General features: G+C 32.3%; 1 protein-coding gene across 1 annotated transcript; it reads right to left on the bottom strand.

Annotated features, from left to right (window-relative positions):
• Positions 1-50,045: 50,045 nt before the first annotated feature.
• On the bottom strand, positions 50,046-119,171 carry LOC148275264 (uncharacterized). Its single transcript, XM_088235941.1, has 6 exons — positions 118,846-119,171; positions 78,406-78,678; positions 69,630-69,858; positions 55,556-55,744; positions 54,297-54,432; positions 50,046-50,252 (listed from the first exon to the last, which is right to left on the bottom strand). The coding sequence occupies exons 3-6, from the start codon at positions 69,850-69,852 to the stop codon at positions 50,117-50,119; spliced, it is 684 nt and encodes a 227-aa protein (XP_088092067.1). The 5' UTR covers positions 69,853-69,858; positions 78,406-78,678; positions 118,846-119,171; the 3' UTR covers positions 50,046-50,116.
• Between the last annotated feature and the right edge of the window lie 2,725 nt (positions 119,172-121,896).

A 121,896-nucleotide genomic window follows, 5' to 3' on the forward strand; every position in this document is an offset into this window, starting at 1 on the left:
CTTTATATACATATACAATATATATACATTTAAGGGTGGGCATATTGCCTTAAGGCAATTTTTTCCTACCTACCCAAACCGTTCAGTTTGAGAAAATTATAAATATATGGACATATTGAATCTTATAATTTTATACAAAAATTAAAAGCAAAGATTACCAAAAATAAAAATCTGGAAAAAAAATATAACACTTTACTATGAAGAGAGGAGAGGGGATGGGAAGGAAAGAAGAAGGATAAAGGAACAATTTAAAAATTTAGATAGTGACATTTCAATCTTGACTTAAATGTAAATAAAGAAGGGGCGTCTTTAACATTAGTGGGTAGATTATTCCACAATCGAGTGGCTACTACTGTAAAAGAGAAGGCAAGAAAATTAGAGCGATGACAGGGTATTAAAAGGGTTCTCTCGTTACTAGAACGAAGATATAGTCCGTGTTGTGAAAGAGGTTGGATGAGCTCTCTCAGATAAACAAGCGAAGTGGGATTATTAAAAATATTGTGAAGAAGTGATATAATGTGAATGTTTCTTCTATGCCTGATACTGAGCCAGTCTAGTTTCGTGCGATACTCGGTTATGTGGTCAAATTTGCGAAGATTAAAGATATGACGAATACTAATATTCTGCAATCGTTCTGACTTATCAAGCAATTCAGAGTTAGCATCTGGATAACATACATCCGCATAGTCAAGGAGTGGAAGAAGTAAGCTCAGGACTAATGTTTGCTTAACATTAATTGGTAAGAAGTTCTGTAATCTTTTAAGTGAGTGCAAATTTCTATAAAGTTTACGACTAACTCGTTAACCTGATCGTGCCACCCTAAATGCTTATGAATTATAATACCTAAGTTTTTTACTGAAGTCATGAATGGAATTTCTGTACCATCTATTTTGAAAAGTGTGGAAAAATTCACTTTTGAATGCATTTGTTTACTACCAACAAGTACAATTTGGGTTTTCGTTGGATTTATGAGAAGTCCATGTTTTTTTGTCCATGAAGAGATATGCTCGAGTGCAAGTGACATTACTCTATGAGTTTCAACAATGTCGATTTTCTTTAATATTTTAAATTACCAAAAAAAAACAATGTATTCTTTTAGAATATCCAGAATACAATTATTTTTTTTTATATATGTAAGGCTATGAAAACTCAATGACGCCTATGCTTATTAACTGTATTCGGAGTTTGTCCAAATGTAAATGTCCAAAATACTGATTTTTCGACCAGCTCAAAATATTGTAATTTATTTAATAATTAATTTATTTTATTGTAATTTAACCTGGTCAGAGAAGATATATACAATTTGCAAAATTAATTTCAGGCTCTGCCTATTTCTCATAGAGTAATGGTTACGTTATTATATTTTTTTGTAATATGTATCTTATATTAATATTAAGGTTGAAATGCGATCTCTTAGACGAATGTGTGGGAAATCAATGTATGACAGGGTTACGAATGATGAAATCAAGCGAGAGTGTAAATCTGAGTCAAGTATAATTGATGAGATTAGGAAAGAGTCTCTGAGATGGTTTGGTCTCGTATAACGAATGGACGACGAAAAAATGGTTAAACAAGTATATATGGCGAAAATGAACGGCAACGTAAGACGAGGACGACCAAGAAAGATGTGGCATGATCAGATAAACCAAAATCTTAAGTCTGGTCATGTCAAAAGCAGACAGAACCGAAGGGCGTGTATGACAAGATGTATGAATGTGTAAGAGGCTAGGATTGTATGCCAGGATAGACGTGTGTGGCGGTCCATTCTCTCTGCCTACCCCTACGGAGAAATGGCGTGATGGTAGTAGTAGTAGTAGTAGTAGTAGTAAAATGCAGTTCCACCAAGGAATTTCAGTAGAAAAACTCAATATATCTCTGTAAACACCTAGACTTCTTTCATATTCCTTCTCTGAAATGTTTTCATCTCTGTTGTAAATAAAAAATTTAAAATATTTTCTGTTTTACTGTTAAATACTAGCTAAAATAATAGCTAAAATTTCTTAGTGAATTACATTTAGGGGTCCATCGAAATAAAGCCTAATGAAATTCTAACAAGTATACTGATTTGGGATCAAATTATCCTAAATCACACAATCAAAACATGTTTCAATCAAAGTATATCCTATCTTCGTTACAAAGATATATGTGTAACTCGAAAGCCTCAATAATACGAAGTGAAGCCTTTGATATTATTTCACAATAAACCAAAACACTATTTCTTCGTAAGATAGGTAGTTAACACACAATTGAAAATATTTGATTTGAGAGAATTATACGAAAAAATTTGTTGTTTTTTTTCCCCTATAGTTTACAGGTTTTAGGTTTGTTAGTTTGAACTTAAGGCATAAATTGTAAAAGAACAAATAAATATGAATAAGGTTTAAGGGGCTGTCAAAATGATAAAATAAGATTCATATTATGTTTATTCTCAATTATGGTATATTTCGATAAAAGAACACGTGTAGCTCCGTGAAAGTGGTAAGTACAATTTCAATTTCAATTATGTGTAAGTTTCTTTTAAAATGAGTTGTTTTAACTAATATAATACAATATTTTACAATGTGTTTTTACATTTTGTATTGTCAGTAAAATATAATCAAAATAGAAGCTATTATTGGGATATCAATGGGAAGTTAACAGAGTTATCTTCGACTGTCTACAATTAAAAATCGACATTTGTGTACAAAAATGAGTGTATTTGCATGAAAATTTAAAGTATCTTCATTTGTTACCTATAATTGAACATGTGCAAAAGAAAAAAATCTATGCATACTCTGCTTTTCATACGGAAAACTTAATTTGACTTTGTAGATAAAATTGAAGATAAATATTAACTTTCCATTGTAATCATGGCCCAGGGCTGCAATTGCAAACGGTATACTTAATTTTCTTACTATTTACCGACCTTTCGATAAGTGTTTTCATTACGTCAATTTAAACGTCATATAATAAAATTCAACCAATAAATGCCGCCGAAACTTTACCAAAGTATTTCTTTTTCGTATTTGAAATAGTCTTATGTGGTTAAAAGCAGCCACTTTAAAACGATTAAAAAATTAAATTAATCGCAAATAATGCAAAAAGTGCTGGCTTGAGAATGATTTGATAGATCCAAAGACTGTATGATTAACTTTAACGTGAGTATATTAGAACCGGTTTTATCAATATGACGATGCTTACTCTCAGGAAGATAGAAAAACTTTTGAAAAAATACAATAATTATATTTATTTTTCATACTGACAATATTCTTACTAAATCTCTAAGGTCATGTGGTCTTACGCATGCACTTGAATAACCTTGAGTTTTGAAACCGAGCGGCTAGATGCTGCTTTATTAACATACAGCGTAAATAAACCGTAATTAAAGCGAAAATCGCTCTGTGGATCAAAATTATTGTCCCTTTTAATGAGTAGATATGCGTACTTGAGCCCTCGATATATATCGATGTACCTACCTCAAAACTTGAAGGTAAATGGTCAGTAGTGTATCTTCGTAATCGCTCGCGCTCAGGAGAATTTATCTGTAACTTTAAAGTCGTATTGAAGGTATGTCACTTTGGTGAGTGAATATTTGTAGCGTGCAATACGCGTCTCCTTGGTACATACCCCAAAACTAGGTAGAGGGTGGGTGGGTAGTGTGTCTTCATAATCGCTCTGGAGAATAAATCTTCAACTGTACCAACAATACTTTGAGTTACTCCAAATTTTTGTAGACAAGGACTGGATTCAACTCCCAGGGGAGCTGTTGATATCAACATATTACAACAGAGATGAAGAACATTTAAGAGAAGGTAATATAGAAGTCTAGGCATCTACAGGGCTTATGACCTGTCAATGGCTGGTTTAGGTGGCCACTTTACTCTGTATTCCTTCAATTCTTTCATCTGTTGATGTTTGTGAAGTTATAGAGCTGAAACCTTTATTTATGCGAGTAAGATTTATCTAATTGAACTATTTCACCTACATACTAGGCAACGCCTGAAAATGTTTTTTTTTTCCATTTTTATACTTCTTCGTGGACCAGGTGGATTTATCAACAATATTTTGAGTTTGTCCAAATTTTTGTAGACAAGGACTGGATTCAACTCCCTGGAGAGCTGTTTATATTAACATATTACAAATAAGATTATCGTGTACATTCTGATTCACTCGAGCGCGTCCAGAAGAAATTTCTAAAATATATTAATTTTAAACTTCATATTCAAGCTGCTTTATTTAATTATAATCAATTGTTGTCTTTAGCAAATCTTTTAAGACTTTCTGATAGAAGAACCCTAACTGACCTAATATTACTTTGTAAAGTGATCAATTCATTAATTTCCGTGTACCCGGTCGACATACCCGCCACAGATCTCCTTTTTGTTCTGCCAGTTCTAGGACCAACTATCACATGCACTTGCCTATCTCTAGGCTCCATAGATATGGCAATCAGTATGAGGATAAGGCTGATATATTTGGTTCTGGACTTGATAGTTATAAAACGAGTCTGATTTCTTTTTTTCTCTCGCAATATTATTTTTAAACTTTTCTTTATATTTAAAAACGTTTTTGTTTTTTCATATTTATGTATTTATTTCGTTAATATTTTTGGTTGCTTATGTGTATTTACCTACTTGTTACTATTGTTATAGTTATGCAATTTTATAATCTTTTGTTATGGATGTATTTTTTTTTTCATATTTATGTTCAATATATGTTAAAGGCAATTTATGCCGTTTATGTGAAAATAAATAAATAAATAAGGTGAAGTATGAATAAATAAGATGAATAATGTTATACGCAACTACTATGGGGAGCAGGATATCAAAATGACATAAACAGACTACAAAGACAACAAAATAAAATATTGAAGTTAGTATATGACCTTCCCTATCTAACTGCAACTAGAGAACTTTTTAAACAAACTAAGCAATTAAATATAACTGAACTTTTTCAACTAGAATCATTAAAATTTATCTATAAATTAGCCATTAATATAATTGTAAACGAAGAACTAAAATTGTAGTCAACATGGACATAATACGAGAACATCAGACAAATACCATATTCAACATTCTAAAACAAGACAAGGACAATCAAGACTAATGAACCAGGGACTGAAATTATACAATAAACTACCAGACAAAACTAAACAAAAGACTCAGACAAACTTTTCAAAAGGTGTAAAAAATATTATTTTGAACAACAGAGTATGAATGAAAATTTTTTATATTATTTTATGTAAAATGAATGTAATAATCCGTAAGGGTTTATACATAATTTTTTTGATAAAAAAAAAGAACATTTAAGATAAGGTACTTAAACCAGTCATTGACAGGTCATAAGCCCTGTAGATGCCTAGACTTCTACATTACCTTCTCTTAAATGTTCTTTATCTTATTTGTAATATGTTCATTCAACTATACCGACATGGCAAAGGAATAACGTCCTTAACTTCCGATTGTAATCGCAGCCCGGTTGTGTTATCTCGTAATGATCTAACTAAGAACAAAACCGTCAATCTCCTGCCATATTTCGTTGTACAGAGGTCAGCTATTTGTAACTTAACTAGGTAACGCTAAGTTCAGCTTTCACAGAGATAGCATCTAACATTGGTCAGACGTAGGTCTGGGTTACTGAAGCTTCATTTATAGCATTGGCGTAGTGTTGATTATTCCATTTTATTTATATATCAATTTTGGAAATAAGATAACGAGGAAGATCAATGGTGTTTTTGTTTTTTTGTTTGTTAATAGACTATTCAACTAAGGCAATTTATTTTTTTCAATTTTTCTGTATAGTACATTATTTTATTTAATTTTACAATACGCCCGAGGGGCATTTACAAAAAATATACAGGAAACATAGAAAGTAATTTATTTTTATTTTTATTATTTATTTATTTAGTTCTATGTAACATAGTCTAATATATATTTACAACACAATATTTACATATTTACATCTATACTTATTCTAACATTATTTATCACTATTATACACTTAATATCCTAATTTATAATATTAACTGTTTCATATGTACATTTTCATTAATTATATTCACTATTTACACTATATACTACCTAATATTTTTCACATATATACTTTTTACATTTAATTTTAAATATATTTAAATTAATTTCATTTTTTATGCTTTCTGGCATTTCTTCAAATAGTTGTATTCCCTTGTACATAAGGCAGTTCTGGGACATTGCTTTTGATTTCTTTTCCAGTCTTATATTTTGAGATCCTCTTGTTGCATAGTTATGAAAGAACTCATTATTTTTTAGTTTATTTTGAAAATATCTCGGAACTATTCCTTTAATAATTTTGTTTATTTCATTGGCAACATTGAATTTGATTCTTTGATAAATTGTCATGATATTTAAAAGATAAACAACGCTTTTTTGTATACGTGTAGAAACAATAAAAAGCATACTGCCATGCAAAATAAAAACTTTATGAAAAAAGAAAAAATATATGGATATAAGAAAAGTAATTTTTCTTTTTCTTTCTTTTTTAAATTTAAAAAAAAAAAAATTTCTATCTTACTATTATATTTGTATATATATCTGTGTGGATTTAAATGTGAATATGTAATATTTTATATATATTTTTTAGACGCTATAAAAATAATATATTAAACCATGTTTATGAATGCCTAGACACGGATTGTGCCCAGTGAGGTTTTCATATTTAAAAAAAAAGTTTAATGTAAAACGTGAAATAATAAACAAATAAATAAAATAAAATTGAATTTAAAGTTAATTGTAAATAACTTGTAAAGAATTTAAACTAAAATATATACATATAAAATATATATACAAAATATATATATATATAGTATATATATATATAAATATATATATACTTTTACGTATAAAAAAATGGTATTAACAAATTATTGCTAAAAACAAATAGTAAAAATTAGTTCACAGTAAGTATATATAAGATAATAATATAATATCTGGTAGACAAAAATATTTGATACATTAATTTCAGAAAAAGATAGTATAATAATAATACACATCAAAAACACAGAAAAAATTGTATTAAAAAGAATGTTTCATTACGACATTAATAATAAGTTTTAAACAGTGCATTTAAGGACGTTTTAAAGTGGATAATTGTCGTATTAAAAATGTCTATATCACAAGTAAATTTGTTGGCTAAGGAATGTTAACGCGAAATCGGAGTGTCGTGCATAGTTAGTACCTACGTATGTACTCGTAGTTGCAAACAACTTCGTACTTCTAGTGACTCGATTCGGTATTTTGAAGTTAATGAGATTCAGGAGTTCACAACAATCGAGCTCCGAATTTAAAATTTAAAATAAAAAAAGAAGGTTATTAGCGATATGATTATATAAGCTTTGTATTTCTGAAATAAAGATTACAATGGTTTGGCCATGTGCACAGAATGAATGATTACCGTACCCCAAAAAAGATTCTTTACACCACTCCTGAAGGCAGACGAAGCAGAGGCAGAGCAAAATTAAGATGGCTGGATAATGATTAAAATGTGACATTAGAGCGATTGGCCTGACGAACTGGAGAAGAGCCGCAGGGTGCAAGGAGGAATGGAGACAGATTCTGGAGGAGGCCAGGGCCCAAAACGGCCTGAAGCGCCACTAATAATGATGATTTTTAAAATAACTCCGCGTGTGACGTCAGAGGTTCTTTTCCACTTACTCTCATTTAGTTCTTCCCACAAGCAAACAAGAAATCTTCCAAAGCTCTCATATCATAGATTGATTCATATGAACCAGTGACGTCATTTAAAGCAGTCCAATTTTTTTTTTGTACATTTTCAAGAAACTTTTGCAGTCAAATTGAATGCCCCTAATTTTACCGCGCGCAAGAAAACATTTATTGTATCTAATTAAACGTAGGACTGGAGTTCCTCATGAAGAAACAAATAATGAGTTTGACAAACTTCCAGACACTGAAAGCCACATAATATATAGATTACATAATTCATATTATGTTTTTGTTGCCTATAATTTGGGCTTTATTTATTTTGTGCACTAAAATGGGTTTTGATATTTTAAAAAATGACTCAAGAAATGAAGAATTGTTCTTGTGGGTATATGTTAAAAAAACTGTAATAGAAAAAACTGTAGAATGTTTATATGTTGAGAAAAAACATAAATCAAGAAGCACGTGGGTATATTAAAAATATGAATTCAAATTATGATTATAATTAAATAAAACAACTTTGTTTTTAACCACAATTTTTATTTTCCATTGACCGGTTTCAAAGCAAAGAAGCTTCTTCGTTAAGGTTTACGTAACTAATTAATTATTTCTAATTTAATTTTTATCGTGTTTACTAAATACTCTACGTGGAGACAATAAATTAAGTCTTTTTTTCCCTACAAGGGTGGTAATTTAATATCAATATTTTCGAAGCTAGACAGAAGAGGACTTAAGAAAATCTTGTTTATTTGGTTATTAAATACTTTTTTCTTATTATTTATTTATTTTCTTTTATTTGGGAAACTTTATATTCTACACAGTTAGACTTAACTCTAATGGACCAGTGAAGTTTCCGTATTATAAATTAATTATATGTAAGGTTATTGATAAAAATACAAAAAAGAAAAGGAAAAAAAACTTCAATAGAAATTGTTTAAAAATTTAAATTAAAGTAAAAAATGAAGAAAATTTGTAAAAGTAATTAAAAGTTAAGAATAAAAAACATGCTCAGATGTAAAGGTAAAATAAAATAACATTTATTTAAAAAGGAAAAACATTAATATACACATACATATTTTAAGGGATTCAAAGAAACGATGAGACGAATCTTTAAATAAGAAAATAAATTGGAGTCAATTGAAAAACATCTTCAAAATAATGACACATTGTAAGAGCAGCAATATATTGATTTTATATACGTATATATAAGTAATCAAAAGGAGATTAAAAGTATGAAAACATGTCAATGCAGCAGAGAAAAAAAAATAACAGGTCTAGGTAATATTTAAAATTTGAAAAATCAATATAAGGATTTATTTTAACCAAAGGTAGTTGATAAAATTTCAGTAAAGCGATTTTCGCAGTAATTCAGTAGAAAATTTCAGTAGAAATTTTTTATTAAAATTAACAATATTAATGTATGTAATGTAAGAGAAAAAGGGATCAACGGGAATTTAATTCAAAAGCTTTCAATACACTATTTTTAAATAATTGTAATCCTGTGTGATAGATATCAATATGGTTAAAAAAGCTGTTAAAAGTGGAACACGATCTATGTAAAAACTAATTTTGTCAATAGTTCGTATTGACGCTAGGTATTCAAAGGTTGAGTGATTTCGTAGGGCACGTGATGGACAGTTAATTTAATTTTTTTTAGGAGCTGGGACGAATCAGTAAGACTGTTAATAATGTTGTATAGGAAAGTGAGGTCTATTAATGTTCTCTTTTTTTCAATGTTGATAAGTTAATGAATCGCTTTTTTAATTTCTAAGATTTCTAAGTTGTCTAGTTTTAATATTTTATTTTTAACACAAAGTACTTTTAATGCAGTGTCTTTATTGAAGTTATAATGAATAACCACAAAGTCAGTGCTTCAAATATATATTAAATTATTATTTTTTGCATGTGTAAATGGTGATGTTATCTTTGCAAATGTGTAAATAGTGGTGTTTTTTGTGATAATAAAGAGCCTACAGCTTAAGAAATGAAAAGTCAGTAAATTTTGTCTATAAAAAAAGCGAAAAATGAAAAAAAAACAAAGCGACTTTATGTTTTTGGTATCTAAGTAATTTATGTTGAGTATACTTCATGCTCAATTAATTTTTATTTAAATTAGTTATAAACTTTTATTTTCTACGTAAGGAATTTGTTTTTTCAGGAAAACTCGGCTTACGAAGGATCATAAGATCCTGGCACGTGATATTGGCAACGCTCTGGTGATCATCAGATAAGAGACGCAATAATTGTTTTTCACAAATATAATTTTACATACCTTTCAAATAGAAAATCTAAATCGGGTTGTTTTCGAGAAAGAAAGTTAAGGAAAATACAAATATTTTTTTTAAGACTTAAGTCTTTTAGATGCAATGTGCGTTATGTGGTGGGCAGGCCGTTTCTAATGTTTTTTTTACAATATCAAATGAAAATTTAACATAAAGGGTGGAAATATGGGAAAGCAAAATAACAAACAATGATTTTAAACTCTAGTTCTAAATGGATAACTGAAAGGATTGTAAAGGAAGCTGAAGAATATGCCGCATATGTCACGGTATAATTGCATGCATTGAAAGCGATATTTTTGGCATTGATAATTATTGTGACGCCAAGATTCGTGACGATGTTCTATAAAATTCAAACGGTTTGTAACAAGGTTCAAAATTAACATGAACCGTGACGTATTAGGGGCAGGGCCAATGCAACGACTGTTTTTGCGGTAATTTAAAATTACAACCCTTACCGGTACCGATTAGGGTAGGTATATAGGGCGGCTTCCGTGGTGTAGTGGTCAAGACGCTTGACTCACGCACGGAAGTTTCCGGGTTCGATTCTCGGTAAGAACACTAAAATTAAAAATGTGATTTTTCTCAAGCCTGGATGCTCTGTGATGTAATTCACCACTGTAATTAGGCCCCCTGGCCTGTTGTGGTGCAAAAAAAATGTAAAAAAAAAAATAATGTAAAGGTCATAAAAATATTAATAAGATATTGTTATACGAGAAAGTTGTATATTACAACCAGAATTATCTTCTGTTTTAAAAAAAAGATAATACAATTCTAAGAAAAAGGTTTCAAATAAAATATTTCCATGAATATATTTTTTAAAGTTATTACCGAAGGCATAATTTTACATAGAAATAAAGGAAAATGTCACAAAAATGAATGTTATTTAAAATGCTTGAATTTCTTTTCAAAAACAAAAAAAAAAAAATTTTGCTTCAACCACTTTCATGTTCAATTTATTATCTTCAAATTATTGAAACAAATTTTAGTTCAATACTTAGTCTTTATTGAGATCCCAGATACCTAAGTTTAATCTAAATTTGAAATGGCGTAATCTGCCGGTCTAAAAGTAATTATATTTTAGTAACATAAAACTTTAGGTATATTTTTTAACAGAAATACCTTTAAAAATCATTGTTTTATTTAATTAATATTTTTTTTATATTTTTTTATTACTGCGCGATTTAAAAAAAAACAGTCGTTTTAAAATGACAAAATCGTATGATTTCCTCATTTTGCGTGCGTTTTACCAGACTACAGCCTTAAAAATATTGTTTCAACTTTTCACTCAAATTCTACGCGCGCTTACAAATAATGAGAAATTTCATGATTTAGTTTTATTTTAAATATATTCACGCACGTCTATTTTTGTACGTTTTAATTACTTTTAAATCAATTACAAGATTACTTTTAAATCCGTGTTAAACTGCCATTTTCCTATCACAATCAGTAGTGAGAATTTTTTTGAAAAAAAGTTTTCGGCTTTCATATTTTTTTGTCGGTATGTGAAATTGGATCGCACTCCTCTGCTCCTACTGTATCTCAGACATTATCCTGATTAGGTTGAGATTTGTCTGTACATTCGGGTAAGCTTACTTCCTCGCGGCGCCGACGGTTCATAATATTGTAATTAAACCTACAAATGTATATTTCAATGGAAATAATAAGCTAAAAGCTACTAAAGAAATCTCAACGCGTCCAAAGACTCAATAGGCAACAAGAAAGATCAAGAAGATAATTCGAAATAAGGTGCTGTATTTAGTACGCCAAAAATAAACAATCTTATAAAAAGTCGAAAGGTGTAAGTTGCGGTTTAATGTACGAGGTGTGTTCAGAAAATGACTGTATTTTTTTAAAAATTTGGCGGGTTTTTTTTTCCCAATATATATTTGGACCCCTGTATTTAGTAACTTTACGTGTCATGTACAAGGCTAAGGTATTCGGAACAAATCGTTTTTGTTTGTCCAAGAAATGGGATGTTTGATCACTGGTTTTGGTTTATTACCTTTATGAATCCAATCACCATTGTTGCAAAATCCAAGAACAATGGCGCGTGATAACTACTTTTAACGACAGTGTGGATAGCTGTTAAAGATGTTCTATATTTCCTGCATTCTGCTTTAAGATTATGGCGTTGTAAACTGAAAAATGGGCACTGAAATAACAGATGTTTGATACTCTGTGATGAAATATCTTCGCATGGACAATAGTCATCATTTCTTCATTTAAACCTTTGTAGGTAACTTCTCATAGCTCCGTGTCCGGTAAAAATTTGGGTCGTTTTGAAAGTATTTAGGTGATGACGACTATTTATTATTGTTACGATTATTTCGCGGGTTGTCATTTTAAAGTGTCCGGTTGTCATTTTTTCCCGGCACTAGTAAACTGAATGCAACGTATCTTGATCATCTGTTACATGGAGATCAGTCTCATACTTCAGGTGCCAGTTTAGGGACAGCAAAATATTGCAATGTAAATCCACATTTAAAACAAATATTTTACGTTAAAACTACTAGGAATCGAACCCAGGACCTTCAGCATCGTAGGCACCAATTAATACATTGTATACGTATTGCCGATATCAGCGAATTTACATGTTCTATTATCTACCGCTCCCACTTTTGGATCTCGTGGCAAGATAGTAGTTTTGAGCGATTTGAACCTAATCAAAGAATTATATTTAAAACTTATGCGAGAAAAAAAAGGCCTCAGTAATGGCTAAGATACTTGATTCACGAACGGAAGGCTCCGGATTTGATTCCCGGTGAGAAAACAAAAAAATATTTTAATTTTCTCGAGCCTTAGTGTTTTGTGCTGTAATTGGGTTGTAATTCACCCCTGTAATTGGGGCTCTTAGCCCGTGGTGGTGCAAAAAAATAATAAAAAATAATTTTAATAAATCAAATAAAGTAATAGTAATAATAAACAATGATATAACTAGAAATATGCATACGTATATAAAGCAATTTCATTCAATACTAGTCTTCAGTTGGCAAAGGAAAAAATGAGAAAGGAAATGATAAGAGATTAAGGAAGAGAAAGGAGATATTCTTTCAAGCGTTATTTAAACCGAAATGTATTCAGACGTTGGCTAGTATGTGGATGAAATAATTCAGTCAGATTTATCTTATCCGTATCAATAAAGCTCTTCTTTCGCATTGTTAACTAAAGGACTTTACAATTTAAACGAGCACTAAATAAATAGTGCAGATCTTGTCTTGATGTCCCTTATGTTTGTCAATGCTTCTTTCATACTTTTTTAATGTTTTTAACTACTCTTATATTGTTTTACTCATCCCTATAAATTGTATTTATTTACATAATTTATTCATTTAAACATTTATTGGGATACAAGTCCCAATTCCATGATAAAATAATCCTAATTATGCATAAATGGGTAATGTCAGTAGATAAAAAAATAATAATTTGTATTAAAAAAGAATTTGAGAAATATGTGTGTTTAATCATAGGCTGAATTGTAAATGTTACACTGTAATATACTTAGGTCATGGGTTGGGAAGCAGAGCATAATGCATGAGAAAAAGTACATAATCAGCACCGTGGAAAGAAACTAAAAAATAAGGTGCTCGCAGAGGTTTTTTGGTTTTTGATCTAATAAAAAATATCCGAAATCAAGTTATTAGAGCCCTTACAGGGTACTGCAGATTGAAAAAAACCATTCCTTTAATTAATATTTCTAAAACATCTAGATATAGATGCAGCAGTGAAGATGATCAAACATATAGATAGTGTGGCGTTAGATTTTTTGAAAAATACATGTAGATTAATAAAGTAGTACTTTACATAATTGGTACAAATATCATTTATATTCTTATGTAATACATTACTTTATATTTGTTTTTTATTTTATACATTATACTATTTATTTATGTTTGAGTAACGTGTACTCTTGGCACACATATATACTTTATATTTGTACAATAACGATTATTAATTTCCTACATTTCGCTAGCTAGGCATTTATAACGAAGCAGTTTTAGTTTTTTTGTTATTGTCATATTAGTATAGAACTACTTATTTTGTTTATTTTATTTTATTAACATTAACGGTAAATCTGCCTTTTACAAACATTTATAATACTACAAATTTAGCTTAATCTATATATTTATATATATATATTTTTAAAACATAAATTTCCTTATATCCAAGATTTATAAAAAAAAATAAACCGAAAAATTATACAAGATTTATATTTAAAAAATTATACAGCATATTCAGTAGAAAGTTTAAATTAAAAAACATTCTACAGTAATACAACAAGAAAATCATAAGTACTGTTTCATACAGCTGGGCAAAGTGAACAAAAAACTGTGTATATTATGAAATACATGAATAAATAAATATAATTACCATTCACCTTCTTTGAAAAAGTTCAAAAGGTTTGTTCTATAGAAACAATACCCTACACTAAATATATCAGATACGTGGGAATAACGAAGTAATAAAGAAGTCTATTTAAAACGGCATTACAAGTATACACTGTCCGTGAGTTGTTGCTACAAAACGGTGGCACCTGTCTAGTCATTCTTCCAGGCACCCTGAAGTTGATGTGATAATAGTTCAAGGCAATCCCATATTAAATTTACAATTTTGAATAAATTTAAATGGTCTATAATTTTCTTCTATCGTTAAGTTTTAACAAATTTATTGTTTTTAGTAAAAAATCGTAATTTAAAAATTCACGACTGATTCTAAATTAAAAATTTATATACCGTTAGAATTTTTTTTAACACTTTCAAGATAATTTTGGTGACAGTTGTAGTAAGGAGTCCATATTGTAGAGTTATACTCTAACTGGCTTCTCACTAATGAAGTATACGCCAACTTTAAAGTGCCTATGTTTTTAAATTCCTTAGTCACACGTAACATGAAGACTAAAATTTTCAGAGATTTACTAGTAATATTATTTATGTGCCTAATAAAGGATAATTTTTGATAAAAAACGATACCCATACTTATGCTTTAAAATATAATAAATCTCCATCTTAGAACAGGCTGAGCCATGTTAGATGGAGACTATCCTAAAGAGAGAACGCTCCGTTTTCATTTTCTATTCACTAGTTTTATATAGATTCGCTTTTATTAAGTATGTATACTTATATTCCTCCTCCTAGTATGTATACTTAGGATCCTCCCAACGCAGCAGCGTTGGGAGGATCATTACCGCGCTTTTTCTGCAGGTAAAATCACTAAAATGTTTTTCCCAACGCTGGCTGATGCAGCAAACTTCCGTCATCATCACCAAAGTACTTTCGAAACGACCCAAATTTTTACCGGACACGGAGCTATGAGAAGTTATCTTTATAGGTTTAAATTAAGGAATGATGACTATTGTCCATGCGATGATATTTCTTCACAGAGTATAGAACATCTGTTATTTCAGTGCCCATTTTTCAGTTTGCAACGCCATAATCATGAAGCAGAATGCAGGAAAGATGGAATATCCTTAACAGATATCCACACTGTAGTAAAAAGTAGTTATCACGCGCCATTGTTCTTGAACTTTGCAACAATGGTGATTGGACTCATAAAGGTAATAAACCAAAATCAGTGATCGAACATCCCATTTCCAAGACAAACAAAAACTTTTTTTTTCCGAGTACCTTAGCCTTGTACATGACACGTAAGGCTACTAAATACAGGGGTCCAAATATATTTTTTAAAAAAAAAACTTATATTATGCAATAAATTTATCAAACAAAATAAATATGTACATATTGATAACTATGAAGAAGCTAGAGGACATCACAAAATCTATACCTTGCAAACTATAAAAACCATCACTGATACCGTATTGCTTTACAAAATAGTCAATAACAAATAAAATTGCCCACAACAGTTTGAAAAAATTAAAATTCGTATCCCTCAACGTGCAACTCGGCCGCAACAACTGTTTCATGCTGGTATTTAAAGCACAAATAATAATAAAAATGCATATTTTCTCAGAATCCTGAATTATTAAGGTAACAATTTTGTTTTCTGAAATCGATACATATTTCCTCACCCTAAACAAGTGAACAGAAAATGCTAGAAACTTAATTGCAAATAATAATTATAATTTAATGTAACTGTTAAGTTTTTTGTTTAATAGTTCTTAATTTAAATTCTTACAGATTTTGGTGCGTGCCACACCAGAGTATTATTACTCTAGTGGGAACTAATAGCAAAGTATATAAAGATAGCACAAGGGCTATAATCGCTCTCTATTTCGTTTTTTCTCGAAGTCTTCGGTCGTCACGAAGCGCACTGTGCTTTAAAATAAATTGTATACAACCCACTATTATCAAGATCTTTTATTTAGTAAAGATCGCCGCCATATTTATTGAATTGTCTACAACCACCAGCACACACACACATTTTTCCAGTAACTTTACCTATTTAACAAATTTTACATATCTTTTTTTGTATACTTTCGTATTTTATTTATTTTCTCTATGAACATATTTATTATTATAATGTCTACCAAGTTACATAATGCATTTTTAGTGTAAATTTTAGATTGTCTTTAAAATCGGCAGGCGACGCAAAAAGCTGTTCAAACTCTTTAAAAAGTTTTAAGTAATTTAGGAAAAGTTCTGTTTTGCTTTAAGTTTTATTTCTAAATCACTTTTAATACTTACTTAATCTAGATTATAACGAAATCAATCAACTTATTGACTGACGCCTAATGACCAAATGATGTTTTCGTGAGAAGTATTCGTTATTTTTTACTTATAAAGTTCTAATAAATATACCAGGAACACAGAACCTCGTGTGGGCTGAAAACGTATATTTCCGTTGTATTCCCGAACACACTCCAAACACAGAGAAAAGTTATTTGGCCGCCAAGGAGCCCAGAACAAGAACAAACATATAATATTAGAAACTACATTCCCGGCCAAAATATGTGTCACAATTTCAAACAGGATAATCAATAAATTGTTTTCCATGTTTGCAGTCACCAGAAATTTCCGTTTTGCGAGTTTTATGCAATAATTTGAATCATTGAAAATAACAAATTACAACAGGGATGGAGAATACCTCATATAAGGGAATATGGAAGTCTAGGCATTTACAGGGCTTGTGACCTGTCTTTGGCTGGTCAAAGTGGCCACTTTTCACACTGTGTAACATTTACCATTTTAATTTGGTAATGAATCCAAAATAAAACAATTTTATTGAATTACAATTCTACTTTATTTTTTATAAAATATAAAAAGGGTATATTGTGACGTGTTTTGTCTTGTTGGGACATTTTCAAACAAACTAACCTAAATATTTACAAAGTTTCATTATATACTTAACGCGTCACAATATACCCTTTGTATATTTTATGAAAAATAAAGAAGAATTATAATCCAATAAACTTGTTTTATTTTGGATACATTACCGAATTAAATATGGAATTCTACCAATTGTCTACATACACAATAAATAATTTACCATTTTGCCTATGTTTGAACATCCATATTTCTTCAATTCTTCCATTTGTTGATTTTATTGAAGTAAAAGATCCGAAACCTTTATTGTTGTGAAGAGAGAATTCATCTGACTGAATTATTTCACGTACTAGGCAACGCCTGAAAATAATTTTCCAATTTTTAAACTTCTTCTTGGACCAATTGGTTTTTTATTATTATATTATTTAAAATTTCTGTATAAAATATTAAACTATAAAGTAGATACTAACCTCCTAAATAAAATACAAATAAATGCGGAATTGCGGACACTCAGACATCGGGAAATATTTAAACTCTCTTTGTTTTCAAATAATGCTACATACCACACACCTATGGCCCGCATGTGTCGGGAATAAAATATATACTACCGAAACAATAAAATTGACGTTTCTAATGATACTCTCTTAGCTTTTGCGAATAATCTCTAAGGAATAAATCTTATTTAATAAGTACACACGTACAACTTATTTTTTATTGCATTGTATCCTGGAGAAAAAAATAATATTCAAAAATATTTATTACATTTTAATATATAAATTTATTTTGTGTAATTCTATAATTGAAGATATATATGCATGTAAAATTGTATCGATATAAGCTTTCAAATTGTATGTTTTCTAGTAAGTATCTTTGTTGAATTACCTAATAAAATAAAATAACAAAGGTACACCAACCGCAGCGTATTTTGATAATTTTTGTTATATGAAGCTAAAATTCAAGTGTCCACCCTGGGACTTTGAAATGTTCTAGTAAAAAAAAACCTTTTAAAATATATAGCTCATGTTGACCATTTCGAACTCTTATTGAATACAAAACTTTGTATTATATTAAACAGTGGTTTAAATCTTAATAAAATATATGTATTTTAAATAATGCAAGTTGGTTGCGAATTATGTGGGTATGCATGGGTTAAGTATTGTCACAACTTCTGTTTCCGTTTTTAAAAAATATTTATTGTATTTGTATACCGTACGTCTGAAGACGGCAGACAAATCTAAGTGCTTTTATGGGTTTTTTTATGGTCCTAGTTTAAAAAAAAAACAATTGATTAAAAACACGCCGATGGTAAATATGTTTAGTGAGTAAAAAAATTATTGCTTTAGTGCCATAATTCGGGGAAAAGGTGCGAGAATACTTTTGTAAGAATAAAAGCGAGACTGCATTTCCTCTTAAAACTGTTTGTTTAATTTATATTTTTTTCTTGTGATTTATTTCTTACGTCCATTTGGTGTTAAAAATTATGGTGTAACATTGTCGTACAAAACACAAAGCAGCGAAAACAGGACTAACTTTATATGCCGGTTAGATAAGCTCCGGACCTAAGTTGAATGGAACACAAGTCTGTTTTGTATTTTGAAATGTTATGTCATTTATGTTTAAATTATACATAGTTGTAGGATTATTTACAAAATATTAAAAGTATGTGTATAAATATAGGTTTGTGTATTTTTGTACATTTTAAAAATAAGTATTTGCAAAAAATACAAGGAAACACCCGAAAATACATATATTTTTCTTTTTAAACTTCAATGATTCATTACAATATTTGAGTTTGTCCAAACGTTTGTTGACAAAATACTGGATTTCACCCCCTCTGGAGGGAGGGTGGAATCCAGAAATTTTATATCGAAAACAACGCGGCGTTTTATCAGAGAATTGAAATGAAAAAGAGTTAGAAGTTGCTCGTAATTTGAATTTGAAAATTGGTTAGAAATTGGGAACTTATACAAAAGGTTTTTTAAAAACTTTTTTTGAACAGATTTTATTGAATTTATATGATTTTGTTATTGCGGACTCCATACGAATGAGGCATACTCAAGATTACTGCGAATCAAACCCATATATAGACATATAACAGTTTCCGGTTATACCATATGCCGTGCCCTATGCAATGCCTTATGGTGTGGAAAGGGAATAATGATGATGAATACATGCATGGTACTTACTTATTCGGACTTATTTTCACTTGATTTCCTTTTTCGGAATTTTTAGCTTTTTTACAATTTTTTTTTCGTTTCAGTTTTTACTTCGGCAAACTGAAAACACCCGTCGTCATTTTAAATTTCTAGTATAAAATTAGAACTGTATTTTTCATTTTTCTGAGTAAAATTATACTCTGAAAAAAATATTTTATGCTAAATTGAGCAGGGGTGGTGTTTATCATCACAGTATAGTCCTTCTAGTACAAACATACATACATAAGTTCTCTATATTCAGGCGTTCTAAACTTGAGGCAAATTTTGACAGACAAATAAACATAATGTAATTAGACGTCTCTGGTATATTAAATTGTGACTTTGAAAACAAATCTCTTATTAAAGAGGCCGAAACGAAGTTTAATTAAGTTAAATTTAAACAATGGATGATAATAATATGATCCCAAGCAAAATTCCTAACACATTGCTTATTAAAAAAACCTCTTCGTCAGATATCTTAACAGAAATGAGCAATCTTTTTTTTGTGTCAACATTGTGTAGAAATATTTTGCCTCATCCTTCACAGTAGTACCTGCCCGATTATTAAATAATCAACGTTGTTTCGTTTTCAGATTTAAATCACGATCAAAATGTCACTAAATAATATCATTATTAAAACACTTTGATCTTAGACCACTTAGTTTATTTCAAAGCACTACTGGTTTCAGAAAGCACAAATCCTTCCATCTACAGGTGTCATTATAAAACTCCTGTACGTTATTATGAAACACCTGTAGATAGAAAGATCTATGCTTTCCGAAACTAGTAATGCTTCAAAATATTCTCAAGCGGTCTCAAAACAAAGTGTTTTTGTCAAAGATATCGTGGGCATATAAGAGAAATTGATCAAGTGACAAAATCAATAATGTTCAGGGGAGCTATTTTAGTGTTTTTCTAGAGTTCAATTGCTTCTCAAAGATCAGATTTTTCAAGTAGGTTGTTAGTAATTTAATATTATATGTACGGTACCTTTAACTTTAATTTTAAGTATAAACATATCAAAATAACATTATCACTTTTATATATAAAAAAAATTGAAAAACTTAGTCCATTTTACCTGTAAAATTCGACATGAAATTTGGCTGATAATCATTTTTGTTTCGTTCATTAGGGAGGTAGTATTTTATTTTATAACTCTAAATTATGTTTTTGGGATTTTTTATTTTAATAATCCATTTTTTTAAATTTATAAAGGTTAAATAAACACAGAAATACAAAATAAATTAAAATTAACAAATAATTAAGAAGTGTTACGTAATAATCTTAAGAAGAAATTTTATTAATGAACTTTTTATTAAAAAAAACATATATGTCAAATACAAAACGTATACTAACTTACTTATCACTGACTACTAACTCTAACTAACTCTTCACTGGTGACATCACCTACAAGTAAAATTAACTGTTTCAATTATGACAATTAAACTGTAAAATGGACAGTTTAATTGTCATTTGCAAGACATTAATTAATAAATCAAATCATTTTTTTTATTTCCTTTTTACTATAAAAACAACCATATAATCTTTTACAGAATATTTTACATTTTCTTTCTTATGTTACACAAAAATTATAACTATACATTATTTATTATAGGAGCAAAAATTCATTAACATTTTCTTGTATACCAACGAACAGGCCATGCCTTTGTGGGATTTTTAAAAAAAACTATATTTACTATTAATGTGTCTTGTCTTAATGACTTAATGCATTCTGTCAGTAAAGCCTCGATATTATCTAATTATACCCTGGACGAGAGGATGCCTAGATGGCTACTTTTAGATAAAAATCCTTAAAAATAAAATCTATTGGAGATACGTCCATCTCATAGTGTAAAGATTGACGTTCGCCTATTATACTGGGATAAGAAAATTTGTTTCAAAAGTGGTATAAAGCTGGAATATTTTACTGCCCCTAGACTGGTACCTAAAACGTAAGACTGGTCACTGATCACCTCACCTTCCTTGTAACAAAATGATACCGAAACGCTGTACTTTTAAGTAGCAATGCAGTGCTCCATGCACCACTGGGTGCGGATAGCGAAGTGATAATGGTAATTATGTATATTTACTTATTAAAAATTCAAGTACAAATAATAAGTACTTTGGCGGACTTATTGCTAAAAGCAATATTTTCCAGCCAACCAAAAAACAGACTGGTCAAAAGAAGAGATTGGTCAAAATTTGTACAAAAAACCTTAAATATATAATAAAAGATACATACATATGTTAAAAAAATATTTTTAAAAACTAATTAATTGAAAATAACAGCTGTTTTTAAATTGGGAGATAAGGCTTGCACATATTAACATTTTTTTTTTTTTTTAAGTACATTATGATATACGTTTTAAATGATGAGGAAAATGTGGAATCAGATAATGAGTTTGGAGGGACAGAGAAAGAGGAAAAAGATAGAAAAAAGGGATAAAAAAAAAACATTTGAGAAAAAAAAAGCAGTAAAAAATCAAGGAGTTCAGGATTCTGGGGATATATTTATTTATTTATACTTTCACATTGTTTGTATTCTTTTTTATGCAGAATAATGTTCTCTCACTGGGGGTGTCCCGTGCCGAGGGAAACATTTTATAAAATGTGAAACATGCCTAAGATTAGCTATTTAACAAAGTTAACATAATAATAACAATAAAAAAACGCAATTTATCTAATAAACCTAATTATCATTAACATAAAAAACAATAAAAAACTAAAACAATCATAAAAAACATAACTAATTAATGTTTCAGGCGTTTCTTGAAGGTGGCTAGAGAAGGTGCATTTTGTATATGAAGGGGTAGCTCATTCCAAAGTCTAGAGGCTTGGACGGAAAATTAATAGCTGAAAAATGATGTGCTTTGTCGAGGAATGGAAAGTGTGAAAAGAGCAAAGAGCGAAGCGAATGACCATGATCAGAAAGGTAACTAAAATTCTCAGCAAGATATTTTGGAGCGCAAGGATTGTGAAGAATATTATAAAGAAGTGAGAGAGATTGAAAGTTTATGCGCTGATAAAAATGAAGCCACTTTATTTCGGAGCGAAAGGGTGATTGATACATGGTCATACTTTTTGAGATTGAAAATAAAGCAGATGCATTGATTATGCAAACGCTATGAGTTCCGCATTGGCGTCAAGATAGCAAATATTAGCATAGCACAGAGAAGACAATAGAATAGATTGGGACAGATTTTTTTTCGTTGTGGTCGGAAGAAAATTCTGCAGTCTTTTCAGTGAATGGAGGGTGCGATTAAACTTCTTCCTAACCTCAGTAATTTGTTCTTGCCACGTTAAGTGCTGGTCCATAATAAATGCCAAGATTTTCCATATATCTATTTATACAAAAAAAAAGGTTGACTATCCCTGAAAGCTGCAGAAAAATAGAAGTACCCTCTTCTGAATGCGGGAACTTGACTTGAGACTGGCCAGCGGTCTCTAAGTTGTGCTTTCATACGCTTAACGAAGAACCCTATTACTATTTATATATTTATTCATTTTACTTGAAAGGAATTTACACAGAGGTAAACAAAACAAAAAAATATTTCGGTAACGATGGCGTTGAACATTCCCCTAAAACTTTTAACGAAGATAGTAAAAAAGTAATGTATTCGTAGATTTATGAATAATATATTTTCATTTCAAAAAACATAAGGATGCATGAAAATTAATAATTATGTGATAATGAAATTGTATTTTTTAAATATATTTATACATTTTATTTTTTTTGCAATACGACAGGCCGAAGACCCAATTATCAAACCTAACATATAAATAATTTTTTTGGCGTTATCTATGGTACTTTATTCTCAATTTTAAATCTCCATTGGGTGAGCATTGCCAACTAATTTAATCAACGTTTTTGTGTTGAGCGAGTGACCGTCTTTGACCTGAAACCTTAACTTCTTTTATATTTTACAATAAGATTTCATAATATTTATGGATAAGTTTTACTGCACGACGCCATTAATTTGTACTCAATGACCACAACATTTTAAATGTGACGCCTCCAAAGGTAGAAAAAAATAACAAATTGATCTGATTTGTATCCAACCAAAACATTATAATGGATTATTCGGTCAGCCAGAATTAGTGCAAAAGTATACCATTCAAAATGGCGTGTGGCCAAAATGCAATACGGCTAATTGTCGATTGGTTTTCTTACAATACGGAGCCGCTTTGTGATTTGAATGGCTGGTCTGTTTATTATAGGAGCTAAAATTTATAAACATTTCCTGCATACCCCGAAAAGGCCATGCCTTTGTGAGATTTTTTGTGAACTATTTTTAGTGTTAATTTGTATTTAATTGCTATATAATGATAATGTATTTTTATATAGACGTATATACAGAAATACTTGAGGTTAAAGGTTGTGAAAATAGAACACGTTAGATCTGTAAAATAAAATAAATATTATGTGAACTCTTTTTTTCTATGATTTATTTTGTTGCCCTTTAAAAATAAGGATTTTTTTTTTGTTTTTTTTTAATATTTTTTATTTCCTTTTTTAATTACTATAAAAAAATACCATATTATCTTTTACAGAATATTTCATTTTTTCTTTCTTATATTACACAAAAATTCATTAACATTTTCTTGTATACCCACGAACAGGCCATGTTTTTGTGGGATTTTTTGTTTACTATTTTTACTATCAATATGTATTTCATTGCTATGTAATTATCTCTGTTTTATCACTCATGTTTATTGTAAAAAAAACAAAAAAATAAAAAATAAATAAAAAAAAATAAAAAAGGTTAATCATCTTCAATTATATGTTTACCATTTTCTAAAAATTACATTTTACTGTTTTTCCCATGATTTCGCTTAAGTTACCTAAAATAATATTTTGGAGGATTAATAATTACTTTTTATTATTTTTCTTTATCTATTGCAATAAAATACTGCTACGCGCAAAAAAACAGATCCACCAAAGAATATTAAGTATTAATAATTCATTCTTCTAATCGTCTGAAACCTGAATTAAATTTATCAGATGTTAACAATATTTGATACAAAATGATTATTTAAAAATCTCGGTTTTTGCTATTATTATAGGTTTTGTACACTGATAATAGAAGGAATATTGTAGATTGTATAGATATTGTAAGTACTCACATTTAAATTCTCATGTTTGTTTCTTTCATGAAGCACTTCACTTTTACTATTTCACAAATACTGGTATCGTGTAGATGTTCATGATATGTATGTTTTAAACTATTTTTAATACACTAGTTTCACTTGGTCTAAAGAATGAAGATGCAGGTATACGATGAAGACTTATCAGAGTAACACTTTTACACAATGTGACTTACTAACAGGCCGGTAGGACGACAACAATTTGAATTAGGAAGGATGTAGGTAGAATCGAGATATTTACAGCCTAATATGAGTTGCAAGTATAAAAAATGACAATTTAGTACTTAACATTAGGTGTTCTTTCTGTTCGTATGGGAAATGAATACTAGTTGCAATTATGTACCAAAATTGATTTTATTGAATACAAAATAACAGTTTTAGTGATAAAAAATTATATAACAAACATAAATTTAAACATATATATTAGGTCACAGGCTAGATTGACGGGTAAAAAATCAAAATAATAACGGAAAGAATCTTTTCACCAAACGAAAGTCAAACTGTCAAAATGTGAACATAATTTTAGGCGGAATTACGGATTGCAACCAAAAATAAACGCAATAGAGAAGATTGCCAGCAATTAAAATACAAAAACCTGACATAATAATTTGATTTATCATGAGAAAAATAAAATCGCCAATTTGGGGTTCGTTTGAACCGTATGTAAACAGTATGTATGAAAATAGTGTTAGCAAAGCGTATTTTAATAATTATTTTAAGATCTTCGTATTTTACGTTACATAATTAAGATAATACGATAGACCTTTATTTTGGTGTGATTAGTTATTTAATACTTTATTCTTTTAGTTTAATAAAAATAAGGACAGGTAATTATTTATTCCCTTAAAAAAAAACGAGAGAAACTAAAAAACATTAAATAATAAACAATGTTTTGAGTTCGTCCAAATTTTTGTAGACAAGGGATGGATTCAACCCCCTAGGTAGCTGTTAATATAGACATAATACAACAGAGATAAAGAACATTTTTATAAGAGGTTGAATCCAGTCCTTGTCTTTAAAAATTGGGACAAACTCAAAACATTGTTGATAAATCCACCTGGTACAAGAAGAAGTATATAAATTGAAAATATTTTCAGGCGGTGCCTGTTATGTAGGTGAAATAATTCAATTATATGAATCTCACCGGCAACAATAAAGGTTTCATACTTATAATATAAGAAATCAAACACTGATTTAAGTCTACTGAAAACTTTATTTTATTTTTACAAATATAAAAATAATATAAAAACAAAAATTTCGTGACAATCGTTTCGCCTTGTTAGGGCATTTTCAAACGAATGTAGAGATTAAATGGATTGAATGTCCTTATATATATATATAATTCAAGGTACTTAAGTAACATATAAAAATAATCTTATGAACTATAGCATGTATGATTTTCACAAAAATGGCGCTATATAATAATTATATAATTGCGGGGAAAACAAATGGTTATTTTAGAATTTTATTTAATAAGTTTTCTTATATTATAAGTTTTAATATGGAGTTCTACTCAATCAATCATATAAAGGTTTCAGGTCTTTAACTTCACAAACGTCAACAGATGGAAGAATCGAAGGAATATAATCGAAGGAATAATATATAATGTCCAAATATAAGTAAAATGGTGAATGTTACACAATGCATAAAGTGGCCACTAAAACCAGCCAATGACAGGTCATAAACTCTGTGGATTCTTCTTCTTCACGTGTCATGTCGGGTCCCCCCGACGTTGACGATTACTTGGAAGAAAGCTACCCTATCGTGAGCAGTTCGAAACAGCTCCTCCACAGCTCTAATCCCGGTCCATGCTCGGATGTTTCGAAGCCAGGAAAGCTGTTTTCTTCCGACCCCTCTACATCCCTCGATCTTCCCCTTCATGACAATTTGAAGTATGGCATATTTATCACCTCTCAACACATGGCCAACATATGAAATCTTACGGAGCTTAACAGTGGTGAATAGTTCTCTATTAGTATTGGCTCTACTTAATACTTCATTGTTGGTTATCAAATCGGTCCAAGATATTCTTAACATTCTACGGTGGATCCACATTTCAAATGCTTCAAGGCGGTTTATAATATTAACTTTTAGAGTCCACGCCTCTACACCGTACAGTAAGACAGACCATATAAATATAACATTTGACCATTCGTTGTCTCAGCTTAAGGTTTATATTATCGTCACAAAGAAGATTTTTCATTTTGTTAAATCCTGTTCGGGCTGCTTCTATTCTGCATTTTATCTCAATGTCGGGGTCGAGATTTTCTGTGGTGATACTGCCTAAGTACCCAGACTGTTTCACTCTCACACTGTTGATACCTTTGAGTTGTAGATTTACATTTAGATGACTCTCTCGGCTAAAAACCATAAGTTTAGTTTTGTTTCCATTAATATTTAAATCAAAACGTTCACTGACGGAGTTAATCTTATCAAGCAGTTCTTGGAGGTCTTGCTCTGTGGATACCTAGACTTATTCCCTTCGCTAAAATGTTCATCATCTGTGTTGAATTATGTTAAGTATAAAAATCATTTCTCGAAAACGGTAACTATATTATTGAACGTGATTAAGCTTTATTTTACAGAAACATTTAAGTTTGTAAGTTTTGTCTTGATGGAAGTTCATTGTTATTTATTATACAAATAAAAGACGAGTGATACTTTAATTAACGAATTAGTAAATACTAAAGGCAAAAAAGATAAGTTTTTCAACTCAGGAACTTACCTTCTTAATTGTAACGACTGAAAAAATACATGCTACGTAGGCCAAACGGGTAGAGCCTTTAAAACACGCATAAAAGATCACATTCAATCATGGTCTAATAATAAAGATAATTCAAATTTTGCCAATCATTTAATAAAAAATAAACATTCCTTTGATTTAAAAAATAATCCATATTGCACCTAAAGGCCATAAACTTGACAAACTAGAAATTCTCGAAATTAATTGATTAAAAAATAACCCCGATTTAGAATTACTTAATGAACAGATAACACGTGCATTCTCCATTACTTTACCCATTGTAATATATTTTTACTAATGACTTTTTACCCTTTGTGTTTCAGAAATCATAATTGACCAAAATCACCAATGTTTGAGAATGTCCAAATGCTTGCAGACTGGCTGGATTTTCTCCCTAGGAAGTTATTCATATTTAAATTTATTTCAACAGAGAGGGAGAACGTTTTTGAGAAGGGAATATGGAAGTCTAGGCAGATATCAAAAGTCAACAGATGGAAGAGTTGAGGAAATGTGGATGTTCAAACATGGGCAGAATGGTGAATGTTACACAGTGTGTAAAGTGGCCACTTAAACCAGCCAATGACAGGTCATAAGCCCTGTAAATGCCTAGACTTCCATATTCCCCTCTCAAAAACGTTTTCTCCTTCTGTTGAAAGAAATTTAAAAAGACCAAAATAACACTCACGAAGGATGGGGCACTAAAAATAAAATGCTTAAACTCATTAAAATAGCATTATATCAACTCATTAGTTAACTCAATTTATTTTTAATGATGCTTAAGATAAAAATAACTCTAGTTAATTTACTTTCATATAATTTTTAATTATCTATCCTTATCTCTGTTTTGTATAAATACATTGAACTCCTTAATAAAGATACCAGTCTCGAAGATGTCGCGAAAGCGATGAAACCAGTCACTGGGTATTCCAAATTTGTGGACTAAAGCATCACTCGTCTTTTATTTATATAATTAATTTATTTTACAGGTCTAAGGATGTTCAATCACCACATTTTTATTTACCTCGAGTATCTGGCCACCTGTATAACCATAATTTTGTCGAAATTGATTTATGAATAAACTCCACTGTGTCTCACTGAACTGAAAAAGAAGCAAAAATGAATCGTTTGTAGGTTATCAAATGAAATTAACGAATCTATCAGTTATTTATGTCAACTAATGGATTCTTTTATAAGAGGCTCCGGTCTCTATTCTCATATATTTTCCGATACTCGCTGATATAGATTGGTATAGATTTATAAAGGCCAAACGATAGTATACAACTCGTCATTGAATACTTGCAAATGTAGATAGTTAGTTCTCTCAAAGGAAGGCTTTGAAATTATGCAACTTTGCGGTATAGGTGATTGGTATTCTATATGGAGCCGTCGCGCACTCCTGAAATACTTCAATAAACATATTCGACCACTCTCTTTTGTTCTTCATTGAAAATATTATAATATACGGCAGACATAATGACTGACAGTTTGCCACCACATACCGCACACTGCATCTGAGGACTTAAAACTTTGAGCACCGGTTTCTTAAAAGTGTCATAATTATAAAAATACTGGGTTAAATCAGTTGAAACATCTCATATTTGGTTGAAATAATTAAATAAGTCATTTTTGTATGATAGTTTTGCCAACATTGGCCTTTATGGAAAGCCAAATTGCGCATTGCAATGTTCACCCATATACAGGTCTCACTACTTTTTTGTGCTTTGTATCCCGGAGCCATGTAAACACGCGATTATAATAACCATACGTTGTGTCCAGGTCCCATGTTTTCACGTAGTTTACCAGCAGAAAAAAGTTCTAATAAAAGTCACTAGATGTCAATAAAATGCACTTTTTTACACAGCTGGTAAACCACGTGAAAACACGGGACCAGGACACAACGCATGATTATATAATCACGTGTTTACACGGCTCTGGGATACAAAGTGTTAAAAGGAAACGCTGTCTTACTTTGCTGTGTGCGTGTTAATACAAATAAACGTATTTTACCATTTGAAAACTTATTGCAGACTTTATTTTACGGACAGCTCTCATATGAACACAAATCTTGATAAATTGTTTCTTATGGGAGCTAGAACCATCCGAAAACCCATAAAAGCGCCAAGTTTTATCTGCCCTCGTCGGGCGTACGGTATTATTATTATTGTTAGAGGTGGGGGTCAGTGGTATTCAAGCTCCTGACGTCACTGCGATCTGTGAAGATCTACTGTGATGGATCCCGTGGGTAATTCTTGCCCTCCAAGCCCAGGTCTATAAAGAGCCTGGCTGCTGTCCGGAAGGCGAGAGTATGCATTTTGCTAAATCTATCCCTCCAAGACCAGATCCGTAAAGTATCAAGCTAGGCTATTAGGTAAGGGGCGAGCTCTTTAACATCCTCAGGTTTAATCAGTGGTCCCCCGAGGATGAGGCTCCGTTTATGATGTAAAGCATCACATTCACATAGAATGTGTCTACGTTCTGGATGTTTCCTCACCTGCACTGCAGAACCTACATCTAGAAGTTTCAGAAAGGTTCATTCTAGCAAGGCGTTTGTTCAATCTGCAGTTCCCTGGGCGGGCTCTAGTGATAACCCTCACTTGATTTCGGCTGAGCTTTATTAGGTCAAAGGCAAACCTTTGCGAGTACCCTTTTATCAGTTCCTTCGTATGGTGCTGACCAGGTACTTTTAGCCAGAGCATAATGCTCTACTTCCTGGCCCATGATTGGGGCTGTCTCAGCTCCCAGCCTTGCCAATTCATCAGCTGCCTCGTTACCGTCGATGTTTGTATGTCCAGGTACCCAAATTAATGACAAACTGTTACACTCACTCCAAGGTGAATTTAGAATTGATCTCGACAAAGTTCAGTGCTTTTAGAGCAGCCTGGCTGTCTGGGAGAATGTAAATTATTTTGTTTTTGTATTGTCTGCGAAGGACTTAAGCTAGAGTTTCCTAGGACAGCGGTGCCCGTATCTTAACGGCCGTAGTGAACGGTGATGCGGTGGACAGCCGTCGTAGTGGTGACTAGAGAGTGGTTTTATTTTTTAACGGTGTTATCAACACCATTTTTATAGGAAACCACTCTCTAGTCACCGTTACGACGGCTGTCAACCGCGTTAATGTTCACTACGGCCGTTAAAATACGGGCACCGCTGTCCTAGGAAACCCGAGCTTTACGGTATACAAATACTATAAACAATTGACAGACAGAGACCGTTCAATTCCCGCCAGTTGTAAGAAAAAAATCCAAGATGATGTATTTTTCATTACCTCCTTCCATATCCCCTCTATCCCACTTGCTGACAAGCCTCAAAATAGAGGTTTAGCGGGTTATTCCTTAAAAATAAAAAAAATAAAAATTTTAAAAACGGAAAAGGTACTGACACAAAAAAAATAATACTGATTCTCTTTCTAAAAATAAAATACAACAAAATTGTGCAGAAAACTCACGCCTCCGCCCAAGAAGGCGCGCTCACGTCGCCGCATCCACGATGACGCAACCTCACGTGTCGCTTCCAGAAGCGTCGCCTACGTACGCGGCCTCCGTGGTGTAGTGGTCAAGACGCTTGACTCACACACGGAAGGTTCCGGGTTCGATTCCCGGTGAGAACACAAAAATTAAAATGTGATTTTTCTCAAGCCTGGGTGCTCTGTGATGTAATTCACCACTGTAATTAGGCCTCCTGGCCTGTTGTGGTGCAAAAAAAAATGTAAAATGTAAAAAAAAATGTAAAATGTAAATGTAGTGCGTGCTGGACAGGAAGCTACGCCGCCGCTCATGACGAGCCGCCTACGCGGTACACCACACCGCGCACTTATCGCGGCTGGACGCCGCCGCCGCCGTCCCGGCTACCCTGACGCCGCAGCCCTCAGCGCTGCCGCCTACCCTGCGTCCTTCGCGTTATCACGTCGCCGCATCAGGGTGTCAGGTTAATTTAAGGTTAATTTTAAGGCCACTTAAGTACCTAATTTATTATGAGAATTTCTTTTAAATACATTTAAATTGACGTTTTATTCAATTTTACCTCTCCGAATATAATTACGCTGGATGCAAACTAAAATAATTGTAACAAATTACAACATGGATAGAGAATACCTTAAATAAGGGAATATGGAAGTCTAGGCCTTTACAGAGCTTATGACCTGTCATTTATTTATTTATTTGACACTTTATAATACATATACAATATATATACTTATAATGGCGGGCATATTGCCTTTAGGCAATTTCTTCCTACCTACCCAGACCGTTCAGTTTGAGAAAATTATAAATACATGGACATATTGAGTCTTACAATTTTATACAAAAATTAAAAACAAAGATTAACAAAATAAAAAAAATATATTTTTAAAAAGATTACCACTATACTATGAAGAGAGGAAAGGGGATGGGAAGGAAAGAAGAAGGATAAAGGAACAATTTAAATATTTAGATAGTGACATTTCAATCTTGACTTATATGTTAATAAAGAAGGGGTGGGGCGGGCGTCTCTAACATTAGTGGGTAGATTATTCTACAGTCGAGCGGCTACTGCTGTGAAAGAGGAGGCAAAAAAATTAGAGCGATGACAGGGTATTAAAAGGCTGGTTTAAGTGGCCACTTTACGCACTGTGTAACATTTACCATTTTCTAGACTTCCATATTCCCTTCTTTAAGGTATTGTCCATCTCTGTTGTAATTTGTTAATCTTAATGACTCCCGAGGGGGTGAATTTCAGTCTTTTGTCTAGAAAAATTTGGACAAACTCAAATATTATAATAAAATAATTGTTATTCTCTAACGAATAACTGGCGCCTGACACATCCAAACACGTAACATCTTTCTCTCTCATTAATAATTATTTATTTTATTGCTTGATTTTTAGTTTATATTTTTTTATTAATGAATGTGTTTGTAATTTTTTTTTTTTTGTAAATTTAATTCAATTTTAACTCATTCATTTGAGGGTATAAAACTTTTGTATAACTCTCTTCATTGTAGGAATACATCGACCAAGAGATTACTGCAAGTGACAATGGGTCTTAAAGCATCCAAGACCAAATATATTATAGCAAGAAAGTCATAAATAATTTATGCACAGTAGCCAATTGACGTTGGGACACACCACGTAGCAGTGGAGAATGGTGATTTTATTTACAGGTAAGCCATAAAAAATATCATATATTTGTACCTCCATAGGAGGTACATAATATAATGAAAGTAATATATACGATAGATTGATATTTTTCTGTGGTTCTGTGTGATACAACAACTCTCATCCATGAAATCAACTCAAACCATATATAATTCATTTAAAAATAAATCAAAAATACCACTATGAATTCAGTCGATATTAGGTATTCAATTGAAATGTCAACTGGCCGCATTGTTCTAGTAATTACTAGTGCTAAAAACGGCCGCGTGGAGCGTTATATGTCCTGCAATATGACGCATGAAAGTAATTATAGTCTTTCGTCAAAAATACCATGTATAGAAAAATAGTCCTTAAGAAATAATGTTTGAAATACTATTTTCCAAATCAAGAATCTTCAAATAATTTGTGTAATCTGCAAGTTTAATCTAGGAGAAAAACCCGCACTGGGGTTAATACATTCAAAATATAGTATACTTATTTGTATGAAAAAATAAGTTGGAATAATCGGCTAGTTTCTTGGCTCACCGCAGGCGCTGGGCGCGCTTTATTAAAATTTATATTTATATTAGGATAAAAATACAAACGGCGGAAATGATTGAAAATAAATGGTAATTATTTATTTGTTTTTCTGTAAATAAAGTTACAATAAAACATTATTATGGTTAGTTAAATATGATGATAAGCTGTGCATAACCGCTTCTATACACGGTTCGCCCCTGCCACGTAGTCACCTCCTTTAAGTATTTAGGTACTGAAATTACTAATGATAACAATTATAGTACCGGATAAGAGTACGGTGAAGTTTAGCTTCTTAAATAATTGCAGGTGTCTTAATAAGATATTCGTCAGATCTGAACTTTAATTAAAGTCCTCGGATCTATAATTAGGAATGCAGCTCTTAAATTATGTCAAAGAAAACTTCCCGGGGCAATCGTATAAATTTACTCAGCTGGAAAAAAAGTTTCCGCTAAGTTCAGATAGTAATATCATACGACCATTTGAGTTTGGAAAAGATATTTCCAGGAAACATTTCAAAGTCGAAGTTCTTTATAAATGATTCATTGGCTGTAAATTAACACTATCAATAAATATAAAAAAATTGGTTCCATTTGTTTTTGGCCACAAAACTCGGAAAGTAATCGATGGATTGACTCATTTTTTTACAGAACATTGCATTTTAGTATAAAAGTGTTTCTATGTACTTTTTATTTGGAAGTTATAACGGAAACGGAACATTCTATGCGTTTTAAATTGACTCATAATTTGTCATAATCAATAGGTAATGAATGACAGTTTTACTCAGTGCTGCCATTTTACTTATTTTAGCCAAAACTTTGACTACAAAACTTTATTTTCCGTACAATAATTTGATTATTAAGAATAAAAATAACTTGATAGGATTTAAAAATTATAAATTAAATCTGAAATCGAATTATATCTGAAAAATGACATTACTATTTTCAATAATTTGTTTTCTTTTGCCACGGCGAAGCGTGGCCGGGTTCATCTAGTAACTAATAAATAAATGTTTTTTTTTATTAACGGTGGTAAACAGGTACCTACAGCAGTTGTTTGTAAGTCAGGATAAGTGTGGCATATAAATTGAAGAGATGAATTTGAAATTATATCAAAAATTAATTTTGTAAAATGTTTAATCAAAACTATAATCTATCGACTCCAAATCTAATGATGTTTGTTGATATTAATACATTTTTCAAAGAATTTTGTTAAAATATTGATAAATCAGTAAAATAACGAAAAACGAGCGTATGGACGCTGACCCTTGTTCTACGGTAAGTGTAGCTTACATAAAATTTATTTAGTATAACCTACTGACTAAAATAAATATGAAAATTGATTTATATTCTAAATGAAGCACTTTTGATAATTCATTTGTTTATCTTTTGAAATAAGACTCAATTATAAGTAAAATATTGTAATTTATTTTCTAGGGGTTTGCTAGCAAAATTAGTACAAAAATGAAGCATTTTGCGTCCTACATAAATGCCACCTATTGACGAAGTTATTAAAATGACCTTGTTTTCTTTCTAACTAGATAGCGTTTTAAAAAAATATTATTTTGAAGCTTAGGTAGATTAGTTACACTTACTTTGTATCCACATACCCTTTTAAAACTAGTTTCTTAAGCTTTTACTATATACAGTGCACACTCGCCTATAAGGAGAATTCATGTGTTTGCAAACGAATACGCAAATGATATACGAGTAGATATATTTAATACAACTCTCTTGAATTTTAAAAGGCAGTGTATTAATTTATTATCCCCAAATTTAAATACTTAAATAATACTATGTTGTTTTATATTGTATACCTTTTATTGGACTTATATCTGTATTCTTAATTATTATTTTTTTACATTCTTCTAGTTTTAAGATTTTTTTTAATATAACCGATGGGAAAAACTAAACTTTTGTTCTCTCTACTGGAATATAATATGTATGTATATGTAAGACTAGTTTTTAAATATTTTTATTTTCTTTTTCTTATTACTTCATTTTCAATTTTTGTTGTCTGTTCTTTATATATAAATATATCTTAAACATGTAAAAGCCTACAAGGCGTTTAAATAAATAAATACTATGTTCATATTTTAATTAATAGGGACTTGAACAATTTATCGCTGTTTCCCGTCATATGGTTGTCATCTTAGTTTTTTAACATCGGGAAATACTGCAGCCAACTTCATAGTGAAGCTCCACGATAAGGCTTGAAATAACAGTATATATATAACAGTACAGTATTCAATGCCATAAATTAAAAAAAATACTTACTTGTTTATTTTTATTACCTTATACTTATTTTTAATTTTTTTCTATTATATCAAATTGCATTGTAGTATTGGAAAATACGCATTTCATATATACATATTTTCATTTCTTATTTTTTCGTGAACTTGTTTATTAATTTAACTTAAATTTGTCTTTCTTGCTTACCGTAACACTTTATTTACTATATTTGCTTTACAGAATTTATTTCATAAGCTTTGCATTTTTTGTTTATATGCTTACTGTTTTTTCTTGCATACCTTTGTTACTATCGTATTTTTTTTTTACTTTGTAAAACTTTTTATTATATCCTTTCTAACTAATTTCACATATTTTTTCTATATATTCTGTGTTTATTATTTAGTATATTAGCAAGTATTTCATTTTAATTTTTGTAAATGCCTTTTGGGCGTTAATGAACAAAATAATTAAATAAATAACATTACATGCATATTTATACAATTTTTACTTTCCAAATCCGGTGTGAAAATGTCTATTTGAATATTGTAAAAAATACAACTTCGTCATTTAAAAAAAAGGGAGATATTATATCAAGTCTTGTATCCTATTAAGACTCGTGCTACATCATAGCCGCACAAGATTTAAACATACGAATTACGTATGGACCTCACGAGATGTTAGTGAGCCAACGAGTTTCTAAAAAAGAAACAAAATTCCTTTTTCCATTCAGAATTAAACTTATTCCGGCCCCGAATAAACAGACTTCAAGTGAATACATTTACCATTCATAGCCTTTCCAAATTACATACGGTAGTTAAATTGAATTCCTGAATAATATACAAATATTATTTCCTGAGACATTTCTTGTCGGAGTTTCGATGAATAAAATATTTTAGGCACAATAGCGAAATAAAATACGACAAAAATGTGTTTACAACAAATGACAAACCTTTCGAAATATACTTTATTATATTTTAGTACAGAAAAGTGAAAAAAATGAAAGGTACACGACAAAAACGGGCTGATTTTCAAATAATGAATTTTGCAGGAGAGCAAAAAAAAACGAAAATCTTATTTGTAGGATAGAGTATTACTCTGTTATCTGGTCTCCATATTCCATATTATGAAATACGCATCAAAAATATTGAATCAGTCCAACGACGATTTTTAAGAAAAATAGGATGTTGGGCTTTTTGCAATTTTTTCCAAGCAAACGTGAAACTTTGTTTCCGAAAATTGATATAAAAACGCAAACACAAGCCTATTATAATATGTTTAAGACTATTATTTACAAAAAAAAACATTTTACACTTTTTTCATAACAAAATCAAATGAATTATTTTTTTATTCGATCGATTTACATTGATTAATTTATCCCATCTCTAACATTTTTGCAAAAAGTTGTAACCTTGTAAGAACGTCATTAATAATTAGGTTTATTATAATGTTTTTTAGTTTTAAAGCTGATTTTATATAATTATGTTGATTTATATGTCAAGCATTGTACAAAAAAAAAAATTAACACGCCAGATACGAACGATTTTTCGTGTGTCAATATAAATCACTCCTTAGACGTAACTACAAAGTTATGTCGTCACTTTTGCTGACAACTGTCATTCTAATCAAGCTTTATTTTAAGGACTATAGTAATTCAGAGTACTGAATATTATTCAACAGTATATATTGAGAACGGTAGTGGTTACACACATAAATAGAGACATTTACCCAAGCGTCAACCACAACCATAATACAACTAATAGTGATCTCATACTGCGTGAAGGGATCAAAATTGTTCTGGAATCGAGACAACACTATTAGATGGCTACCATGAAGTTTCGCATAAATAAATTGTCTATGTTTTTATGAATGTATGTATGTGTATGCGCATGGGTGTATGTATGTGTGTGTGTATATATTTCTGTTTATATTTATATAAATATATGTATTTGTGTATATATGTGTATGTGTGTATGTATATGTATCAAAATGTGTGTACGAATAAGTTTATATTTTATTTGTCTGTGCTCTCTATTAATTTGTTTACTATTATAATTTATTATAATGTAATTGCCTAGCTTGGAACGGGGTATATACCCTTGTTAGCTGGGCAAAGTGAACGTAAAATTGTATTTTGATAAAAGGTGTAAATAAATCAATATAAAAAATGTCCACATGGACATTTATATCCTAACCCCATACGTCCAAACAAGCCAATCAGAATCGAACAGTCGGCCGTTATGGCGGCCATTATAATTTTGACAGTGTTGTGTGTTCGGTGCACGTTGCGATTTTTATTCGTTTTAAATAGCTTAAAACAGTCAAAATAAGCTCTAATTCGGAAAATTTTGACCCTATTTAAGCTAGAAAAAGGATCGATGTGAAGACACAGCGAAAGAAAGCCGAGAAGAAGCAGAAATTGTAAGTGAACGACTTTGCTACTAATATTTTGATTTAAAGTTAGGGCTTTGTCAGGGCCGAACTCTGCGTTGGGTGATTTCATTTCGGGGTAAAGGTTTTTGTTTTCAATTTTATTTATTACAATAATTGAGAGGAGGACTGTGCCCAGCAGTGTGACGTTTACAGGCTAAATATTACTTTAATATAATTAAATACATCATTCGATTAAAATTATGTTAAAAATATGTTTTCAAATAAATGACTATAATAATAGACAAAAAATCAGATCCGCATTTACGTACATCAAATATATATTTTTTAAACAACTTGTCAATATATTTTTTCAATATTTTTTTAAAGTATGAATTTCAAAAGACACCGGTATTATGATAATTAGCTTAGGCTGTAAATATAATTTTCTAAAATAAAACACTGGATTTTATATTGGTCTTTAATAAAGGTTTTTTATTTTAACAAACAAACAAACCATCACACCGTTTCCCCGCAGGGGTAGGCAGAGAGAATATACACCCGACGTCACTCCGCCTTTGAATACTCTTCCTCTACATTCATAAATCGTCTCATGCACGCACGCCGATTATTCCTACGCTTGATATGTCCATCTTCAAGTATTTGGTGGACTTAATCGTGCCTTGTCTTTCTTAGTTTTTCTCGTTTTCCACATCCATCAACATCATTAATCCTTTTTAAGTTTATATAAAACATCTTTTTACATACAATCACAAAGAAAAATGAACAAAAACGTAGGTACACGTTAAATTTATAAACACCCCGTCCTTCCTACATGCAAAAATAAGCTTATTATAGAATAATAATTTTAATGAAAGTCAATAAAACATTTGTGTAGCAGATAAGTTAGCTTTTAAAAAGTAATCGTATTCCGGTCAAAATGTCTATAATTTGTGTATAGTTTAATGATAAGTTGATATAAATTAGTATTATCAGTCATATATGAGTATTATAATGTTGGTACTATGTTAAGACCAAATACAAAACAAATGAACCGGCACCTGAAGCGTAGAACTGATCACAACCTTCATGTAACAGATAATTAAGATGTGATGCATTTGGTGTGCCTTTGCACCACTGGGTGCAGATAGGGGCATGATAACTAACCATTACATATACGTAGACTTTTTTCGTAAATAATGGTATTTTTTACCATTCTAAGCAAAAATATCATCTATAAAGGCAATGTTCGTATGTGTGTCCTCGATGGACTGAATAACTACTGGATCGATTCACGTGCGGTTTTTAGCGAAATGTAGATCTTTGCCACGAGCATATTTATAGCTATTAAAATCTTCAATTTATTAAGTAGAAAAAAGTAAGGAGCGTAAATGTTTTTTTCATCCATCACCAGGGTCGCATTCCACGGGAATGAAAAAACAAAAAAAATGAAAGGATGTAATTGTTTGTGTACAAAACAGTTTGTTTTTATATGTTTACAAACAACATTCGTTTTTTATGGATCCCAATCAGATTATTTGCTTATTATTTCTACCTATTTATATTCCTTTTTGCTGGATTTTTGGTAATACTAAAATAATATTGCTTGTCATTCAATAATTTTTTGAAAATCGCATTCCTAAATAGAGTGCACCCCTGTTGGTGAGAAGAGAGAAGTTTGACATTCGCAAAAATAATTCATTTTAAGTTTTGAAATTCATTCATAAACAAGTACCTAGGTACCTACTTAAATTCAATATTTGAAAATTAATTATTTTAAGTTCTGTAATTCGATCATAAAAAGTACCTACCTAGGTACTTACTTGCCAATGAAAAGTTACAACATCTTTTTTACAGATTTTTTTGTAAAGTTTGGGAAGCACATATACCTTATAATGTTTAATCTTAAGAGGAAACGCAGTCCGACTTTTCTTCATACAAACGAATTCTCGTATTTTCTCTCTAGATTATGGCACTGCAGCAGTGATTTTTTTACACACTATAGATATTTACCATTGGCGTGTCCCTTTTTGTTTCATTTTTATAAAAATAGTTTATTATGGGAACTAAAATCATCCAAACCTGTAAAAAAAACACCGTTTTATCTGCTGTCTTCGGATTTAGCGTGCTATGTGATATGCGAGGCGTAACTCTCAATAAATGGCAGAATAGATGGGACATGGCATGTACGGGGAGATGGACGTGGTCTTTTTTACCTTCCATCAGACACAGGATGTGTAGTAAGTTCTTGGTGTTTGACCATCATACTGCACAAATGGTTTCGGGACATGGGGAGTTTAGAGACAAGCTTCATAAACTTGGACTTGCCCCTGTCTCGAGCTGTGCTTGCGGAGATAACCATCAATCGGCCGAACACATCCTGTGGCACTGTGTGCTATTAGATGATGCCAGAGATGAGATGCTGAATGGTCTGACAGGGGTCATGCGACCAGCGTGGAATGTGGATCTGATGGCCAACAGTACGAACTTTGCACTCTTCCGTCAGTTTGTCCGGACTTGGGTATCGCGTTGGGAGCTCCTCAGATGCGCGGACGCCTAGGTGGGTAAAATATGGTGGGACAGGCAACTGTTCCTGTGGGATGCTCATTCAGTTGGGACTGTGCTTCCTTCCGAGCGGAACGCACACCTTCTTTTGTTTTGTCCTCCCCTTACGGGGGTGGTATTCGGATCCTGTCTTCCTCTGCCTCTGACCACCCAGGGAGTCCTTCTTTATCCAAAGTGGTTCTCTTATTGTAAATATCCGTGTTTTTACTTATGTTTTGTGTAAGTTATGTTTGTTATATTACTATAGTTTTAAGAAAATGTTTTGGTATATTTGGATACGTTTATTTATGTAAATTGTTTGTTAACCCATTTTTTTAATTAAAAAAAAACAGTGGCATTGAGGGGATCCTGAGGGGTGGGTACGACGTGTTGGCTTCTGTCCATACGTCCTCCTCCCCCCTCCTTAATCTGCATAGAGTTTGTATTCCTTAGGAATATTTATAATAACTTTCCTCTATGCGCAGCTGACAGAGAGTCCCCCAGGACTCTATAACAGCTGAGGGTGGATGGTGGGCTTAAGGGTCTCCCCTCAATGCTGTCTTCGGGCGCACGGTATACGAATATAACCATTTTTGAATAACGCAAAACGTTCCGATACAGAAAATTTAATTCTGATACTCTGTCTAGAAAAAAAAAATCGGTTCAGTTTTTAGGTGCGGAAAACGGGACAGTGAAACGTCTATTTTGTCTATTTAAAAAAAAAGGTTTGACGTGCAGTTGTCTTTTTCGCACAGTATCGGGGAGGCATCTGCAAGACAGTGACAGGAAAAATGTTCGATATTTATCAAAATTCTTTGTCCTCACATTTTTTGTAAACCGAAACACAAAACTAATAATATAATACATACGTAAGAGTCTAATCTAATTTGGAGTAATTACAATAATTGATATCGAACTTTCGATTGTGTTCATTTAATCTATATGAGAGTATGTACTCAAATCTAGCAAAAGCAAAGCATTGCCGGGTTCAGCTCGTATTGTATATTTTGAAAGGTTGATCATTTGATCAAATCAATTTCGTAATGAAAATCGCCGGAGAATTACAAATAAAAGAGTTCTCAAAAAAAACACACAGAACGCCGTAAGAAGCTTCTAAAGACGTAGAAAATAAATACATTTTGATACGTAGTCAAAGGAAGTTTTTTATGAAACTCCATACATTGCTTATTCTCTGCATAGTCCTTAACAAAACGCGCGGAAAAGAAGACAGGCTTAGAAAATTTTCCATTTCAGTTTTAGAAATTTACCAATGTGATTATTTGGCTTCGAGAAATAATATTGAAAAAGGTTTTATCCAGGCGTGACGCTTTTCCTTTTGTCGAGTTTTTTACATTGTCAAGATTATAGGAAACTTCCGTCGATATTTCTCTGTCGTAAACTAAACTTGTCAGTGTAAAGAAATGTGTGTGTAGTTATTTTATTTTTGAAAAATTTAGTTATGATTTGGGAGGTGTAGGCCTCGGAAAAACTACCTACGTTGTCCAAAAGTATTCTCCTCTACCATTTCTTTCGTACGGTCTATGAAATCAAAATAGAGTGGTTTTATGTAATTTCCTAGTTACGATAAAAACTTATTTCTATTGTAAACAAGTTTACCATAAACTAATTTTCTGGAAACTTCGTCAAAATTTATGTTTTGGAATACCTGATACTGGTACAATAAACCTTTTATCTCCGCATTTTTTTACTAACTTCATATCCAATTTACATTTTTTATATTCCACCAGTCTTCTGAAAAAAAAACTTGTAGTTAAGTCAAAACACAAATTAAAAACACGAACAATTTGCACTATTTGTCATCGATCGAATAATCGATCATAGAAAAAATTTAGACGAACTCGTGGGTCTTTAATAATAAGTATGAATGAATTATTCCAAGATGATTTTTGTATTATTTTTATTGTTCAATAAATAATAATAATTACAGGAAAGATGCAAAGGAAATTGTAAGCATTCGGAAAATAGATGAAGGACAATCCTAAAGTTCTAAAAGAACTCAGCATAAAAAAAACAATTTCGCACTACTACTTGTAAAATTATCAATATAATATATTTGAATGTGATGGAAAACTTTCAGTAAAAAATAAATACTATATGGAAATATCACAAATTACAAACACCGATAAAAATATACGAAATGGATTTAGAAAAAATAATTGTATTTTCAAAATCAATATGGATATTGTGGAGAAATGTTTTCATACATAAATTCAAAAGACATTTTTTTTAATACGTCACTAGAAAAACGCGACATGTTTGGCATTGATAGTTGAGACGTCAAGATTTGTGACAATGTTCTATACAAATTTGAATGGTCGGGAACAATTAAACATGAATCGTGACGTATTAAGGGCGTGGCCAATTTAATCGCCGTTTTTGTGGGAACTCATTTTTTTACTGCACAGTATTTCATTGACCGTTATTACTTTAAAAATATATAGAAAAAAATGTGATATTTTTCTATTGAAATAAAAGCTTCATGTTCTAAACCAGACGTCAAAAATACATTGGGATTTTCTTCCAATATGAATCTCGAAACTACAAAAATTAGCTGCTATTTGTAATCAACAAAACTTGTCGGCAATTCTGGCAAAGAAAACGTCTTTGCCACATTGTTATCATGTTTGCCCCAATATTGTAGTAGTAGCCAGACTTTTTATAGACCTGGGCTTGGAGGGCGAGAACTATTCACGGGAACCCGTCACAATAGATCTTCACAGGTCGCAGTGACGTCAGGAGCTTGCATAGCACTGACCCCCACCACTAAGTATCACTAGCCCCAATTAATTAATTAATCTTAATTCGCAACAATACGTTAAGCATCAAGGCTATAGTCTGGTAAAACGCACGCAAAATGCGAAAATCATCCGATCTTGCAATTTTAAAACGAATGTTTTTTTGATCCCGGAAAGAAAAAAAAACATAAATTACATAAAAACAATCATTTTTAAAGGTACTTCTGTTAAAAAATTTACTTAAAAGTTTTATGTAACTAAAATATAATTACTTTAAACTATAATTACCCGTACCGATAAGGGCAGATATGAAGGTAATTAAAACCGAAATTGTTACAAATTTAATAATACAACCAGTATATTCTTTTAAAAAAAAAGGAGAATACAATTCTACAAAAAAGGTTTCAACTAAAATATTTCAATAATATATTTTTTACCGAGTATTACCGAAGGCATAATTTTACGTAGAAATAAAATAAAATGTCACAAAAATGTATGTGATTTAAAATGCTTGTATTTCTTTTCAAAAACAAAAAATTAAAATTTTGTTTTGGCCATATTTATGTTAAATTTATTATCTTTAAATAATTTTTTTTTTTTTAAATTCGATACTTAGTCTTTATTGAGATCCCAGATACCTAAGTTTAATCTAAATTTGAAATGGCGTAATCTGACGGTCTAAAAGTAGTTATATTTTAGTTACATAAAACTTTTCGGTATATTTTTTAACAGAAATACCTTTAAAAATTATTGTTTTTATCTAATTTATGTTTTTTTTTTTTTTTTTGCGCGATTTAAAAAAATCATTCGTTTTAAAATGGCAAAATCGTATGATTTCCTCATTTTGCGTGCGTTTTACCTCTGGTACAGCCTCAAAGAGGTGTTGCGTGGTTTTCGGTTAATACATTAATTAAGAATATCACTTTTAAATCACGATTCTGGCACTAATTCTTTTTTTTCGACGTGGTTTGACTCCATCACTTCCAATTATATTGAAGAATGTACATAACGGTATAGAATAAATAAATTGAAATTGAAATAGCTAATATAGTTGATTCCCAAATGCAAACTAGAAACTAATCATGTTTTCAAAGACCCACTTGACCCATCAATATTGATGAGTCCACATCACTAAATACACATACTTAAACTCACAATATAAACACATAAACCTTTTACGAGTATGGCATGGTGTATTTGGTTGGTCACTTTAGGATTCAATACATTTGTTTCTATTTAATAATTTATGTACGGTGGGCCGATAGATTTTTTTCCGAATTTCGAAATGAAAGGGGTCTAAAAAGTTGCCCATTCGATTTTTCGGAATGCAAAAAATATCAAAAAATATATTTGATACTACTTTAGGCCCTCAACCAGAGCTTGGAGTTTTCAAAAAAGTCAATTTTGTGCGCTAAACCGGCTGTCATTTCGTATCTAAAGCTAGGGTTTCCTAGGACAGCGGTGCCCGTATTTTAACGGCCGCAGTGAACGGTGATGCGGTGGACAGCCGTCGTAACGTCGACTAGAGTGGTTTCCTAGGGAAACGGTGTTAATGGTGTTGATAACACCGTTTTCCTAGGAAACCACACTCTAATCATCGTTACGATGTCTGTCCACCGCATCACCGTTCACTACGGCCGTTGAAATACGGGCACCGCTGTCCTAGGAAACCCTAGCTTAAGTAAAGAAATCAGTCCAAATAAATTTTATAATGTGCATTATCTTATTAAATAAGCATCTAAGGGCGTGAGTTGCACTTTGTTTTGTAATAAATGAGTAGCATTGTTTTAATGAGCCATTGTTTTCGTCAATATTAGCCAGGCGCTCAACGGAATCAGTTCCACAGAGTGTAAACTTTTTGCATTTCGGGAGTTTTAAAACGTGTTCGAATTTGTAATGTGATGAAGTCATATCTTTAATAACAAAAAATAATTTTATCTATATTGTTAATTAACAAAATATTCAGGCAGTTATAAACTTCAAACCTCGGTTGAGGGCCAAAAGTAGTATGGAATATTTTTTTTATTATTTTTTACGTTCAATGTGATTCAAAATGTAACTTTTTAGACCCCTTTCACTTTGATGTCCAAAAAAATAAAAAACTTCATACATCATCGGCTCACTCGAATGTACAGGTTCATTTAATAAAGTCTTCTCCTTTTTTACATTCTTCCTATTTTAAAAGATCCTAAGATCTTTGTTACAAAAAAATAGTTGTTCTTCTGAGATGATGAGGCTAAACTGTTCCTTTATATCTTGGGTGGTTTTTTAGAGGTGCAATTATGAATATTTTCTATCCCCTAGATAGTGGTTAATTTAAGGATATTTATTTTTCCATGCGGCTAATTTTTGCTTGACATATGTCCACACTGACGATAAAAACACGTGAAATCAAACATGATTATTTTCATTTAGAATATTATTGCAACCTTAAGTATTACCCATAACACTTTCAAGTAATAAATGTCTATGAAATACTGTGCAGTAAAAAAAAAATTTGCTAAATTTTGGTAGCAAAAAAAATAATTTTATATTTGTAATTTTGAATTCCCGCAAAAACTGTCATTCCATTGGCCACACCCCTAATACGTCACAAATAATACGTTATAAATAAAAACATGTATTTGGCGACCTGATCTGACCTAATAAAAATTATGTCATCATCTCGTTTATCAAAGTGCTTTTGTTTGGATTTTTTTTCAATCTAATAATGACTCATTGAATAAATGTCTTATTCAAACTTACTCGTATAATAACCTTTTTTATAACGCTTTTTTTTATAGATTCATAGCTGAAAACCTTCGGTGTGACTTTTAAATAAATAAAAACAACTTCACAATTAACGTTCTTCTCTTGCATTTTCCCAAAAAGTTGATTTTTTTGTTGAGTCGTTATCGTCCTAAAGGTGCGATATAATATTATATTATTTTCATTTTTTCCCAGGAAGACCAAGGAAGACGTGGCATGATCAGATAAACCAAAATCTTCAGTCTGGTCATGTCAAAAGCAGGCAGAATCGAAGGACGTGTATGACAAGATGTATGAATGTGGAAGAAGCTAGGAATGTATGCCAGGATAGACGTGTGTGGCGGTCCATTCTCTCTGCCTACCCTTACGGAGAAATGGCGTGATGGTAATAGTAGTTGTAGTATACTCCCAGGTATTTGAAACTCAACCCTTTCGATGATTTGGTTCGACAGTCAGGGGATTTTGAGCATCAAGGCAAGAAAATAATTTAAGAAAGGAAAAACATTTAGACTGTTTTACAAAAAGTTTATTAACAATGCAAAACAAAATTAATAAAATAAATTAAAATACATTCTACTTCGATACATAATACTTATACAAATCGACGTGCGCTAACGTAAAGTGCTCTTTCTGAAATATCTATTACGCGCTTTGCAGGAGACCGCTTAAAAGGTTTTTTCATCCAATATTTTTTTAACAAACTACAATAGGGATGAAGAACATTTTGGAGAAGGGAATATGGAAGTCTAAGCATTTACAGGGCTTATGATTAAAAATTGGAAAATTATTTTAGGGCGATGCCTAATATATGAAACAATTAATAATCAATTTAATGCACTGTTTAAAACTAATTAATAATGTCATAATAAAACTTTCTTTTTCATACAATTTTTTCTCTGTTTTTGATGTGTATTATTATTATCCTGTCTCTTTCTGAAATTAATGTATCAAATATTTTTGTGTACCAGATATTATATTGATATCGTATATATACTTACTGTAAACTAATTTTTATTATTTGTTTTTGACATTAATTTGTTAGTACCATTTTTTTTTTAAATGTATACATTTTTTTTTGTTTTAATTCTTTACAAGTTATTTACAGTTTGCTTTTTAATTCAATCACTTCTTATATCCATATTTATTTCTTTTTTACTATGTAAAGTTTCACTTTTTATTTTGCATAGCAGTATGCTTTTTATTGTTTCTACATGTATACAAAAAAGCGTTGTTTATTTTTTTAATTATTACTTCCTATGTTTGTTCTTACCTGTATATTTTTTGTAAATGCCCTTGGGCGTATTGTAAAATTAAATAAATAAATTCAATCAGATAAATTTCTTACAACAACGAAGGTTCCAGTTCTTAAACTTCACTAAAATCAACAGATGGAAGAATTTAAGAAATATGGATATTAAAACAAAGGCGAAATAGTCAATGTTACACAGTGTGGAAAGTGGCCACTTAAACCAGCCAATGACAGGTCATAAACTCTGTAAATGCCCAGACTTCCAAATTCCCTTCTCTAAAGTATTCTTTATCTCTGTTGTAATTTGTTAATCTTAATGTCTTTTGTCTACAAACGTTTGGACAAACTCAAAATATTGTAATAATTATATATTTATTAATTATCCTTTTTATCTGAATTGAATTTTTATCTAAATTAAAAAACAAATAAATCATAACGTCGTTTCCCCATAGTGGTAGACAGAGAGGATAGAATGCCATATCACTCTGTCTTTGCATACAGACCTCACTTCCTCGACATTCATACATCTTCTCATGTACGCACGCCGATTATTCCTGCTGTTGACATGTCCATCTTCAAGTATTTGTTGAACCCAATCATGCCACGTCTTTCTCAATATTCCTCGTTTTCTGCAACCATCAACATTCACATCGTAGATCCTTTTAGTTGTTCTGTTGCTGTCCATTCGCTCTACATGTCCAAACCAATGTAGCACCCCTTTCTTGAGTCTGTCGACAATACTTGTCTCAGCCTTACATAGTTCACGGACCTCGACATTTGTGCACCTGGCCTGAGAGATCGCATTTCGACAGCATTTTTCATCATTATTTTTCCAATTCCATACTTCGCTTCCATACATTAGGGTTGGCACTAGAACTTTATTGTTTACTGTCGGTTTGGCTCCTGCGACAAACATTTGTTTGCCAAGGTAGATTTCAGTGGGCCATTCACCCTGTTCCCGGCACTCACCCTCCTTTCAATATATTTTTCAGTCTTTGCGTTCATACTGATCTCTCATTTAGTTATACTTTCATCCCTTTCAAAAAGCAAAGTCTTTAAATTATGTGTCATTGTATATAAATTTGTTTATTTTATGTTTAAAGATACAGATCATATAATAAAAACAAAAAAAAACGAAAAATTTCAGATCTTCAACAATGCAGTTTAAGTAATTTAAGTAGACACGTCGAAATTATTGCACATCTAAAAATAATTTATGGTTGATCATTTTAATCAGGGTAATAAAATTAGTAATACTTATTTATAATATTTGTAAAGTTATTTAAAATCCTAATAATTAACATTTTCCTATCTGCACCCAGTGGTGCAAAAGAAACTGCATTAGTCCTCTATTTGCAGAGTATTGCTATTATTTTGGTTACATTGAAGGTAAGGCGATCAGATACCAGTCCAGGAACAAAAAATATTTCATTTTATTTATTTATTTATTTTTAGCTACTTTGAGAACATTACAGAGTATTCAATTCATTCTCAATACATAAAAATTTTAAAGGAGTTACTGCATAATGATATTATATATAGATTAAATGATAACATAGCGTCAAACAGCACCCCGAGATCCCTGAACGTTGACGCTCGTGGAAATAAATTGTTTTGGCACTCTTGCGTACGACATGACAGTTTGTTTCGTTTACTCCATTGTATAATATTTTGAATGTCGTACTGAAGTTTCAAACAGTCTAAAGGAGTTTGTATTTCACAGAATTTTTTAAAGTAAATATTGATAATAAGTAAATATTGTAGTGTATAACTATGCTCCTTTAAAATCAGTCACGTCCACCCTGCCAGGAATCGAACCTAGGACCGTAAGCATGGCGGGCGAAAGCGCACACCACAACACCACTCGATATACTTTTTTAGGATTTTTACCCGAGAGTAGCCATCGAGTCGAAAACGCCCGTCCTTAATTCTGGACGGGCGTTATTATATAGGTCGGGGACAATATTTTGAGTTTGTCCAAATTTTTGTACACAAGGACTGGATTCAACTCCCTAGGGATTTAATTATATTATTATTTCAATTTAAAGTTGTATTACACTTAAGAACTCTCATTACAATTTATCTCCATTGATGGATCATGACCAATCTTCTTTTTATTATAAACAAATAATATTTTACATACATAATACAATTAATTATCATCTAATGGCACTAAATATTTCGTAAATTAAACAAATTTCAACGATGCAGTAGTCTTTCAAAATTTGTATTTTTTGTAAGATAAGTCTCTTATATCAAAAGCTTTCTCAAAAAATATAATAAAAATATGTATTAACATATTGACAGTAAAAAAGCTAATTGAGTGATGCATCACTTAAGAAAATAAAGTTAATTTTCATACAACATAAGTCACTCAATGATAACTTTACAGGAGAATAAAAACATCACCAATTTTGTAACAATATTTTATAATATAAATAGCAAAGCGTGTAATTATAAGTTAGTTTAATTCCTGGCGATGATGTAGTAACCATGAAACCGGTCGAAGTGTAACTCAAAATTAAAGTGGTTTATACAAATTTATAAGCATTTAAGTGTAAATAAAGTCATGCTAATTTTATTAAAATTTTTGAATTAACTCTTCTGCAAATTTTACTTTATGACGCATTAGTCTTTTAGCCTTTTTACAATGGATGAAAATTTTAAAATCAATTAATATTCCTTATGAAATTACTTAAAAACAAATCATTACTAATATTCACACAATTCTTATAAGAATATTAATTAAAAAAAATATCCTTAAAAATACATATCATAAAACTTAAATTACTATTTTAAATATTCCAATATATACAAATACATTTTTTAGGTTATTTACGGCTAAAATATAAGATTTCTGACTGTATCTAAAAGGGATAAGGTAATTGTTAAAATCTGAATACCTGGACGATGAGTGAGAAAGTTAACAGCTTTAAATACTTGATATATTTGTAATACACATGTAAAAATACTTTATAAAGTCGGATAGATTCAATTCCAAATTAAGCAATTAATGGCTTGTTGAAAAAAAAGGTGTGCATTTGATATTTTCAAAGCGTCTTACGGAAATGATATCTTGCAGAATTAAAGCAGACCTGTCAGAAATACATATGTACACGCTCAAACTAAAATGCACTTAAGATCATAAACGAAATGAAGAGTGAATGCGATAGATGTGTTGTACGCATCACACTGTTGCACGTTGGTATGCACCAAGCACGTTCTGAACACTTAACATGTTAACAATAATTTTTCACTGTTTTGTCTAGTTCAATTCTTAAGAAATCACAAAAGTGAAGTATTTACAATAAGGCCGCCCATTAGTAGAGCATTATTGCTCCGTTGGATTTTTCCTCAATCATCGGAGCAATTGGATCCTTTTCCCGATCATCGGCCATCGCAATTATAAGGGTGATGATGTTGAGGGCAGATATTATAGCTGCTCCCACAACAAACCTGAAACCAAAAGTCACTTATCGTTAACATTTCACATACATAATTACTCGTAAAATATGTTAGATATTTTCTGCACGGGGTTTGAGAATTTCCCACAATTTTTTTATTGAAATAACTTCAATTTTTTTACTTATTATTTTATTGTTCAGCCCTATTCTATAAGTTGTTTACATGTGATCCGCTCGTTAAATGTTGTGAAATCCTTCGTTAATTTGCAACAATTTTGCAACCTTGCAACATTGGTAAATTAAGATATGTATCAACTCAAATTTGGGTGCTTTGCTGAGAAAAGAAAAAAAAAACTTCAATTTATAAAAGAGAAGTACTTTTGCTTTGCGGAATCTATGCCTGCATTTTGTTGAATCAAAATCAAATGATACTTTAACACTTTTAATGCGCTCTTATATTTTAAAACATAAATATTATTTTTTTATTTCTTATTTTATATAAACATACCTACAACAACAACAACAAACCACCATGTCATTTCACCGTAGGGGTAGGCAGAGAGAATCATCATCATCATCGTTCCCTTTCCGCACCTAATGGTGCATAGGGCACTGCATTGGTACACCAATTGCAGCGTATCTTGATCATTTTTGTGACTAAAAGGTAAGATGATCAGTCTTACGCTTCAGGTACCAGTCCAGGGACTATGAAATATTCTAGTGTGAAAACACCCATTTAAATAAATATTTCACATCAACCATGTTGGGAATCGAACCCGAGACCTCTTGCATGGCAGGCTAACGCGCTGACTATTACACCACGAGGCAGAGAGGATAGAATGTCATATCACTCTGTCTTTGAATACAGACCTCGCTTTCTCTACATTCATACATCTTCTCATGCACGCACGCCGATTATTCCTACTCTTAACATGTCCATCATCATTCGCATCGTAGATCCTTTTAGCCATTCTTTCACTGTCCATTCGCTCTACATGTCCAAACCAACGCAGCACCCCTATCTTGATTCTGTCGATAATGCAAGTCTCAGCCTTATATAGTTTACAGATCTCGACATTTGTGCACCTATCATACATTGTTTTACCACACATTCGCTTGAGGGATCGCATTTTGGCAGCATTTAACCTACTTTTATAATTATTTTTCCAATTCCATACTTCGCTCCCATACATTAGAGTTGGCACTAGAACTCCATTATGAACTGCTAGTTTTGCCTCCTTTTTTGTGATTGTTTTGTTTTTTTTTTGTTTGTCTGCCAAAGCACCCTCCTTTCAATAGCTTTTTCAGTCTTTCCATCCCTAGTAAACATACTTTCAGATACACAAATTCTTCTACCTGATTCAGACTATCTACATTAACTCTGATAAAATGTTTTTTTACACACCATAAAAATTAGAGCATTTAATTGTACAAATTACAACAGGGATGGAGAATACCTTAAATAAGGGAATATTGAAGTCTAGGCATTTACAGGGCTTATGACCTGTCATTGGCTGGTTTAAGTGGCCACTTTACACACTGTGTAAAATTCACCATTTTGCCTATGTTTGAACATCCATATTTCTTCAATTCTTCCATTTATTGATTTTGGTGAAGTTAAAGAGCTGAAACCTTTATTGTTGTGAAGAGATTCATCTGACTGAATTATTTCACATACTAGGAAAGAGGCCACTTAAACCAGCCAATGACAGGTCATAAGCCCTGTAAATGCCTAGACTTCCATATTCCCTTATTTAAGGTATTCTCCATCCCTGTTGTAATTTGTTAATCTTAATGACTCCCGAAGGGGTGAAATCCAGTCTTTCGTCTACGAACATTTGGACAAACTCAAATACTGTAATTTAATTGTACAGCGAAGTTTCTTAAAAATGTATGAAAAATTCATAAAAAATATAAAAACCATCTGCTTTAAATGACATCGGAAGTTCTTCTAAATCAACCAGTTGTAATAGATTTCCGATTTCCGGGAAGTTAACTAACAGGGACAACCCATTGAAGAGAACTAGTGACGTCACGCGCGGAGTATTTAAAATATTACAAAACTTAAAAAAACTATAGCGATGATAATACGATACATAAACCAAATTTAGGCTTAGTTTGATAAACGTGTCTTGAAATCTAGGCAGTGAATATATTCAAATAAATGAACACAAGGATATCCCTATTTAAACAGGTGTAATTAAATATTCATATGACAAACTAATTTGTATATGAAATACCTTAGCCTAATTAGAACAATTTATGGAAATATAAAACCAACAAACTATTCAATAAATTAAAAAGAAGTAACTCGTTGAGATTTATATTTTTTTTTTTAAAGACTTTGAAATAAAGATTTGATAATGTGGACTTGGTGAATTATGTAGTTTAAATAATAAACTAATTAGGCGTCACACCGCTGCCCATTAAAGTAAGCAGTGGCACTTTATATTTACATACAAACTTTGCTTATTCTAGGTTCATACATATTCATTTCTCGAGTATAAGTTACTCCTGTTTATTTCAGAGGATAGAACTTCTGAATTAGAGACGTTTAAAAAATAACAGTTTAGTGCATTATGCGACCCCACCCCCCCCCCCCTTAAAGTATTAACACTGTTTCAGTTTAATTTGCTACTCCGTTGTGGAAACACCTTCAGTTTTAGGTGTTCTTTTATAACGGCAACGACTTTGTGCTGTTTGAAATTTCGTTTTAAGAATACGGATAGACAAGGGCACGGGACTGCGCGGGTGTGGGGTGGAGTGGAGACGGGCTGAGAATATTTCATGAATATTTGTATGTACTTTTTTCTTGGGAGATTAAAATACGATTAGATCGATATTATGGATATAGATTTGAAGTTAGGGCGAAGCGCAGTACGGAGTGCGGCGGGGCGTTGAATTTATCGCGCGAAGCGATTTATATTTATCATATTTACTTCTGCGCTTTGTGATTTATTTTAGTTTCTTTTAAATGATTTCATTTATTTTTGTGAAATTGTTTTAGGTGTTTCGGGAGGGTAACTGTTTTAAAACAGCAGTTACATTTTTTTTACCACCTTTAATCTGAATGAAAAGCAGAAGAACCCAATTGAGGACCGTTTTTTTCAAAATACGACATTCCCTTGCAAAGTAATTTATCGCGTTTATACTCTTTGTTTTAAAAAAATTACTTTTTACAACTAAGTCTGAAGGTAATCTAATTTATATAATAATAATAATAATCATGGTTTATTAACAAAAATAACAATTACTTTATCTACTACATACGCAGTTAGGTAATAGATTTCTCTGGATCATGTCTAGCCTGCCTAACTAGGTACAACCTGTTTTAAGGCAGACATTTTTATGCTAAACAAACAATACTAGTTAATTAACTATACAGTTATACAATATTAATTTATACCATTTACTATGTAAGAATGTTTTTGAGTAAATTTTCCAATTTTTCTCGACCTAAACCCAGTAACCAATTTTTTACAAATTTATTAAATTAAATCCGGGTCATGGTTTTGCAATGTTTGGGTAACATATAGAATATATTGGGGCCAATAAACAGTTAGTAATCTTCATATATATTTTATTAGCACCCAATATAAATTATTGATGAAAATACACTATAAAATATTGTGTTTTTGAAAATAAAATGTATTTATATATTAACAAATTACAACAGAGATGGAGAATACCTTAAATAAGGGAATATGGAAGTCTAGGCATTTACAGGGCGTATGACCTGTCATTGGCTGGTTTAAGTGGCCACTTTACACACTGTGTAACATTCACCATTGCCCATGTTTGAACATCCATATTTCTTCAATTCTTCCATTTGTTGATTTTAGTGAAGTTAAATAGCTGAAACCTTTATTGTTGCGAAGAGATTTATCTGACAGAATTATTTTACATACTAGGCAACGCCTGAAAACAATTTTCCAATTTTTAAACTTCTTCTTTGACCAGTTGATTCCCTTATTTAAGGTATTCTCCATCTCTGTTGTGATTTGTTAATCTTAATGACTCCCGAGGGGGTGAAATCCAGTCTTTTGTCTACGAACATTTGGACAAACTCAAATATTGTAATATTTATATATATTACCAAAATGATCTTCCGAAGTCTGCCATCCCATCAGACGTCCATTTGTTATTAAGATCTTCTCTACTGAGAACATTGTACTGTATCTTCGTATAGTACTCTGCGACCCACAGTGAGATGGCTCCTAGATCTGCTAACACTAGAAACAAAATGAAAGGATTAATCTTGCATTTTTGTAATAAACTTGTACCCCTGACACACCATTGATGACTATCCGTCACTGTTCTAGTTTGTTCCATAAATATAGGCTTGGAATAGCGGCAAGTTGGGATACTGGAAGGGTTGCTATATTTACAGTGGCAAATAGAGCGCCCAATGCTGTTAGGGTCAGTAGCATACAATTAAGAATAGTCCAGAAACCGCATACGCACATCAAACAGAAGGCGACTCAACTACTCATAAATTAGTAGGTTTACGTTATGACCCATTAGTTTCTTTGTAGACGTCGCTCAGTACGTAACTCCTGATTTGAATTCAACTATGCCATGTTGTGTTCTTTTCAAGTGTAGAAATACTGCTAGGATCTTAAAAAAAAACAGGATGGTATCACATGTCATGTGTAATTAGCAAACGAATGTTTTAATAGCAAATGCATTATTTAAAAATTAAATTATTTTTCCACCTCTAATTAACTATCTGAGTCACTCGCCTATACCGCGTATACACAGACTATGGAATGAATTTCATGTGTAATTAGCAAATGAATGTTAGCATTACTTAAAAATTGAATTATTTTTCCATCTGCCAAGATTGTCGAAGAAACAAAATGAACATTTCGTTAGTGTTGCCAGGTTAGTAAATTTTTTTACCCTACTTTGCTCATCTAATGAAAATTAGATCTCGGATTAAACAACTCTATCGTGGACATTTGACCGACATTATCTTTAAAACATGATATAAAAATATTAGTTTTATGTAAAATAAAATTTGTTTTATATTTTAAGTTTAAGTTCATTAATTTAATTACTCTTATTAAATGACCCTTTGCTGATGTACTCTGTTGTGTCAATAAATATTTCCGCGTGCACAATAAAATTTTAGAGAAATTAACAGATTGCTTTTCTTTAACCTTACATTTGTGTTATAATTATATTTTTCCCATCGTCCAACATTACGCGGTGACGTCACGAATGCGCGCGGCGAAAGTGCGGCATAGTGGGGGAATTATTGGACACAGTCCGATGTATTCAAATATGATTCTACGCTCTTTCTGGACTATTCTTAATTCTACGGTCAGTAGCTTAATTATTAGGCCTCTTTACCTGCGAGTGTGTTCCATAAATAAAGGCCTGGAATAGCGGCAAGTTTGGACGCTGGAATTGTTGCTGTATTTACAGCAGCGAATAGAGCGCCCAGTGCCGTTAGAGCCAGCCCTATCCCCGTGCAAGCTACAGTGGCCATCCAGGCAGCAGGGTGGAGAAGTTCAGGCTCCGACTGGACCATCATAGGTACTGAAAGTAGAAAAAAATATTCAAAAACGGGACATTTAAAAAATAATTTGGCGCTGTTTAACAACATTTTATACTCTCGCCAGTGCCATAATTATCTTAATTATTTTTATATTTTATTCTGTGTCTAGAAGGATAAAGAATATTGTACAAATAGAGCCTTAACAATGATCATTCACTATTACAATTAGGTTGCTGTATACCAATTTTTTTGTGCATATTTTATACATCTGAATATTTTGTGTGGTTCTTGAATGACAGATTCTTCTTCATGACATTTCGATCGCTCAATAACCTGACTTTTTGTGTAGATAAAGTATCTGATATATCTTAATATTTTGTGTGGCTCTGGTAGCAGTATTTTGAATGACGGGTTCTTCTTCATAACATTTCGATCGCTCAATAACCTGACTTTTTGTGTGGATAAAGTATCTGATATATCTTAATATTTTGTGTGGCTCTGGTAGCAGTATTTTGAATGACGGGTTCTTCTTCATGACATTTCGATCGCTCAATAACATAACTTTTTGTGTGGATAAGTATCTGATATATCTTAATATTTTGTGTGGCTCTGGTAGCAGTATTTTGAATGACGGGTTCTTCTTCATAACATTTCGATCGCTCAATAACCTGACTTTTTGTGTGGATAAAGTATCTGATATATCTTAATATTTTGTGTGGCTCTGGTTGCAGTATTTTGAATGACGGGTTCTTCTTCCTGACATTTCGATCGCTCAATAACATAACTTTTTGTGTGGATAAGTATCTGATATATCTTAATATTTTGTGTGGCTCTGGTAGCAGTATTTTGAATGACGGGTTCTTCTTCATGACATTTCGATCGCTCAATAACATAACTTTTTGTGTGGATAAGTATCTGATATATCTTAATATTTTGTGTGGCTCTGGTAGCAGTATTTTGAATGACGGGTTCTTCTTCATAACATTTCGATCGCTCAATAACCTGACTTTTTGTGTGGATAAAGTATCTGATATATCTTAATATTTTTTGTGGCTCTGGTTGCAGTATTTTGAATGACGGGTTCTTCTTCCTGACATTTCGATCGCTCAATAACATAACTTTTTGTGTGGATAAGTATCTGATATATCTTAATATTTTGTGTGGCTCTGGTAGCAGTATTTTGAATGACGGGTTCTTCTTCATGACATTTCGATCGCTCAATAACATAACTTTTTGTGTGGATAAGTATCTGATATATCTTAATATTTTGTGTGGCTCTGGTAGCAGTATTTTGAATGACGGGTTCTTCTTCATAACATTTCGATCGCTCAATAACCTGACTTTTTGTGTGGATAAAGTATCTGATATATCTTAATATTTTGTGTGGCTCTGGTAGCAGTATTTTGAATGACGGGTTCTTCTTCATGACATTTCGATCGCTCAATAACATAACTTTTTGTGTAGATAAAGTATCTGATATATCTTAATATTTTGTGTGGCTCTGGTAGCAGTATTTTGAATGACGGGTTCTTCTTCATGACATTTCGATCGCTCAATAACATAACTTTTTGTGTGGATAAGTATCTGATATATCTTAATATTTTGTGTGGCTCTGGTTGCAGTATTTTGAATGACGGGTTCTTCTTCATGACATTTCGATCGCTCAATAACCTAACTTTTTGTGTGGATAAAGTATCTGATATATCTTAATATTTTGTGTGGCTCTGGAAGCAGTATTTTGAATTACAGATTATTTTTTTTATCATATTTCGATTGCTCCAAACAACAAAAAATACTTAAATTAGCTTTTGAAAATTGAAGTTGCCAATTTTATGCTGGGCTGATCACCATGGGCAACAAACAGAATGACGCACTAAGCACAGTAATTGCTAATAAAAATACGTAAATCGAAGCTAGACTAACAGTGCACAACGGAGTTATAGCCCTAACGCTTATATATAGAAATAAAATATGGAACTGACAGGGGAAGTATGAAAACAAAGTGAATGCATTCGGAATGCGATCTCTTAGAAGAATGTCGAATGGGAAATCGATGTAAGACAAGGTTACGAATGATGAAACCACAAAATGTGGGTGGCAATATTTATTTTTAAATATTATTTTTATTGTAATAAAGTCGGCCTCGTGGTGTAATGGTCAGCGCGTTTACCTACCAAGCAAGAGGTCTCGGATTCGATTCTCAGCATGGTTGACATGAAATATTTATTTAAAAGGTGTTTTTACACTAGAATTTTTCATAGTCCCTAGACTGGTGCCTGAAGCGTAAGACTGATCATCTTGCCTTCATGTAACAAAAATTATCAAATTATATATTATTAAATTATATAAGATACACTTTAATCGGTGTACCAATGCAGTGCCCTATGCACCATTAGGTGCGGAAAGGAAATAATGATGATGAACAATGCAGACTTAAAAATGAGTATAAATATAGTCATGAAAATAAATAGCTATTTTCTTGACGTGAACATGTCGCTCCCGAACATTTTTCTGCCGAAAATGGCGGCAAAAAAAAAAATGTTTTACTATTCAGTTTTATTTTTTCCATAGTAATAAGTGTTTTTATGTGTCATAAAATTTAAGAGATAAGATTAGGTAAATACAGGGTGTTCTTTAAACCCTGTCACATCCGAAACCACGATGATCAGTATGGGCAAGAAGACATATTAGCATATTTTTAAAAATATTTAGAACAAATTAAATAAAATATTTAAAAAACAAACGGTTGCTTACTTCTGCAGGGGAAAAGTGAGGGGAGCGCGGCGCAATATCAGACTCCCCCTCCCCCTCTTCGTTTTACTCCTGCAGAAGTAAACAACCATTTGCTTTTTTGATATTATTAAAAAAATATTTGTTTGTTTTAAAAAAATATTTTAATGTGCCAATATGTCTTCTTGCTCATAGTGATCATCGTGGTTTCGGATGTGACAGGGTTTAATGAACACCCTGTATATTAGAACATAACTATAAGCACCTGCTGACGAACTGAATTTTATGCAGTTCAGTAGGACTTGATAATTTGTATTTTAATTTTTGTATGTTTTTGATAAATAAATATTTTATTTTTAAATAGTTCGTTCTTCAGTGTAAATACTAGTTGATGTGCAAATTTTATAAGTAATAAATAAATATAATATTATTATATTATTTCGGCGTGTTCGAAACCAAAGTAAGGGCATTTACGGTCAGTTAATTAAATAATTAAAAGTAGATTGATTTTCTATTTCGATCCGTGAATAATTATAGGCAATTAGTTTAAGTGTCATCTTGATTGTAAAATGCAATCTGTAGCGTAGTGTACATACTTCAGTGAGCGCTAATGAGAGTGTTAGCTTGTATTGGCTATAAAAAGCATCCATTGGAAAATTAACGAGAAGATAACATACCGATACTTCAGTAATCGACAGTACTTAAAAATCGTTACTTTGTGCATTTCACAGTAAATGTTTATTTACTCGGTGGTGCAGTAGTTAAAATATTATCCAAGTTGAAGAAGAAGAGGTTGAAAAAACGCAAAAACTATGTTAGCAAAATTTGAATTAGGAAGTTCAGAGGTTTTTTTTTCTTCCAAGAGCTGTGGCCATTGACGTATAATCACATTTTTTTTACATGTCTTTTAATGACTGGGAGGGAAAAAATATTTGATATTTTACTTATTTTTTATTATCTTTCTAATTCATTTACCTCAATTTTTTTCTTGTACAAATTGTTTATTGAACAATTCTGTTTATATTTTTTTATGTTCAAACTGTTCCCTATTATGATTTGTAATGTTTGTTTTATTGAAATAATTATGTTTAAATTGATTTTATAGCACCCGCTTTTTCCCTATACATTTTTTCGCATATTGTTATCCTTTTCTTACGAGATAGTTACGTATAAACAACTCCTCTAACATATGGTATAGGTTTGCATATTCGGCCGCATTCCAATGCGATGCCCTCCAGCCACCCGCGCTGACCTCAGGCCCCGCGAGACCCCTAAATTTCTCATCCCCCCTCGATTTTGTCCTTTATAAGGCGGATTTCTAGCCCCAGAAGTCAGAGTATTCCGGGCCGTCCTCTAACCTTTCTGCTTACCTAACTTTTTGGTAGTTTTTGGTAAGGACACCCACTCAGGGCTCTCCTAGCGAACCAGCTTCCTTTCCTTTTCTGGAACTCTTTGGTACTAGGCTACGCCCTGGCTCTCATCCCGTACATTCATATTATACTGTCAACCCTTGCTAACCTAGTTGCTAGCCTTGTTTGGCACCTCCGGGTTCTTTGGTCAGACATATAATTTGATTAATCGAGATCCTAGTAATTGATCCCGAGTACCTACTCAGTGAAGTACGAATGCTGGCTGTTCGGCCCTTTTGCTAACTTCTGAATACGGTGCGAGACATCATATTACTAGGAAGAGCTAGTTCGGTTGTCCGAGGCACACACGTGTTTTGGCCACCCGGAACCCGAAATCACGGAATTCATTTCGAAATGGTGCATAAAACTGTTTCAAAAAGGGAAATAAAACTGATACAGTTCAGTCAATTCAACCAAATTAAGTGTTTTGGGTATGGTTAAGGTCGCAATAATGTTCTAAATTAAAACCGTCATAAATTTTATATTTGAAGCACTAACTTTGTGGTTGGTTATTCATAATAATAAAATAAATAAAAACAACTTTCTTTTTAACCACTATTTTTTTATTTTTTTATTTATTTAATAATTAATAGTTTTTCTGAATTCGCAAACCATCTGATATAAAATAATCATAAATTCAATAAAGACACTGGATTAAAAGTACTTCATGTTGAAAATAAATATATATAAGACTCCTTAGAAATTGAACAGCGATTCCATAATACGAAAAAATAATTAATAACCAAATAAACAATATTATAAACGATTTTAATTTCCCCTTTTTAAATTAATAAAAATTATCATTAAAAAAACACTGAATATTCAAATTAAAAATGAAATGGACAAATACAAACTTATGTACACTTAATGAAAAAAAATGCAATATTATCCATTTTGAATGTAGAAAAAAATGTCACAAAATAGATGCTTACATATATACTGAACGACTAACTGAAATTTAACATGTTAAATACTTAGGACTAACAATAGACAGACAATTGACATGGACAATTCATATCAACAATTTAATTAGCAAAGTGGCGACTTTATCGAGTCTTTTTTTTAAATCAAAAACTTTGTTCCAACAAAGGAAAAAAAAATGTATGAAGTAAATGTATGTAAAAACTAAGATATGCTATATGCAACTACTATGGGGAACAGGAAATCAAAATGACATAAACAGACTACAAAGACAGCAAAATAAAATATTAAAGTTAGTATATGACCTTTCCTATCTAACAGCAACTACAGAACTTTTTAAACAAACTAAACAATTAAATGTAACTAAACTCTTTAAACTAGAATCCTTAAAATTTATACATAAATTAGCCACTGATGTAATTGTAGACGAAGAATTAAAACTTGAAAAAAAACTTTAGTAACATGAACACAATACGATAATATCAGAAAAAAATCAAATACAACCTTTTAAAACGAGAAAAGGACAATCGAGAATAATAAACCATGGACTGAAATTATACAGCAAACTACCAGACAAAACTAAACAAAAGACTCAGACAACCTTTACAAAAGATGTTAAAAATATTATTATTAACAGTAGAATGTGAATTTTAAAAGTAAAAATATTTTGTTAAATGCATGTAACCCGTAAGGGTTTATCAATGAAATTTTAATTTAAATAAATAAAAAATAAAAAATTCATCGAAGCACATAAAACTGCCTTTGAGCGATTTCGGTTTACAATTTTTCGTATCCAAACCTGATATGATTACGATAACAAAAAGTCGATTCGTTCATTGAGTGGGTGTGAGAACCCGTATGAAATATCGTCCATTGTCTAAGACGGTAATGTTCAAATTACAGTAAAGAGGTTGGATTATCGTAAATAAATATGATGTTTAAATTATATGAATAGATGGTCTAATACAAAAACTTTCGATGGTGCCCTCGAGATCACAAATAAATTACAAAATATCATTATTTTACTTGATTACATTTACAAAGAAAGCATTTACATACCCGAACCTATTTTGCAGACTGTGGGTGTTCTGTGACAAAAAGTAATATTTTTTGGCATTCAACGAGTTGTAACTCTTTAAAAATTCCAATTTCATAAACCGCTATTTCACTTGAATTTAACTCTACCGCTTCCATTGCTCCTTTTACGGTTAGTTTGGCAAATTATACGGAGGGGTTATTTTTATTTTATTTTATTTTTATTTTGATTTATTAAGGAAAAACAACAGTTGTTATATAAGAATACACAACATATTAAAAATAGTAGATACATCCAGTTAAAGATTTTCACAAATACAATAAGAGAACATGTCATGTTACACAGTAAAGAGAAAAATAATATATTATATAAAACATGAGAAAAAAGGAGCTCGTAAGAAGGTTAAGGGATGAGGAAATAGAGTGGAGGAGTGGAGGAGAGAGATTTTCATAATATAGTTGACCAATTCAACATTTTGATATGATAATAAAATAAACATAATTAAAGGAACATAAACTTATTACACACTGACAAATGTTTCATTTTACAGTGTTTCTGTCGAATATTGTCATTATTACTCGTAAGGATGTTTTTGCATTATTTTTTTTATTCGTCAATAGACAATTAATTTTTACATATTTTTTTGAATTCTATGTATTGTCTTATGGGCGCTATGATTTTTTAAATTCTGTAATTTTTTAATTACTCCACGCGTGACGTCACTAGTTCTCTTTGGTGAGTTGTCCTGATTGGTGATTTGGCTTCCCGTAAACTGGAAATCTATCACAACACTATATCAGTCGTTGATTTAGAAGAACTTGTGACGTCATCAAAAGTAGTTTATTTTTAAATAAAATTTCAAACATCTTTTAGTGAAACTTCGACGTACAATTAAATGCTGTAATTTTTACCGCGCATATTTTTTTTAAATCCAATTTCCCGTAGCACTGAACTTCCCCTCATTATTTGACTAATTGCAGCAAAAATTGTGTTGATTTACTAGTATTAAATTAAATTGCAAAAATAAATTCTTAACAAGGTATTTAATCAACAATATTTTGAGTTTGTCCAAATTTTTGTAGACAAGGACTGGATTCAACTCCCCGGGAGCTGTTATTATTAACATATTACAACAGAGATGAAGAACATTTTAGAGAAGGTAATATAGAAGTCTAGGCATCTACAGGGCAATGTTACACAATGTGTAAAGTGGCCACTTAAACCAGCCAATGACAGGTCATAAGCCCTGTAGATGCCTAGACTTCTATATTACCTTCTCTTAAATGTTCTTCATCTCTGTTGTAATATGTTAATTTAAGGTATTTAATATAAATTTAATCACTTTAAATTACAACAATGCCTTAAGTGTATCCAAATGCCTGCAGACTGGCAAACCAGCCAATGACAGATCATAAGCCCCGTAAATGCCTAGACATCCATATTGCCTTCTTAAAAATGTTTTCCCTCTCTATTGCAACAAATTTTAATATGAACAACTCCCTGGGGAGGAAATCCGGCCAGTCTGCAAGCATTTGGACATACTCAAAACATTGTTGAATCAACTAAGTATAAAAATTGAAAATTTGTTTTCAGGCGTTGCCTAGTAGGTGAATTGGTTCAGCCGGATGAATCTCACCCACGTGATAAAGGTTTCAGCTCTTTTACTTCACAAAAGTCAAATTATGGAAGAATTGAGGAAATTTGGACGTTCAAACATAGGCAGAATGGTAAATGTTACAGTGTGTGAAGCGGCTACTTTTTAAAAAAAAAAAATATTTTTTTTATTTATTATTTACATACAATATTACATTTTAGTTATTTTTAAAACTTTTTTTTTTTTTTACAAGATTCGCCAAGATGGCTTGTCGGTAAAGATCCGTTACATTAAATCATATGATAGCACTACATAGTTGTATGATAATAATTACTTCTAACTTAAATTGGGAGCGAAGAAATAAGGAGCGAAAAAAAGTACATATAATTTATGCTTTCAAAAAAATATTTGGAAAAATGTAAAAAAAAGCAAAAAATAAGTGAATGATAACGCAATTATAAGATAAAAAATAAATAAATACAGAACCGGAGTACCAAAATTCAAAACAGAAGTGTGTACATATTTAATAGGCACAAATAATTTTATTAAAGACATTATTTATTAACATATCCATATCTATATCTATATATACCAGCCAATCATAAGCCCTGCAAATTGCCTTCTCAAAATGTTTTCCCTCTGTTGAAACAAATTTGAACTTTAAATTACTGTTATGATTATTTTGAAAAATTACTTAATCTACGTTGCCCTCCATACAAGTCGCCAAGATTAATTCCATTATCGCCTACTTTTGAAGACTGGTAGAATTCAGATTTGACTCGTAAATTGTCCTAATAATCATTTCCTTTAGTGACTTGTAACTTGTTAGCCGTAAGATCTTTTCTCAAGAGATTGGTGTATCAAAAACCGTTGAGTAGTTAAGGCTATCGTCAAAATAAACAAAAGATCACAAATTGCCGAACGCTGGTATCCGAGTGGAACGGAAGGTCTGTGATGTTTGTCCATATTCTGGATTTTCCCGAGTGCGTTTTCTGTGGTTTCCCCTTCAAAATTCGAACGCGGAGAAGTTCCGAAATAAAGCAAACGAAAAAAAAAAGAAGTGTACAAGTCAGAGATAATGTAGAACTATTACTAGTTGTACAAGTTTGGATTTTGCCTAAGGGAAGAGACCTTTGCAGGGCTGGTATTCTAAACGAAAATTCAGTCACTACTAATTTAGTCACTACTATAAAATTGTTGTAAAATGATCCAAAGCCACAGCAATCCTTGAACTGTAGCTCAATCACAAATAACTATCGACGCGCTTAAAAACGTGTTAAGCATTTCAGCGATCACAATGAACAATAATGAATATGCTGTATGCTCCAGGTGCATAAGGAGAGCCTCCCATCGGACCGTATTACGGGAAGGTTGAGAACAGGATGCCTCGCTCTACCGAGAATTAAAACTACCACGGCCAAACATCATTATACTTACATAGGACGGAAGCTTTTCAATAATTTACCACAAAATCTACGTCAAGAAATAAATTACGGAAAATTTAAGGATAAATTAAAGAAAAGCTTCTTGACATAATTAACATCAACTGTATTTTGAAAAAAGAGATGTATGTTTAATATGTGCCCGTGTTTATAAATTATGCGTTTTTATTTAATATTTTTTAGTGTTATATTTTCTCAATTTTTAAAATTGTTTATTTTTTTTTAATTTTATTATTTTGTTTTGCATTTTATGTTATTTTGTAAACTTGCTAAACACAAGAGCTAGACTCTTTTTTGGCAAGTTCAACCTTAAGTGTTCCATTTTTCTACTGAATGTATTTTTTGTTTATGCTAATAAAAGTTTTTATTTGAAAAAAAATTAAAAAAATCTTAAGTTCTTTTATTTTATTTTATTTGACACTTTATTAAAAAAAAAATAAAATATTTATATACAATATAATATATATAACGATGGCAACCCCGTCAGGACGGCAACACTCAGACACTTCCGCCACCCCTAGGGCCAGCAGCCTGAAGCTCTGCCCTCTCTCTCTCCTCCTGCAGAACTCACCGTGTACGCATCGTTGTTGTGTTGCTCCGTGCTTATTTTCTCTTTGTGTATTAAACTGTGTTTTAAGAACTGCGAGTTTTATTAATTGGGATAGATCCTCTTATTGTTTACATATATACATATAAGGGCGGGCATATTGGCTTCAGGCAATTTCTTCCTACCTACCCAAACTGTTTAGATTGAGAAAATTATAAACATATTGAATCTTACAATTTTATACAAAAAATAAAAGCAAAGATCAACAAAAATAAACATATATTCAAAAAAAATTAACACTATACTATGAAGAGAGGAGAGGGGATAGGAAGGAAAAAAGAAGGATAGAGGAACAATTTAAATATTTAGATAGTGACGTTTCAATCTTGACTTAAATGTAAATAAAGAAGGGGCGTCTCTAACATTAGTGGGTAGATTTTTCCACAATCGAGCGGCTACTACTGTGAAAGAGTTACTACTGTGCTACTACTGTGAAAGTTATCGCGGTCATAAGTCAACGCGTGTGTAATCTCTAAGTCAACGCTCGTGTCGGTTTGTTTTTTGTTTTCCTCGTAAGTAAATACAGTTCACTGGCGAATAATCGGCGTTTACTATAAAAATAATACAATATAGTAAGGAGTATCTAATACAAAAGAGTAAAAATTAAATTACAATGACTATGACTTTGGCTTGCCAACTGCCGGCTAAATGCAATGAATAGCGTGATAAATAATAAATAAATAAATAAAAATAGCAGTTTTGGAATATTTTCCATATTTACACCGGCGAAATTCAAATATGTGATTGCGCAGTGGGATTATACGTCGCAAAACGTAAATATTTTGACATTTAATATTAGTTGTTCACGAATGTTGCATTTTTCAATTCAATTCATTTATTTAAATTTAACATATACATTACAAATACGCACATATTATAAAAATGAAAAAAATACATGAAAAAGACTCATGTCAAAGTAGTAGGAAAATCCTGCTCCGGAAAACCCCTTCGGATACGTGGAACAGATCAACATCCAGAGCGATGTTGTTCAGCATAGCGGTAGCCCTTCCAACAGGCTTAACCATAGGCAGGTTGGTCCTGTATATCGAAATATAAAATAATCTATGCTGACGCTGTCTTAGGTATTTATTAGGAATATACAAACCAATGCTCATCATAATTTCGGAAATATCGATCATACCGCGCAACAATCGATAAAAATGTGTAGTCAAATACACATTCCTTCTAGTCTCTAAACTGTTGTAGCCGAGCATACCCTGGAGAAACTCGGTTGGTTAGAGCCAATGATAATACCCGCACTCTCTCATGTAGAGATATCTCAGAAATTTCTTTTGGATTTTCTCCATCATAAGAGATGGATTTTCTCTTCAGTTCATGTGGCCCCCTAAATCATCGAGCCGCTCTCGAGTCTACTTCGCACCAAGGAGTTGTAAAGAGTTCTCAGTACGCGGGTGTTTTCGAAAACCCTGACAGAACAAATCCTAACATCTTCAATGCATTACCACTGATTGTTGTGATCGCGAATACGATAAACAACCATGGTAAGAAATTGTTATCATGTCGATAGTTATTTGTGATTGAGCTGCTGGCAAGCCTATCCGGCCATCTCGGTAGAATTACTCAAGCCCCGGGTTTTCTCAATCTTCACTAGTAAAACGAACTTTTCGAGTGGTCAAATTAGCAATGCCATCGAAAGGTAAAATCAGCAAATCGCGGAGAGCAAATTTAGACAGGTTTATCGAACCACCTTTCGTTCCCATTGCTAATTCAACCATTGGAGAGGTTTGTTTTGTTTGCCACTTGAATAGTGCTCGATGATAAGGTTTCAATGAGAAAGTTCTGAGGTTTTTCTTTTATTTGTTGATAGACTATCAAAAAAAGCAAAAAAAATGTATCGTATTATGATGGCTGATTTTTTAAAGTTTTGTTACTTTGAAAATCCCACCGAAACTTCGAAATTACACCGCCCGCGACTTCACGTATTAGCCTAGCTGGACCGAAGGGGGGATTCGAATCCCCCATAGACCGATTTGGTCACTTTCACTTTATGTACATAAGCATTCGGCAAACTAAAAAAAATGAATAAAATACACGAATGAGTAAAATATGTGTACGCGAAAACATTAATAAATTATTGCACGGTCATAAACACTTGTAACGTTTTATTCTCCTGACGCCATATACAAGTAGGCGCTGGGTTCATTTGGTCCCCCCGTTCGGATCATGCGTAATTTTTGGATGCTTAGTGAGGGAAAGGTTAAGGTCGGCGAGTATTTCAGACATTTAAAAGTTGTAAACACCGTAAAAATTATTTGTACCCGCTAATCGTCAATATAGGCTAAAAATTGTAATTTGTCGGCCTCGTGGTGTAACGGTCAGCGCGTTTGCCTACCATGCGAGAAGTCTCGGGTTCTATTCCCAATATGGTTAATACGAAATATTTATTTGAAAGGGTGTTTTCACATCGGAATATTTCATAGCCCCTGGACTGGTACCTGAAGCGTAAGACTGATCATCTCACCTTCATGTGACAAAATTGATCAAGATACGCTGCGAGTGGTGTACCAATGCAGTGCCCTATGCACCATTAGGTGCGGAAACGGAATGATGATGATGAACCCTCAAAACACGCTAAAAGTCTAAAAACATTGCTACCCCAGAAACCGCTAATCTTTTGCGGTTGCCACAAAACCTGTGACGTTGCAAAGTATAATTTTTACCACGTATAAGAAGCATTTTTGTATCCAATTTCCCGTCTGAACTTCCACATTGTTGGTGCCCAATGATCCAGAGCACCGTTTCTCCCTCACAAAAGAATCCTTATTCGATATTCCATCATCCTAATGATCATATCCTATAATACATCAAGGGTACTGGCCCGGGCCAGGGGCGAACCGTGTATAGAAGAGATTATGCGCAGCTTACCATTATATTTGACTAACCATAAAATGTTTTACGGTAACTTTATTTACAGAAAAACAAACAAATAATGAATATTTTTTTATAAATCATTGTCACCATTTATATTTTTCTCCTAATATAAATAAAATTACTAATAAAGCGCGTCCAGCGCCAGCAATGAGCCAAGAACTAGCCGATTACTCCAGCTTTTTTTTTCTTACAAATAAGTGTACTATATTTTCAACATATTAAACTTAGTAGCGGGATTTTTCTCCTAGAGAAAACTTGCTGATTATACAAATTCTTTGAAGATTCTCGATTTGGAAAACAGTATTTCAATTTGTCTCACTCTGTTCCATTGAAATATTGCGTATTGTATCTTTTTCAACTTATTTTCAAATGAACCTACACTTAAGATAATATTTAGTATTATATAAATTATCCTCACACTGTATAATATTCACCAGTCTGAAGATGCCCATTAGAGGGTGAAAGCGCTAATTAGTCAAATAAATAAGTGGAAGTGTACCAAGTATTTTTAAATTAATAACTTATATGTAAATAAAAGTAATTACATCATTACAATGGAATCCCATCAAGAATTATCAATAAATAATTGAAATAAAAGTATTTCAAACATTATTTCTTAAGGACCATTTTTCTTTGAGATAATACTTTTGACATATGACTCGCAACACATGTGGCGCTCGACGCGGCCGTTTTTGGCATTATTCATTTCTAGAACAAATCGGCCAGTTAACATTTCAATCGTAATGAGAATACCTAATAGTGACTGAATTATAAACATTTATATAATTTATGTGTTAAATTAATGGATTACATAGCTACACAATGTATCACGAAGTTGCGTCGTTTGAGTTGATTTCATAGATGAGAGTTGTAGCACACAGAACCAAAGAAAAAATAGCAAGTTATAGTATATATACGGGACACCCCAGTGAGGGAACATTATTCTGTATAAAAAAAGGAGAAAAAAAAATTAAAAGTATAAATAAATAACATACATTATACTATGTATCTTCTATGTAGGTACAAACAAATAATATTTTTTATAGCTTACCTATAAATAAAATCACCGCTTGCCACTGGTACTGGCATTATCCAAGTAACATCTATACTCATCGGTTCTTACTGCTGAAGGATGCAGTGTTCTTCTCCACACACTCTGACCACCTCAGTTTAGGTCACACGACACTCTATCCATCCGTCTCTGATGCCCGATGATGCGGCGTATTCCCCCTCACGATCCAACCATCTCGCCCCGCAGTCATCAATTATATTAGTTGCTAAGGAATGATACTGACCACTGAAGTGGAAGGTCCTCCAGCCGTAAGCCACGTTGAGCTCGCGGCTGCCGGAGAACAGACCGAAGTGCACGCGGCCCCTGCTGTCGGCGCTGTTGGCGCGGGCGGCGTGCGCGCGCACCCAGCGCGGCGTGGCCAGCGCGCCCGCCAGCAGCGCGCCCGCCAGGCAGCAGCCCAGGAACGTGCCGAACACGAGGCAGCGGCGGAAGGCCGTGGCCTTCATTGCGAGCTAAGAAAAAAAACATTTATTTATATTTTTTTACAAGCACAAGAGTTAGTCTCTTTTTTTGGAGAGTTACAGTGATAAAATTTTCTAGATGTGTAAAAGTAGTTATGTTTAGAATTTTACAAAAACTTTTTATGAAATTTATGAATATTTTTATTTTTTTAAATTTATTTAAACACTATATACATATACAGTTTACATTCATATGCATAAGGGCGGGCATATTGCCTTAAGGCAATTTCTTCCTACCTACCCAAACCGTTCAATTTGAGAAAATCAGTGGAATATGACCATATTGTTAGCTTATTAATAATTTCTTTATAAAACAAAATATTTTTTTTAAAAGTAAAAATTGACTAAATATCTACACTATACTATGAAGAGATGGCGGTGGTAAAGAGGGAAGGAAAGGGGGGGGGTGAAAGGGAAAAACTTAAATATTCAGGAAGTGACATTTCATACGTGATTTGAATGCAAATAAAGAAGGGGCGTCTCTGACATTCGTGGGTAGATTAATCCATTATCGAGCAGCTACTACTGTGAAAGAGGAGGCTAAAAATTAGAACGGTGAATGGGTATTGAAAGGGTTCTCTCGTTACTAGAACGAAGAGTTAGCCCATGATGTGATAGGGTTGCAGGGGCTCTCTCAGATAAACAGGCGAAGTTGGATTATTCAAAATGTTTATTTATTCAAAATTATTAAACCAAACTGACTAGATTCAAACTCTCTGAATGGATGAACCGTCAGCGGATTCACATATCCCGAATCAAGAATCAAACTACCCAAAGACCTAAACAGACGAACCGGCCAAAAACAATGTATGAACTTTTTAAATCAAACCCGAACAGGATAGACTATCATATAATTTATCCTTATTCACCTTACATAGTTTGAGACCAAAACCATGTGTATTTTTCAGCTTTAATAATAATTATAATCACGATTTATTATCAAAAATTACAATTACTTTATCTACTACATGTTTTAGGTAATAGATTTCTCTGGATTATGGTCTAGTGTGACTAACTAGGTACAACCTGTTTTAAGGCAGACATTTGTATGAAAAATAACAATAACATGACTACCTACTAGTTTCTTTATTTTACAGTTATACAATATTAAATTATACTACCTAGTTATTATGAATGTTTTTTAACAAATTTTCCGATTTTTCTCATTTCATTTTTTTACAAATTTATTTAATTGAATCCGGGTCGTGTTTTTTCAATGTTCTTCAAAGGTAACACATTGAATATTTTGGGGCCCAGAAACCTGAAATTTCTTTACCCGATTTCAGAGTTTGTGGTAGACCCCATGACCCATTCTCTCGTTTGACTTCTGGTAGTGTGGGAGTGTTCCTTTTGGGATTTGGTAGAATAATTTGCTTTCACAAACATTATTTTTCAGAAGATATATAATTGCCTTACATCTAAGATCCCGAATTCTTCAAACAACTTGGCGCTGGGGGACCTGGGTACGTATTCTGATGGTAAGTTAAAATGTATCTTCAATTTTATCTACAAAGTAAAATTAAATTTTCTGTATGAAAAATAGAATTAGTTTACCATTTTTTTTTCTCAACATGTTCAATAACCGGTTACCGCCGAAGATACTTTGAATTTTCATAAAAATATACACACTTTCGTACATATGTAAATATCGATATTAGTTTTTACCGTCTCAGTATACACTGATGAAGATAGCCGCTCATAATTGCAGCGTTGAAAGCAAAGATAGCAACTTCCAAAAAAAATTTTTTTTTGGTTATGTCATTCTGTAGTTTATCAACTTTATTTTTATATAAATCACAAGTTAAGTTGTAAATGTGGTTTAAAATCATACTTCTGATTGTTTGAAAATAGTGTTTGGAAGCAAACAGCAATATCCATCAGCCATTGTATTCGACCAATTTATTGATTTATTAAGTTAGTTCATAACATCTTAAGAACTAATATAAACTTTCAATAATATTACAATTTTTTTATAATGTTGCTTTACTGTGAGCGAGCCAATTTCTTTGTGCATTATTTCTACATTAGAATAGATAACAATGACAGGCTTGAGATTTAAATTTTCAAAATGGCCGTGCCATACAAATATTAAGAAAGTTTTTTGAATTCGTGTTTCTATTAAAGCTAATTAATTAGCATCGTAAAGTTTAAGTTCAGTGAAAATAACATTTGTAACATAAATACTTTCTTTGGCATTAGTGCAACAGTTTTTCTTATTTTTCTCGAAAACACTAAAACGGGAGTTTGCTGTCTTTGCTTCCAAGGCCCTCAAATATCAAAACCACTACAGATATTTTAAAAGGAATTTTTAAACATAAAAAATTCTCACACCAAGCCGTTTGAACTCCTCCGGTGAAAAAAAATGAAGTAGTACCTACATAATTGAAATTTCACTTTCAAACATTCGCTTTAATAATATATCAAACTTTTCTAAACAATGGACATGCAAATCTCACACGATTTTGCGTTGATCAGCAACGTACAATTGCTTAATGCAAATCACGCGAAACAATCAACTTTTAATAATAATTATGCTATAATACAAAATAATACGCAGTAAAATTAATTTCTTGTTAGGAACAAATATCGTTAAAAGTTTTTTAAAAAGTTTTGAAAATATAAGGCAAAATTATTTTAAAATTGTAATAAATATACAATAATCATTTTTTGCACCATTACAGAAAGAGCTAGAGGCCCAATTACAGTGGTAGAGGTCGACTAGCCTTACGTGGCAGTTAAATATTTATTTTATTTTATTTTTTTTACTAATAACAAATAAAAATACAATATTACAACTAAATACAATTTTTCACATTTATCAAATACATATATTTACCAACAATATTTTGAGTTTGTCCAAATTTTTGTAGACAAGGACTGGATTCAACTCCCTGGGGAGCTGTTTATATTAACATATTACAACAGAGATGAAGAACATTTAAGAGAAGGTTATTTAGAAGTCTAGGCATCTACAGGGCTTATGACCTGTCAATGGCTGGTTTAAGTGGCAACTTTACACACTGTGTAACATTCACCAACAACAATTCATTCAACAATTGCTTACGCAGTTTTACAATATTGTGAAGCAGAAAAGTTGCAGAAAGGGCCATCGATCGCCTTTGAAAACTCGATAAGACGAGCTGCCGCCATGACAGCTTTGTTATTTGATTATTTAACCGAGTGCTGCCAGGATAGTTATTTTATCTAGCCCTTGTTAGTGATTTTTTTCAGAAAAAATCTAAATCTGCGTTTACCATTTTTTATTTTATGTTTAAAAAAGGATTGCTCAGTTTCTTTTAAATTAAGTATGAAAGTATTTTTATATTTTTTTAAGCAAGTTTTGTATTATTTTAAAGAAAGTATTTTTGTGTTTATCTATTTTTAAAAAATCTATTTGGTTAGTTTGTATAATTTCATATTGTTCTGTTTTTTTCGGGTTTCATTAAATTATTTTTTCCACGTTGTAAAACGAGGCTCGCACAGAGACATGCATATTTTATAAGCCCAAAAATGTTTAATTCTTTTTTTTACTGATAATATTTCATTGATTACAAACTTTCAAAATTTTCCTTCTTTCAAAAAACATGCGCTATCCTGGATTCAAACTAAAGGTAAGAACTCTTTTTTTCTATGATTTATTTTGTTGCCCTTTAATAATAAGGAATATTTTTGTGTTTTTTTTTCAATATTTTTTATTTCCTTTTTTAATTACTATAAAAAAAATGACACATAATCTTTTACAGAATATTTTACATTTTCTTTCTTATGTTACACATAAATTATAACTGTCCATGTTTTTATTATAGGAGCAAAAATTCATTAACATTTTCTTGTATATACGAACAGGCCATGCCTTTGTGGGATTTTTTGTTTACTATTAATATGTTTTTAATTGCTATGTAATTATACTTTATTTTTTGAATACTCTGTTTTATCACTTATGTTTATTGTAAAAAAATAAAAAATAAAAATTTAAAAAAAATATATTTTTTTTAATTTTAAAAATGTATTAATTTTATCTAGTATACAATGTACTTTTTTTTATATCAGTACATTGTTTAATCGAACAACGCTTGTCTTTGTAATTCATTTAGTATTTATGAATTAACTACTACAGTATATATGTAATAACTACTACAGTATATATGTAATAATAATATATTAGTGAACGGGAATTTTAAAAAGTAGTAGTTTTGGACATGTCGAACGAATGGACGGCGAGAGAACGGCTAAAAGGATTTACAATGTTAATATTGATGGATGCAGAAAGCGAGAAAGACCGAAATGGACGTGGCATAATCAAATTCCATAAAAAACCATAATTACAATATTTTTTAATTCGATTATGAATAGACCATGCCTATTTAATATTCACATTAAAATAGTCACAGTTAAATGTTTTTGCTAAGATAATTAAACAAAAACATTTCATTGGCAATTATTTCTACACCTGACAACATTGTCCATCCTATACTAGCGCCCTCACTAAACTCCCAAGTATGTACATAACTCTCAGCCATTAGAAATTTTACGTTTCAATCATTAATCGGGTTACATGCGCCTTATGTCTTATTCATTGCATTATGGGAGTTGCGTGTGATGCTTTATATCACAAAAGAAGCTGCGTCCTCGGAGGACCTGAGGATAGATTGCTCGCCCCTTGCTAAAAGCCCAATGCTTTAAGGACCTGGGCTTAGAGGGGAAGATTAAACATTAAGAACACTCGCCCTCCACTCAGTAGCCCGGCTCTTTTAAAATCAAGGCTTGGAGGGCGAGAACTAATTCACAGGGATCCATCACAACAGATCTAAAGTCTGTTCATTATTACAAGAATGTTTAAGTAAACAAACCAGCCGCGTGATACCCAAGGAAGAATCCTATCCAGGACAGCGTCCCCAATAACCCACCCCGGCGGAGAAGGAATAATGTGAGTACAGGTGTTTTATTATCTGCACTGCAAAACCTGCACCTAAAAGTTTCAGAAAGTTTCATTCTAGCAAGGTGTGAATTCAATCTGCAGCGCCCTGTAGATCTCTAATTATAACCCTCACTTTGTTTAGGCTAATGTTCATTATGTCGAAAGTAAACCATTGCGAGAACCCCTTCAGTAGTTCCTTCGCGTGGTGCAGCCCTGGTTCATGTGACGTAATCATTTAAAGAGCGCGTGTTTTAACAGTGCTATTCGTGTTAACCTCCGACTCAGAAACTTAACTGTGATGCCCTTGTGATAGGTAAAAATATATTCATCTTTGTATTGTAAAGATTTAAAATGAGATGTCTAGCTAAAACAATATTCTTTTATGCTTATATAATGGAATTCAATTCCTTTCATAACTTATTAAAGAGATAAGCAGCGTCGTAGCTGGTTATGAACACCCCTGGTAAGCAACATCAATAAAAACAGCTTTGTTTTTAACCACTATTTTCTCTGCCGACCGGTTTCAAAGCATACAAGCTTCTTATTCGAGGTATACTTAACTAATGAATTCTATCCCATTTTATTTTATCAATGCTGCGTATGGAACTAATAAATCAAGTATTTTGTCTTGTAAGGATAGGAAGCGTAATATAAGATGGGTACGATCTTTAAAAGCCCCCTCCTCCCAAGACTTATTTTCTTAGAAGACTGGGGGTCTGCCAGCCTGGCCAGCCCCTAGTTACGACGAATATAAGGAACTCAACAATAATTCAAATAGAGTAACCTATTGCATGTTTTACATACCGGTTTCGAAGCTGCACAAACTTCCTTATCAATATAAACCATTCCGAGCCTGCACGAGAAAAAAAAACGCAAATTTCTGAGGGAGGTGGGGTACCAGGAATACGCCAGCTAAAATTATATAAATAAGACTTAAACAAAAAATGTCATTATGATTGTCATAGTAGTCTTTATAAAACTGTTATAAAGACTAATACGTTGAACAGCACTGATCTAATGTTGCACCACCCGTTAGCGTGGAGGTACAGCGGGGAGGAGGAATGTGCGTAAAATAAAAAATACAAAATCCGGATTCTTGTGGTTATGGCTGAGTTTTCTTTTTAAGTGTACGTATATTGTTTAAAAATGTTAATAATTAGTATATATTTTAATAATAATTAGATATAAGTTAATATTAGGACATTCATTTATTATGCTTGTTCTATTTAAAGACAAAAAAAAAAAGGAATAGAAACTGTAGTGCGATTAGTTTTAATATTTGCTGTTTGCGCGGGGGGAAATCGAAGATAAATGTGACTTATTTATTTAAATAAACGGCGCACTAAAAACAGTAATTCCTAATAAACATGTCAATCAAAGCTAAACTGGCAGTGCACAATGGAGTTTTAGTCTCAACACATATGTATGGAAGTGAAACATGGAACTGGCAGAGGAAGAATGTAAGCCGAGTGAAAGCGGTTGAAATACGATCTCTTAGACGAATGATTGGGAAATCAATGTATGACAGGGTTACGAATTATGAAATCAGGCGAGTGTAAATCTGAGTCAGATATAATTGATAAGATTGAGAAAGGGTCTCTGAGATGGATTGGTCATGCAGAACGAATGGACGACGAAAGAATGGTAAAACAAGTATATATGGCGAAAATTAACGGTAACGTGAGACAAGGAAGACGTGGCATGATCAGATAAACCAAAATCTTAAGTGTGGTCATGTCAAAAGCAGCCAGAACCGAAGGGCATGTGTGACAAAATGTATGAATGTGGAAGAAGCTAGAAATGTATGCCAGGATAGACGTGTGTGGCGGTCCATTCTCGCAGTAGTAGTAGTGGTATACATTCTTCCTTTCATAGTTTAACTTCCCTTACTAAACGTAGAAGCATTTCTGATCTGTCTTTCCTCTTCAAAAGTTTAAACAATTTTATCGATAGTCCATATCTCTTAGAGCGTATTTCAATCAATTTCCCCGTAAAGTCAACACGACAAGTTCATTTTTTTTATAATTCATTGCCCAAAAAAAATTATGTTTAAAACTCGTTTATTTATCGTAGCTGCTCCAAATTTAATTTACTTCGTCCCAATTTAGATATTTTTCATGCAAAATTTTGTGACTTAAAAAAAAACTTTTTGAAACACTGTAAAATGAAACATTTGTCAGTGTGTAATAAGTTTATGTTTTTTTTTTTTTTTTAATAAAAAAAGAAATATTTGCGTTCTTATAATTTACCCAAATATTTAATTTTGAGGGCCATTCTCAACGAGTTCTAAATAACTCACTATTAGAAAATGGAATCAAGTTGGGGTAGAGTAGGATTCGAACCACGGACCTTTGGTCTGTGAGTCCGAGACACTAGCCACGGGACCACAACCCGACTGTTTAATTATGTTTATTTTATTATGATATCAAAATTTTGAATTGGTCAACTACATTATGAAAATCCCTCTCCTCCACTCCTCCACTCTATTTCCTCATCCCTTAACCTTCTTACGAGCTCTTTTTTTTTCTCATGTCTTATATAATATATTATTTTTCTCTTCACTGTGTAACGTATTCTCTCATTATATTTGTGAAAAACTTTAACTGGACGTATGTACTACTTTTTATATTTTGTATTCTTATATTTTGTATTCTTATATAACAACTGTTGTTTTTCCTTAATAAATAAAAAAAAAAAAAAAAAATTACTTATACAATTTATATATGTATAGGGCGGGCATATTGCCTTAAGGCAATTTCTTCCTACCAACCCACACCGTTCAGTTTGAGAAAATTACAAGTACATAGACATATTATATTAATTACGAATATTATTAAAAGAATTCAACGGAAAAATATTATAACTAATCTTAAATAAATGTGCTAGAAAATGGGAGTCATAATACATAATATGGCAGAGCAGAGTTCGAACCTCGGATCCCTGATCCTCAAGTTCTGCTGAGAAGTTCCTGATTAGCCCACATTAATATATCCCTCCTGATCCCAATAGTTAAGATAAATTTTAAGATATTTAATTGCAGAACAATCCACTTTTTGAAATATAAACCTTGTATATTATAAGCAAGGTAAATAATAAAGCAACTTCCATACAAAAAATAAATAAAAAAAAGATCCTCTATTTTTTTTAAAATTTATATCCCTACAGAGATGAGGTAGAATTTTTTCAAATTCAAGATTCAGGATTATGGATATTCGAGCGTTTACAGGGCTTATGACCTGTCATTGGCTGGGTTAAGTGGCCACTTTATGTAGGTACTACAACATTCCCCATAACGCTTATTTAGCGAATATCCACACCAGGTAACATTTTTGGTTTTTGTATATATGCTACTAATCAAGAACCCATCCACAAGCGAGTTGGAAGCGCCATCTATGCATTGATATTGAAGTTAAGTATTTAATTAGCAGATTACTTTATTTTGTGTGCAGGTACACGAACCAAAAAATGTTTTAAAAGATCCTCTAGTTCGAGATACTACGACGGGACCACAACCGGTTTTCACCTTGCATAGTGTACAATAAATAAATATTTTTTTAATAAATAACTCCAATATATTCCAACCTTGCTTCATTTACAAAAATGTTTTAAAAAATACTCACATAAAGATGCTGAGTTGATTACAAATTCCAGACGCTTCGGTTTTGGTTTGTTCACATCTCTGGCTTGACAATTATTCATGTGAGATTTCTCGTTTCTACAACGGGTCCCCTCGTATATTTCGATTACTTTTCCTTTCTGCGACGTCTTTCTCAATTGTTTACTCTTTCTGTGTCCGCTGAGAGTCGAACCTCGACTTTCTGATTATCATTGTAGACGAGCCTCGCATTCTAGCCTAGTAGTTTTCACATGGTGGAGATATGGCGTGAGATTACCTGTAACAATGGAGATTATTAATAAGAAGATCGGTAAATAAAAAGGCAGATTTATTAGAAAACAATGAACGGTTAATAATGTACGCAATTACCGCCAACTTGTTCGCTTCAACGCTCTCTATAACTTGCATATTTTGTTTAAAAAACTTAACTATTTGTGACTTCAAAGTTAAATATTTTCACGTGCAACGCAACGTGTTTACTTGTTTTAATAACAAAGATTGTTTGTTTTTGTTTCGAGAAGATAATTTTATCTACATATAACATTATTCAATTAACATTAATAAATATAATCTTCTTCCAAGTTTGTCCCTCAATGCTGAGGATCGTGATCACCATGAACACTTCCAATTAGTCTGTTCCACTCCAGTCTGTCCTCAGCCCGACGTGCTGACTCATCAAATTTTAGCCCCGTAGTCAATTTTATTTGGTCAGTCCATCTATATGGGATTTTACCCCGGCTTCTCCTACCTTCAACTCGGCCAGACATTATTGCCTTTTCTAGATTGTCTGGCTCACGTCTAGCAATGTGTCCAAAGAAAGACAGTATCCTTCTCAAACACACCACTGATAGACGAGTCGTAATATGGAGATCTTCGGGTCGGGAGGTCCGGGGTTCGAACCTCGCTCTACCACAACTTGTTTGCCATTTAGAGAATGCGGTTATTTACGACAAAAAGAAAATAGCCACAAAATTGAAATATTTGGGTAAATCCCAAGAACGCAAATATTTCATTTGAAAAAACGTTTTCAAAATTTTGATCATGTTTTCGGTCAAGCAAATAATAATTTTAAATACGTTATTATTAATAATTAAATTGAAGAGCTAATTGTTACCGAATACATGTTCAGCAATATTCATCGTAATGACGAAATTAATTACTATTCTATGAGGGGAGGTGAATGTTTTAAGCTCCCAAAAACAAGAATCAGGCAACTCAGAACAATCTGAACAATAAAGGACTAAAGATTAGTGACCGACCGAAGTTTCGGCCAGTAAAACGAGTTTTGGCCGAGACTGCGCTCGGAAGTATCGGATTACGTTCAGGCTCCTGACTCGGCCGCATGACCCGAGGATTTGTTGACTATCATCATCTTTCCCTTACCGCGCTTAATGATGCATAGGGCACTGCATTGGTACACCAATCGCAGCGTATCTTGATCATTTTCGTTACGTGAAGGTAAGATGATCAGTCTTACATTTCAAGTACCAGTCCAGGTACTATGAAATATTCTAGTGTAAAAAAACCCTTTTAAAACATTTACGTTTGTAAGTGAGAATTCTTAATGGAAGTTCATTGTAATTTATTATATAAATAAAAGACGAGTGAAACATTATTTAATTTACTTTCATATAATTGTGAATTATCTATCCTTACCTCTATTTTGTATAAATACATTGAACTCCTCAATAAAGATACCAGTCTCGAAGATGTCGCGAAAACGATGAAACCGGTCACTAAATATTCCAAATTTGTGGATTAAAGTATCACTCGTCTTTTATTTGTATAATAAAAAACCCTTTAAATAAATATTTCATATCAACCATCTCGGAAATCAAACCCGGGACCGTGAGAGTGAAGTGATGTTCCGGAAAACAACTTAAAACCCACTTGTTCTCTAAATCCGTAGCATCTGATATCAAAATAAATTGTTTTGCTAAAATTACAAATTCAAAAAGTTAAAATTAAATTTATCTATTTATATAATCACTTTGTAAAGCGCCCTTGAGGTATTTTTTTTTAACTAACTAACTAACTAACCATCACGCCATTTCCCCGGAGGGGTAGGCAGAGAGGATAGAACGCCACACCACTCTGTCCTGGCACACTTCCTTTGCTTCCTTCACATTCATACATCTTCTCATGCACGCACGTCGATTATTCCGACTTTTCACATGACCACTTTCAAGAATTTGTTGTACTTGATCATGCCATGTCTTTCTCGGCCTTCCTCGACTTCTACAACCAGACACATTCGCATCATAAATCTTTTTAGCCGTTCTTTCATCATTCATTCGCTCCACATGACCGAACCATCGCAAAAGACCTTTCTTAATTTTGTCGATAATGCTTAACTCAGCCTTGCATTCTGCTCTAATTTCGACATTAGGGCACCTATCATACATTGTTTTTCCGCACATTCGCCTGAGGGATCGCATTTCAACAGCATTCAGTCTACTTTCGTCCCTTTTTTTCCAACTCCATGCTTCGCTTCCATACATTAGGGTTGGTACCAGAACTCCATTATGAACTGCTAATTTAGCCTCTTGCGATAGACACTTATTTGCTACGACAGACTTTAAGGCACCATTAACTCTGTTACCGGCACTAACCCTCCTTTCAATATCCTTGTCCATATTTCCATCTCTAGTAAACATACTACCCAGATATACAAATTCTTCGACCTGTTTCAAACTGTCTCCATTTACTACAATCTTACATTCAGTCATAGTTACATTTCTTTCAAAGACCATGACGTTCGACTTTTGCACATTCATTAGCAAATCACTCTCCTTGCACACTTCGTAAACCTTTGTAACCAAGGATTGCAGTTCCTCTTCGCTGTCAGCTAGGAGGACTGCGTCATCGGCGTACAGAAGGCAACTGACAGTTAGATTACTCATTTTCGCTCCCACATCCATACTTTTCAATTCTTTCATACATTTATCCATGTATATGTTGAATAACCACGGTGACATTACACATCCCTGTTTGACTCCTTTAGGGATGTCAAACCAGGAAGTTAATGACCCATTTACCCTTACACACGCTACACTATCTTTGTACAAAGAAGCAATAGCGCGGACAAGGTTGTCACTCACTCCATACTCCGATAGAACCATCCATAATTTTTTCCTATCAACTCGATCAAATGCTTTTTGCAAATCAACAAAAGCACAAAAAAGTTTCTGGTTTTTCGCCAAAAACTTTTCTGTCATATTGCGTAATGCAAATATTTGATCCATACATCCTCTACCATTCATAAATCCACTCTGTACATCCCATACTTTCTCCTTGGTCACGTTTCTTACTCTTTCTATCAGTATTCTTCCATACATTTTGCCGACAGCGCTCAGAAGACTGATAGCTCTGTAATTCCCACACTCCACCTTAGAACCCTTTCCCTTGTATAACGGCATAACAACTGCCCTCCTCCAATCAGGTGGAGTCCTTTCCTCCTTGAGACACAAGTTAAAAAGTTTATGTAGCCATGTGAGAATTAATTTGCCACCCGACTTAATAAACTCTGCTGCAATACAGTCATACCCTTGCGCTTTACCATTCCGCATACATTTGACAACACTGATAATTTCTTTCATACTAATCTGACTTTCCTCATCATTTGCGTTCAAACACACCTCGGATAATGTCGATACATCGGCACCGCCCGAGTTACCAGTGTGCGATTCATAAACTTCCTCAAAGTATTCCTTCCATCTCTCTTTTATTCCACTCTCACTAGTCACCATTTTTCCATCCTTATCTTTAACAACTGTCATGCCTCCGCTTTCACTGCTACTCCTGGAGTTTTTCACAGCTTTCCAGAAAACTTTAATGTTTTCATGGAAATTGTGTGTCATTTTCATTCCTTCTTCATCCTTCAATTTTTTCTTCCGTTCACATACACCCTGCTTAACCTTTTTCTTACTTTCACCATACACGCGTTTAGCCGATTCATATTCAATTGTATTCTTTTTTACAGCAAGCAAATTTATCCACGCATCCTTCTTTTCTTTAACGAGTTTTTTGACTTCGTCGTCCCACCACGCATCACCTTTCTTTCTCCCTAGCGTTGTCACACCGCACACTTCTTTCGCCGCCTCGCACATACTTATTTTCAAACACTCCCACATATCATTTATACCCATACATTCTACATCTTTTTCGTTCAGTCTGTGACTCACAGATCTTTCAAAATTATCTTTTATGTCAGCATTTTGCAGTTTTTCAACTTTGACTCTAGAAGGAGCCTGCACTTTGTTTGTTTGGGACCGCCATCCCTTAAACAGAATCACCCTTGAGACCACTAAAAAATGGTCTGATTCCATCTCGGCCCCTCTGTACACGTGTGTCGACAGTTACAGGCTTCAATCTAGAGTCAATGATGACATAATCGATAATCGACCTTTCATTTCCTCTCTCCCATGTGTATTGGTGGATTCCTTTATGCTCGAAAAATGTATTCGATACAAAAAGGTTCCATTCCAGGCATACCTCTAGCAGTCTTTTCCCATTGTCATTCACTCTTGCATCCCCAAACATACCTAGAGCTGACTCCAGCCCATCTCTCCTTGTTCCCACCCAACCATTAAGATCTCCAGCCAAAACTATCCTTTCGTTATCTTTTTTCCCATTCATCACATTCATTAGACTCGTCCAAAACTCGTCCTTCTCAGATTCACAGTCGGAGTTGACAGGAGCGTATCCTATGATAACAAGCAATCTTGTCAGTCCGACCTTAAATCTGACAAACATGAGTCTCTCACTTACAAATTCATATTCATTCATGCCCTCTATCATTCTTGGCGATAGAAACGCAGCAACACCCCGGCAAGCTCTGTCCGTCTCAGGGAGACCGGACCAGAGAACCAGAGTATCACCGTGCTCCATCGAACCACTCCCTTTCTTCCAAGTCTCAGAGACACACAATAAATCTATACATTTATTCTTCATTATATCACACAGTTCATTCATCTTATCAGTCATACGTCCTCTTACATTCCAAGTGGCAATTCTACATTCCTGAGAATTCCTCCTCTTTGCGCCCCCCCGAGAGAAGCGACCTGATGGGTTGCGAGCCTCATCGCGGTGTATTTTTTTTTTATTCAGATAAATAAATATAAGTAAAAATATCACTACTAACTACATTTTTTTCTTGTTAGGAACAAATATCATTAAAAGTTTTTTTTAAAGTTTTGAAAATATAAGGCAAAATTATTTTAAAATTGTAATAAATATACAATAATCATTTTTTGCACCATTACAGAATAAGCTAGAGGCCCAATTACAGTGGTAGAGGTCGACTAGCCTTACGTGGCAGTTAATTATTATTTTTTATTAATAACAAATAAAAATACAATTTTACAACTAAATACAATTTTTTACATTTATCAAATACAAATATTTACATTAACGTTTGCCATTACGTAAAAGAAAAAAAACAATTCTTGTGTAAATAATGGAAGAATGACGACTTACAACAATTTGAATTTTATTTTTAATTATTAATATTTTTAGAATAACATATAAAATGCAAAAAAATAATTGGTGTTTTTAATCAGTGCTACACAAAAATGAATTATAAATCTAACTAAATATAAAAAATAATATGTTGTATTCCTAACGGCACTTTTTATTTTCTTTGCTCATTTCATTGAAGAAAAAATATTCCTCTGTAAGTATAATGATGTTGTGCTGTAGTTGTTTTTAATTGTGGAATTAATAAGTTACCACTTGTTCTAGGTCGCGTACTTACATTTTGTGACGAGAAACACTACTATTTATTTTGTCTTTATGAATTTGAAGCAAATAATTATTTTTATATGACGATTTTATATCTAAGATCCTTTTTTTAAAATAATTGAATAGTGGGAAAAGTAGATGGTTTTTAATTTTTTTATTTATTTATATATTAGAAAAATCACATAAGCAAAATTACAGACGAATATTCTACTAAGGAAAAATTAAACAAGTGTATGGCGGAATACTTGAAAGGATCTATCGGTTCCTACATAGGCTATGCCTGTTCTAAGGAACCAATATGATGCGGCAGAAAAAATAATTATATAGAAACGTATTTGGTAAAGTGTACACAAATAACTATATATTACATTACTATTATAGTACGAAAGTGGCGCTACATAAGTTACCCACAGTAATTACAAATGTAACGTCTCCATGTAAATATTAAGTCCTATGGGCGTTGAAATAAATAAAATGCGTATATGAAGCTCACATATCCTTGAAGCTACACTTTATTCTGACGAGGGTGTCTCGCTCTACTGGACCAGGTCAAGAGGGGAACGGAAATGACGTCACAAGAGCCGACTCACTCTCGCTAAGTTGAGTGTCCTATGGTTCACGAGACTGATACAAATATACGATCCTTCACACTTTTAAGCACTGTTATGAGGAAAAGACGTATTTAAAAAAATTTGCGTGCATAATTTGGTCTGTGTTCAGATGGATTAATAATACATTTCTGTGTGTGTCATAGAATCCAGGGCTGCTCTTCTGAACACTCGCGGCCACAAGCAATGCTATTCTAGCGCGTATTTAGTACGTAAATACGCGCTATAAAAGCGTTCTCTACGGCCGAAAGAGCATTTAGAATAACAGCCCTGGACGAAAGTTTTCGACTCGATGGGTTCTATCGGGTAATAATACGGTAAAAGGAATTGAGTGAAGAAAAGGTTAACTATCAGACGTATTTTTTATTCTTTTTATGAATTTATTTTTTTCATTTATTTATGGGTTGTTTATTACACATTATTAAGACATAAGTCCCAACTCCATGGGACTAAAAGTCCTGTGTTGAGATGGGAAGAGCAATTAGTTGACACAGACACATGAGCATATCGTCACAAATATTTTATAGGATCAGAAACATTACATTTTTTTTTTAAAAAACCAAATATATGGCACATCAATATGGTTAACAGTAAACTCAACATTCGGAAAATCATCATTATTATTAAAATTGAAGATTTTTCGAACAGTTCTAAGTCACAATCTTTTAATTTCAAAGTCAGAATATCATTGTCATTGTTATCACAATAATTATAAGCTGCTTAGTCGACAAAAAAATGTGTTCACTAAGTCCGATACTATAAAGCTTAAAATTACAAATTTTTCCTCAAAATGCCCCTTAAAAACGCGTAATCTGTAGGCGGATGGAGATGTCTTTATATGTCTTTAGATATCGTAGACGTCTTTCTTAGCTGTCCTACGTCACCATTTATTTTCACCATATATATATATTTTACTATTCTTTCGTCATCCATTCGTTCTAGATGACCAAAACATCTAGGTTGCCCTTTCTTGATTCTATCCATTGATTTATTTATTTATTTATTTATTATCATTATATTACAAACACAAAATTATAATTTATGTAAAGTTGCTTTGACTGTCTAACTAGGGTTATTTACCCCGTTCTAAAACAGTCAAAAAATATAAAAAACAGTAATTAATTTATAGAAACAGTTATAAAGATACAGGACAAAGTGAAAAACAAAGTAAAAAATGGAGTAAAAACATGGTAAAAAATGTAGTAAAAACATAGTAAAATTGTGATTACCTACACATTCTTCTAAAACATCGCATTTTGATCGCGTTCACTATGCCTTCCTCTGCCAGATCCATGTTTCACTTCCGTACATAAGCGTTAGCACTAAAACTCCGTTGTGCACTGCCAATCTAATTTCAATGGATATATTTTTATTAGCAATGATGAAATTAAGTTCAATTCAAAAATATTTTTTTTATGTCTCATATTATCAGTACCATGATTTTTTAATGTTTTGAATTTTTTTATTTACTCCGCATATGACGTCTCCAGTTTTCAGTGACGCCGTTCAAAGTAGTTAGTTTTTATTAAAATCATTTTTATTAATTTTTTAAAAACATTTTCAAGAAACTTCACTGTACAATTTAATGCACTATTTTTATCAGGTGGGAGAAAACATTTTTTATATCCAATTTCCCGTACGGTTGAACTTCCTTATTACATCATTTTGTTGCTCTTCCATCTTTTGAAACATGCTTCCCAGAAATACAAATTCAGCTACTCTATTTTATTTATTTATTTATTTACGGTTCCATGAACTTCTTACATCAAACCAGTTAAAAATAAATACAACAAAAAATATCATAATATTAAAAAAGAACAAAAACATCTAAAAAAGTATATAAAAGTAAAAGTATATATTAAAAAAAGAAATATAACATCTGTCAAAAATATAAATATTTACCTATATAAAAGAAAGGTAAATTAAAACAAATAGCCTTTTTTTTAAAAAGAAGAGATGAAAAAAAAAGTTCTTTAAAAGGAAAGTTAAAATGTTTACATCATGGTTTATATATTTATAGTACTCTTATGAATTGCTTCTATTAAAAACACGTGACTTTTTTAGAGGTGCGAAATAATGTAAAACTTTGTCATTGAAATTAACATGCGAATTTGAGAATGCGCGCATAAAAACACAGATTCATTTATATTCCACTAAACCACGGGGAAACAGAGCGTGCCAATGCTAAACTTATTTTGTACCAGTTTATTTGCGCTGATTCGGCCACAAAATTGCTAAACCACAGACGAGTAGAGTTCTAGCAAAATGAAAAGAACAAAAAAAATCCAAATATTTTTTAATAAAAAAAAAAACTTAAAATTACGTTTGGCTTCCGTTTCAGGGACGCTTGTCAGCGGGTGGAGAAGAGGGAATAACATTTAGGGTTTTAGTGACAGAATGCTTTAAGTCATTAAAACAAGTTCTGAGATAATCGTATTTGAAGTTTTTTTATTCTTTCAACGCATTATTTCTCCCACAATTTTCTTTTATTTTGAGCTTAAAAAAGTCATCTTCATTCTAGGCATTGCATAAAATTTGAAAATCAACACCATGCACCTATATTTAAAAATATTTTAAATATATAAAGACAAATAAAATATTTAAATTTATTTCAACAGAGAGGGAAAACATTTTTGAGAAGGAATATAGATGTTCAAATATAGGCAGAATTGTGAATGTTACACAGTGTGTAAAGTGGCCACTTAAACCAGCCATTGACAGGTCATAAGCCCTGTAGATGCCTAGATTTCTATATTACCTTCTCTTAAATGTTCTTCATCTCTGTTGTAATATACAGCGGAACTTTGGAACAACTCTACGCAAGGAGCGTGGAATAAATTAAGGATCACGTATAACAACTCATACAGACAATTATTCGGATTGCCTAGGTACTGCAGTGCCTCTGAAATGTTTACAGCTGGACGAATGAACACCTTCGCTGCCCTGCTTCGCCAAAGAGCAAAGAGCCTATGGGAACGCCTAAAAAACTGTAATAACGAAATTCTCCAAGCCACTGCAGAGTGGATCCAATCATTGTTGTTCGAGCGATGGCGCGATATGTTAAGACCACCATAAGTGCTGCAATATAAAATTTTATTTTATGTTTATATTTATGTTTATCGTTATATTTATGTTTATTGTTATATTTTTGTTTATATTTATATTTATGTTCATGTTTATATGGTAGAATTGGCTCTGCACTTTATAGCTATTTTACTGGAATATTTTTTTTTTTTTTAAATAAATATAATTTTAAAAAAAAAATTAAAAAAAAAAAAAACAAAACAATATGTTAATTTACATTAGTCTTAACTTAACTCTTTGAATTTTACTTTAGTGAGATCTACATTTTCATTATATAATTTGTATCGCACATTTGTAATACGTCACGCAATCGCATGAGGTAATAGCTGGGATGTAAACAAAATCCAAATCTGAAGACGCAGCTAGGCGTGAAATACTTCAATAGAGCTATCCGGTCTGGTATGAAGGGAATGAGATGGATCGTACTCTCTTGTGAGTCAAACTACGAAAAGGCAGAAAAATATTAAAATATGGCTTTCGAAATGAGCGGGCTATATTTTACACATATTCTGCAAATCCACACGGCTCGGTAAAATTAGGTGGGCTCGGCATTTATTATATTCTTTTAGCGTCACATCCGGGTAAAAAATATTCGCTCTGAAAAGGGATTTGGCGTTACACTGGAACTACTACACTAATTTTTATCCCGGAAGATAAGTCATATTGTTTATTGTTTCGGCATTTACTGTGTGTTTAATAAAATAACACTACTAGTTTCTGATATTCTTAATTACCCATCATCAGGTTTAAATATCGAGCCATAATCGGCAGAACAACGTAAGCGACACCTTTGGCGAATTGCGTTTTTTTTAAGGAAAAGTGTTCCTTATTGCCCCCTACACAAGTGTTAAAAACATCGTAGCTCTATAAAATTCACTTTCCACATTTAAGGATATTTATTTTTATTTATTTTATTTATTAAAAGAAAACGACAGCCATTATAACAAAAAAAAACAAGTTTACAAATAAACCAAAATTATAGTATTTTTTATGTATTACTCCGCATCATTCTACTCTTAAACTATATATATATATATATATATACTAGCGGACCCGACAGACGTTGTCCTGCCCGAACTTTGGCTTGCCTGCTATCATCTTGGAAAAATACTTTTCATCTAGGTACTTGTTTGTGATTAAATTACAAACCTAAATATTGTTGATATTCAAAAAATATTGAATCTTAGTAGGTACTTGTTAATGGTTGAATTCCAAATCATAAAATAAATATGTTTTCAAATATGGCATTCTTTTTGCAAACGTCAAACTCCGGTCGTCTCACCAACAAAATGGTGTACTTATGTAGGAATACGATTTTTTTAAATGTATCGAATTTAATATTATTTTAGTGTTACCAAAAATCTAATAAAAAGAAATAAATGGGTAGAAATTATAAGGAATTAATCTGATTGAGATCCACAAAAAACAAATGCTGTTTGTAAACATTCAAAAACAAACTTTTTTTATACACAAAAAAACAACATCTTTCCATTTTTTTGCAAATGCATTCTCCTCGAATGCAACCCTGGTAGATCGATGAATAAAACATATATGCTCCTAACTTTTTTTTTACATATTCGATTGAAAATTTTAATATCTACGAACACGCACAGCGCAAACATCTATATTTCTCTGAAAACCGCACGTAAATCGGTTAAGCCTTTTAGGAGGAGTACGGTGACATCACACGTACAGAGGTATTAAATATATAAAATATAAATATGTATGTTGACATATTATTTTTAAGTTAAGCAAAACAACGTAACCGACGACAATGTAGGCGGTTACGCTAGCTAGCCACCAAAAAATAAACCTGTCAGAGTTATAGGCAAAACAAGGGCAAAACAGTGTTATCGCCACTATCGTAAAAGCGGAAGGTATTTCAACAATTTGGCTGTCATTTTGATATTGGCAGTAACCAACCATTATAAATCCCATTTACCGAATTATTAAAAAATATAAGGATGGAACAAAAAAAAACTGTTGTTCTGCCGATTATGGCTCGATATAAGCTCTTATATATATTTCTCTCTCTCGTTTATTTACACAACGGAGTTCTAGTTCCAACTCTAATGTATAGGAGCGAAGTACGGAATTGGAAAAATAATGATGAAAGTAGGTTGAATGCTGTCGAAATGCGATCCCTCAGGCGAATGTGTGGTAAAACGATGTATGATAGGTGCACAAATGTCGAGATCCGTGAAGTGTGTAAGGCTGAGACATGCATTATTGACAGAATTAAGAAAGGGGTGCTGCGTTGGTTTGGACATGTAGAGCGAATGGACAGCGAAAGACCGACTTAAAGGATCTACGATGCAAATGTTGATGGATGCAGAAAACGAGGAAGACCGAGAAAGACATGGCACGATCAAGTCCATCAAATACTTGAAGATGGACATGTCAAAAGTAGGAATAATCGGCGTGCGTGCATAAGAAGATGTATGAATGTAGAGGAAGCGAGGTCTGTATGCCAAGATAGAGTATTATGGCGTTCTATCCTCTCTGCCTACCCCTACGGGGAAACGGCGTGATGGTTTGTTGTTGTTGTTGTTTATTTACACCTGAAGATGGGTATTTCAGAATACCTGAAACTAGTAGTGTTAATATAATATATTAAACTCATATGTAGTAAAAATTACGAATTGTTTTATTTTAAATATATTTAGAAGATAAGTCTCCTTCCTACACCGCGTTTTCCTTCAACTTTTCCTTGCAATAGTACTATTTCAAAATCCAATGTATTTTATCATTTTTTTAATTGTATATACGTGTACGATTCATATCATTTAATTGTAGTGCTTTCACACTTATAGATTACGCAGACAGGGTATAGTCTAAGCTTATAACCGAGTTGCACAGTTTTTTTTTGTATAACTGTAACATTAATATTCTTTCTTTTTTTGTGCTTCTTAATACATACATATTAATATTTTAATCAAACACTGATTTGAATCTTCATTTAAAAAAAAAAAAACCAAGACAGTGGAGGAAGTTCAGCACAACGAGAAATCTGATATAAAATGTATTTTCTTACGCGCGGTAAAAATTAGAGTACTTAATATTTTAATCCCTGTTGTAATTTGTTGATATATTTTATTTTATTTATTTATTCATATTTTTCTCTTGCGAACTATAATTAATAATAATAAAAAAGTGACCTCACTGGGATTACCCGTGCCGGGGACACTTAACAATTTACTTTTTTTAAATGTTTTTGCATTTGAGAATAAAAAAAGAAGACTAACTAAGATAATTAACAAAATATTCGACAGTTTTAAAAACTAGGTATATATGTTTATCGATATTATTTATATTACAAAACGCACAATGAAAATAACAAAAACCTAACATAAGCTATACACTTGTGGATATATCATCGTCATCGTTCCCTTTCCGCACATAATGGTACATAGGGCACTGCATTGGTACACCAATCGCAGCGTATCTTGATCATTTTTGTTACATGAAGGTAATATGATCAGTATTACGCTTCAGGTACCAGTCCAGGGACTATGAAATATTCTAGTGCGAAAACACCGTTTAAATAAATATTTCATATCAACCATGTCGGGAATCGAGCCCGAGACCTCTTGCATGGCAGGCTAACGCGCTGACCATTACACCACGAGGCCGACATATACATTGTTGATACAACTTAAGTTTAACTTATTTTTGTCATTTTTGGTGCAATTGGCGTTTATTTTCGTGACGTTTTTGCGCTCGTCCGTTGACTCGAGCAGCCGTGTCGTTTTATAGTTTGACTCGGGTAGGCGGTAACTTTTTGCGTAACAATTTGAGTAGTTCTGGGAGGCAATTTTCCGCGGCCATCGAGCGGAACCAGGATACATTGTGCGGTAATCAGCTCCATCTTGAATACATACTCTAACACCCAAATTCTTAGACGATTCGTGATCACTTCGGCCACGGGTTCATGGACAAACAAATTTACAGCGAGAGACTTTCAATTTTTTCGCTCAGGTGCAGCCAAGAAATACTACTTGGAAAAGGCCATGCAAGGTCTGTCTACTCTGATACTTCCTCACAAAATCGCAATTTGTATTTTTGTGAGGGTACACACACATGCAACGTGCGAGGAAATTCAGCGTTTTTTAAAAATATTTTTTATTTGTTAACAGAGTAAAATTAAGCCAATTTTTTTAATTCATTATTTTTATGTATCGTATTATCATCGCTTTGATTTTTGAAATATATGTAACATTGAAATAACTCGGCCAGTTACGTCTCTGGTTAGTAATAGTGAGTTGTCCTAACATTTTAAAAGAGAAACCCGTACGCATGAAAACACGCTAAACATCCCGGAAACCGGAAATATATCAAAACACAAAACCGATTGGCTATTCTTAATAGTTGTTCACTAGAACTTGCAACGTTTTAAAGCAGTTTATATTTATTAAAAGGTTTTTTTTTCTTGCAGTTAAGATAAACTTCGACATACAATTAAATGCTCAATTTTTTACCACGAGTAAGAAAAAAGTATATGTCAAATTTCCCATAGCACTAACCTTCCGCATTTGATGATAAGTCTATTTATTTGTATGTACAAAGAGTTCTAAAGCATCTTACTTGAATTATTGTTTTTATAGTCCCGACCTTAACAATGATTTATCTAGCAAATTGAGTCATAAAAATACTAATTAATAGTGTCTTGTAAATTTGTAAATATTTATTTTAAAAAAAAAAACTCCTCTAGGAATTGCTAGTGCAACTTTTAACAAGAAATGTATAATAGCGGACCCGACAGACGTTGTCCTGCCCGAACGTTGGCTTGCCTGCTATCATCTTGGAAAAAATACTTTTCATCTAGTTTGTGATCAAATTACAAAACTAAAAATTGTTGATATTCAAAAAATATTGAATTTAAGTAGGTACTTGTTTATGGTTGAATTCCAAATCATAAAATAAATGTGTTTTCAAATATGGAATTCTTTTTGCAAACGTCAAACTCCGGTCGTCTCACCAACAAACAGGGGTACTTATGTAGGAATACGATTTTTTAAAATGTATTGAATTTAATATTATTTTAGTGTTCCCAAAAATCTAATAAAAAGAAATAAATGGGTGGAAATTATAAGGAATTTAAGGAATGAATCTGATTGAGATCCACAAAAATCAAATGTTGTTTGTAAACATTCAAAAACAAACTTTTTTTATACACAAAAAAACAACATCTTTCCATTTTTTTGCAAATGCATTCTCCTCGAATGCAATCCTGGTAGATCGATGAATAAAACATTTATGTTCCTAAGTTTTTTTTTACATATTTGATTGAAGGTTTTAATATCTACGAACACGCACAGCGCAAAGATCTATATTGTTCTGAAAACCGCATGTAAATCGGTTAAGCCGTTTAGGAGGAGTACAGTGACATCACACGTGCAGAGGAATTTTATATATATATATATATATATAAAGAATATCCTGCTATTCCTATATTTTTAATATCATCGATGACACTGCAATGCCGCGTAATCTGTGTTTTTTACGAAAATGTTTTACTACAATAAATTCTTTATAGGGACTAAGAACCGCTAGTTTTAAATTACTACTATTTTTACTCTAAATAATAATAGTTTTTCTGATACTCCAGCTGTATTTTTTGTTGATTAAAATCGTAAGTAATACATGAATATTAACAGATAGCTTTTTAGATTCTCCTGCCAAAAATTGGATAGTTACGCGGCATTGCAGTATCACCGACGATATGTTACATGAAGTAAAGTTATCTGCTATTCCGTGATGCTTCTTTAACGTGCGAAGAAAATTAAGTATCCCGTGATGCTTTTGACGTGTGAAATGGATTAATATCCCGTGATGCTTGCAACGTGAAAGATAATTAAGTATCCCGTGATGCTTTCGACGTGAGAAATAAATTAACATCCCGTGATACTTGCAACGTGAAAGATAATAAGGTATCCCGTGTTGCTTTTAACGTGAGAAATTAATTAACATCCCGTGATGCTTGCAACGTGAAAGTTAATTAGGTATCCCGTGATGCTTTTAAAGGGAGAAATAAATTGGCATCCCATAATTCTTGTAAAGTGGAATGAAAATTGGGTATCCCGTGATACCTATAACCGAAAACATAAATGCAAACAACAGGTTTTGCTAAATCAATTAAATTACATTTAAGGACAATTGATACATCACGACTTGGCATTTACCTATACTAAAACCATTGACATTGATCTGAAATTGAGAAAAATAAGCTTGAGATTTTATTTACTCACACTTCATTTCATAAATATGTAATGCAATGTATTTATTTTAGATAGTCAAACAAGATAAATTATTGAACTGATACATACGAAAATTATACCTTATTATTCTAAAAATGATTGATTGCGTCTGTCATGTACGGGCCCGTTTCACACGGATCGCGCCAATTCGCTCGGTCCGGTAAAATTAGGGTGGGGTGGATACTTATTTATCATTTTCATTTTTGGTTTTGTTTATTTAATTTCTACCCGCAGGTGAAAATTTTGCTTTTTAAAATAAATAAAATGTTTGGAAGTGAAACATGGAACTGGCAGAGAAAAGATGAAAGCAGAGTGAACGCAGTCGAAATTCGATATCTTAGACGAATGTGTGTGCAATCAATGTATGACAGGGTTACGAATCATGAAATCAGGCGAGAAGTATTAGTTTTATTTACGTTTTTGAAGATACGCCATTTGACGTTTGATCATCCGTGAGGCCATTATATAAAGCTAAATGTCGTCGCATTAAAAAAAAAAAATCTTCAAATAAATCACTCTCTGGGGAAATGAGAAGTTCCAGAATACCACCACAGAATGAATAGCCATTAAGTGTTCATAATAAGCAAGCAAATCTTCATTTAGTTCTAACTCTAACCTTTATTTATGCGAGTGAGATTCAACTAAGCTAATTTCAGCTCTTTAACTTCACAAACATCAACAGATGAAAGAATTGAAGGAATAAAGATGTTCAAATATAGGCAGAATGGTGAATGTTACACAGGGTGTAAAGTGGCCACTTAAAATAGCCAATGACAGGTCATAAGTCCTGTAGGTGCCAAGACTTCTATATTACCTTCTCTAAAATGTTCTTCATCTCTGTTGTAATATGTTAATGTAAACAGCTCCCCAGAAAGTTTAATCCAGTCTTTGTTTACAAAAATTTGGACAAACTCAAACTATTGTTGAACTGAACTTGTATTTTTGTGCTGCCCTTTTCCTTCAAAAGGAAGTGGATTTACTAAATAATGTTATTAAATATTTGTACATAACCACTTACCGACTTTTCTTTGTCTACCGGTTTCGAGACGTACCCGTCTCTTCGTCAGGACACCCACTCCCTCCATCCCCTCTACTTCAACTATTTTCAATTTATCAATATTTCAACTATTTCTCAAGCAATATGCTCAAAAATACTATCAAACAAAGTCTATTTTCGTAACAATAAATAAATAATGATACTGCTTTCTGTTCAAAGCTAGCCAAAAATGTTACATGCAGTTCACATGCACGTTTACTTTATATCAAACATTCCGCGGACCCCTGACGTCAGGGGCGAATCATCCAAATAAGCAATTATGCACAGCTTACCATTATATTTGACTTTCTATAATAATGTTTTATAGTAACTATGTTTATGGGATAAATAAAATAATTATTATAAAAAATAAAATAAATGCTGCTTTGAATCGGATTGTGGTCCTGTGGCTAGTGTCTCGGACTCACGGACCAAAGGTCCGTGGTTCGAATCCCACTCTACCCCAACTCGATTCCCATTTTTTAATAGTGAGTTATTTACAACTCGTTGAAAATGGCCCTCAAAATTAAATATTTGGGTAAATCATAAGAGCGCAAATATTTATTTAAAAAAAAAAAATAATAATAAAAATAAAACAACATTGTTTTTAACCACTAATTTTTATTTTTCACCGACCGGTTTCAAAGCAAACAAGCTTCTTTGTCAAGGTTTACGTAACTAATGAATTGATTCCTTTTTATTTTATGTCTATCGTGTTCACTAAATACTACACGTGGACCCAATAAATCAAGTGGTTTTTTTCTTACACGGGTGATAATTTAAAATCATTATTTTCGAAAATAAAATATTAAAATTAGACAACTTAGAAATCTTAGAAAATAAAAAAGCGATTCATAATAAGAAAACAATAATTAATAACCAAATAAACAATATTTCTTTTATTCCTCTCCTGGCTTACTTCGAAAATAATGATATCAAATTACCACCCGTGTAAAAAAAAAACGATTGATTTATTGGGTCCACGTGTAGTATTTAGTGAACATGGTAGAAATAAAATAAAAAGGAATCAATTCATTAGTTACGTAAACCTTGAAAAAGAAGCTTGTTTGCTTTGAAACCGGTCGGTGAAAAATAAAAATTAGTAGTTAAAAACAAAGTTGTTTTATTTATTTTATTATAATGAATAACCACAAAGTTAGTGCTTCAAATATAAACTTTATAAAATAATAATTATTTATTAAAAATCACCACCACCGTTTATATCTTCCTACAAAAAAAAGTGCGCCCAGCGCCCAGCCCGTTCTCAGTAAACTATGAAACTAGCTAATTACCTCAGCTTCCTTCTCCATACAAAAAAGTACACTAGATTTGACATCTTTAACCTAGTCGCATTTATTCAGTACTAAAACAAGCTTGCGATTACAAATATTATTTGAAGTCTCTCTATTTGGAAACTAGTATTTCGAACATTATTTCTGAAGGGCTATTTTTCTTTGATAGGATACCGTCACATAGGACATGTGGCGTTCGAAGTGGCCGTTTTTGGAGTTATTCGTTTTAAAAGGAATCGGCCAGTGCTTAGTGTTGATATTTCAATCATAAGGACGTTGGTGACTCATTTCACATGAAATTTAGTACATACAGAACGGCTCTTCTTCTTTATTTCATCGGTAATAGTTCTAGGTAACTATTTATTACTATTGTTAAAAATTTGTTTTAAACTTCTTTATTAGTGTTTTTTTTTTTTTTCGTTTCTTTTCTTGAATTAATTTGTAAGTAAAAAATATTTCTCTTTATCATTTTTTTTACATCATTATATATTTTTATACATAAACATATACTATTTACCTAAATGTTAGTTTTAAATAATAATACATATATATATATTTTTTAATGTTATTCAAAATTGTTTTCTTAGTTTTTTTTTACTGGTTCAAAGTATTTCTAATACCAAATTATCTTTTATTTATCGATAATTCTATAACTGGTAATATTTTATTATTTTATATAGTTTATATTTCTTAGACTTTCTTAATTTGTTAATTAATAATATTGTTTTAAATGCTCTGTATTACTTATGCTTACATGTATATATATATTTAATTGTATTTGTAACTAATATGTTAAAGGCACTAAGTGCCGTTTATTTCAATTTAAAAAAAAATAAAAATAATAATAATAATGGTTATAGCCGCTGAATGTCATTGTGGTATTTTTTAATAAACGTTTGTACAAGTGTTGCACTAAACTAGTGTAGAATTAAGCTACGTGTGTCACGTGGTTAATAATAATTGTTGTACGAGTTGAGTACCACAGAACTACAGAACAAAATAGACATTTATAACTTATATTACTTAAATATTATGTACTCTTATGTAGGTTGAAATGAATATACATTTTTTGTATATTACCTATAAAATAAATCACTGCTCGCCACTGCCTGACGTAGTCCACCCATCCCCAAATTCGCAAATTCCCCACGGATTCTAGGGGGTCCGTAGATACCACTTTAGTAACCACTAGTATAAACCATAGCTTGGATACTTCAATACTACATTTTCAAAATAATTAGACGCTAGGGTTTATAAGCTAGGATAAAACTTTAAATTTCTAAATCGGGGTTTATCAATAAGAGTACAGCCTTCTACATTGGGGTTTCTGAGGCCTTAATTTCTACTCTCGTTGTCCAGTGAAAGTATACGGGCGTTTTATTTTTACTTTCGCATAAACCGCGCGATGAGAAAGACATTTGATCGACTAACCATACTCAATAATAATATTTATTTATTTAACTTTTTGTACATAATGTTATTTGTACATTGGCGGGCTTATTGCCAAATGGCAATTTCTTCCAACCAATCAATAAAATAAAAGTTTTATTTTTATTATTCAAGTTACAGAACATATTCAATAGAAAAAAAAAAGATTAAAAATTTAAAGATATATAAAAATAGAAATAAACGTATTTGTTTATAAATTACCTTAAATCGAAACTATTACTCAATGGGAAAAAGGAAAAAAGAGGAAAGAGGAAAAAGGAAAGGAGGAGAGATTAAGGAAGAGAAAGGAGATGTTTCTTCAGACGTGATTTAAACAGAGATAATGTAGTAACATCTTTGATGGTAGATGGGAGATGATTCCACAGTCGAGCCGCATGGACACTATATGAGTTAGAGAAGAAAGAGGAATTGTGTATGGGTATTAAGAGAGTGCCTTGAGAATGAGAACGAAGAGGTAAACCATGAACTGATAAGCGTTGAAATTTTTCACACAGGTATATAGGAGCGTTAGGACTATGAAGTACATTGAACAGAAGTGAGAGGGAGTGATAGTCTCTCCGCTGTCTAATTTTGAGCCGTTTCAGTTGCCTACGATAATCAGAAATGTGGTCATATTTCCTAAGACCAAAAATGTACCTTATGCATGTATTCTGAAGTCGTTCAAGTTTATCGAGTTGCTCACAGCTTAAATCAGTCATGGAAACATCAGCGTAATCTAGAATGGGTAGTAGTAATGCTTGTACAAGAGTGCATTTAGTACTAATGGGTAAGAATTTTTGCATTTAAGCGTCACAGCTTTAAAGAACTGAGCGATGCCTATTTATTAAGTGGAAATCACGAATTGCTGCAATGGAAAAGAAGATTAGAAAACATATATTTTTAGATCACAGTTCTTCATTATTTTTGCTACATAACCAATTTTTCATAAAAATACTGTTTTTTAAATTCTTTTCATATTGTTGACTCTTGCCTTTTAGAGATTTTGTTCGTAAATCATATGTTGTCAATGGAGCCCAACTGAACAGAACTTATATTTTTGTGCTTTTTTTTTCATTCAAAGGGAAGTGGATTTGCTTATATAATTTATATAATAAGATTAAATTGAAGTAGTAAATATATTTGAAATAAGCCGTGTTAATTGCATGGTTATGGAATCAATATCTACTAGTTAATTAATCTGTCAAAATAATAATAATAACAATCTAAATTAACGTCGTAAAATTTATATTACCGTATTTTGCGGGCGATGAGACGCACCGGACCATAACAAAAACAAAACATCGTTATAAAATAAGACGTTTTCCGATGACACTCTATCTATTAGGTGTACAACTTACAACTTTAATCCGCCGTTTTCCTGTATATGGCTTTAGCAGTAAGTAGTGGTCAACATATGACACCAAAACAATTATACGCTAAAACAATACTCACTTACAGATTCAAAACTACTCTTACTCAAATGAAAGACATAACCTCTACAATACATCACATACAAATAATATAATCACTAGATCTTCAAAACAAAGACAACTTAAACAAATACAAACTGATACCACTTTCGGACAAAGGGATTTCGAGTATTATTCAATTAAAATCTATAACCTACTTCCACTATCTATTAAAACAATTAGTAACGAGAAAATGTTTAAAAAGGCTATAAAAAAATTGATTGTGGGGCTAGGTAGAGGTAAAATAGATTGTCTTATTCGCCGAAACCAATATTGAATCAACTGCTCCACAAGTGTATAGCTTATGTTAGGTTTTGTTATTTTAATTGTGCGTTGTGTAATGTAAATAATGTAGATGTGCATATATACATAGTTTTATAAACTGTCTGAATATTTTGTTAATTATCTATGTTTATTAAGTAAGTCTTCTTTGTTTATTCTTAAATGTAAAAACATTTCAAAAAAGTATATTTTAAGTGTCCTCGGCACGGGTAACCCCAGTGAGGTCACATTATTTTGATTATTAATTATAGTTTGTAAGAGAAAAATATGAATAAATAAAATAGAAAAAGTAAATAGATTTCAATTAATTTATTTAATACGTTTATGTACATTTCAAAAATATATTCAACGCATACATACACGAGAAGAAAAAATAGGTATACAATTTCAATGTGATAAAATGGTGAAATAAAAATATCCAGTAATTAGAGTAAAAGGAAGCTATCCTTTCTGAACTTTCTTTTAGTAACACGAAAGATGTCGATATTCGAAGAGATACGGTTGAGTAAAGACATTGCTCTTCTTACTGGTATTACCATCGGCAGGTTGGTTCTGCAAACGGGAAAATAAAACAGTTCAAGCTGCCTATGTTTGAGGAAGTTATAAGAAACCTAAAGAAAAATACTCTCCATTACAATGAAATTAACGTAATACCACGGATCAATCTGAAAAAATACATAAGCAAATATGCATTTCTTCTTTTCTCCAAACTACCGTAGCCAAGAATACCCAGTATGAAGTCTGACTGAAGTACAACCACGGATATTATCCGTACTCCCTTAAAGATACCTTAGAAAATTCTTCTGAACCGTTTCCAGCATAACAGAGTACTTCAACTCGTGGGCCGCCCAGATCAGAGATCCACACTCAAGTTTGCTTCGCACCAATGAGTTATAAAGAAGCTTAAGACCATACACCGCGTGTGATAAACTTGGGCATCAGTCAACATAACCTTATATAAACATTAGTCGATTTGTTTTTTTGCATCATAAAGTTATTCTCGATTAAAAATATCAGTTTACGCACCAAATTCTCGTCATTTGCGGGAGGTTTTAATTTTTTGCTTCAATATGAAGAAATCTGCGGCTCATCGAACGCTCTCAAATACTTATAATGAGGCCGCTATTAGTAAAAGACATATTGTGAAGTCCAAATCGTACATCTTCTCATATTGACTTCTCTTCACCTAGTAAAAAATGTGTAATAAACTGCCTTTAAGTAAATAAATAAATAATTGCTCTTCCCAATGGAGAATTCGGAGCTGCTCTGATATTGTATTTGGTGTTTAAAAATGTATTACATATTTTTTTTCCGAGAACGAGAAAATAGCGTGTCGGTCACTCTAGAATGCCTAGAACTTAAAACTATATTGAAATAGGTCGCGCATTAAGCGACCTCGATAAAACCTGACTTGACCACAGCATACTTTATCATTATAAGTAGATACAAATAACATACATTATATTATTGCATTACATGTCCGGGCGGATGACGAATACACTGCTGTGTGTAAAATAAAACCAGAACCCTGAAAGAGGATTTTCGACTCCATGATTACTCTCATGTTAAAATCGTAAAAGAAGAAGCAGTAGCTCAATCACAAATAACTATCGACGTGCTAATAAGCGACGTGATAATTTCTCACTGTGGTTTTTTATCGTATTCGCGATCACAATGGAACATCCGTGAACACCTAATATTAAATGTCAAAATATTTACGTTTCGCGACGCATAATCCTGCTGCGCAATCACATATTTTAATTTCCGCTGTGTAAATATGGAAAATATTCCAAAACTGCTTTTTTTATTTATTTATTATTTATCATACTATTAATTGCATTAAGCCGGCGGTTGGCAAAATGTCAAAAAAACAGTCGCCATAGTAATTGTAATTTAATTTTCACTTTATTGTATTTATGTCAACTGATTCCACTTATATCATTGATTTTCATTATTTTACAGAATTTAGATACACATATGTTATACGTTCTAATATTATATGTGTGTTTGAATCTGAGTTAAATACTTCTCATTCGAATTTCAATATTTTAATACTGCTCATTTTCGTATTTTTACTTCAGACATTGTTTATCTTATTGTATCCAAATATTACTTATGCCTGAGTTACTTACAGTCTACTACCAAAACGCTAGGGGACTCAGATCTAAAACGCATGAGTTCCTATCCAATGTTCTAATCAACAACTTTGATTTTATTTTAATAACAGAAACTTGGTTAGTCGAAGGAATAGCCGACGAAGAGCTATTTGACTCCCGTTACCATGTATATAGAACTGATCGTGACATTAATAATAAACAAGGTAAAAAAAAAGGAGGTGGAGCATTAATTGGGATCCTTAAAAATCTCAATGTTCAATCACACTCATCCTGGAATTCGGATGCAGAGGATGTATGGATTTCTATAAACTTAAAAAAACTCAACCAATCTAACTTTCGACTAAACTTGTGTTGTGTTTACTTACCGGGTACTGGCCCCAAACTAACTGCGTCTGAAAGACTTGCAATATTCTCAAGCCACACAAACCAAATCTGCGAACTTACCTCTAAATTCCAAAACGATTTATTCCTAATAGTCGGTGACTATAATGTACCTCATATCCAATGGAATATAATTACTGATGGCCCATGTCATACCGACGACTCTTTCAGTCAACCACTCGCGCGTAATGATCTATGCGCAAGAGCGTTGACTGATTGTCTATCCTTCTCTAACCTCAAACAGTTTCATGATATCAAGAACTCACACGGAAACATACTCGATCTCGTCATTAGTAACTTTCCTGTCTCAATTGAAACATCGGATTTTCCTCTCGTTCCCGAAGACGCTTATCATAGCGCCATCCTTATAAACATCGAGTTTCCAAACCTAATCAAACCAAAACCAATAAAAAAAATTGTAAAACTTTACCACAAAGCAGACTATCAAGCTATCAATCAGTCTCTTAAAGATTCTGATTGGTCACTAGTTATAAATGCCCCAAATGTTAACGCAGCTGTCGATAATTTTTACCAAATCATTGAGGATGTCATAGAAAATTATATCCCAACAAAAGAAATATTAACAGGAAAATTTCCTGATTGGTATTCTCCCGCCTTAAAAAACGTCACAAAAGAAAAGCTAAAGTTTCATAGAAAATGGAAGCTTTCCCGTAACCCATTAGATTATCAATCATTTTCTCTGTTACGAAATAGGCAGAAAAAAATATCAAAGTCAGATTATAAAAAATATATTGATTCAATTGAACTCGGTATCCAAATGGATATTAAAAAATTCTGGTCCTACGTGAAATCAAAAAGAAAAACCCCAACAATTCCCGATCACATGACATATAATTCTATAACAGCACAAGATAACACTGGGGTAGCGAATCTTTTCTCGGACTATTTCGGATCGGTATTTTCAAATCCAACGGCAACACATTTTCGTAACAATTTTATTGATTCTGCATCTATTGAAATCTCTACAATCAATATTAACAAAAGTAACACGCTTAAATATCTACTAAGCATAGACCCAAAAAAGGGACCTGGTATAGATTGTCTGCCGGGTATTTTCATACGTAACTGTGCTCATAATTTGACTCCACCCGTTTGTGCAATATTTAAAAAATCTATAAAACAAAGTTGTTTCCCAGATAGGTGGAAGACAGCCTTTATTTCTCCAATCTTTAAGAGTGGAGATAAACACGACGTCACTAACTATCGACCGATAGCTAAATTGCCAATATTAAGCAAAGTTCTAGAAAGGATCGTCTACGACCAATTATACTCAGTTACAAGTTCACTAATTGTCCCTTACCAGCACGGTTTTGTTCGTTGTAGATCAACAACATCAAATCTTGCAGTATTTACTGACTTCCTGCATAAACATATGGATAAAAGACAGCAAATCGACACAATTTACACTGATTATTCAAAAGCATTTGACCGCGTTAATCATAACATCCTGATCAATAAACTTTCTTCGTTGGGAATACACGGTGACTTGAAAAGATGGATAAAATCTTACATAAGTAACCGCAACCAAATTACTATTGTAAATGGTGTTAAGTCTAACCCTGTCGAGGTAATTTCAGGAGTGCCACAAGGATCCCATCTGGGCCCTTTACTGTTTATTTATTATATCAATGATATTTCCAAATGCTTTCTTCACTGTAAATTTAGTGTATATGCCGATGATATGAAAATATACTGTTCTATTAATTCTATTTCTGATTGTGATGCCATGCAAAACGATTTAAACCGGTTTTCAACTTACTGCCAAGAGAACGACCTAGCTTTAAACGTTTCCAAATGCCATAAAATGACATTTACTAGAAACAAAAAAACAATAACTTTTCCCTATAATTTTAACAATATTAATATCCAAAAAAAAAACAGCTGCAGGGATTTGGGAGTAATTTTGGACACAAAACTTAATTTTAATACTCATATAGAGGCTATTCTATCTAAATCATATAAAATGTTAGGCTTCCTAATGAGAGTTTGTAAACCATTCAAAAATCCAAGCACGACCTTGGTACTATACACCTCATTAGTCAGAAGTCACTTAGAATACGCTTCCTGCATTTGGAATCCCCAATACAACATTTATATAAATTTAATAGACAAAGTACAAAATAAATTTCATAAGTACATCCAATGTAAATTCCCTAATGTCAGTAATTTAAAGTTACCTTGTCTTCATAAACGGCGTATGATTGCGGATCAATTATTTATTTATAATTTGCTAAATAATCGGATTGATTGTGCCGATTTGCTGTCTGAAATAAACATTAATACTCCTATTCGTCGCACTCGACATACTGTATTACTGAGCTACAACAAATGTAACACCAGAGCAGCTCAAAATTCGCTCTTAGGAAGAGCAGTTTGTAATTTTTCTAAAATTGAGAAGATGTACAATTTAGACATCTTTAACGACTCAGCTCTCTGCTACAAACGGAAACTGAGTCTTATAGACTTTAATGTTTAGTATCACTAATATTATTATTGTTATTATTATTATTATTATTATTATTATTATTGTTATTATTGGAGCACATAAGGGAATTTGCTTATGTGTGCCCTACTTCAAAATTTAAAGTTACACAAATTCTTCTTACATCTTGTTGTATTGTTAGATAGTTATTTCATATATTGTGTTGTGTACGTAATTGGTGCTGTGTTAGGTTTAGTTTTTGTTTGTAATATTGTCTAGATTTATATTAACATAGCACTGTGTGCACAACATTAAATTTAAACAAATAAACAAATAAACAAATAAACAAATTAGATACTTCTTACTATTTTGCGAATGCAATATATTGTATTATTTTTTAAAGTAAACGCCGATTTATCGCCAGTAAACTGTGTTTATTTACTTTAACAAATAACAAACTGACACGAGCGTTGACTTAGATATTACACACGCGTTGACTTATGACCGCGATAACTTAAGCATGTTCATTATTTAAATTTATTTCAACAGAGAGGGAAAACATTTTTGAGAAGGGAATATGGAAGCCTAGGCATTTACAGGGCTTATGACCTGTTATTGACTGGTTCAAGTGGCCACTTTACATACTGTGTTGTTGGAAGAGTCGAGGAAATGTGGATGTTCAAACATGGGCAGAAAGGTGAATGTTACACAGTGTGTAAAGTGGCCACTTAAACCAGCCAATATCGGGTCATAAGCCCTATAAATGCCTAGACTTCCATATTCCCTTCTCAAAAATGTTTTCCCTCTCTGTTGAAATAAATTGAAACATGAATAACTCCCTAGGGAGGAAATCCAGCCAGTGTGCAAGCATTTGGACATATTCAAACAATGTTCATTGTTGTTCATTGTGATCGCTCAAATGCTTAGCATGTTTTTAAGCACGTCGATAGTTATTTGTGATTGAGCTACAGGCGGGCCAACTAACTTAACTAACCGATAATGGTATACAGCAAGCCTTGTGTGAACTTCAGAAACAGGAAGATGACGCATACAAAGTTGCTAAAATAATTCAGTCAGATGAAGAACAGGAAATACGAAAAAAAATTAGGAAACATAACACGTTTGAATTTAATAATTTGTAATATAGTAACTGAAATATTTTTTGTCCATTTAGAGTTGTAAGTTATAACTATTAGTTTAAGTTTTTTTACAATTATCTAAATAAATAGATTACAATCGTTGGAGCAATTGCCTATCATGCTTGGGGTCCTGGGTTCGATTCCTGGCATGGTGGACATGATATAATACAGGGTGTTCTTTAAACCCTGTCACATCCGAAACCACGATGATCAGTATGAGCAAGAAGACATATTGGCACATTAAAATAATAAAATCTTAAAAAAACAAATGTTTTATTACTTCTGCAGGGAGAAACGAGGGGGGAGGGGGGAGTGTGATACACCGTCAAACGCACGTCCGCGCCACCCTCGCTTCTCCCCTGCAGAAGTAAGCAACCATTTGTTTTTTATTTACCAATATTTAATTTTACAAATTTTCTTCGTTCTAAATATTTTTTTAATATGCTTATATGTCTTCTTGCCCATACTGATCATCGTGGTTTCGGATGTGACAGGGTTTGAAGAACACCTGTATATAATATAAGTTTTAAAGGTGGTTTTCATCATCATCCTTCCATATCCGCTCCCTAGTTGGAACATATGGTGTCCACAAAGAGCCTTTATGCATCCCTGTCGGCCACCAACTCCTTTGCGTTCTCCCAAGTCAGGTTCGCGTCCCGTAGTTCTGACATGAACTGCCGACGAACAGACAGCAATGGACGTCCAGGACGTCGAGAACCTGATGCCTTGTAAAGTAGGCAAGCGTGGTTAAGGCTCTCAGGAGGCATCCGCAGTATATGACCTAGCCAACCGTATCGCCTCCGCTTGACAACAGTAGTCACAGGAGTTTGCTGCGTCCATTCTCTTATTACCTCATTCCTCACTAAGTCAAACCAACGCACACTCAAGATTCTTCTGAGACACCTATTCTCAAAACTCAGAATTTTGCTATTTAGGGAGTGAGGTGCCACGATTCGCATCCGTAGAGGAGAATAGGTGTTATGCACGCATTATATAGGCGGCATTGGTTATTACTGAATAAATATCCGATCTCCAGACAGCCTTCATACTATTGAATGTGGCAACTGCTACTCTTAACCGTACTCCCAGTTCTTTTTGAAAGCTGCCATTTTCTGTAACATGATGATTTGGTTTGACAGAGAGTGTTTTACAAGTTTTACACTGCATAAATTCGTTGTCCATGCTGTTTCGATAAAGAAATATAAAAGTTTTGGCATTTAGATCTAAATAGCTCACTAGGGGATAATCCAGCATATCTACAAACATTTGGACATACTCAAAACATTGTGGAATATTTCGTCGACTCGTCTGAAAAATCCACTCTATGGTTTAGCCTTAGCGTCGATAAAATCAATAACAACGATCTTCCACCGAAAGTTTTCACTAACTTGATGTTTTAAACTGGAAAATAAAACAGTCTAACTCAAGATATTGTCAAAGACTCGTTAAATTTGAGAATGACATAAGTCACAGATTTTTTCTGCCCTGGAAACGCAAAGCTATCAGTGCGTTTGAGTAATTTCCTTTCTCTAAATTAAGAGGCCAGTCTTTAAATCACAGATGAAGATTAGGGTAAGGTGATGTTGTGACTAAATCACTAAATAGGTGATTGTAGAAAAACCTTTATTAAACCAGTTTTAATTTTAAAAAGAAAACAAATTGACTTTTACCTATTATATTTTGGTATTAGTACCCTTGTCACCCCAGTGGCGAACGGTGATTTTATGTAGAGGTAAGCTATAAAAAAATATCATTTATTTGTACGTACATAGTAGGTACAAAATATAATGTATATATACTAAAAATTGCAATTTTTTCTGTGGTTCAGTGTGATACAACAACTCTCATATATGAAATCAACTTAAACGACGTAACTTCGTGATGTATTATATGGTGGGTTTACTGTCAAAAAGCTTAAACTCACAAATCCCTGTTTTGAGAAATCAAGCTTTTAAGTTTTGTTCCAATTTAACTCTTTTATATCTTATTTAAATAGAGTAAGATACTAATTGCTGATTTAAGAGAATGTTTTCATTTTTTTCGTTTCTTAATTTTGTTTAAAGTATATATTAAGTTATTTAAAGCTTTTAGCCTACAGTCGTTACAATAAAAATACATGCTACGTAGGCCAAACGGGTAGAGCCTTTAAAACACGCATAAAAGAGCACATACAATCATGGTCTAATAATAAAGATAATTCAAATTTTGCCAACCATTTAATAGAAAACAAACATTCCTTCGAATTAAAAAATAATGTAAAAATAATTCACATTGCACCCAAAGGCCATAAACTTGACAAATTAGAAATTCTCGAAATTAATAGATTAAAAAATAAACCCGGCGTAGAATTACTTAATAAACAGATAACACATGTGCATTCTCCATTACTTTACCCATTGTAATATAATTTTACTAATGATTTTTTACCCTTTGTTTTTCAGAAATCATTATTTACAAAACCACACTCACGAAGGACACCAAAAATAAAATTAAATACTTAAACTCATTAAAATAGCATTATATCAATTCATTAGTTAACCCATAGAAAATTTGTTGATAATGATCCTTAAGATAAAAATAACTTTATTTAATTTACTTACATATAACTTTGAATTATGTATCCTTACCTCTGTTCTGTATAAATACATTTAACTTTTTAATAAAGATACTAGTCTCGAAGATGTCGCGAAAGCGATGAAACCGGTCACTGGATATTCCGAATTTGTGGATTAAAGTATCACTCGTGTTTTATTTATATAATAAATTACAATGAACTTCCATCAAGAATTTTCACTTACACCTTTTATTGTTTCTAGATTTATGCGATATATATGTTGTTTACTATCAATATATGCATTTGTAGAAATGTACAAATAAAACAACGTATTTTTAATCGAACGTTAATGTATTTATAATTTTATATTATGTCGCGTCTTATACTGCCCTCTTAATTTTAGGAATGTAATAAGGTAACGAGTTATTACATAAAAACATTGTTATTATATTTTGTAACATTTTTCTCGGCTGACTACTGTCAAGAAACGTCTTTTTATGTGTTATTAACGCGTAAAAATACTTTTATGGGGATAACAAAAACACCGTATTCGCAATGACGAAGAAAAACATTGGAAAACTTTAGTAAGTATAATAATAATTTAATATTTCCACAAGTTACCCGCAATGAGAGAATGTGATGAAACAGGTGAATATTAATCTTTTTAAGCCGATCGACGCCGATTCTGCGAAACCTACTATGTGTAATTATTAAGGCTGTAGTCGGGTAAAACGAACGCAAAATTAGAAAATCATACGATTTTGCCATTTTAAAACGGATGTTTTTTAAAAATCGCGCAATAAAAAAAATAATAAAATATATATTAGATAAAAACAATATTTTTTATAGGTATTTCTATTTAAAAATATACTTAAAAGTTTTTATAACTAAAATATAATTACTTTTAGACCGGCAGATTACGCCATTTTAAATTTAGACTAAGCTTAAGTATTTGGGATCTGAATAAATACTAAGTATTGAACTAAAATTTGTCAGAATGATTTGAAGATAATAAATTAAACAAGAAAGCGGCCGTGGCAGAATCTTAATTTTTTGTTTTTGAAAAGAAATATAAGCATTTTAAATCACATAAATTTATGTGACATTTTCCTTTATTTCTACTTGAAATTATGCTTTCGGTAAAACTTTAAAAAAATAAAGTTAAAACCCATTTTTAAAGAATTATATTCTATTTTTTTTTTTAAAAAAGAAGATAATTCTCTTCTCTTGAAAACAATATTATGAAGTGCATTATTTTTTTGGCATTCACATTAGTGACATGGTGCATTTTCATTAAAACACAACAGTGTTAACTGTCAACTTAACCTTAACCTTTCCTATACTAAGCATCCATAAATTACACATGATCCGAACGGGGGGACCAAACGACCCCAGCGACTACTTGTATATGGCGTCGGGAGAATAAAACGTTGGAAGTGTTTATGACCGTGCAATAATTTATTCATGTTTTCGCGTACACATATTTTACTCGTTCGTTTATTTTATTTATTTTTGTTAGTTTGCCGAATGCCTATGTACATAAAGTGAAATTGACCCTTGTATTATCTACGTCTTTTTTGTTTTAATATATTTGAAAAAACAACTATTTTAAAATTTAAAAATGTAATGCTTCTTTCTATTAATTTCACGATTGTAAAAAATATACGGCAAAAAGCTTTAATAATACTTGAATTATCGAATTAAAATCGGTCTATGGGGGATTCGAACCCCCCCTTTGGTCCGGCTAGGTTAATAAATCCGTACGACTTTTGCTCACAGACATCTCTCCTTTATCGCACTGAGTGTTTAATATTTTAGAAGAGCGCATTACGCTCTCAAGGACAAAAACTATTTTTAAGAGACGAGTTCAGGATTGGATTTTTCTTAGTGGGTGGTATTTGAGTGGGAAACTCCTTGATGATTTTCCAAATGTTTGAATTAGCTGTTTGCCGTATTGATGTGCCATATATTTATTTTAAAAATACATTATTATGTTTCTGATCTAATATAATATTTGTGGTGATATACTCGTATATCTGTGTCAACTAAGTACTCGTCCTAACTCAACACAGAACTTTTAGTCCCATGGAGTTGGGACTTAAAAAATGTATGTCAGTATCCATTTATTTATCTTTATTTTATTTGTTCTTTTACATTTTTTTTTACATAAAACATCATGTTCCCTCGCTGGGGTGTCCCGTGCCGAGGGAGACATTTTGTACAGTGAGCTACCTGAAGAAATAAAAGAAATAGAAATGATTTAAATATTTCAAATTAATTTGAAAAAATGTGCTTTTAAGAACAACAACAACAAACCATCACGCGTTTCCCCGTAGGGGTAGACAGAGAGGATAGAACTCCATATCACTCTATATTTCCATTCAGACCTCGCTTCCTCTACATTCATACATCTTCTCATGCACGCACGCCGATTATTCCTACTCTTGACATGTCCATCTTCAAGTGTTTGATGGACTTGATCGTGGCATGTTTTTGTCGTTTTCTGCATCCATCAGCATTAGCATCGTAGATCCTTTAAGCCGTTCTTTCGCTGTCCATTCGCTCTACATGTCCGAACCAACGCAGCACCCCTTTCTTGATTCTGTCGATAATGCAAGTCTCAGCCTTACATAGTTTATAGTGCTTTTGAGAAATTTATACAAAAAAACTGTAATGTTATTAAAAGCTTATATTAGTTCTGAAGATGTTATGAACTAACTTAACACCCTTCCGGTGGGAAAGGTATTTTTGCCCGTTCAGTCGATTGGTGCTTAACGGCGGGAAGGGTAGAAATACCTTTGCGCCGGCCTCATTTCAAAGGAAAAAAAAATTCAATGTTTATATATGAATATAATATATACCAATCTCTTTTTAAGGGTCTTAACTATATGTACATATTTTTCAAATAGCAATGCAAATCTTCATTTTTTATACAAAACATAAGATAAAATACAAAATATGTAATGTGATAAAATAAAAATCGAGTTTTACTTAAAAAATTTAACCATAAGGAATAATTAAAAAAATATATATTTATAGATGACAACCATGAAGTTTCGCATAAATAAATTGTCTATGTTTTTATGAATGTATGTATGTGTATGCGCATGAATGTATGTACGTGTGTGTGTATGTACATGTGTATATATGTGTATATTTGTATATATGTATGTATATATGTGTATGTCTGTATGTATATGAATCAAAATGTGTATCCGAATAAGTTTATATTTTGTTTATCTGTGCTCTATATTAATTTGTTAACTATTATAATATATTAAAATGTAATTGCCTAGCTTGGAACGGGGTATGTACCCTTGTTAGCTGGGCAAAGTGAAGATGGAATTGTATTTTGATAAAGAGTGTGAATAAATAAATAAATAAATAATGATGTTGAATTACAAATAATTGGTTTTGGTTTGTAATTTTATAGTTTGATATGCTGAGTTAGTATGTAGAAATTTTTATTGAAATATTTTTATTATTTTCGAAGATATGGCGATTTACAAGGCGTCGTGGCGCGGTTGGTTAGACGGCCGACTGTGAAACTGGCGACGAGGGTTAGATTCCCGCCAGTTGCAAGAAAAAAAAATCCATGAAAGATTTTTTTTCCATTGTTCTGGGTGTTGTGGTGAATTTTTTATTACATATCCCCTCTTTCTCGCCTGCTGACAAGCCTCTAAAATAGAGGCTTGGCGGGTTTTTTTTTTTTTAATTTAAAAATTGAAGAAATTTGCGCTGGACCTTTATTTTCGGCCGTCGCCAGCGGTCTACAGGCGAAATACCTTACCCGCCTGAAGTGTGTTAATTAAGCATAAATAAATAATTTCGAAAAATTCCTTATTAAACATAATTAAATCGTAATCTCAAATAAACATAAAACATAATACAAACTCACAAATAAAAACATATTTCTACCTATTTGGTCAGATCCACTCATCAATCCGTGCAAATCCCCCCTCCATTATCAATTTCTTAATGGCGATTTTATATTGATACAGTAGAGTCTCAAGCGAAAAGGTAGGATAACACGGAAAATGATAAAAACGACATTGAAAATTTGTCTTGGGCAATCCACTCATTTACGTCCTCTTCTGTTGCGTCTGCGCACCCCGGCACTTGTAACAATGGAAGTAGGCTGGTGTTGTCCGGTTCGGTCTCCTTCTGCACATTTTCACCGCCCGGAGATTCTTCATTTTTTGGAGCTAAACTTTCCAAGATTTAGAAATGGTGTTCGCTTTAACGTTCCTATGATTGGGCCACGTCGTAAGCCACGTCTTTCAAATTAAGATGGCGCAATTTGTTCACCATGTCTTCTCCCTGGTCCATAGCGTCAATTAAAGAAGAAAGCAGGTTTCTTCGATGATTCCTCTTCATTGTCTCCAAGGTCCCCTGATCCATAGCTTGACATAAAGTCACATTTGAAGGCAAAAACATGGCCTTTATTTCCTTATCTTTAACTTCGTCCTCGCCAGGATGGCACGTAGCATTGTCAAGAAGCAATATTGCTTTCCGTGGCAAGTTTTTGGATTTTAAAAACTGTTCCGGTAGGTCGGATAACTCGGAAGGTCGGATAACCGAAGGTCGGATAACCGAGACTCTACTGTAGTACGTATTTACTAATTGTCCTTACGGACAATGTGCACCTGACAGGCTTTGCAGAATCGACGGCGATTAACCATGCCACTTCGCCGAGTCACACGGTTAATATAATTAAATTTCGCAATGATCGGTGGCGCAATTCGACCACATTACACATTACAGAAAGTAGACGGGTACCTGAGAGATTTTCTGTCCATTTCACGAAACTTCTGAAATTTGTTCATTCTTAAACCTTGTCTACAACAGAGACGAAGATCAATTTACAGAAGGGAATATAGAAGTCTAGGCATTTACAGAGCTAATGACCTGTCATAACATACGAAATGATAAATCAAACCATACAGTGTACAAGGGAATTGAACAGGAATGTTGCATCTCATAAAACGAAACAATACGGACCAAAATGGACACCAAGTCGTTGGAACAGTAAGCATCTTCCAGGAATTATCAAGCAGCCAGTAGGCCACATGGCGGTGGTATCTACCAACTATCAACAAAAGCTACTCTTCGGATATCTATCTCGATATATTTTGATATATTTCGTTTATCTTTATATAATTATAGGTTAAGCATTCAAAAGGCTATAAATTAATGTGTATAAAATTTCTTAATATTGTGTTTTATTTACTATTTTTTTTTTCATGTATCTCTATAATAATGTATATACTTATGTGTATATATATTTATTTATTTATTAATATACGCGGCACGTAGTGTCTTTTACTATACAAAAAATACATATTGTGTAGAAATAAACACTTCAATACAGTAGATAAAAGAGGAAAAAACAAAAAAAAAGCATAAAAAGTTTACATGTACATATTATATCACAATGGCTTCATTCAATGAACACGAAACATATTTTGTAAAAAAATAAAAAGTTATAAGGAATAAAAAATAAAATAATAAAAAACATTACACGGAATATAAAAATTCAAATGTACGAAAAATATTTTTATTTTAAAAGTTATTTAAAAAAAAGGACAGGTAGATAATATCTACGTAGATATATATTTAATCATAATTATTACTTAATAAAAAGGACATGTAGATATATACATATTTATCGACAAAATCAAGAAAGGAGCTCTGCGCTGGTTTGGACATGTATAACGAATAGAGAGCGAAAGAACGGCTAAGAATATTTACAATGCGAATGTTGATGGATGCAGAAATAGAGGAAGACCGAGAAAGACATGGCATGACCAAATCCAACAAATACTTGAAGATGGACATGTCAAAAGTCGGAATAATCGCAGCGCGTGCATGAGAAGATGTATGAATGTAGAGGAAGCGAGATCTGTATGCAAATATAGTGTTGTAGCGTTCTATCCTCTCTGCCTACCCTTACGGGGAAACGGCGTGATGGTTTGTTGTTGTATAAATAGACACGCGTGTATGTATATGTGTGTGTATGTATGTGTGTATGTTTTTATATGTAAATATATTAAATATCTTTCTATATGCCCATATACCTATGTTGGTACATTTACTTTTTTTACTTATTATTGTTTCTTTTAGTTTTTCTTGTGTTATCTTTAATTTTAACTATGTGTACATACTTATGTTTTTACTGCTGCACTTAAATATATTCTTATAAATGTGAAAGCCCGTAGGGCGTGTTAATTAATAAATAAATAATAATTTTTACAAATGGCGCATTATATTTGCGTTCTTTTGATTTAACCAACTATTGAAATTTTTGAGGCCCGCTTAATAACACGAGGTAAGTTGACGAGGTGATGACCAATGAGCTTAATCCTAAGTCGTGTCAACAATCTTGCTAAATTTGACGACTTGCGATTAACTCTTGTGTGACTATGATGTCACACTAGTCGACATACGATACAAGACTTGATACATCTCTCATATTTTTTTTAATGATGAACTCGTATTTTTTGTAATCTTCAAACGGACATTTTCACACCGGATTTGGAAAGTAAAATTTGTATATCTATGCTGGATGATATTATAAAAAATATTTACCCCTGCTACGCGAAGAATGAATATCCGCTAATTCAGCAACACGTCTGTTTAAGAGAAAGCACGAAGATAGAACTCGTGTTCTGTGGCGGGTGTTGTGTAAAACATATTCAGTGAATTCAGTTCAATTACAGTGGGTTGATAACAGTGATGGGGAACGCACGCGCGGAATATGAGCGACGTATTTATGATTTTAAATTTATTTTGCTCTAAAGCTAGGGTTTCCTAGGACAGCGGTGCCCGTATTTTAACGACCGTAGTGAACGGTGATACGGTGGAAAACCGTCGTAACGGTGACTAGAGTGTGGTTTCCTAGGAAAACGGTGTTATCAACACCATTTAACACCGTTTCCCTAGGAAACCACTCTCTAGTCACCGTTACGACGGTTTTCCACCGTATCACCGTTCACTACGGCCGTTAAAATACGGGCACCGCTGTCCTAGGAAACCCTAGCTTAACAGGGCTAAATTATATGTTTATTCACATAAATTATGGAAAATAAATTAATTAACAGTATGTCTCCAATATCTTCGTGTTTTTTTTTCAAATGTCTGAACTTTAGAATATTCCGTCTTTTACTAGTGGTAACATGATGTTACATCATGGCGCGAAAAGAGATTATTTACCACAGCCCTTTAATTTACGAGTTAATGAACTACAAACGACAAAAAACATTTAGGCTACATCGAGAGATTTCAACGCATGTGTGTTACAAACCCGCAATAAAAGACCGTTTAGACGGAGCAATACAATATTGTTTTGTCCCAGGACTCGACCATTGTCCACGTGTAAACAGAAATTTGTAGGACAATACATTGTTCGAGACATTTTCACCGAGATAAACGGGCAGGCTCTGCGGAACAATAGTTACCCCCGCGGACAGGACCTAATGACAATAGCGATTTGCTGTTCCAGTATTAACACCTGAAGTGCAAGACTGATCACCTTACTTTCATGTAACATATGATCGAAATACGCTGTATTTGGTTTACTGATGCAGTGCCCTATGCATCACAGGGTGCGAAAAGGAATGATGATGATGATTTGTATAAGGATAAAAAGCTCACTCTCTTTTTTAAAATACTTCGTGGGCAGATGTCTAAAAATAAATATTGCTTAATAATGAATGACCTGGTCCGTGTGGGGCGATTTAATACTCCTACTTAATATTATTGTAGTCATCGCTGTTAGATTAAAAACAAAGGATTATACATATATTTATTTACTTAAATCTTAGAGTAAAAAGCATATGTACTCTAGCGGACTTATTGCTAAAAGCAATATCTTTCAGCAAACCAAAAAATGGACTGGTCAAAAGAAGAGTTGGTCAAAAATTCGATTAATTTTTAATAATTTAATTATAAATAGCAGCTGTTTTTTAATGGGGAGATAAGGCTTGCACATACTAAAAGTGCGTTTTAAATGTTTTTTTTATTTTTATATTTATTTATTCATACAAATACGTATATATTACAAAAAAAACGTATTCCTAACTCTATGAGGCCAAGAGCCCTGTGTTTATTTATCATTTATTTATTTATTCATATATATGTACATTACAAAATAAAATATCTTAATTCATACATATATAAATAATTAGGTAAAATTAGGTATATGTAAAAAAAACACATTAGTAAACATAATATCCAAAGAATAATATGTTAAAAAAGTAAGAGAATCTTGTAACGAAAAACTCCCTCAGTTGGGAAACAACATAATGGAAAGTGGAAGCATATACACTATTAAATAATAGCAACAATTAAAATTGAAAATTACTACATAAGCAAATATTTCAATAAACATCTGGAAAACACGCTTAATAGTGTATAAATATTATGCAATATCTCGCAGCAGTCTCCTGCAATGGTCTCTTCCCTTAGACAAAATCCAAACTTTTACACTTCTAAAAATGACTTTCGTTATGAAGAAATTAATATGTTTATCCAAGACATTGACAGGGGCCACAAAAGAGCATTTTTTCTGAGCAAAAGTCGTACGTGTTTTTGGTGTTAAATAATTCAAATTACAGGAAAACCTCGTACGAGCATTCTGTTGGGATCTCTTCTTGTAACTACATGACCAGAAATTTGGCAATGACTCTTTTTTTAAAAAGGTCTAATGTCCAGTACCTTCATGAATTGAAACAATGTCTCAGATAGGAAAGTGGGGGGACATCGAAGCATCACTCGTAGTATTATTTTTTGTACATTTATTAGGGTGTTCATGATAGACGTAGTGCAACCTGCCCAGCCCACTATACCATACGTTGCCACTGACTGGGAAAGAGCAAAATACACAGTTCTGAGAGTGCCAATATCCAAGATGTTCCTAAGTGAGCAGAATACATGACACAGTTTTCTCAATGTGGAAACCAGCGTTTGGATCTGAATCTTCTATCGTAGATTTCTGTCAATAATTATTCCCAGATATTTAATGTTATCAACTGGTTTTAAAATCTGGCACGAACATTTTATTTATTTATTATTTTTAAAAACCCGTTGGGGATATACGAAATATTATAAGGGAAACGTCATGTTATGTCTTGTCTGGTAAATGAAGTCATCGTGCACTTTTTCAGGATGATTTTAAATTTGTCTGCAGTGTAATTTTTTAAGCGGCAAGGTACATCATTGTAATACTTAAGACCATTGTATAGTATTCTTGACTGTCCTACGTTTGTCTTTACTTTGTTCATGTGGTAATGTTGTTGTTGTCTGGTACTATATTTGTGTATGCCAAAATTTTTGGTTAATGTTATTTCATCGTCATGTTTCCCAGTGCAATTTTGTGTACAATAGGGAAATACCTTTTTTTAAAACATTTTTAAAGTAATAAAGATTTATAAAATACTGCCCAGTAAAAAAACAATTTTTTGCTAATTATAAGTAGCATAAAAAATATATTTAACTTTGTAATTTTGAATTCCCACAAAAACGGTCATTCCATTGGCCACGCTCCTAATAAGTCACGATTCATGTTTATTTGTTCCTGACCATTCAAATTTGTTAAAAACATTGTCACGAATCTTGACGTCACAACTACCAAGGCCAAACATGTTGCGTTTTTCTAGCAACGTATTTTTATTTATTTTATGTATGAAAACATTTCTCCACAATATCCATATTGATTTCGAATATACAATTAATTTTTCTAAGTCCATTTAGGTATTTGTAGTATGTGATATTTCCCTATTTTCACCGTCTCAATTTTCGTCAATTATCAAATCAATCTGGTCTGTTTTTTCGTACAGTTCAGTAGTAGTTAGTTTAATTAGTGTCCTGAGGAAAAGACAGGTACGTCTCGAAACCGGTAAACATAGAAATATCTGTAAGTGGTAACATACAATAAAATGTGTGACCACAAAGTTGATGCTTTAAATATTTATGTATATTTAGTTTAAAAAGCTTTAAGAAGTACCTACTTATATATTTAATACTTAAAAATAATTTTAACTCTGTAGCCGTACGCACTATATTACTTATTCGTTATTAAATTCATTTTGTATTATACATTCTCACTATTTTCCGAGGTATTTCTCCTTGGTATTTCAAATTGAATAATATACCTGTTCGATACACATTCTTTTTAAAATCCGGTTTGTTGTCAGAAAATTGTGTTTTCAAATACAAGGCACTAAACAAAAGTACTTAATAATCTGTTATTGATACAGTGATTACTATTAATTGATTTATTAACAAGGTTTTATAAGATATTTTAACAATCGAATCCGGATTTGATGTTTGTGAATGGAAAAGTATTGAAAAATGAAGTAAGACAACTTTATATTACATGTAAAAATAATACTGAGTCATTTATTTTATTTGCTACGGGGATATTGCTAAAACTAGTGAATTGATTAAAGGTAATTTGAATAAAAACTTGGTATTTATGTCAGACTGAACGAATATTGAGGAAAATACGTAACATAATTTACTCAAACTTTGTAATAATACTCCTCAGAACAAGACATGACAAAGCGTTCATTTTATTTTACTAAAAACGTAATTTAAACTTTAAGGAACTTACTTTTTATTCCATTGTCGCGTGAAATCTGAGATCACGAATTTCGTCGGTATCTTCGATTCACAAGTTCACAACAGAGTGACAGTAACACTTTGATTATTTACAAAGTAACTTTCAAGCAACCACACAGCACAATGATTTTACTTGTTATTTATGCACAGTATAATGCGTGATATTTTGACGGATATGTAAGTAAAAAGTGTGTCACACCCGCAGCGGATACAATATCAACTTTCATAGGTGACACTTCACATACTAACTGACACAAACTTGTATTGACTTCGTAAACCAGGCGCAAACTGACACTTCGTAAAACTCGAGACGAATCCGCCGTTGCGATGTTTGACTTGGAAATTAACGCTCTGTAACGCCAGGTGACGCCAGGTAAAACTGGTAAAACTCACCTAGCGGCCAACTGTCAAACTACATTCCCATTTCCCATTAAATTTAAAACTGAAATGTTCAAAAAGTATCACAAATTCCTCGAAATATTCGTGAAATAATGTTTAAATCAGGTAAAGCTGTTGAAATACCACTATCATTGAAAAATACTTTTTATATACCTATTTAACTGAAACAGTATAAAAACTTTTTAAATTAAGAAAGCCCGTTTACACGTCGACAATACAATATTGACACACACATACACCCGTGTGCAAATTAATGTGGACAAGAAATTTATTCTTTTAAAATGTCGATGTTATAAGTCGTCGTTGATCTTCATGGGATTTATTTTACTGTTTCTTAAAAAAAGGTATCTTCATTCTTTGTGTTTTTTTTTTTGGCCACATTTTCTTTCTCCGTGGGGTAAAATTGAGCCAGTTTATCTAAAGAGTTTGATTAGCCTATTCACTTTACTTTTAGAAATGCCACACTTTTCTGTTATCTTTCTTTGAATCATGTCAGTATGTTTAGACAGTTTAATTACGTTAGAACAAACTTCTTTTGAGATATCCATTACTCATATACATCTAAACTGTCACTAAACACTGAAAAAAATCATCTAAAATATCAGATATTTTACAAGAAAGTCGAAACGTTCTAAAATTTGTAAAAAAAAATCAATAACATTACGACCATGTGCACGATTTGAGTTTAGAGCGTCAGTGACAACTTCCAATAGCGTTTTCATAATGAAATCTGAAGTAAATCCAAACCAGTATGAAAAAAATGCTTTATCCACATTAATTTGCACTAGGATGTATATTATTTGCTAATATTTTTAATTTATTTATTCGTTTCAAACACACAAAACTCTTCATTATAACGTCACAAAATGGCCTAAATATTACTGTCCTGTAATATTGCGATTTACGAATTGGCCTTTTTAGATCTATGCCACAAAAATATTATTATTACATATTAATAACTTATTTCGCGCCATTCTCGTAATATATTACCTCAAGGGCGCTTTACAAGATGATTCTACAAATAAATAAATTTAATTGAAACTTTTAAATTTGTAATTTGAGGAAAACAATTTATTTTGTTATCACATGCTACGGATTTATCCAAATGATTTAGAGAACAAGTGAGTTTTAAGTATTTTTATTTTAACTAGCAGGTAAACAAATCAGACCATTGAGCTTCACTGAATAAGCCCTCCTGGCCTGAGTCGATCGGCCTGCCGGGCCCCAGTTTATTGGCCTATAATAAGGAAATTCAGTGCTACGGGAAATAGGATATAAAAAATGTTTTCTTGCACGTAGTAAAAAATGGAACATTTAATTGAACAGCAAAGTTACCCAAAAATGTATAAAAAAATGAGTAAAAATGATTTTTTTTTAAATTAACTACGTCACAGGTTACTCTTTTTTTTTTATTTAAAAAAAATAATATTTGCATTCTAATGACCATTTTCAACGAGTTGTAAATAACTCACTATTAGAAAATGGGAATCAAGTTGGGGTAGAGTGGGATTCGAGCCACAGACCTTTGGTCCGTGAGTCCGAGACACTAGCCACAGGACCACAACCCGATAACGATATTGATATTGTGAACCAACCAATCAATTACAGCATTTTTATGTGTTGTGCAACGTTTGGTATATTTTAATCCTACGGGGTTTTACCATTAAATGTCAGCAGAACTCAACAACGAGAACTTGCAATGTCATGGGCGGAGTAATTTTAAGATTACAAAACTTTTAAAGAAATCATACGATACATACAAATTTCTAGTTTTTTTGTTGTCTTAGTTTGATAGGGTTAGTTTAACAAATAAAAAAAACACCTACTTCCTCATTGTTTTATTAAATAAACATTATTCTGAACTTTGGGAAACTTGCTATGCCCACGGGCCATGAGGCCACCATAGTCAAACGCACTCAGAACTACACGGGATAATTAAATTATAAAAAAGGAGCCACTGGAAAATCTGCAATTTTTAATATAACGTGTAGTTTACGACAAGTTCCCCATGCTCTGTTGGCGGTTGATTGAGTAATTGACATCCACATCCACATCCGCATCTCCTACCTTGATTTGTAAAGAGTGTTTTTTAAATACGCCAAAAATAACCGAATATTCGGCCGCTGAATATTCGGCGCTTCGTCCGAGAGCGTGGCGAAATATTAGGTATTTGGCCAAATCACTAATCCGTGGCATCTTTAATAATAATAACAATTTGTAAAAAAAAAAATCAGATACTAAATTAAAACAAATAATTTGGCATTTTAATTTCACTTTATTCAGTCTATAAATCTGTGTCGACAATCTCTTAAAATTTTCATATTTCTTAGTATTTACAATTCAACAAAAAAATCACTTTGTGGGTATATATTAATATAAAACTATGGTAAAATGATATAACAAGAAGTATTGAAATATATTTTTTAATCTCTTAAATTGTACTTATAAAGATACGTCATAGTATATACAAAAATCTGGTAACATTAAAAAAATATGACACAATATTCAATTTGTTTGCATAAAATGTGACCTAATATACATATATAAAGTTATTAATTAAACTGGGAATCAAGCTATAATCTTTAAATGAAAGATTTGAATGTAAAAAAATCTGATTTCAGTGTGATTCTTCTCAAGTCTGGGT

Source organism: Micrasema longulum, unplaced genomic scaffold (assembly GCF_059751315.1).
Source record: "Micrasema longulum isolate JH-2025_06_02 unplaced genomic scaffold, ASM5975131v1 h1tg001476l, whole genome shotgun sequence".
Lineage (NCBI taxonomy): Eukaryota > Metazoa > Arthropoda > Insecta > Trichoptera > Brachycentridae > Micrasema > Micrasema longulum.

Bases quoted from the DNA above. Each gene is read 5' to 3' on its own strand.
- LOC148275264 (XM_088235941.1), bottom strand. From the start codon at position 69,852: ATGAAGGCCACGGCCTTCCGCCGCTGCCTCGTGTTCGGCACGTTCCTG. The intron at 55,745-69,629 runs GTCAGTATCATT...TTCTACTTTCAG, and splicing joins GAGGACCTTCCACTTCAGTG to TACCTATGATGGTCCAGTCG. The intron at 50,253-54,296 runs GTAATATATATA...TTTTGGTTTCAG, and splicing joins GACTTCGGAAGATCATTTTG to GTTTGTTGTGGGAGCAGCTA.